This window comes from Astatotilapia calliptera, chromosome 18 (assembly GCF_900246225.1).
Source record: "Astatotilapia calliptera chromosome 18, fAstCal1.2, whole genome shotgun sequence".
Lineage (NCBI taxonomy): Eukaryota > Metazoa > Chordata > Actinopteri > Cichliformes > Cichlidae > Astatotilapia > Astatotilapia calliptera.
In genome coordinates, this window is record NC_039319.1 from 1,008,752 (window position 1) to 1,152,930 (window position 144,179).

Here is a 144,179-nt window from a genome sequence, read left to right on the forward strand (position 1 = left end):
AAACTCAGCTGCCTGTTTTATTACCAGAAGCCCTCCTACAGCACATCACCCCTGTCCTTCAGGAACCTCACTGGCTCCCTGTGAAACTCTGAACAGTGTTCATACTTCTTCTCAAGACCCTTCATAGCCTCGCTCCTCCTCACCTTTCTCACCTGTTAAGCCCTACCTCTTCTGCCCGCTCACTTCAATCTTCTTCTTCTGTCCAGCTTGCTGTGCCTTCTTTCAGCACCATGGGAAGCAGAGCTTTCAGCTGCTCTGCCTCCAGGCTGTGGAAGTCTCTGCCCCAGTTTAATCTGTTCAAGTCTGCATATTCACTGTGAACTTAATGTTTGTCTGTTTTATGCTTTTCATTGTTCTTTGTGTTGTCATTGTTCTATTATGTGATTCACTCTATTGTTAAATGTCCTTGGGTGTCTGTGGGTGCTTTGAAACAGGATGTACACTCAACAAAAATATAAACGCAACACTTTTGTTTTTGCTCCCATTCCCCATGGGATGGACGTAGAGACCTAAAATTCATTCCAGATACACAATATAACCATCCCTCCCAAACAGTGGTCACAAATCAGTCCAAATGTGTGGTAGTGGGCACATCTGCTATATTGAGATAATCCATCCCACCTCACAGGTGTGCCACATCAGGATGCTGATCTGACATCATGAGTAGTGCACAGGTGTACCTCAGACTGCCCACAACAAAAGGCCACCCTGGAATGTGCAGTTTTTTGCGCTATTGGGGGTCTGGGGACCCAGAACCGGTCAGTATCTGGTGTGACCACCATTTGCCTCATGCAGTGCAACACATCGTCGCATGGAGTCTATCAGATTGTCAATTGTGGCCTGTGGAATGTTGGTCCACTCCACTTCAATGGCTGTGTGAGGTTGTTGGATATTCGTGGGAACTGGTACACGCTGTCGTATACGCCGGTCAAGCACATCCCGAACATGCTCAATGGGTGACATGTCCGGTGAGTATGCTGGCCATGCAAGAACTGGGACATTCTCAGCTGCCATCTGCCCTGAACAATGTGAACCATGATTCATCCGTGAACCGCACACCTCTCCAACGTGCCAGACGCCATCGAATGTGAGCATTTGCCCACACAAGTCTGTTACGGCGACGAGCTGGAGTCAGGTCAAGACCCCGATGAGGACGACGGGCATGCAGTTGAGCGTCCCTGAGACGGTTTCTGACAGTTTGTGCAGAAATTGTTTGGTTGTGCAAACCAATTGTTCCAGCAGCTGTCTGGGTGGCTGGTCTCAGACGATCTTGGAGGTGAACCTGCTGGATGTGGAGGTCCTGGGCTGGTGTGGTTACACGAGGTCTGCGGTTGTGAGGCCGGTTGGATGTGCTGCCATATTCTCTGAAACGCCTGTGGAGACGGCTTATGGTTGAGAAATGAACATTCAATGCACGGGCGACAGATCTGGTTGACATTCCTGCTGTCAGCATGCCAATTGCATGCTCCCTCATTGCTTGTGGCATCTGTGGCATTTTGCTGTGAGACAAAACTGCACATTCCAGGGTGGCCTTTTGTTGTGGGCAGTCTGAGGTACACCTGTGCACTACTCATGATGTCAGATCAGCATCCTGATGTGGCACACCTGTGAGGTGGGATGGATTATCTCAATATAGCAGATGTGCCCACTACCACACATTTGGACTGATTTGTGACCACTGTTTGGGAGGGATGGTTATATTGTGTATCTGGAATGAATTTTAGGTCTCTACGTCCATCCCATGGGGAATGGGAGCAGTAACAAAGGTGTTGCGTTTATATTTTTGTTCAGTGTATTATTATTATTATTATTATTATTATTATTATTATTATTATTATTGTTGTTGTTATTATTATTTTTATTATCATTATTATTATTATTATTATTATTATTATTATTATTATTATTATTATTATTATTATTATTATTATTATCCCCTTTTATACTGTTTATACCAGCTTCTTAAAGCACGAGTCCAATATGTCACAAAGTAAAAACATCATCTGAGATGTTTCTTGAATTCAGGACTTCTTACACATTTTTCTCCAAATGTCTCAAGTTTCAGACTTTTTAACTGTGTGAGTATCAGCGACTCTCTGACTCTGTCTACATGGTTAATGTGACTTCTGCTTGTGTGACGTGTCACACGGCTCCCTTAAATCATTTTGGTTATAAAGTGTGTGAAGCACAGGAGGAGGAGTGACTGAGAGCAGAGAGGAGGAGCAGAGATTCAGGGAGGAGCTGAGCTGTTACTGAACTATAGAAGAGAGAAAAACCTCCACATTCAACAGAGTTCAACACAAAACAAACTTTATGTTCCTCAACATGCTGTCATTACATCACTGTGTGTTTCCTTACTGGCTTCTCTTCCTGCTAACAGGTGAGTTCATATTTAATAACTCTCTCTGTTGTGTGTGAGACAGTAAGACTTTTCCATGTTCTGACTGAGTTTTTTCTGTCTGCAGGTGTGATCTGTGAGGAGCTCACAGCAATCGACACTCAGAAATCCAGTTTAGAAGGAAGCACTGTGACTCTGTCCTATAAATACTCCAGACAAGCAGCTCCTGGTGATTATTTCTTCTGGTATCGACAATATCCTGGAAAAACTCCAGAGTTCCTGATCTCTCACTCAGATAAAGGACAGCTGACATCAGATCCAGTCATTAGACTGTCTGTGAACGTGAACAATGATCAAACACTGATGACTCTTCAGATCTCCTCTGCTGCAGTGACAGACTCTGCTGTGTACTACTGTGCTGTGAGGCCCACAGTGACAGGAAACAGCAAAACTCTGTACAAAAACCTTTGGAGCAAAGACAACAGAATACTCCACAACATCCACTAGAGGGAGCCACACACTGTTAAACCTCTGATTCTTGTGTCATTGGACTGATGACAAAGACAACAGAGAAATGAAGCAGTAAAGATCAGAGACAGAGACAGAGCTGCTGTGGAAGCACAAAACTGTTTGATTGGCTGAGCTATTAAACTGGCCCCACCCACTGAAGTTGAGCTCATCCAATGACAAATTTCCCACGTGTGGGACTAATAAAGGTTATCTTATCTTATCTTATCTTATCTTATCTTATCTTATTTGTTGGTCATTGTGCTGCAGTGGAAGAACATTGTTCATGTGCTGTCTGTCTGGCTTTAATAACTCCAAAGACATGTTGCTGCACCTCTTTTTGCTTCTATCTCACATTATAGGTGAGTTTAAGAACAGGGATTAAAGTTTAGTTGAAGCTGCTGCATTAAGCAGATATACAGACTGCATTTCACTACTTTTCTTCTTTCTTTTTCCAGGACTAACAGCTGGAGACTCAATCACTCCTCAACAACCTGAAGTCACTGAAACAGAAGGAAAATCTGTCAAACTCACATGTAGCTATGAGACAACATCAGAGCATGTGCGCCTTCACTGGTACAGACATCATTCTGACCTTCAGGCTCCTCAGTTTATACTCTGGAAAGGAGCAAAGGACAGCAGTGGTGATTAATATATTCTTATTAAACGTTATGACTCAGAAACATCACCTACATCAACTAATCTGACCATAGCAGCCCTAACCCTGGCAGACACAGCTCTCTACTACTGTGCTCTAGAAACACAGTGATACAAAGTGTAGAAGAGGCTGTACAAAAACCTGAACACAGATATCTGACTACTCTTCAAAGAGGAGGGAAGTGGTATTCAAAGCACAGCTTCATATCAGATGGATTCTGCTAATTCCTGTTTTATCAGAGTCACTGTGGTTACAGCTGCTAATGAAACACTGTGGGAGGATTCACATGAGCAGCAAATCCACATCAACCACAAACCAAACATAAAAGCACATAAAAACACACTAACAAACATTAGCATTTATACAACACATGACTCTGAATCAAACTTCTCACTCTGGTCTTTATTAGTCTGAAGCTGCTTTTAGACTGAAACATGTTTCCAGGCAGTTCTTGAATCTGTATTTTGTCTGAAACGTTTCCCTCGTGTTACAGGACGACACAGCGTCTCACCTGTGTGGATTCCTCCGTGGTGATGGTATTCTGAGACGATGATGAGCTTGCTGCATGTGTGGATCCTGACACAGAGTCTGTGGGAGCCTTTAAAGGTGAAGGACGGACCGTGAGCAGCTAAAGGTCAAAGGGCACTGCTGCAGCCTGGGCAGTAAAACGTGTGTGTGCAGTTTATTTGTTCATTTCATCTTGGTGAGAGCTGCCATGGCAACCCAGTACAGAAGCCCAGGTTGGCCGTCACATTATACTGGTGTAACTACACACAACGGTACAAGAGTCACCACCAGCACCCCCTACAGGCCGAGCCCCAAATACACCACTGTGGCTGACAGCAGCTCTGATCTCACTGGCACACAGCTTTGGTCCTGCACAGGTTTCAGGCTGTGTCAACTTTTACTGCCAAGTCAATGTTCATGTGTGTTCAGAGAAAACTGCTTAGAAGCTTCCAATAAGGAGCTGACACAGATCTGCATTTGTCCATGACTGAGGACGAGCTACTGGCAGTTTAAAGAAGTCAAACAGAGGACGGTTTTACAGATTAAATACTTTATTTGATGCATGCATGAGATAAACAACAGTCAATAAAATCAATGACTGTATTCAACAGCTATAAATGCAGTAAGTCACAGTCACTGCTTTCATCCACACCTGTGAGCTTGTGAATTAAAGCTGGAGGAAAGATGAACCAAACTCTGCTTTCCTCGGCTCTGACAGGTTCCCACGGAGCAGGCTGGGCCTCGCGTGGGCCCCTCAGAGAGGCCTCCAGCCACCCCTGCAAACACCACCAGCCAGGTCCCGCTGTGGGAGGAGCCGGGTCCCGCCGCGGGAGCCGGGTCCTGGCTGGGAGTCTGAAGCACACAGTCACCACCTCCAGACTTTACACTTTATTACTGTCACAATGATCATGAGTTGTTTTAATATGAATGTTTTGCCTTCAGCTTTTGCCACCACCTCTAACACTGCTTCTTCTGTTGTTGGGTGGATTCTGAAAATCTAACAATAAACTTGTGTAAACGAACAAAAATGAGCTCAAAGAGATTAAATATCCGTCCCTCTAACAATCAAACAGCCCAAACAAACATATATTTAAAACTTTTTCTATCTATTAAAAAACAAAAAGCTCCTACAGTTTGTTTCTCCACATATTCAGCTGTACTGAGGAAAATCAGGTTATAATTCATTTACACTTAAAATCACACCAAACCGCCCCTGAAGGCTTCGATGCCTGATCATGTGACCTCTCACTGTGGGAAACATTGTGTGAGCTGAGCTCTGTGGTTTAGAACAAAGGTTTGTTCTGGCTACATAAATGTTATCTTTTATATTTAATCTGACGACTTTGTTACTTATTGAGACATTGATGATGCGTTTTTGCTGCTCCCCATCCTGGAGAGCTTTCTGTGGGTTGGAAACTGCCTGGGATTAATCTCAAAAACCCAGCAGGGACGTGGATGTCCCCACAGTAACTCGTGAAAAGCGCCTGATGATTTCATTCAGTTTTATTTATACAACACCAAATCACAACAGTCGCCTCAGAGCGCTTTATACTGTAGAGCCTACAATAACACACACAGAGAAAAACCCAACAATCATATGACCCCCTGTGAGCAGCACTTTGGCGACAGTGGGAAGGAAAAACTCCCTTTTAACAGGAAGAAACCTCCAGCAGAACCAGGCTCAGGGAGGGGCGGGGCCATCTGCTGTGATTGGTTAAGTCACTGGGACTCGAGCGGACCCTGACGGACTCGCAGACTTGGGAAGTGTTATTCCTGTTTCACACATACAAACACAGACTTTGGTCTTTGTGAGGATGTCGTAGAGAATAATATGAGAGCAGCCTGCAGCACACACAATGATCCAAATGATGGATATCCCATAAAAAACTATTGACTAGTTGGGTTTGTGCATCCCGAATTCCCACTTTCAGGTTCCCACCTGTCACTCGGAGGCTGCAGTCACTCCTGAATATGTTCGAACTGGACGTTTTCATTCTTACACACTGTAGGAATAATACTTGGAGCATCCTGGTGTGACAGGATTACATTTGTCTCTTTCCTTTTTGTGTATAAGGACAGCTTTAAAGTACCTGTGACCAGCACCACTAACAGTCCCACTACTGGGACTCCTCCCCCGTGTGAATTTTCATGTGGCGCAACAAATGATTACTGCGTGTGAACATTTTCCCGCACGTTTGACAAGAATAAGGCCTCTCGTCTGTGTGAGTTCTCATGTGGCGCAGCAGATTGCTGCCTCGGTTAAAAGCCTTTCCACACGTTTCGCAGGAATACGGCGTCTCTCCCGTGTGGACGGTCGTGTGTCTTTTGTATGTCGACAAGTCTGAAAACCTGTCCCCGCAGGTATTACACAGGTAAGGCATCTCACCTGTGTGCGTTCTCATGTGGACCATCAGATTACTCCTCACCGTGCAACCTTTCCCACATATTTTGCAGGAATACGGCTTCTCGCCTGTGTGAGTCCTCATGTGGACGGTCAGCGTTCCCCTCTGAGTGAAACTCCTCCCACACGTTTCACAAGAATACGGCTTCTCACCCGTGTGGACTCTGTGGTGATCAATCATCTTGTACTTGTTCTTGAAGGCTTTCCCACAAAAGCCGCACGTTAAAGACTTTTCCCCTGCGGTGGCGTTACACGGACTCTCTGACACCGGAGAGTCTCCTGCGTTGCTGCTGTGACTTCTAGACGCTCCTGGATCTGCGCTGCGGACTCCTTCCTGGTCTCGGATCTCAGTTCTCTCGGCAGAGCTGTGAGAGAGGAGCTGATCGCTGTCCGGCTCTGAGTCGCTGTGCTCGCTTTCCTCATAAGTTTCAGTCACCATAAAAGTATCGATCTCCTCCTTCAGCACCAGCGGCTCTCCCTCCTGACTGCTGCACAGTTCCTCGGGTTCCTCTTTAATCTGCGGAGGTTCTGGTTCCTCCTGGTCCAGACTGGAGCTCCTCTCCTGCTGCTCAGGGAGAACCTCCTCCTCCTCCTTACAGACAGGCTGCTGTGGGACGTCTGGAGGGACAGAAAGAGACAAGAAATCTGAGAATTCCACAAAAACAGTTCAGAGCAAATATATTGTTTTTACCACTAATGAGGCTCCACAGAGTGAACATGTTGCCCTCCCACTCTGTGGAGTATTTTAGTGCATCTTCAGGATGAGTCTGAACATGCAAAGGGTCAAAGGTCACGCCTCACATCTGTGCTGAAAACACAGACAGCTGACGAGCTGCGTGAGAATCATGTTGAACTCTTGCAGTCCCTTCAGCACCACCGGGCTGGCTTTACTGGGTGGTGAGCTGACAGCGGTGCGGGTGGATGCCTCGCCGCTCACATGAACAGTTGGCCATCTGTGTGACAGCGTGTGGCCTGCAGTTCAGTGCTCAGGTGAGTGTGTGGTGGTCAGTGCAGCACACACCAACAGACTCAGCACACCGATCTGCGAGGCTGGTGTGGGTGTGGAGCCCGGCTGTCTGCACCTCCTCTCCACGACGTGCTGCACAGCAGGAGCCTCATTCCACAGGAAATACCTGAGTGGGCTTCACGCCTGCTCGCTGTGACACCTTTTCACTTCTAATATCTCGTTTTTATCGTAAACAGTGTTGTTTAACATTTCATATGCTGCACCTTGAACAGAGGACCTCATTTCAGTGTTTACATCATAGCTGAGCATCTATAAGAAATCAGGCTGGGTTAATAAAGTGTTCTGGCTCTGATTCATTGATTGGCTCAGGTGGGAACAAAAGCTCCTCCCCTGCGTCAGGCTGAGGCTCACCTGTCTTGTGCAGCTGTGTTTCGGGTTTCCAGGTGATGCTCAGCAGCCTCTGCTGCCGGTCGATCACTTCCTCGTACTGGACGATGGTTTTTTCAAACTCCAGGAAGATTTCCTCGGCGGCAGCAGTTAGTCGCTCGTTGATAAACTCTCTCAGGTACCGAACTGACGACATCGCGGCTCCGACAGCTCACAGATCCGGCGGAGAGACCACCACAGCTCCGACTTCCTGCTGAAGCTCCCGGAGGAAAGCGAACAATACTGGCAGCGTTTCCTCTTCACTTCCGCCTCGTGTCACAGGGAAGCTGTCCCGGTGGCTGGAAAACATGGAAATGGTGCATTAGCGCCATCTGCTGGCGTGGAGTGTGGACCGGCGTCACTGAGAAAAAGAAGCTGTTTCCTCACAGCTGTCACAGTTTCCTGCTGTTTAAACCAGAGCGTCCAAAGTGCTGATGACTCATCTCTCCTGCTTTCCTCTGTCCTGTAACACCGTCATCCTTCCTTTTCCTCCACCCACTGCTTTTGCATCGTTTCTGCTTCATCATCCTTTGTGTTTCTGTGTGTCTGAAGCTGATTAGAGGGGCAGCTTTGTGGAGCTTGCTTTGCAGGCTGATCTACTGCTTCATTCCTTATTTACAGAATGATTGTTGTGTTTGTTGGCTCTCTGTCAGGACGTCTGCTGACTTGTATCTGCAGTATATTGAACAGGTAACAGTCTTGTGAGTTTCTCTGGTGTATAATGATCATCCACCCTTGATCCTTCCCTGTATGTTAACATGAACCTCAGGAACAATGAACACAACCCCAGTTTGACTGATCTGCATGCCTTTATGTACAGTTTAAAGTAAAAGCTCTCCTTCTTTTCCAACACTGTGGCATCAGGACGTATTCCTGGTAAAGCTGCTGTTCACTGATGTTTAACCCTTGTGTGGTGTTCATATTTTTGTTACTCAGCCAGTGTTCATGGGTCTGGTGGACCCGCTAGAGTTTTGGCTTTCCAAATTAACACTATCAAACAATTTTATGTTAAATTACTCAACAGATGTTTACTTCATCCCAATTACAAGACATATGAACAGCAAACATGGTTAATTTTTTCCCTTTACCTTTGTTAGATCACATTTATGAATTAATGTGCTTCTCGGGTTTTTTTTTGTTTTGGTTTTTTTTAAATAAAATGTTATAAAAAAATAAATCAGTTATAATCAAGTGGAGTGAGCGGAAAGACACAACACATTTACACGTGAAGCAATATGTTTCACAACTAAATGGGATCAGCTGCTCATCAATGGTGACATTAGGCCCAGGGTAAAAAACAGGGGGAGGTGGTGCACACACTTATCCCACACTGTCCTGATGGCAGCTAGCTTGTCTCTCTGCCGTCGAGCTGGTCTGTCGTCTCTGTTATCAAAACGGATAATCCTGGAAATTTTGTGGAAGTTTTCCAGAGACACTGATGCACGGAAAGGTTCTTGCCAGTTTCTGCATCCCACAGGATTCTGTGGATTCCCCTTTGGACCTGAAAACTCCTGCAAGGATAAGAACCCCAAAGTAGGCCTTTGGGGTTCTTAGATGAATTTGGTCCATCTCCTTCCACCTCTCTCCAAAAACACACCTTCCTTCTAGATTACTGCAATCCAGAATAATTTTCTGGATGGAATCTGGGATGAAAAGCTCAAATGAAGACTTGATGTCCTGCACATGAGTAACTGTCAGCCGTGTTGGCCCTGGCTTATCACAGTAACAGCTCTGCAGGGTGGCTCATTTCTTGGGCAAGAAGACCATTCAATGTCACCAGTTATTGACATCCATATTTCTTCACTTGCTGTCTGGTGGGCTTGTTCTGGTCCTGGAGCTGGCAGCAGATGGGGTACTCGTCTTCATTTTGTTACTAAATGATGCTCAACCTCCTCTTCTTCAAAGTCACTGTCAGACTCTGAATTTTCAGAAATGTGAAATATTCTGAAACCTCTTTGTCAACATCATCATCCGAAGCCCCTCTCTCTTCCAAAATCAATCAGATGGCCCTCGCAGCAGATAATCTTTTGCCATCTTGATCAGTTGTGATTAAGAACCACACTGGCAAAGTCTTATTTATAGTATTATGCCCCTAATTTGCAGGAGGGACAGGGTATGAGAAAATAAAATTTGGATCCCTCAAGAAAGAGGGTAAAATGTGCGGGAATGTCAGAGCAGACGGTGTTGATAGTTGAATTTTCAACAATGTTGCAACTTTGTGCGGAGCAGGAGGGGAAGAAAACACTATCAGCAGCACCAGAAAGGAGGAGGACAGAGTGTGGGAACACAGGACCTACACTTTCAACACTTTTATTAGACCTGGGTCCAGTGGACCCGAACACCTTGTATGTAATGTAAATGCGTGGGGGGAGGTACAGTATGAGGTCATTGAAAATTAGTTTGGATTTATGTTCTTCACAGAAAATAAGCCAAAGCCAATGAATTTCAGGTTGAAAAAACAATTAATTCTTTAATTTTTCTTTTGAAAAAAACTGAAAACGGGTCTCACAGACCCGAACACCATACAAGGGTTAAGCTGCTCTGACACCGTCTGAGTCACAGTCCACACAAAGCTTTATATCCATCCTGTTTCCCCAGAGTGGTTCAAAGTGTCCATGACCCTGGAGACCACCTGCTCTCCTCTGATCTGTGGAGGCATTCCTGCACGTTCGTTCAGTGACGTTTGCTTCCACATCTTTTAAATGTCTCCAGATATTACAAAACAATTTCCAGTAGGAAGGAATATTTATTCTACACATCAAACACTAACTTGACCATCATGAATTCATTTTCAACCTAAACTTCAGAATACTCTTTAAGTTTGAGCTCACATGAAAGATCAACTACTTTGAATCTGTTGTGATGTTTTTGGTGCTCCTGGTCTTAAAAATGATATTTCTCAATGTTTATGTTGCTTTGAATTCGTGCTGTAAAAACGTGCAAAACTACATTTTCTTTGCTTTGACAAAAACAACTGTAAAACATGACAAGTCACATGTTCTGGAGCCTTCTGAGGATGTCACGCTTAAACCTCAAATGATCTAAAAAAAATATCTGACCCTGAGTCTCACTTTAAGCATGAGAAGCATCAGTGATGGAGAACATTTGTGCTTTCACGTTGTGTTTGCACACAGTGCAAAGTGCTCCATCCTCCCTCCTCACAGTGATTCAAATGCTGCTAACAGTCTGTGAACCAGGAGGAAGAGGAAGTGAGAGAAGTGAGACTCAAAGAGGAGACAGAGGGCGACATCATCCAGTAGGCGGGGCTCTCCTTCTGCACTGTGTTCAACCATTGTGTCAATAATAAGTGCTGCTGTGAAGAGAACAATTCTCAGACTGAATGTTGAACATCAGCTAGTTTCTCCTGTTGATTTAAACCTTGTTGTACAGATGGAACATTGGCTGTGGATTATTCTTGCTGCTCTTTTCTTTGGTGAGATACAAACATCAACATGTTTCCTCTGTTTAAATAAATGTGTGAGTCTGATTAATGGTGAGTTTTTAATCATGTTTATTGATCCATCTCTTCCTCTGCATGTTCTGTTCTTCCTCAGAGTGTAAAGGAGAAGACAAAGTGATCCAGGAACAAGGAGATGTCATTGCTGCTGAAGGAGACACAGTTACACTTGGATGTAGATATGAAACATCTGATCCATATCCGTATTTGTTCTGGTACAAACAAGAAATAAACAACTTTCCAAAGTATGTTTTACTGCGTGGCACTTCAGGAACAGAAGATAATGATCAGGAGTTTCCAAAAGACAGATTTGATGCTGAGGCCAAGAAAACAGAAAAGTCAGCTCCTCTGAAGATCCAGAAGCTTCAGCTGACTGACTCTGCTGTGTACTACTGTGCTCTGCAGCCCACAGTGACAGGAAACAGCAAAACTCTGTACAAAAACCTTTGGAGCAAAGACAACAGAATACTCCACAACATCCACTAGAGGGAGCCACACACTGTTAAACCTCTCTGGTCTGTCAGGTAGAGTCTAGTTTCTCTTCACTCGTCTGGCACAGCTGTGACGAGTCCACCCGAGACAGCAGCAGCCAGAAGAGCAGAGCTGCTTCAAATCATCGCACAAAAACATTTTTCATGCCTGTACTTTGAGTTTACCTCTGAGGATGCAGATCACAAGTCTACAAACATTTAATGCAGCAGGACAAAGCCTGCGAAGCCTATAGGAGCCTTAACAGGCAGCACACAAACCTGCTGCACTGTGAGGTCTGTTGTGTCTTCAGCTCCACATCCTGATGGTTACTCGAGTTATCAACACTTTAGGCCAAAACAATGTTTATTTCTGAAGAGCTTTTTACAACAGCGTGTTGAACACGGTCTTCATCTCGTTAGTGTCACCTCTGAAGATGTAGTGTGAACACAAGACGTCCTTCAAACAGAAGCCAGGGAGCTCGAGAGGGCTCCTCAGCTTTGGCGCTCAATCCACAAATAACCGAGACAATAACACAGACTTCAGTCAAACATGAGAACGTGACACGGACTGATGGAAGACCTCACGTCTGTGTGCCTGCGGTCAGCAAGGAAACCAGCTGACGCGCTGCTTCTCCACCTGTCCGGTTTTTAGATTTGCACGATTAGACATTAATGTAGCAGTGAGGACACCACAGAAACACACAAGCAGGAAACACTTACAGCTTTATCGTACGGATATTATATAAATTACATCTGTGCAGAAAGCAGGCAGGGTCAGGGACAGCCTTTATAGCAAACTAATGAATAAATACAGTCGTGTCCACTGACGCACAGCGACTCACAACAAACGCAAACATGAAGAGTGTAGCACACGTGTGTGAGACACAGCTACTGCTGAGCAGACAAAACGAAACGTGGAGACTTCGTCTGTGGTTTGAAATATTTACAGTACGTAGTGTCTGTGCAGGCGCGCTGACAGCACCGCGGCTGTTTCTCTAATAAATACAATCTGAACTATCAGTATATGAAACAAGTGATGCTAACAGTCATGTTACATTTGGCTGGGGTCTGCTGTAATCTGTGATCTAACCCATGCAGCGTGCTTGTTTCAGAGAGAGCAGCTGGGCAATAACGAGCCCTTCGTGGCTGCGCAGGCAGCACGACTTGCCCCGAAATGTAAAGTATCAAAAACAGATCTTCAGCTGTGAGTCTGGGTTTTGTAGATTAAAGTGGGGAACACACGCCAACTTCAATCTTACGCTGTCCTGACATCATTCACCTGCTGTTACTCCATTTAACCATGTGCAAAAACAAGATGGCACAGCCTGCATCATAGTTAGGGCTGTGCAATATGACGAAATATATCGGACGTTGAAATGTTATTTTATACGCTATCGTTTGTTTGTATATTCATAATACTGCAGTAAAATCCACTGTTTATGGTGATACGTTTTCATGGTTTGGCCACCACGTGGATGCACAGGGAATCCCAGCATGACCAGAGAAGACGAGGCAGAACCAGGTAGCTCAAACTGACGGACCAGTCCAATCAAATCCAGGACCTTAGTCCTAAACCTTGGGCCGCCTCTGTAACACGGACATGGTTTGGTTATGAAACAACTGACTACGCAAATTATGGTGCAGAGCTCAGACTCAAACACAGCAAACCTCTTCAACCAGCCACACAAGAATCAGGTGACAGAGTGTGGACAGAGTTTACGGACGAGAAGCAAAAACGAGCCGTCGGGTGTTCACAATGAACCTTAGGCTACGTCCACACGTACACGGGTATTTTTGAAAACGGAGAGTTTCCGTTTTCATCCATCCATCCATTCGCTTCCGCTTATCCTTTTTCAGGGTCGCGGGGGGCGCTGGAGCCTATCCCAGCTGTCATAGGGCGAGAGGCGGGGTACACCCTGGACAGGTCGCCAGTCTGTCGCAGGGCAAACACACAGGGACAGACAAGCATTCACACTCACATTCATTCCCACATTCACACCTAGTGACAATTTGGATTATCCAATTAACCTATCCCCACAAGCTGCATGTCTTTGGACGGTGGGAGGAAGCCGGAGTACCCGGAGGGAACCCACGCAAACACGGGGAGAACATGCAAACTCCACACAGAAAGATCCTGGCCTGATGGTGGAATTGAACTCAGGACCTTCTTGCTGTGCGGCAACAGTGCTAACCACCGTGCCACCGTGCTGCCTTAAAAAATAATCCCGTCCACACGTAAAGGCAGAAATGAAGGAAAACGCTGCTATGAACATGCCAAAGCAGCAGGTGGCGCTAGATTCCTAACCGTGTAGAAATGTTGGCCAATCAGAAGTCTAGAAGCCTCGGTGGGAAAAAGTAAACAAAGATGGGGCATAGAAGCAGAACCGAGTCGTATGTGTGGAGGGACAGTAACTGTGTATATGTGAGCATTTAAACACTGCAGAGAGCAGAATTAACAGTAACAGTGTTGTTGAAATTCATTCCACCGAAACAATAACGTGGCGCACAGTGTGACGTCAAAAAAGACGCACACCTTTGACGCTGCGTTTTCTCCGTTTTTCTCGTCCACACGTAAATGCAACAACTGAGTTTTAGAAAATATCCACCCTGGCCGGAGTTTTTAAAAATCTCCGTTTTCAGTGACCAAAAACGCCGTTTACGTGTGGACGAAAGGTGCAAACGCATAGAAAAATCTGCGTTTTCAAAAATACCCGGGTACGTGTGGACGTAGCCTTAGACTCAGAGATCAGAACAGGCTCCTCCCCGCAGCACGCCGTCTAATAAATACGCAAAGAAACAACTTCTATCTAACACGGTTAAAACACTCGACGTCCAGCTGGAAACGCTTCCCACAGGTCGAGTTGCCCGAGATTCACAGAGTTTACAGAAAAAGCTCTATTTTGTGATATTTATGGTTATCAGGATGAGAAATGTCTTCTATCAGGAGATTCTGGTCATACCGCACAGCCCTCATCACAGCTACATCTGATTCAGTGCTGGTAACGAGTACACATCTTTCTCTTCATGCTGACAAAAAGAAACAAACTCCTGCTGCCTCTCTCGATTTCATATCTTCTCATTTCTGAAACAAACACAGGTCAGCGTCTAGAGTCTGTGTTAAAGCTGGAAAGTGCGCCTCCTAGCTGGTTGCCCACGTATCTTTAAATAGATACATTAGCGTGGTCACCGGTACGAACAGAGAAAACAACGGCGAGAAGGTGACAGGAAGCCGACCTCACAGAGAGTCTTTGCCCACAGAAATGTCCGACTTCAGCGTCTCAGCTGTGTGAGTTTTCATGTGCACCAACAAACCACCATTTTTACTGAAACTCATCCCGCAGATTTTACACGAGTACGGCTTCTCGCCGGTGTGAATTCTCATGTGCACCAACAGAGTACATTTTTTAGTGAAACTTTTCCCGCAGGTTTTACAAGTATACGGTCTCTCGCCCGAGTGGATTCTCATGTGGACCAACAAACTGCCGCGCTCCGTAAAACCTTTCCCACACGTTTCGCAGGAATACGGCTTCTCGCCCGTGTGCACCGCCTTGTGCTTTTTAAGCGCCGACAAGTAACAAAAGCGTTCGCCGCAGGCGTTACAAACGTACGGCTTCTCGCCCGAGTGGATTCTCATGTGCACCAGCAGACTACCTTTTCGAGTAAAACTGTTCCCACACGTTTCACAAGAATACAGCTTCTCCCCTGTGTGAACTCTCATGTGGCCCAGTAAAGTACTATTTTTAGTGAAACTTCTCCCACACGTTTTGCAGGAGTACGGCTTTTCGCCCGAGTGGACTGCCATGTGTCTCTTAAATGCTAACGGGTCACTAAAAGGCTTAAAGACCTTTCCACAAACATTGCATTTTAGAGATTTGGGGACTATGTCGGTGTTACACTGACTCTCTGATGTGGGAAAGATTTCTGCGTTGCTACTCTGACTTATGTTTCTAGTGGCAGTTGAAGTAGAATCGAAACTCTCGCTTCCTTCCTGATCTCGGCTTTCATATAGAAGAGAGCTGCGAGAGCCGAGCTGGTCGCTGTCCAGGTCAGGTTCACTGAGATCGCTGTCGTCATAGGTTACAGTCACCATAAAGGTATCAGTCTCCTCCTTCAGTGCACGCTGCTCCCCGTCCTGACTGATGCACAGCTCCTCCTGTTCCTCTTTAATCTGTAGAGACTGTGTTCGGCTCCTCTGCTGAACCTCCTCCTCCTCACAGACATGTTGCTGTTGGAGGTCTGAAGGCACAAATGGAGACACACAAACAAAAAGTTGTCAGAGAAATTCAGCTGAGCCAGCAGTGTGAACATGACAGACGCCTCAGGCGGCACCGATTACCACTGCAGAAGCACCGACTGCATTCTACTTTGATGAGTTCATATACAAACAAAACTTTTCAAGGCAAACAAATATTTATTCAACAATTTCCCCCAAACTGCACTAAGTTAGAGGATCTGACGGAGGCGCAAAAATCTAGCTGAAAATGAGCTGCTGACATATTTTCCTTCAACAAACAAAAGCATCTTGAACAACACAAATGTCGCGTGTTTCCATCATGTTGCTGCATGTTTGCAACACCAGACAACAGGAAATCGACTCTGAGCCACTTTGGCTTCCTTAGCGTCTGTAAAATGTTCAGCCGGGTCGGACGATTTGGTGTCCGATTACGTTTGTTGTTAAGAATGCTTTCTTGGTGCTCCCCGTCCCCCCGAGGTTCCCTTTAGAATGAGGTGCTTCCGTGCAAACAACGTGCTTGTGTGTGACTGTTTGACCTGCCACCGGGCGGACCAGCTCGTTATCAGACACAGGAGCGACTGACCGGCTGTTCTTTGCTGTTCTGCTTTCACACTCAGCACCACAGGCAGACAGTACAACATCTGCATCGCTGCAGATCTGTCACTCTCCTGCTCCGTTCCCTAACTCGTGCACAAGGCGTTAAGATAAACACTGACAGACCTCAGCTTGGCAGGAACTTGAACTCCCTGACCTGGAGGGGTCGCTCCTCCCCTTGTTGACTGAGCTCAGATCTTTTTCCTGCTGCTTCCCACTCAGCTGTGAACAACCCCAGCGCAAGCTAAAAGTCACCGTCTAATGCAGCCTTCTGGCTGCAGCTGAAGTTGTGTCCATAAAAGTTCTGAGCAGAGTCAGCGGGTCTGCTTTCTGACTACAGTGTGAACCAAGCTCTACCTGCATTCACACAAGGACCAAACTGTCCATCCCAGACTCCCAAAACACTCCCCACAGGACACCCGAGGGCTTGCTGCCTTCTCCCAGTCCAAAACAAAGAACTGAGACGTGTAATCCCCCTGAGGGGCGACTCTCATCCATCCTACCCGGCCGTGTATTCAGGTTCGGGGATATGTGAAAATATTTCCAGGACAGTTGTCAGTCCAATGACCAATCATAGGTGATATACTCGCACAGGTGACTTTTTGATGGGCGGAGCGATCATGAACAGACTGATTCACCCATTTAGAATTTATACATTTTGTTTGGAGGTTATATTTGACCGTCTGTTGTTTCAGTTTTAATACAGATGCTCTTTCAATTATTCAATCATTTAGTTATTTATTTGAAATGCGCCAAATCACACAAAAGACTTTACATCAGAGATTTTTTAATGTTCGCTGGAAGAGACGTTTTAATTTTTAACTTACTTTTTGTTTAATTTTGCACTTGTTGTTTGGTTGAGTGTGTGAGACAGATAAACACGGTTAGAGGCAGCTTCTTTCTGCTACCTGGGCTCATCAGCTACGATCTTCTGTTTTTTCATACTTTTTCCATCTCTGTTTCAGCCAGCTTGTCAACCAATCAGGATTCAGCGTGACCACAGTCAGGCATTAACTGTTGGGTTTTAAAGGGTACAGTAAAGGACTGAAACATGCTGGGTGCTCTGTATGCAGTGCACAAATCCAAGCAACAGTCGGGACCTGTTCCCCGACCCAGAGGCACAGGAAAGTAGTCCTGTGTGGAAACACCCACAGAGGGGATACGAGTGCCACAGAAGGCAAATCCAGGCCAGAGTGCAGCCGTCTCCAGCAGCTTCGTTTTATAACACGAGCTGTGCGTTTTGGCAAGCCCGACTACATCCTGCTGGTATCGCTCGTCCACCAGAGAAGTGGCTTTCCTCACCTCTGTGGCCAGACTGGTCAGAGAGGAAACTGCTCGAGGCACAAAGAACTGAACCCCTAAAGCCCCTCGCGCAGCTTTTTATGGGCTGTGGCCCCCAGACACTCACTCCAGGCCCGGCTCCAGGATAGGGCCTGGTACAGCTACACAAACCCCTCCAGCACCACAAACAGCTGCTGATTCACACACAGACAGAACAGGTGTGTTTAGATGAAGATAAAGTGGAACTGGTTTCAAACAGTCCTCAGCACAGCAGCAGATCACAGCGCTGAGGACGAGCAACAGCCTGCAGATCAGTCACATTAGATATTTTATTATTGCACAGCGACTTCATGTTTCCAACATTTGTTTGCAACTTTCACAAGTGCAACAGGAAACATACATTTATATAAACGTTATATTTATATGTATAAACTCCATCTGGAATAAATAATGTGCTCTGAAGCTCGACTTTTGATGTTTTCCAACTTTGACAGCAAACATAAAGGAACTGATTGAGTGATCCAGGTCAGAGAAAAGCTCAAATCCACCAGCTGCTGTTTGCATGGAGCGCAGCGCAGTCCTGTCCTCTGTTTGCTCTTTGTTAGCTCACATCTCCAAAAAGTCCTCACAATCAGAAACGTCCCGCAGAGCTGTGATCAGGATCCTCCCTCAGAGGGACACTCACCTGTCCTGTGCAGCTTGATTTGGGGTTTCCAGGTGATATCCAGCAGTCTGCGCTGACGGTCGATCTCTTCCTCGTACTGGACGATCGTTTTTTCAAACTCCAAGAATATTTGTTCAGCAGCAGCAGTTAGTCGCTCGTTGATGAACTCTCTCAGATACTGAACTGAAGGCATCGTTGCTGCCGCAGCTCACACACTCAGCTCACACAACAACACACTTCCTGCTCAGTCAATAAAGCTAACGGCACTTCCGCTTTTCCTGGTTTACTTCCGCCTGGTGCCGCACGGTGCCGCTCCGCCAGAGGAGCACAGTTACTTTTCTTTCCTCCTTCTACGTCTCCGTCTGAAAAACAAGTTATTTCGATCACGTCATGTTCTGAATATCACTCACATTAAAAACAAGAGTCCCACCAATTATACATTTTAAACGTTATTTCTCAGGTTCAAACTTTTAGCTCCCAATCACAATGTCACGAATGCGAAACGCTGTTTGTCATCAGCTCTTTTCATATTTACAACCTGAAGTCAGCCGGATAAACATCACGGCTCAGGCTCAGGCACTAAAGTGACACAGCAGATAAGATGAGAAGCATCATTCCACCAAATCACCAGGACTTAAAGTATGGACCCTGCAAAGTCCCGCTGCACTCCGTCCCCCGTCATTATGCAGATTCAGCGCAGAGCATGTGCACCCCAGAATGAGCGCTGTGGCCATGTTGACAGGAAATCCTGCAAAGTGATATCATTCATATCAATTTGCTCTGTTTATTATGTCCTCTGACATGTTTTAAGTGTGCTACTGGAAATACATGAAAAATCACTTTGTGAAAAATCACTGTTGAGTTTCCTTTTTATTCAGAAAAATAAGTTTTTGCATTCAGTCTATTGTGTTTTTTTTTTACACCGTTTCCCCAGCTTTGGAAAACACGCTCACAGGCACAGATGAAGCTGCAGGTACACAAACTGTAAAGCCAGGTGGGAAAGCTTCTGATAAGATGTTCTTCTGTTCCCCAGTACGTTAAAGGATCCTCTGATCGTGGAGTGTTTCTCTCCTCCGAGTAGCGCTGGACCTCAGTGATGGAGTCCGCTGTTGTTTGTCTGCCAACTTCTTCATCGAGCCGCTGCCACAGGTTTTCTGAAATAATAAAAAAAATGCATTATTAGTACACATTGGCATCAAAATAATACTGAACTTGCCTGGAACAGGTGACTGCTCTGATGATGGTCCAGGCTGTGGCTCAGATGTTGTGCAGGCAATTCCTGCAGCACACTCCACTTTCAGGCGATTGACTGTCTCACTACACTTGGAGGAACTACGAAATCCAAGTGTTATAAATCTGGGGTCTGAAAGGTCAACACACTGAAGGACTCCAGATTAGAAGCGGTGTCTGTGACACAACGCCTCAGTTGGTCATGGAGATGGGTGGCTGCTTGTGTGTAGATGTAAAGAGTTCAGCTCAAGTGCCAAATATAGCATTCTCATCATCATCACCTTTGATCCTGAACCTCTCCTCAGACAACTCCACTGTGGCCTGATGGAAAGGGACCAACACAAGAAGTGCTTCTGTTACGATGTCACACTCATCAGCCGTAAGTGGAGTTAAATCTGCTGGAAGAGAAGCAACAGATACCCAGCCTGCTTCTTTCTCATCATGTAGCCGTGACAGCATCTGATATGTGCTGTTCCAATGTGTTGGTACGTCGTTGATAAGTTTCAAGACGGGCTGTCCCACCTGCTGCTGCACTTGAGCAAGCTTTCCTTTGGCTGCAGTGCTGGATCTGAAGAATGATACGATTTGTCTAGATTAGTCTCTTATGGATGAAAGTTCAGGGATTTGATCACATGATTTCTTGACTAATACATTGAGTTTGTGTGCAAAGCAAACTGAATGTTGAATTTGGAGAGTTCTTGTTGTTGCATCGGTCACGAGACACCTTATTTGTGATGGCCCAGTCATCCATCATGTCCTTTTTGAATTGGGCCAAACTGTCTGCAGTGTCATGGTCCTGGGCCATGTGGTCCCAGTATTCTTAGTTTCCTGTATTTTTGTATTTCGTTCCTTATTTAGGCCATGTTTCCTGAGTTGCCCTGTTGTGTTGTTCCCAAGTGTTTTCCCTTCGTGACTCTTACCCCCTGTGTGCCCCTCTGTGTATTCATGAGCCCTCGTCCCTCTTTGTGTTTATTCCCTGTTTCCCCTGCCCGTTATGTCCATGTTCTCCCTGTGCTCTCTCTCCTCCGGTCTGAACCCCCGTGCACTTCCTGTGTTACTTTGTGCCTCTCGCGCCTGTATACGTCATGTTCACCCCGCCCTGTCTCGTTATGATTATCAGTGTCACCTGTGTTCCCCGTGTGCTCCCACTTCCCTCGTTAACCCTCTGTGTATTTATGTCTGCGTCTCCCTCAGTGCTGTGTTGCGTTCTCCCTCATGCTGCGTGGATTTCCCTGTGTCTCTCTGCGAGTGTTAGTTTATGGTTCCCAGTTTAAGTTTTGTATTTCCTGTGATCTGCCTTCCAGCATTAAAGCTGTGATTTTGAGTTTATCCCCTGAGTCCGTGAGTTTGCATTTTGGGTCCTCATCCTGCCTGCCACACAGCGAGCCATGACATGCAGTGTGACTTTGTGGAAAGTGTTTCACACCCAACACAGATGTGCACAACTGCCACAATACTAGGGGTCGGCAGTCCTTGATAATAAAATTCAGGACTGCCGGGTCCAGAACAGTCTTCCTAGATGATTGATTTCAAAATAATAAAACACATATTAATTCAAAAAATGATAAAGCTGCTCAATGTAGGCCGACCTGTGTTCATTCTCGGTGTGTTTGTCTCATTTTCACGTTTGGCTCTGTAATGCCTAAACAGTGAGAGGTGCTTTTGTTTGTGAAAGAAAGCTGCGACATTTAGCCTGCATAAAATGAAATGAATAATTCCCACTGCAGGTCACATTGCTGTTTTTCCTGTCCTGATAGATTACACTGAAACAAAGACACACAGTTACCATATTTGCAGTTAAAAGATCAAAATGATCCCACACTGCAGAAACAGAAATTTCGTGCTCCATTTCGTTATGGAGAGATGTGCATTTTTATTTTTTGTAGAGAGATGTTTTTTTTTCTTTGCGAGAGTAATTTTGTTTTTTTGGGATGCGGTACCTCTTAAACACCGTTTGGCGCGTTGGCAGTGCGCTGTATTGATCACGTGACTTTTTATTAAAGCGACGCACGCACCAATACAGGCTTCGCTCTGTGAGCTGGATACTAGTGATGTGCGATACCAATGATTTCCTTTACGATCCGATACCAAGTAAAATTCAGGATGGTATCAACGATACTGATCCGATACCGATACTTTGTACAACAACTTATTTTATTTATTGTATCTCAAATTACAGCTTCATAATGATTAAAAGGCATCAGATTACTTGTTCTTATTGCTTAATAATGCACAATTATCACACAGAAATAAAAAACTGAAGTTGTGCTATTTGAACACCTTGCCTGCCTGCAGCACTAAAGGACTCCCTGTGAGACGTCTGTCTCGCCCCAGCAGCACCTGTCCCTCTCCTCCTCTTCAGTTCGCCTCAACATACGCGTCTCATATTCTGTGATATGATTTACTCTGAGGTGTTTGATGATGTTAGTGGTGTTGCCACAACACCTCACTGTCTTGCCACATGTATTGCAAACCATGTCTCAGCCGTTTGTGGAAGTAAAATACGTCCACACATGACTCCAACTACGCTCAGCCATTGTTGTGAGCGCGCACGCCACAGGCTGCCACACATTTATTCAGCCATATTTCGCACATGACTATGACAGGCAGAAGAGGAAGTAGTTCCTTCCAATGCAGACAATCCGAATGTTATAGTTTCGTTCCACTGTGTTCCTGTTAATGATAAACTACAAATATACCATAAATTACTAAAATATCGATATTTTAATGTGAGAATCTAGAACATGAATGGCTGGTATCGGAGGAATCGATATTTCAGGATCGAGCCGCACATCACTACTGATACATGCGCCGGTGCGTCAGTGTTGCTGGACCCGTCGCTGCCTTTCAGAGACAGCAGTCCATGTGTGTCTTTCCTTTGTTCATTATTCAATGATTGCTGACTGTTCATTCTCATCCTGACCGCAATGAGCCATGATGGTAATAATCCCCAACCTCCTCTGAACCTTCCTCCAAACCCCGTGGACATCATGTTTCCTCCTTAACATCATCTGCAGCCCTTTGTTGCAGCTGCTGCGGGTCTCTTTCTCAGTTTTCTATTAATGAGTGAAAAGCAGTTCTGCTGGTTTGAGATCAGCTGACTGACTTTGGTCACTGAAGAATTTTTCTTACCAAAACCACTTTATGCACTTTACTTGTCTTTTTAGTCTTACGGGCCTTTTTATTGTTGCTGAGCTGATCAGTGCATTCCTTCTTTTTAAGGACGGACAGATTGTTGATCTTCTAAAGTTAGTGCTCCGTCCCTGATAAGCTTATTTGGCTGCAACTCATCAGCACAACAATGGAAAACTGAGTCTTAGATTTATGATCCAACATGGCACAAATGAGCAGAGAAAATGTCAAAAATATCAAAACAAATTAAAAGTCCACCGTTGAGCAGTGGCTGAGTTCTCTGGTCTCTCTGAAATTTGAACTTCTTACAGCCAATCGTCTGACTTCAGCCCCACCTTTAAAAGTCCAAAAGTGCACTGAGAGCAAAACAAAGGTTAAAACCACTGGAGGTTTCTGAGTTTGTGCTGAAAGCTGTAACATGTGTTGAGGTTTGGTTTTGGTGTTTGTAACATGCAGAGTTATGAGAGGAGGAAGAGGCTGAAGGAGGAGCAACACTGTCACAGAGCAGAAAAGGACTCCCACTGTCAGATACATTCAATATGTGAAGCATACAGAACAGATAGTGTGTGGAAGATGCTGTCACTGCATTACTGGCTCATGTTTCCTTTGTTTGTGATCACACTAACAGGTCGGTTAAAGCAGGAAGAAGAAATGTCTTTAAAGGATCTGTTTGCTAGAAATCACTGGAACAGGCGCTCACAGTTTAACATCGTCTTTAACAACATTTATCTCTTCCTTTAGGTGTCAGCTGTGATCAACTCACTGCAGTCAAGGATGAAGAGTCCACTGTAGAAGGAAACACTCTCACTCTGTCCTGCACCTATCCCCAAATTTCTCCTGGTAATGACTTTTTTTGGTATCAGCAATATGCAAGAAAACCACCAGAGTTCCTCTTCTACATATCAGGGATGAATATTTCAAGAAAGTCAGAGTTTCTGAAATCAGCTGCAAGATTCTCCACAAAACTGTCTGGAAAAAAGCGTCTGGACCTTCAGATCTCCTCTGCTGCAGTGACTGACTCTGCTGTGTACTACTGTGCTGTGAGGCCCACAGTGACAGGAAACAGCAAAACTCTGTACAAAAACCTTTGGAGCAAAGACAACAGAATACTCCACAACATCCACTAGAGGGAGCCACACACTGTTAAACCTCTTTTTACTTTTTCAGTTCTGTATATTTTTCTCTTCCACTGACTTCTCTATTTTGTGGGCCCTGCCCACAAAAGTCAAGTTCAACCAATGAGATGATTTCTGTCTGCAGAGCAAAAAGTTTCAAGATATAAAAGCACAACCTGGTGAATCTGCTGCAGTGGAAGAACGTTGTTCATGTGCTGTCTGTCTTCAGCAGCTCCAAAGACATGTTGCTGCACCTCTTTTTGTTTTCATCTCACTTCATAGGTGAACTTTTGTCTCTTTCTCAGAACGCAACATTTCTTTCTCTGCTCTGAACTCTGTGCTAGAAATGAATCATTGGTCTGGAGGATTTTAGATTTTTACTTCTGTCCTACTTTTCCTCATTTCCACTGTCTTCTCCTCTCAGCCTCATGGACAATGTTAGTCTGATGTCTTAATTTCTTCTACTTTTTCCAGGACTAACAGCTGGAGACTCAATCACTCCTCAACGAGATAAAGTCACTACAACAGAAGGAAAATCTGTCAAACTCACATGTAAATATCAGACAGGTTATAGTAATGCTTGGCTTCACTGGTACAAACATGATTCTGACCTTCAGGCTCCTCAGTTTATACTCCTGAAACAAGGAAAAGGAGGCAGTGGTCAATATATTCCTGATAAACGATATGGATCAGTAGCATCACCAACATCAACTACTCTGATCATAGCAGCCCTAACCCTGGCAGACACAGCTCTCTACTACTGTGCTCTACAAACACAGTGATACAAAGTGTAGAAGAGGCTGTACAAAAACCTGAACACAGATATCTGACTACTCTTCAAAGAGGAGGGAAGTGGTATTCAAAGCACAGCTTCATATCAGATGGATTCTGCTAATTCCTGTTTTATCAGAGTCACTGTGGTTACAGCTGCTAATGAAACACTGTGGGAGGATTCACATGAGCAGCAAATCCACATCAACCACAAACCACCTGCAGGAACGTTCAGACAGGAAACACGAAAGCAAATCAAAACAGTGAAACGTGGTCGACGGCTAAGTAATCTGAGAGTCTGTAACCTGGAAATGATCCAAGTATGTAGGTAAGGTTTTGGATGATTTCATAATAGACAAAGTTTTTCCAAAAAAAAAAAAAAATCCATAAATCTGCTGTGTCTGAGAATGTGTGGTGGATGTTTAATGGACTGATTTCCATATAACACAAAGCAGCAGTGTTTTCATCTCCAAACCTTCAGCATGTCTGCTTTTGAAAAATATGAAAAAGATAAGATAAGATAAGATAACTCTTTATTGTCATTGCACAGTCATACATAGTACAGTAGTACAATGAAATTGGAAAACTGTCCTACGTCGGCACTACATATAACACAACACGACACGATACGACACATCACAACGCCACACAAACAACACAACACACTATAATAACTTAGTATAAAAAAGAAGAAGAAGTGTATTTGTATTGCACACTGTTATTATTGCACATTAATTATTATTGCACCGTGTTATAAATATAAATATTATTATTATTACTGTTTTGTTAACCCCCCCAAAAAAAGTCCAGGGAGGTAGCCAGTCAGGTCAGCTGTTAGCATTGATCAGGGCTATTGTCCAGCTGTAAAAGCTGTCCTTGAGTCTGTTTGTTCGGGACCTCAGCAGCCTGAACCTCCTGCCAGACGGCAGCAGCTTAAACACCCGGTGTCCTGGGTGTGTGTCGTCCCGTAGGATGCGGCGTGCCCTCTTGAGACAGCGAGTGCTGTACAGGTCCTTCAGGGAGGGAAGAGGATGTCCAATGATTTTTTGGGCCATATTGATGACCCTCTGGAGTGCCTTTCTGTGTGCTGTGGTGCAGCTGGAGAACCACACACCGATGCAATATGTCAGCACACTTTCAATGGAGCAGCGGTAGAAGACGGTCAGCAGCTCCTTCTTCAGGTTATATTACCAACGCTTGGTGCATGAACTCCACTACTACTGAGAGTCACTGCTCACCTAATGCAGAGTTTTTAATGGTCAAATGCAGACCTTATTATCTCCCCAGAGAACTCACTTCAATCATACTCACTGCCGTGTATATCCCCCCCCCCCCCCCCCCCCCGACGCTAATGCTAGGTTGGCCATGAAAGAACTTTCTGCAGCCATTAACAAACACCAGAATAAACACCCCGAGGCTGCTTTTATTGTTGCTGGCGACTTCAACCACACCAACTTAAAGACGGTCCTCCCCAGATTCCACCAACATGTCTCTGAGGACAAATAAAGTGTGGCCAGAGGGGACAGACGCAGTGCTCCAGGACAGATTTAAAAACACAGACTGGAATATGTTCACCCACACAGACCTGGACCAGTACGCCTCATCTGTACTGGATTACATCTCCAAAACCACAGACAGTCTCACCACCCAGAAACGGATCACCATGTACCCCAACCAGAAGCCTTGGATGAACCGGGATGTTTGTCTCCTCCTGAAGGCCCGCAACACCGCCTTCAGGTCAGGAGATGCACACGCCTACAGCACAGCCAGGGCTAATCTAAAGAAGGGCATCAAAAAAGCCAAACACCATTACAAAAAGAAGGTAGAAGAACACTTCTCCAACTCCAACCCCCGACGCATGTGGCAAGGACTCCAGACCATTACAGACTACAGGACCACCAAACCCTCCCCCACATCCTCTGATGTCTCCTTCCTCAACGAGCTCAACAACTTTTATGCTCGTTTTGAGCGAGGGAACCCCACAACCACAACCAACATGACGCCAGACCACCAACCTCTGACTCTCTCCCCCACCGATGTAGGAGCGGTGCTGAGCAGGATCAATGTCCACAAGGCTGCAGGCCCTGATGGCATCCCCGGGCGTGTTCTCAGAGCGTGTTCTGGGGAGCTTGCAGGAGTGCTCACAGACATATTCAACCTGTCCTTGGCCCACGCTGTGGTACCGGCCTGCTTCAAATCCACCTCCATCGTCCCGATACCCAAAAACTCCAACCCATCTTGCCTCAATGATTACCGCCCAGTAGCACTCACCCCCATCATCACTAAGTGCTTAGAGCAGCTGGTCCTAGCACACTTCAAATCCTGTCTCCCCCCCACCCTGGACCCCCACCAATTCACATATTGCCAGAACAGGAGCACAGAGGATGCAGTCTCCATCGCACTGCACTCTGTCCTCTCACACCTGGACAACAACAACACCTACGCCAGAATGCTGTTTATAGACTTCAGTTCAGCATTCAATACAATCCACCCCTCACAACTCATCAGGAAACTGACAGACCTGGGTATCAGTTCCCTCATCTGCAAATGGTTACTGGACTTCCTGACCAACCGCCCCCAACATGTCCGGCTGGATAACCGCTGCTCATCTACAATCACAATAATAATAATAATAATGATACATTTTATTTAAAAATAGCGCCTTTCAAAGCACCCAAGGACACTGTACAACAGATAAAAACACAAAAACTGGAAATATACACAATAATAAGAATAACAGATAAAAGTTAAGAGCATACAGAGGTTTAAACATAAGCAATTTTAAACAGACGAGTTTTGAGGGTGGACTTAAAAAGAGGGAATGAACTAATATTTCTGAGGTCAGGGGGTAAGGAATTCCAAAGTCGAGGGGCAGAGCAACTAAAAGCCCCGCCCCCATTGTAATCAGACGAGCGGAAGGAACAGAGAGAGAAAGAGAAGATGAAGATCTGAGGCACCGGGATGGGAAGTTCATCTGTACTAAATCGGAGAGGTATGGTGGAGTGAGAGAATGAATAGCCTTAAATGTATAGAGGATTATTTTAAAATGGATGTGAAATTTAACCGGGAGCCAGTGAAGCTGCTTCAGGATTGGGGAGATGTGGTGGGTAGAGGAAGTCCTAGTAATAATACGGGCAGCAGAGTTCTGGACACGTTGCAGCTTGTTAATGGATTTTTGTGTGAGGCCAAATAATAGTGAGTTACAGTAATCAATTCGAGAGATAACAAGATTATGGACGAGAATGGCAGTGGCATGAGGAGTGAGGAAAGGGCGGAGGCGATTGATGTTATGGAGTTGAAAATATGCTGCACGTGTGACATTGATATGTGAATTAAAGGATAATGTGTTATCGAGAATGACACACAAGCTTTTCACAGAGGGAGAGATAGGGACCAACGAATTATTTGATAGTGAGAGAAAAATCATTAATTCTGGATAGCAATCGTTTAGTGCCGACCAGGAGAAGTTCTGATTTATTGCTGTTGAGTTTAAGGAAGTTGGAGGAGAACCAGGAATTGAGTTCAGCTAAGCAGAGGGTGAGGGAGGGTGGAGGAAGAGTAGAATCGGGTTCGGTAGAGAGGTGAAGCTGGGTGTCATCGGCATAGCAGTGGAACTGAATGTTATATTTACGAAAAATATGTCCGAGTGGAAGAAGGTAAAGGATGAAAAGATGGGGCCCGAGGACAGATCCCTGGGGCACCCCAGTAGATAGAAGAGAAGGCTGAGAAGTGAAGGATTTTAATTGAATGAACTGAGTGCGGTCAGACAGGTATGATTTAAACCAGGCTAATGGAGTATGTGAGAGACAAATAGAAGCTAATCTGCTAAGAAGAATGGGATGAAAGATGGTGTCAAAGGCTGCACTCAGATCAAGAAGGATAAGGATGGAGAGGAGACCAGAATCAGCTGCCATAAGAAGGTCGTCAATGAACACCGGTGTACCACAAGGCTGTGTGATGAGCCCTTTCCTCTACTCCCTCTTCACCCACGACTGCAGACCTGCTGATGGTTCCAACACCATCATTAAGTTTGCAGATGACACCACGGTGATTGGCCTCATCAGTGACAACGATGAGGCCGCCTACAGGGAGGAGGTGGATCGTCTGGCTGAGTGGTGCGACACAAACAACCTGCTGCTTAACACCGAGAAGACCAAGGAGCTCATCGTGGACTACAGGAGGAATGCTGACCCACATCCACCCATCCACATTAAGGGGACGGCTGTGGAGCGTGTGAGCAGCTTCAAGTTCCTGGGAGTCCACATCTCCGAGGATCTCACCTGGACGACCAACTGCTCCAAGCTGGTCAAGAAGGCTCACCAGCGCCTCTTCTTCTTGAGGACTCTTTCTAATGTTTATGTGTACAGTGTGCATGTGTGTGTGTGTATACAGTAAAGTAAAAACAGATTTCACAAGACTGTATTCTTGTAAAACAGCGAACTGGTCACGGTCGGACGGTCTTCCCCGGGCGATCTGGAATTTTGTGTGTAGCTTCTCCCGGTTTCTCCTCTCTCCCAGCTTCGGGTTTGTTTATGGAAGTTCACGGTTCCGGGTAGGGCGTGGCTCGGACAGCCTTCCACCCGGAAGCTCCTCCGCACGGCTATAGCCTCACCTCCACTTGATCGCTCTGCCAGCTGCTTCTAATCAGCCTCCATCTTAGAGCTGTGGTATATAAGGAAGATGGGTGGCAACAGTCGATGTTGGATTATTATTCCAAGCCGGTAGCATTCGTTACTTAAGGGAAGTTGATAGTCGGTTTAAGAGCTCTGCTAACTCAGTGTTTGCTTTCTCCTCACCTAGGAGTTTGGCTCGGCGAGGAGGATCAGGAAGCACTACGCACACACGGGATTGCACAGACGAAGGAGCACTTGGGGATTTAACTGGAACACCTTTTAGCACCTTTAACTGTTTGTGACACCTTTTTTGGACACTGTAAATAAACGCAATCTTCTCCCTGCTAACCTGAGCTCCACATTTTCGGTCCTCTTTCGCCTGCGACCTTGACAGAACTCCGTCCCATTGATTTGTCTTTATGTCATTTCATATGTAAAATTCAAGCTAAAACAGTCTAAGTAGCTGTATCCATGGTTGCAATCTCCTTCCTAACCCACACAACACATGAACACAACTTCTTGCCTGTGTGACTCCATATGCGACCTTTCAAATGTGAGGGGTAAATAAATCTTTTCCACAGGTGGTACAGTGGTAAGGATTCTTTGAGTGCCCTCTTGTGGTTTGTGCTTTGTTGCCTTCACAGTGGACATTTATGTTCAGGAGTTTCTCAAAGACTCCCTCCACCACCGGACACACCAGCGGGTCTTTCGATTGCTCCCATGACAGGCACCAATACCCTTGTGAACACTGGCCTTAGATTCTCTACTACCAAGTACACTTATGATCCACTTTGAGGTATCTGTTATAGCCAACACATGCCTAATTTAGCAGTGCTTCCCATCAGTGACGTGATGCTGCACATCCTAGAAACCAGTCTGCAGTGCTGAGGATCCACACACTTGAACACGCCTCATGAAGGCTACTTTCCAGACCATACAGCTCCCAGGATCACAGTGATGCATGAGCCTCTCCAGCTAGATATGTAGTGATTCATCGGGGGCAGAATCAATAGCCAACATAATTATGGTTTCGGACAGGATGAAATCATGATCTAAGTGAAGTTGAAATGACCTGTTACAACATGTTAGCAAAGTAAAAAGAAAGTAAAACGCTGTCAGAAAAATAAATACTTGAGTAAAATACAGATTTCTACAGTAACAAAGTATTTGTACTTCATTACTTCTCACCTCTGCAAATAGATCACACGGACAGCGTGAACACACTCTTTAAGTTTTAGTTTGTCATCTTCCTCTCGCAGTGATGACTACAGTCTCTTCAACTAACACTGGTCTCAGATCAGTACTCGACATATTTACGATGGAGTACCAGGACCACATTAAGGAAAATATATATTACTGATCATTTTGAGAAAAAGCTGAGATGTGGAGATTGCAGTTGTTGTTTGAAGGCGAACTTCCTGTTTCCTCTGAGTCAGAGAGCTCGTACTTCAGAATCAGCTTTAGTTAAAGGAAGGAAATGATTTGTCTTCAGCTCATAAACACAGAGAGGCGATCAGCACGAGGATGCTGAAGAGATGCTGCAGAAGCTGCGTCTGCTCAACAGGAAGAGTAGGCCCGATTTGTCGAAAATGAAACAGCTGGTCGTGGACAGATGTGTCGTTGTCATGGTTACAGCCTTGTACAGTAAAGAGGATGGATGTTGTATCACAGGACAGCTGATGTGTTTGTTTCACTGACTCGTCGACCGGGCGGGTGGCGGGAGCCCGGAGGGCGGGCACCATGGGGACATGAAAGACATTATGTACCTTCATGCTGCCAGGAAGGGCCAGCTGGACCGTTACAGGATTCAGGATGTCTTGAATGGAAAAGGGTCCCAGGAACCAGGGGGCCAGTTTCTTAGGCATTTTATAGAGAGAACCGCAGCAGGAGCAACAACTGAAACCGGCACATTTAGACTTCATCCTCTAAATGATCAATAATATTTTTCTTAATGTGGTCCTGACACTTCGTCATATTTCGTTCGGTCTCTGCTAACAGGTTATTAATATTTCAGTGAATATTCTCTGTGTCTAAAATATTCTCTAGTTTTACATGAGCCCCATCCCCCCCTCAGAGGGACACTCACCTGTCCTGTGCAGCTTGATTTGGGGTTTCCAGGTGATATCCAGCAGTCTGCGCTGACGGTCGATCTCTTCCTCGTACTGGACGATCGTTTTTTCAAACTCCAAGAATATTTGTTCAGCAGCAGCAGTTAGTCGCTCGTTGATGAACTCTCTCAGATACTGAACTGAAGGCATCGTTGCTGCCACAGCTTACACACCACAACACACTCTGCTCTGTCGTCTGGTGTAACACGGTGAAGTTCCAGCAGAGGAAGCACAATTTTGTTTGTGTAAATACAAGATTATCATAAATATCATGAATGAAAAGGTTTGATTTCAGCAGATCTGGGGGACGTAAACTGGATGGCATGACAGACTTCCACCAAGACACTCATTTTTGGATTTAAATGTTATATTTCTTTTCGTAAGGAAGTAAATTTTCTGTTTTGATCCCATAAAGCATGTAGCTAATGTGTGTGTGTGTTGCTTTATTTCATGGCTGCGTGCCTCCCCTGAGTGAAAACTCCTGCTTAAATATAGTTCCTCAGTTTGTTATACTGAAACACATGAGTCATGAGTAATCGTGTCTTATTAAACCTCCTGTTATTGTTAAGACTCAAACCACAAATAATCTGCAGAAATATCTGACCCTGAATCTCACTTTAAGCATGAGAAGCATTAAGGAGCTCAGTGATGGAGAACATTTGGCTCGTTGTCCTTGCACACAGTGCAAAGTGCTCCATCCTCCCTCCTCACAGTGATTCAAATGCTGCTAACAGTCTGTGAACCAGGAGGAAGAGGAAGTGAGAGAAGTGAGACTCAAAGAGGAGACAGAGGGCGACATCATCCAGTAGGCGGGGCTCTCCTTCTGCACTGTGTTCAACCATTGTGTCAATAATAAGTGCTGCTGTGAAGAGAACAATTCTCAGACTGAATGTTGAACATCAGCTAGTTTCTCCTGTTGATTTAAACCTTGTTGTACAGATGGAACATTGGCTGTGGATTATTCTTGCTGCTCTTTTCTTTGGTGAGATACAAACATCAACATGTTTCCTCTGCTTAAATAAATGTGTGAGTCTGATTAATGGTGAGTTTTTAATCATGTTTATTGATCCATCTCTTCCTCTGCATGTTCTGTTCTTCCTCAGAGTGTAAAGGAGAAGACAAAGTGATCCAGGAACAAGGAGATGTCATTGCTGCTGAAGGAGACACAGTTACACTTGGATGTAGATATGAAACATCTGATCCATATCCGTATTTGTTCTGGTACAAACAAGAAATAAACAACTTTCCAAAGTATGTTTTACTGCGTGGCACTTCAGGAACAGAAGATAATGATCAGGAGTTTCCAAAAGACAGATTTGATGCTGAGGCCAAGAAAACAGAAAAGTCAGCTCCTCTGAAGATCCAGAAGCTTCAGCTGTCTGACTCTGCTGTGTACTACTGTGCTGTGAGGCCCACAGTGACAGGAAACAGCAAAACTCTGTACAAAAACCTTTGGAGCAAAGACAACAGAATACTCCACAACATCCACTAGAGGGAGCCACACACTGTTAAACCTCTCTGGTCTGTCAGGTAGAGTCTAGTTTCTCTTCACTCGTCTGGCACAGCTGTGACGAGTCCACCTGAGACAGCAGCAGCCAGAAGAGCAGAGCTGCTTCAAATCATCGCACAAAAACATTTTTCATGCCTGTACTTTGAGTTTACCTCTGAGGATGCAGATCACAAGTCTACAAACATTTAATGCAGCAGGACAAAGCCTGCGAAGCCTATAGGAGCCTTAACAGGCAGCACACAAACCTGCTGCACTGTGAGGTCTGTTGTGTCTTCAGCTCCACATCCTGATGGTTACTCGAGTTATCAACACTTTAGGCCAAAACAATGTTTATTTCTGAAGAGCTTTTTACAACAGCGTGTTGAACACGGTCTTCATCTCGTTAGTGTCACCTCTGAAGATGTAGTGTGAACACAAGACGTCCTTCAAACAGAAGCCAGGGAGCTCGAGAGGGCTCCTCAGCTTTGGCGCTCAATCCACAAATAACCGAGACAATAACACAGACTTCAGTCAAACATGAGAACGTGACACGGACTGATGGAAGACCTCACGTCTGTGTGCCTGCGGTCAGCAAGGAAACCAGCTGACGCGCTGCTTCTCCACCTGTCCGGTTTTTAGATTTGCACGATTAGACATTAATGTAGCAGTGAGGACACCACAGAAACACACAAGCAGGAAACACTTACAGCTTTATCGTACGGATATTATATAAATTACATCTGTGCAGAAAGCAGGCAGGGTCAGGGACAGCCTTTATAGCAAACTAATGAATAAATACAGTCGTGTCCACTGACGCACAGCGACTCACAACAAACGCAAACATGAAGAGTGTAGCACACGTGTGTGAGACACAGCTACTGCTGAGCAGACAAAACGAAACGTGGAGACTTCGTCTGTGGTTTGAAATATTTACAGTACGTAGTGTCTGTGCAGGCGCGCTGACAGCACCGCGGCTGTTTCTCTAATAAATACAATCTGAACTATCAGTATATGAAACAAGTGATGCTAACAGTCATGTTACATTTGGCTGGGGTCTGCTGTAATCTGTGATCTAACCCATGCAGCGTGCTTGTTTCAGAGAGAGCAGCTGGGCAATAACGAGCCCTTCGTGGCTGCGCAGGCAGCACGACTTGCCCCGAAATGTAAAGTATCAAAAACAGATCTTCAGCTGTGAGTCTGGGTTTTGTAGATTAAAGTGGGGAACACACGCCAACTTCAATCTTACGCTGTCCTGACATCATTCACCTGCTGTTACTCCATTTAACCATGTGCAAAAACAAGATGGCACAGCCTGCATCATAGTTAGGGCTGTGCAATATGACGAAATATATCGGACGTTGAAATGTTATTTTATACGCTATCGTTTGTTTGTATATTCATAATACTGCAGTAAAATCCACTGTTTATGGTGATACGTTTTCATGGTTTGGCCACCACGTGGATGCACAGAGAATCCCAGCATGACCAGAGAAGACGAGGCAGAACCAGGTAGCTCAAACTGACGGACCAGTCCAATCTTTTTTTTTTTTTTGGTGCTGCATGGATTCATCCATATTCAACATCCTGGATGTTTCCCACAGATATAATAAGAAGGAATATGCACGTCTGCATTCAGCAATATTTTTTTACCATATTTGTATATTGTGTGAAAGATAATAGATGACAGGCTCACGAGAGAGACCGAGTTCATACTTCGAGTTACAGCGCTCCCGTTTTACACTTGTGAGTGTTTAACTGTACGCTTGGAGCCCTGGAACACATTAACACAGTCGAGTCATCCTCTCTGTGTTTTCTGCCAGCAAACCTGCAGTAAACAAGGGATTACTTCCTCTTTCGAGTGTAATGTGAGAATGCAGAAGCGGTTTCTTCCCATCCACTTTATTTACCGTCACACAAACAGCTAGAATTGACATCCTTTGGTTTTTCTTGCCAACTAGTCAAACTGCAGTTTGCATCAGTGACATAAATAAGACATTTTTGAGAAGTTTGGAATTCTTCAGTTATATTCACAAAGATGTTTTCAGTTGAGTTGAATCAGTTCATCTTAACAGTTGATGCCAAATTTGAAGAAACGATATCGGCTTCTTTAGAATGAAGAGGACCATTAAACAAGTTGAAAAACAAAAAGTAGCTCCAGCCATCACTTTGAGCATAAAAACAAATGTATACTGTAGAGAACTTGTGTCAGACTTCATATAAACATATAATCAGTATTTGAGACTTTGCAAAACCAGCAAAGTCTCCATTAAGACAGTCCAAGTGTAGAAGGAGAGGGTATAGTGCTGCTAGAAAGTGGGAGTTATTTGTGAATTAGTTAACCCATAATGTTGTTTGGTTCATTCAGAATAATTTATTTCTCAAAATTACAGGAATTAAATGAAGTTCTGTGCCTGATAACTTAAAGAGAACTTTCCAAGAGGTTCCCAGACTGTGATACAAATAATAAATGAGTCAGTACGGAAGCACCAGTTGAGTTTGACCCAGCATGTTTTGTATAGGACTGTGTGTGTGTGTGTGTGTGACAGAAGGGGGTTTGCCTGTTGCTTACTCTTCATCTTACTCTTCTTAAATTCCCAGCTGTTTTCCAGGTAATGTTCTCACGCTTCTTTTGCATCTACTGTTTCTCACACTGGCTGCTTTGACTATAATCCCTTCCTACAAGCACACATGCATGCATGCACACACACATGGCCCTGCCTTTTTAACTGGCCACCAGGTGAACAACAACAACAACCTCACAGAGAGTCTTTGCCCACAGAAATGTCCGACTTCAGCGTCTCAGCTGTGTGAGTTTTCATGTGCACCAACAAACCACCATTTTTACTGAAACTCATCCCGCAGATTTTACACGAGTACGGCTTCTCGCCGGTGTGAATTCTCATGTGCACCAACAGAGTACATTTTGTAGTGAAACTTTTCCCGCAGGTTTTACAAGTATACGGTCTCTTGCCCGAGTGGATTCTCATGTGGACCAACAAACTGCCGCGCTCCGTAAAACCTTTCCCACACGTTTTGCAGGAATACGGCTTCTCGTCCGTGTGCACCGCCTTGTGCTTTTTAAGTGCCGACAAGTAACAAAAGCGTTCGCCGCAGGCGTTACAAACGTACGGCTTCTCGCCCGAGTGGATTCTCATGTGCACCAGCAGATTACCTTTTCGAGTAAAACTGTTCCCACACGTTTCACAAGAATACAGGTTCCCCCCTGTGTGAACTCTCATGTGGCCCAGTAAAGTACTATTTGTAGTGAAACTTTTCCCGCAGGTTTTACAAGTATACGGTCTCTCGCCCGAGTGGATTTTCATGTGGACCAACAAATTGCCGCGCTCCGTAAAACCTTTCCCACACGTTTTGCAGGAATACGGCTTCTCGTCCGTGCGCACCGCCTTGTGCTTTTTAAGCGCCGACAAGTAACAAAAGCGCTCGCCGCAGGCGTTACAAACGTACGGCTTCTCGCCCGAGTGGATTCTCATGTGCACCAGCAGATTACCTTTTCGAGTAAAACTGTTCCCACACGTTTCACAAGAATACAGCTTCTCCCCTGTGTGAACTCTCATGTGGCCCAGTAAAGTACTATTTTTAGTGAAACTTCTCCCACACGTTTTGCAGGAGTACGGCTTTTCGCCCGAGTGGACTGCCATGTGTCTCTTAAATGCTAACGGGTCACTAAAAGGCTTAAAGACCTTTCCACAAACATTGCATTTTAGAGATTTGGGGACTATGTCGGTGTTACACTGACTCTCTGATGTGGGAAAGATTTCTGCGTTGCTACTCTGACTTATGTTTCTAGTGGCAGTTGAAGTAGAATCGAAACTCTCGCTTCCTTCCTGATCTCGGCTTTCATATAGAAGAGAGCTGCGAGAGCCGAGCTGGTCGCTGTCCAGGTCAGGTTCACTGAGATCGTCATAAGTTACAGTCACCATAAAGGTATCAGTCTCCTCCTTCAGTGCACGCTGCTCCCCGTCCTGACTGATGCACAGCTCCTCCTGTTCCTCTTTAATCTGTAGAGACTGTGTTCGGCTCCTCTGCTGAACCTCCTCCTCCTCACAGACATGTTGCTGTTGGAGGTCTGAAGGCACAAATGGAGACACACAAACAAAAAGTTGTCAGAGAAATTCAGCTGAGCCAGCAGTGTGAACATGACAGACGCCTCAGGCGGCACCGATTACCACTGCAGAAGCACCGACTGCATTCTACTTTGATGAGTTCATATACAAACAAAACTTTTCAAGGCAAACAAATATTTATTCAACAATTTCCCCCAAACTGCACTAAGTTAGAGGATCTGACGGAGGCGCAAAAATCTAGCTGAAAATGAGCTGCTGACATATTTTCCTTCAACAAACAAAAGCATCTTGAACAACACAAATGTCGCGTGTTTCCATCATGTTGCTGCATGTTTGCAACACCAGACAACAGGAAATCGACTCTGAGCCACTTTGGCTTCCTTAGCGTCTGTAAAATGTTCAGCCGGGTCGGACGATTTGGTGTCCGATTACGTTTGTTGTTAAGAATGCTTTCTTGGTGCTCCCCGTCCCCCCGAGGTTCCCTTTAGAATGAGGTGCTTCCGTGCAAACAACGTGCTTGTGTGTGACTGTTTGACCTGCCACCGGGCGGACCAGCTCGTTATCAGACACAGGAGCGACTGACCGGCTGTTCTTTGCTGTTCTGCTTTCACACTCAGCACCACAGGCAGACAGTACAACATCTGCATCGCTGCAGATCTGTCACTCTCCTGCTCCGTTCCCTAACTCGTGCACAAGGCGTTAAGATAAACACTGACAGACCTCAGCTTGGCAGGAACTTGAACTCCCTGACCTGGAGGGGTCGCTCCTCCCCTTGTCGACTGAGCTCAGATCTTTTTCCTGCTGCTTCCCACTCAGCTGTGAACAACCCCACTGCAAGCTAAAAGTCACCGTCTAATGCAGTGTTTCCCATCCACTGTGCCGCGGCACAAAGGTGTGCTGTGAGCAATTATTTAAAAAACATTTAATAATTACTGGAAATAATAAAATCATTTCTGGGCATCTGTGCTTTCAATGAGGTGACTGGTAGAGCAGTTACTCTTTCACGTCAGTGGGTAGCGCAATATGACCTTGTTGAGTTAAGCCAATAGGATTACTGATGCGCACGCTACGTGGCAGCTGCAAGACGTACAACAAAGATGGATAAATATTTGAAAAGAAGAACTGCAGGCTCCGAACTGGACCCTGGATAAAATTCTAATCAGAAGACGAGCGGTGGTCGAAAGAAAGCAAAAACGGTGAGTTTGAGGCAATACAGCGAAAGTTATCCTTCCTTTGAATTTAGCTTCAGTGGAGATCCGACTGCACCGACTCTGGTGTGTTTGGGGAGAAGCTCTCAAACAGTGCCGCGGTCCCAAGCAGGCTTTGACGTCATCTCCGTACAAAACATCCCTCAAACAAGAACACAGACTATTTTGTTTGTGAACTCGCTGATAAACGGGTAACTTTAATGAGAAAAAACACGAAGGTGAAGATGCAGAGACGTTACTACTACCTGGCTGCAATGCCATTGTGAATGAGATGCTCGCCCTGACGCGGTTAAAGAAAGTCCCGCCCTCAGACGTATCGACGACACGTCCGCAGACATTGAAAGTGTGGTTTGGGAGAAGATGCGCATCAGTGGGAAGTTTGCAGCGCAGCTTGATGAGTCTACGGACATTAGTGGACATTCCCAACTCTTGGCCAATGTGTGTTTTGTGGATGGAGACTCCATCAGGGAAAACAACAGGAGAGGAAATTTTTCAGGTTACATCCGAATATTTGAACAAAGAGGACTGAAGTGGGAAAACTGCACGAGTGGCTGCTCTGACGGAGCAGCAAACACCCAGATGTTACTGTTACGCACTGTTTTCTGCACCGTGAGGCTGCCAAGACTTTACCAGCAGACCTGGCTCCTGTGCTGGATGACGTTGTGCACATCTAAACTTCATCAAAACTTTGTTAAATTTGGGTCTTCAATTCCTGCCAGAACATCATCTTTGTGTTCATCTAGTCAGGACCAGGTTTAACACTGAGGACTAACTTGCCATTATATGTACTGCATTAGGCTACAGTGTGTCATTTTGGAACAAGCCTGGTTGGTGGTGTGCCATGGGATATTTTTAATCTAGAAAATGTGCCACGACTCAAAAAAGGTTGAAAAACACTGGTCTAATGAGCCCAAGTCCACAGAAACAGAAACGCTCTGCCTTCTGGCTGCAGCTGAAATTGTGTCCATAAAAGTTCTGAGCAGAGTCAGCGGGTCTGCTTTCTGACTACAGTGTGAACCAAGCTCTACCTGCATTCACACAAGGACCAAACTGTCCATCCCAGACTCCCAAAACACTCCCCACAGGACACCCGAGGGCTTGCTGCCTTCTCCCAGTCCAAAACAAAGAACTGAGACGTGTAATCCCCCTGAGGGGCGACTCTCATCCATCCTACCCGGCCGTGTATTCAGGTTCGGGGATATGTGAAAATATTTCCAGGACAGTTGTCAGTCCAATGACCAATCATAGGTGATATACTCGCACAGGTGACTTTTTGATGGGCGGAGCGATCATGAACAGACTGATTCACCCATTTAGAATTTATACATTTTGTTTGGAGGTTATATTTGACCGTCTGTTGTTTCAGTTTTAATACAGATGCTCTTTCAATTATTCAATCATTTAGTTATTTATTTGAAATGCGCCAAATCACACAAAAGACTTTACATCAGAGATTTTTTAATGTTCGCTGGAAGAGACGTTTTAATTTTTAACTTACTTTTTGTTTAATTTTGCACTTGTTGTTTGGTTGAGTGTGTGAGACAGATAAACACGGTTAGAGGCAGCTTCTTTCTGGGCTCATCAGCTACGATGTCCGAACACGAACAGATGCAGTCTGGTTAAAATGGTCACTGGTGTCCTTTGTGACAGAAGAATGCCAGACCGACTCAAGGGAAGTCTACACACAGTGGTCCGCCCAGTAGCCCTGTATGGCTCCGTATGTTGGCCCGCGAAAGGCTCAGCCGATCGTTGATGGTCGATATGTTCGTTCAAACCTTACCGTGTGTCTGCTTTAGTGACCTCGGCCACAGTGATGGTCCCACAGTTGTGTTCTGGGCTCGCTGTGATTCTCCGTTGGCAGCCTGGTGGCAGACCGTAGGAGCTACAGACTACCTGCACAGATCATCGAGGCAGCGTCCAAAGTGCACCCAGCCTGTGGCTCCTGTGCTTCTGTTGTTTTCATCAGCCAGGCGCAGAGAAGAGAGGTTCTAACATACAACGAGCTGAAGTCAAACCGAGTGTCCAAAGCAGTGAACAATGTCCACTGCAGACACAGCTCGTCCTTTTGTTGATCTTCTGTTTTTTCATACTTTTTCCATCTCTGTTTCAGCCAGCTTGTCAACCAATCAGGACCACAGTCAGGCATTAACTGTTGGGTTTTAAAGGGTACAGTAAAGGACTGAAACATGCTGGGTGCTCTGTATGCAGTGCACAAATCCAAGCAACAGTCGGGACCTGTTCCCCGACCCAGAGGCACAGGAAAGTAGTCCTGTGTGGAAACACCCACAGAGGGGATACGAGGGCCACAGAAGGCAAATCCAGGCCAGAGTGCAGCCGTCTCCAACAGCTTCATTTTATAACACGAGCTGTGCGTTTTGGCAAGCCCGACTACATCCTGCTGGTATCGCTCATCCACCAGAGAAGTGGCTTTCCTCACCTCTGTGGCCAGACTGGTCAGAGATGAAACTGCTCGAGGCACAAAGAACTGAACCCCTAAAGCCCCTCGTGCAGCTTTTTATGGGCTGTGGCCCCCAGACACTCACTCCAGGCCCGGCTCCAGGATAGGGCCTGGTACAGCTACACAAACCCCTCCAGCACCACAAACAGCTGCTGATTCACACACAGACAGAACAGGTGTGTTTAGATGAAGATAAAGTGGAACTGGTTTCAAACAGTCCTCAGCACAGCAGCAGATCACAGCGCTGAGGACGAGCAACAGCCTGCAGATCAGTCACATTAGATATTTTATTATTGCACAGCGACTTCATGTTTCCAACATTTGTTTGCAACTTTCACAAGTGCAACAGGAAACATACATTTATATAAACGTTATATTTATATGTATAAACTCCATCTGGAATAAATAATGTGCTCTGAAGCTCGACTTTTGATGTTTTCCAACTTTGACAGCAAACATAAAGGAACTGATTGAGTGATCCAGGTCAGAGAAAAGCTCAAATCCACCAGCTGCTGTTTGCATGGAGCGCAGCGCAGTCCTGTCCTCTGTTTGCTCTTTGTTAGCTCACATCTCCAAAAAGTCCTCACAATCAGAAACGTCCCGCAGAGCTGTGATCAGGATCCTCCCTCAGAGGGACACTCACCTGTCCTGTGCAGCTTGATTTGGGGTTTCCAGGTGATATCCAGCAGTCTGCGCTGACGGTCGATCTCTTCCTCGTACTGGACGATCGTTTTTTCAAACTCCAAGAATATTTGTTCAGCAGCAGCAGTTAGTCGCTCGTTGATGAACTCTCTCAGATACTGAACTGAAGGCATCGTTGCTGTTGCAGCTCACACACAACAACACTCGGCTCGGTCACATAGGAACAAAGCTAATGCTACTTCCGCATTTGTGCAGTTCACTTCCGTCTACTGTTGCACAAGGGAAGTTCCGCCAAAACAGGACATTTTACTCGTTGTTCCGCCTTTAAAAAAGTTCTTATCGTTGAGGTTTTAGTTGGGATATTTTTTCTGGATTTCTTAATAACAAAAATACATCCGAACAGATTCTAAACATGAAACAGTGACGAAAAAGATCGTTCATAAATAAAACACTGTGAATTTCATCTTGCAAACTGTCTCATGATATTCAACTCATGTCACATCTAATCGTGGATGGAAATCAGTTTTTGTGTTAGTGTCGGCGTACACGAGCAGCGTAAAATAGAAAAAGGGTTTATTCATGTATTTGCTAACAGAAAGAGTGATCAATCCTACTGAATCCAGCCTGTCAGTAATGTTTAATACTTAACATCACTGTATATTTTACTGTTTCACTCACTTCGATGTTGGAGGTTCAAAATCATCCACAGGCCCCGCCCACATACGTCCAGCTCAACCAATGAGATGATTTCTGTCTGGAGAGCAAAAAGTTTGAGGAAATAAAAGCACAACCTGGTGAATCTTCTGCAGTGGAAGAACGTTGTTCATGTGCTGTCTGTCTGTCTTCCGCAGCTCCAAAGACATGTTGCTGCACCTCTTTTTGTTTTCATCTCACTTCATAGGTGAACTTTTGTCTCTTTCTCAGAACGCAACATTTCTTTCTCTGCTCTGAACTCTGCTAGAAATGAATCATTGGTCTGGAGGATTGTAGATTTTTACTTCTGTCCTACTTTTCCTCATTTCCACTGTCTTCTCCTCTCAGCCTCATGGACAATGTTAGTCTGATGGCTTCATTTTCTCTACTTTTTCCAGGACTAACAGCTGGAGACTCAATCACTCCTCAACGAGATAAAGTCACTGCAACAGAAGGAGAATCTGTCAAACTCACATGAGACAACTTCAAGTTATCCTCTACTTCACTGGTACAAACATCATTCTGACCTTCAGGCTCCTCAGTTTATACTCTGGAAAGGAGGGAGACAGCAGACAGGTGAATATATTCCTGATAAACGATATAAATCAAAAACATCACGTACAACAACTACTCTGACCATAGCAGCCCTAACCCTGGCAGACACAGCTCTCTACTACTGTGCTCTAGAAACACAGTGATACAAAGTGTAGAAGAGGCTGTACAAAAACCTGAACACAGATATCTGACTACTCTTCAAAGAGGAGGGAAGTGGTATTCAAAGCACAGCTTCATATCAGATGGATTCTGCTAATTCCTGTTTTATCAGAGTCACTGTGGTTACAGTTTGACAATTAGTCAGTGATTCAGCAGCCTGATGGATAGAAACTCTTTTTGAGATTGTTCTTCCTTGCTTTCACACTCCTGTAGCGACTGCCAGATAGCAGGAGTGTGAACAGTGTGTGCTGTGGGTGGGGCCTTTCCTTGATGATGTTGTGAGTCCTTTGCCGGACCCGAGTGTTGTAAATGTCCTGTAGTGGTGGGAGGGGTACTCCATAGACGAGTCGATTACACGCTGGAGAGCCTTCCTGTCCTGAGTGGTGCTGTTCCCGTACCACACTGTGATGGAGTTTGTCAGGATACTCTCCACTGTGCATTTGTGAAAGTTGCTGAGCAGTTTAGAGGTTAATCCAGATTTTCTCAGCTTCCTTAGGAAGAAGAGTTGTTGTTGAGCCTTGTTGATGATCTACTGTGTGTCATGGGTCCAGGTGAGATCCTCACTGATGTGAGTGCTGAGGAATTTGAAGATCTTCACCCTCTCCACCCGAGTCCTGTTGATGTATAGTGGGGCGTGCTGCTTTCTCCTGATTCTTGGGTCAATAATCATCTCCTTAGTCTTAGCATTTAAGGAGAGATAATTTTCCAGGCACCATGACAGCAGCTGAGCCACCTCTTCCCTGTAAGCAGCCTCCTTTTTACTAGTGATCAGCCCCATGATGGCTGTGTCGCCAATGAACTTAATGATGGATGTGTTGCTCTGGAAGGGGACACAGTCGTAGCTGAAGAGGACGTACAGGAGTGGACTGAGCACTGGTTCCAAGTGTCTGTCTCCTGTTTCATAATCAGGAGACAGACACTATCTCTACTTTCAAGATTAGGCTTCAAACTTTCCATTTTGCTAAAGCATATAGTTAGGGCTGGACCAGGTGACCCTGAATCCAGGTTTCTCTCTGGCTCCACCCACTGATGCTGAACTCAGCCAATGAGATGGTTTCAGCCAGCCTGATGTTGAGGAGAAGGCTGTGCAGCAGAGAGGCTGCTTAGTCTTTTCATTCTGCTGAACTTTGTTCATCTGCTGTGTGACTTCAGCACCTGAAACATGTTCCTTTACCTGTTTGTACTTTTCTCTCACTGCATAGGTGAGTGTTAGAACACAGGAAAGTCTCATTGTGACAAGATTTGATCAGAGTTATTATTAGCAGATTTCTTCATCTCATTATGCTCACAAAGGAAGAAAAAGACTGACTGACATGAATCATTCATTTGCAGCTTTGGGCTCCATGAACAGCATAAAGCAGGAACGTGCTGAAGAAGCTGTTGCAGAGCGAGGAAACATCAACCTGACCTGTACATATGATGGTTCTATCTACAATATCCAGTGGTACCGACAATACCAGAGATCCAGACCAGAGTTCCTGCTCTACATCACAGAGGGAGGATCAGTTCATCGAGCTGTGTCGGGATTCAAATTCAAATTCAAATTTTATTTGTCACGTACACAGTCATACATAGTACGATATGCAGTGAAATGCTTAGACAACTGCTCGTGACCTAAAGAAAAAAAAAGGAAAAGGCTATGAATAAGATAGGAAATAAATATGAAAAATTAAAGTGTAAATTTAACTAGGAAGGAATAAAATATAAAAAATTAAGGTTAAAAATGAAATAACTGTACAACACAAATTAGAATGAAGGGTAAATTTAACTGGGAAAGAATAAGATAAAATATATAAATTAAAGTTGAAAATAAAATAACTGTACAACAAAATACACAATACACAATATAGAACTATATAAGAATGTATGAAGAAATATAAATAAATAAATATATATATACACACACACAATAACAGCACCTGTACAAGTATTAACTGGAAATGAAGAATATAGTGACCAGTGTTGTGCAATCCACATTATGTCTTGTGCAGTGCAAATATGCTTAAAGTGATTTAAGTGATGACAATGTCCAGAAAGTCCAGTGTGTGTGTAAGAACTATATGTGTGGGTCAGTACTGTGTGGTGGTGTGATTGAGAGACCGTATCGGCTGCGGGAAGAAGCTCCTCCTCAGTCTCTTTCACCTGCGACCTTGACAGAACTCCGTCCCATTGATTTGTCTTTATGTCATTTCATATGTAAAATTCAAGCTAAAACAGTCTAAGTAGCTGTATCCATGGTTGCAATCTCCTTCCTAACCCACACAACACATGAACACAACTTCTTGCCTGTGTGACTCCATATGCGACCTTTCAAATGTGAGGATTCTTTGAGTGCCCTCTTATGGTGAGTCAAATGACAGCTTTGAACCTGTTCCCACATGTTTTACATGGATAAGGCTTCTCACCCACGTGGACTCTGTGATGTTTCTTCATTCTAGACTTTTTCTTACAGGCTTTTCCAAAAATATCAATTTTTAGAGACGTTTTAGTAATATGATGATTGGGACACACATCTGGACATCTATATTCCCACCTTGATAATTCATAATTTCCAGGACTCTTTTGTGCTTTGTTACCTTCACAGTGGACATTTATGTTCAGGAGTTTCTCAAAGACTCCCTCCACCACCGGACACACCCCAGTCTACATCAACTTCCTGGCTGAATGCAGACAGCTCTCCTGAACTGCTTTAAAGAGACCAAAAGGTCTCTCCAAACTATTCTCACACCTCAGCTTTCAAGCCACAGCCCTTCAGTTCCCACCTGCTACCTCAGGAGATCCCTAAGAAAACCCCCCTTCAGTCCTTACCATGACCACCAGCGGGTCTTTCGATTGCTCCCATGACAGGCACCAATACCCTTGTGAACACTGGCCTTAGATTCTCTACTACCAAGTACACTTATGATCCACTTTGAGGTATCTGTTATAGCCAACACATGCCTAATTTAGCAGTGCTTCCCATCAGTGACGTGATGCTGCACATCCTAGAAACCAGTCTGCAGTGCTGAGGATCCACACACTTGAACACGCCTCATGAAGGCTACTTTCCAGACCATACAGCTCCCAGGATCACAGTGATGCATGAGCCTCTCCAGCTAGATATGTAGTGATTCATCGGGGGCAGAATCAATAGCCAACATAATTATGGTTTCGGACAGGAGGAAATCATGATCTAAGTGAAGTTGAAATGACCTGTTACAACATGTTAGCGAAGTAAAAAGAAAGTAAAACGCTGTCAGAAAAATAAATACTTGAGTAAAATACAGATTTCTATAGTAACAAAGTATTTGTACTTCATTACTTCTCACCTCTGCAAATAGATCACACGGACAGCGTGAACACACTCTTTAAGTTTTAGTTTGTCATCTTCCTCTCGCAGTGATGACTACAGTCTCTTCAACTAACACTGGTCTCAGATCAGTACTCGACATATTTACGATGGAGTACCAGGGCCACATTAAGGAAAATATATATTACTGATCATTTTGAGAAAAAGCTGAGATGTGGAGATTGCAGTTGTTGTTTGAAGGCGAACTTCCTGTTTCCTCTGAGTCAGAGAGCTCGTACTTCAGAATCAGCTTTAGTTAAAGGAAGGAAATGATTTGTCTTCAGCTCATAAACACAGAGAGGCGATCAGCACGAGGATGCTGAAGAGATGCTGCAGAAGCTGCGTCTGCTCAACAGGAAGAGTAGGCCCGATTTGTCGAAAATGAAACAGCTGGTCATGGACAGATGTGTCGTCGTCATGGTTACAGCCAGTAAAAAGGATGGATGTTATGTCACAGGACAGCTGATCAGTTTGTTTCACTGACTCGTCGACCGGGCGGGTGGCGGGAGCCCGGAGGGCGGGCACCATGGGGACATGAAAGACATTATGTACCTTCATGCTGCGAGGAAGGGCCAGCTGGACCGTTACAGGATTCAGGATGTCTTGAATGGAAAAGGGTCCCAGGAACCAGGGGGCCAGTTTCTTAGGCATTTTATAGAGAGAACCGCAGCAGGAGCAACAACTGAAACCGGCACATTTAGACTTCATCCTCTAAATGATCAATAATATTTTTCTTAATGTGGTCCTGACACTTCGTCATATTTCGTTCGGTCTCTGCTAACAGGTTATTAATATTTCAGTGAATATTCTCTGTGTCTAAAATATTCTCTAGTTTCACATGAGCCCCATCCCCCCCTCAGAGGGACACTTGTCACACAGTGGAAATTTGTGTTTTTATGTTTTATCGATCTGTGTATTGGTACATAGTGTTGATTATATTTGCATGATTTTATTGTGATATTTATATTGCATGTTTGTTTATTGATATTTATACTGCATGGTTTTATCCTCATATTTATATTATGTGTGTTAATGTTGTACCATGTTCCTTTAATCAACTGTGGACTAAACAGACAATTGTAGGCACCTGTGAGGTGGGGGCGTTCCCCAAGGTGGCCTATCAGCCGCCAGGTTGACCTGTTAAAGGGGATAGTGAGCGCAGAGACAAGAAGAAGGAGCGACGCACGAAGGGTGAGCAGGAGAAAAAGGAACGCGTGCAAGCCCGCACGTGTGTGTGGAAGGAACTGCTGCCTGACTGTGGGGTGCCGCGAGTCGTTCGGCGATCCAGTCCCAATGGCGGGAACGGCAACAGTGGGTGGCGATGGCCGCAATTCACAACAGGGCAGGGATGCCCATCTGCCTGCATCTGACGGTGAGACAAGGGAGGCCGTGTTCAGGTGTGGAGTGGGGCGGGACTGTGCGGTGACACGCTGTCAGGAGGAGACAGGTCTACGATAGGAGCCTCCTCCCTGGTCTGCTGCTGGCGAGTTTTACCATACCGGAAGAGAAGTTCCTCTCCTGTCTCTTTCAGATAAGGACCATTCGCCCATGTGTGGCTGGACTGTGGGATTATGGAACTGTGGGAAGGTAATTTTAGCATGTGGAAAATATTTTTTAAGCCTTGTTTTAATAGTGTATAGTTATTTCTGCCGGCAGGGTTTTTAGCGGGTTGCAACACTATTTTTATTGTATACGGGGAATTTTATCTTGTATTTGTGACTCTGGCAGTGTTGTGTTTTGTTTTTTTTTTTTTGTTTTTTTGTTTTTTTTTATCCTGGAAATAAATGGTGTTTGAAATCAGCTAAGTTTCTGTGCCCTGAGCGCTGACCCGCTCACTCCCCTTCCTCTTGTATGTGAACAGACGTGGTGGTGAAGATTTAGGTCCACCAGTCTTACGGCTACACACTCACCTGTCCTGTGCAGCTTGATTTGGGGTTTCCAGGTGATATCCAGCAGTCTGCGCTGACGGTCGATCTCTTCCTCGTACTGGACGATCGTTTTTTCAAACTCCAAGAATATTTGTTCAGCAGCAGCAGTTAGTCGCTCGTTGATGAACTCTCTCAGATACTGAACTGAAGGCATCGTTGCTGCCACAGCTCACACACAATAACACTCTCTGCTCTGTCGTCTGGTGTAACATGGTGAAGTTCCAGCACAATTTTGTTTGTGTAAATACGAGATTATCATGAATGAAAAGGTTTGATTTCAGCAGATCTGGGGGACGTAAACTGGATGGCATGACAGACTTCCTCCAAGACACTCATTTTTGGATTTAAATGTTATATTTCTTTTCGTAAGGAAGTAAATTTTCTGTTTTGATCCCATAAAGCATGTAGCGTGTGTGTGTGTGTGTGTGTGTGTGTGTGTGTGTGTGTGTTGCTTTATTTCATGGCTGCGTGCCTCCCCTGAGTGAAAACTCTTGCTAAAATATAGTTCCTCAGTTTGTTATACTGAAACACATGAGTGATGAGTAATCGTGTCTTATTAAACCTCCTGTTATTGTTATCGTTAGACACAAACCACAAATAATCTGCAGAAATATCTGACCCTGAATCTCACTTTAAGCATGAGAAGCATTAAGCAGCTCAGTAGGGATGGGTATTGATAAGATTTTCATGATTCCGATTCCATTTTCGATTCTGTTTAACGATTCGATTCTTTATCGATTCTTTTTAAAAAGGAGAACACTAAGGTCGAATAGCTCAGAACTGTGTTTTATATCTTCTCTTTGAACAAGATAGAAATTTAGGAGTAACATGGCCTTACAAACCCAACAGTGAGATCTTAAGAGATCCACAGCCTACGGCTCTTCAATGGGGTGTCACAGGGTCCCAGGAAAAACATTGTAAATGTAAAATAATAAAATAAATATTCTTCTGTAGCAATAACAAAGTATAACATAAATTATTCTGTAGCAATTACACAAGAATATCCAGTAATGTCCCTGCCTACAATTAAACACATTCACTTACTGAAAATCATCTGCTGTGGCAAACGGGTGCAAACCTTTGACCACACACTGAGTCACTGCTCGTTGACATTAGTCTATCCTGGCCTGAAAGGAGACGCTACCGGCAGACTGCAGCGAGAGCTGCCAGCATCTGAGCCAGACTCTGTCTGTCATCATGGTCACCTAAACGCACAGTAATGGCAGGTTTGTAATAAGGCAGATCGCGCTAACATAATATGCACTGTTAGTTGATTATTTACCTGCCGCATTAACGGGAGAGGACGTGCAAACGTTACCGCTGCTGCTGGGTTGAGATTCACGAGTCCGGAGTGAATTAAAAACACGACATTCATTTGAGGTCATCGTGTGTTTTGTGAGCAAATGCTTTTGCATATTTGTAGTGTTTCCTCCCTTAAATGAAATCTCTACTTTGCAAGTATTGCAAGTTGCCCTGTTGTCATCCGTTCTCGTAAAGTATAACCAAACTTTTGAGCGTTTGAGCCACTTAGGTGCCGTGTTTCCTGCCAGGTAAATGACGCTCCACAACGTGGTGACGTCATTCGGGGCGACTGGAATCGATAAGGGAATCGTTTGCAAAAATGGCAAACAACTCCAAGGACTTGAAACAGTGGGAACCGGTTCTCAGCAAGAACCGGGTTTCGATACCCATCCCTACAGCTCAGTGATGGAGAACATTTGGCTCGTTGTGCACACAGTGCAAAGTGCTCCATCCTCCCTCCTCACAGTGATTCAAATGCTGCTCACAGTCTGTGAACCAGGAGGAAGAGGAAGTGAGAGAAGTGAGACTCAAAGAGGAGACAGAGGGCGACATCATCCAGTAGGCGGGGCTCTCCTTCTGCACTGTGTTCAACCATTGTGTCAATAATAAGTGCTGCTGTGAAGAGAACAATTCTCAGACTGAATGTTGAACATCAGCTAGTTTCTCCTGTTGATTTAAACCTTGTTGTACAGATGGAACATTGGCTGTGGATTATTCTTGCTGCTCTTTTCTTTGGTGAGATACAAACATCAACATGTTTCCTCTGCTTAAATAAATGTGTGAGTCTGATTAATGGTGACTTTTTGAGGGCGATCGTGGTTCAAGAGTTGGGAGTTTGCCTTGTAATCGGAAGGTTGCCGGTTCGAGCCCCGGCTTGGACAGTCTCGGTCGATGTGTCCTTGGGCAAGACACTTCACCCGTTGCCTACTGGTGGTGGTCAGAGGGCCCGGTGGCACCAGTGTCCGGCAGACTCGCCTCTGTCAGTGCGCCCCAGGGTGGCTGTGGCTACAATGTAGCTGCCATCACCAGTGGAATGGGTGGATATGTAAAGGCCTTTGGGGTCCTTAGGGACTAGTAAAGTGCTATACAAATACAGGCCATTTACCATTTTAATCATGTTTATTGATCCATCTCTGCATGTTCTGTTCTTCCTCAGAGTGTAAAGGAGAAGACAAAGTAATCCAGGAACAAGGAGATGTCATTGCTGCTGAAGGAGACACAGTTACACTTTACTGCAAATATGAAACAACTTCTACATACGCATATTTGTTCTGGTACAAACAGGACGTGAACGACTATCTGAAATATGTTTTACGGCGAGATGCTTCTGGAACTGAAAACGCTCAAGAGTTCCCAAAACACAGATTTGATGCTGAACTCAACAAGACATCAGTTCCTCTGAAGATCCAGAAGCTTCAGCTGTCTGACTCTGCTGTGTACTACTGTGCTCTGCAGCCCACAGTGACAGGAAACAGCAAAACTCTGTACAAAAACCTTTGGAGCAAAGACAACAGAATACTCCACAACATCCACTAGAGGGAGCCACACACTGTTAAACCTCTGATTCTTGTGTCATTGGACTGATGACAAAGACAACAGAGAAATGAAGCAGTAAAGATCAGAGACAGAGACAGAGCTGCTGTGGAAGGAAACTTTATTTATAAAGATCCTTTCACATCGACACGTCAAACAGCTCGTACAGTTTGTTAGTGTCAGCTCTAAAGACGGAAACGTTTAAAAAGATGTGAACTGAAAACAAAGCATGCTTGAAACACAAAGTTCAACATCTGACTTCAATCCAAAAATCACTGAGGACACAAACCAAACATCTTCCACTAAACGTTCAGGTGCAAACAGAGTGATGGAGGTAAAGAAGAAAACCTCGATGCAGGCGGAAGATCAGAGCTGCATCTTTGTCATATTTACACTGTTGCCTCTGATTCTACTGAAGCAGAGACGTCATCGAACATGTTTTCTTCCAGAGTCTCAAAGAAATCCTACAAAACAGCTTTTATAGAAAACAGAACCCAGGAACTGATTTCCACTGATCAGACTTTTTATATCACTGCCAGATTGATACCCAGTAAAACACGTGATCTATGGCTGCAGTCCTGTTTAGCTCTGGTGCTTCTGCCAGTGATCCGTCTAGTTGCTGGTACACAGAGAACCAGACCCAGTTGACTATAGTACTTATGAGCAAAGCAGCGGTTCAGCCTGCAGTTCAGAAACTGCCTTTTTAGACACAAATTGTTGACCGGTGAAATAAGAGGATTCATAGTGTGATGAGTAACAGAGCTGCTAGCCAAGTGAGAGGTTGCTGTTTCAGTTCAGCTGGAGACACAAACCCAGGAAGTGCAAACATGAGCAGCAGCTGGAAGCAGCCATCTCATCCTGTGAAGTTACGCTACAAAGACGCAGACTTTCCAATGGACACTGGAAACATCACGTGTTACAAGGGTAAGGCTTACTATCAGAGTGGTTTCTCATGTGTACAGTCAAATGATACTGAGAGCGAAAATCTTTCCCACACATTTTGCAGGGATACGGCTTCTCACCAGTGTGGATCCTGGTGTGGGAGGACAGCCTGCTGCTCTGACTGAAACTCTTCCCACACGTTTTACAGAAATATGGTTTCTCCCCTGTGTGACTTCTCATGTGGGCCCACAAACTGCTATTCTGACTGAAACGTTTCCCACACGTGTTACACAGATACGGCTTCTCCCCTGTGTGGACCACCTTATGCTGCTTAACCGACGACGGGTCACTAAATCCCTTCCCACAGGTTTTACAAAGGTACGGCTTCTCACCAGTGTGGATCCTGGTGTGGATGGACAACCTGCTGCTCTGACTGAAACGTTTCCCACACGTGTTACACAGATACGGCTTCTCCCCCGTGTGGGTTCTCATGTGGCTCAACAAACTACCACTTTGAGTAAAACCTTTCCCACACGTGGTGCAAGAATACGGCTTCTCCCCTGTGTGGATTCTCTGATGGATCCTCATTTGGTACCCTTTCTTAAAGGCTTTTCCACAAACATCACATGATACATACTTGTTACCTGTGCCAGTGTTACACTGACTCATTGGCAGTGTAGGGTTCTCTGCATTTTCACTGTGATTTCTCTTCTTTGGCTTCACCTCTGCATTCTCAGTTACTCCTAAATCTCTATATTTACTTCCTTCATGATCCTCTGACTCAGCCACAGGAAAGCTGGGAGAGAGGAGCTGCTGCCCGAGGAGTTCTGATTCACTGTCGTCACTTTCCTCATACATACAAGGCACCGTAAAGCTATGAATCTCCTCCTTCAGTCCCAGCTGCTCTCCCTCCTGACTGCTGCACAGTTCCTCCTCTTCCTCTTTAATCTGTGGAGGTTCTGGTTCCTCCTGGTCCACACTGGAGCTCCTCTCCTGGTTCCAGAGCTGCTGCTCAGGGAGAACCTCCTCCTCCTCCTTACAGACAGGCTGCTGTGGGACGTCTGGAGAGACAGAAAATTAAAATTGATGTGATGAAAAAGAGAAAACTGAGTAAATATTCACTGCAGCCATAAGTATGTATAAGAGCAAAAACTAGAATAAAATGAAGCACTTTTCTGTTAAAGAGTGTAATGGGAAAATTCTAGTTTTCACATTTCCACATTTAGATTAGATGAACTGTATGTATGTGTCAGTGTGACCTGGTGAAAACTGTTTAGCTTTGCTTAACGATGTTTCACTAAGTTATCTGCTAACTGTTCGAGTGTACAAGGACAAACCCCCCAAGAAGACCAGTGCCAGGAGCTTCCTGGGAAAAGATAGTGGGAGTTGCTCTCTGCCCAGCAACAGGCTGTGTGACAAAAACCTGTTGTAACTGAAAGATACTGAGAGTTGTGTGTGAGGGTATAAAAGGATAAGAGCTCCCATGACTGTGAACTTTGATATTTGATGTGTGTTGGCTCTCCTGCATGCAGTAAGTAAAATAGCTTGACCACAGCTGACGGTGTTGCAGATTTCATTAACAGAAAATTCCACGACAGATAACCTGCATCACTTGTGCAAGCTCCCACACCCTCCATGCATCACACACAGGTCACTGCTGTATGAGAAGACGATGCTACACTACATGCAACTGTCATACTCCAAACCTTTAATCACGGAGCCTGAATGATTCTGGGTTCAATATGGAAACAAAGGTCAGTGATCTGTGCAGAAATGATGAATCGATGTTTTACTCCGAGTGTCTGACGCCCTGCAGAAAATGATGAATTCACAAAAAGTAAATATGAGTGAAAATTCATCTGAAGCCGTGGAAGCTGAACGAGATGTCAAACCGTTCCCCAGCATGAAACGTTACAGCAGTACGAGGCCTGGATTCACTTTACAGATTAGGGCAGCAGAGCAGACAGGAAAAGGGGGAGGGAGCGGGAGCACCCCAGACAGCAAACGGCCCAGGGTGGAGTCCAACCCGTCCTCCTGCAGGAGCACCTCTGAATCCTCACTTTGTCCTGTGGAAACACCCACAGAGGGGATACGAGGGCCACAGAAGGCAAATCCAGGCCAGAGTGCAGCCGTCTCCAGCAGCTTCGTTTTAGAGAGCTGTGCGTTTTGGCAAGCCCGACTACATCCTGCTGGTATCGCTCGTCCACCAGAGAAGTGGCTTTCCTCACCTCTGTGGCCAGACTGGTCAGAGAGGAAACTGCTCGAGGCACAAAGAACTGAACCCCTAAAGCCCCTCGTGCAGCTTTTTATGGGCTGTGGCCCCCAGACACTCACTCCAGGCCCGGCTCCAGGATAGGGCCTGGTACAGCTACACAAACCCCTCCAGCACCACAAACAGCTGCTGATTCACACACAGACAGAACAGGTGTGTTTAGATGAAGATAAAGTGGAACTGGTTTCAAACAGTCCTCAGCACAGCAGCAGATCACAGCGCTGAGGACGAGCAACAGCCTGCAGATCAGTCACATTAGATATTTTATTATTGCACAGCGACTTCATGTTTCCAACATTTGTTTGCAACTTTCACAAGTGCAACAGGAAACATACATTTATATAAACGTTATATTTATATGTATAAACTCCATCTGGAATAAATAATGTGCTCTGAAGCTCGACTTTTGATGTTTTCCAACTTTGACAGCAAACATAAAGGAACTGATTGAGTGATCCAGGTCAGAGAAAAGCTCAAATCCACCAGCTGCTGTTTGCATGGAGCGCAGCGCAGTCCTGTCCTCTGTTTGCTCTTTGTTAGCTCACATCTCCAAAAAGTCCTCACAATCAGAAACGTCCCGCAGAGCTGTGATCAGGATCCTCCCTCAGAGGGACACTCACCTGTCCTGTGCAGCTTGATTTGGGGTTTCCAGGTGATATCCAGCAGTCTGCGCTGACGGTCGATCTCTTCCTCGTACTGGACGATCGTTTTTTCAAACTCCAAGAATATTTGTTCAGCAGCAGCAGTTAGTCGCTCGTTGATGAACTCTCTCAGATACTGAACTGAAGGCATCGTTGCTGCCGCAGCTCACACACTCAGCTCACACACTCAGCTCACACAACAACACAAAGCCTCCAAAAGTTCACGCTGGAACAACCATACTGCCGCCTTTTCATTGTTTACTTCCACCGGATGTCCCGCTCTGAAGTTCCGGCAGGAGGAGGATGTTCAAATACTTTGTTCCGCTTGGAATAAACGTCCTTCTTTCTTCCTAAAAACCTATTTAAATGTACCAAACTGAGCCATAAATACATAAACAGCGTGTTACTGCCACAGCTCACACACTCGGCTCACACACAGCACAACACACTTCTGGTTCAGTCCAAGTATTTCGCCGGTGCTTCCACCGGATATGACGCGGCGCTGCCCTCCGGAGACCGTTAACTGCGTCGACCTCTGAGCAGAAAATGAAAGATGAGATAAAAACAAAGAACAGACCAGTAAGAAACAATGATGACTGCTAAAAACAAGCGCGTCCATGCTCACAGGTGTACACACGGGTGATCACACCCACAAACTACACCCTTTTTGGCTCCTACCTCAAAGCACACTGTGTTCTGTTGATCTTATGTGCTGCACAATGATGTTTAATATTTAGTATTTACTGTCATATTCCCATATATCATTGTGATGTTGTTTATTCTATTACTCTTGTTCTCTTCTGCTTGCTTTCTTTTTTCTTTCTCAGCAGGTGACCCAGGTGATTGATATATGCATTTTTTTTCTCTGCCCGTTCTGTTGGTTTTTGTCTTTTGCCCTTCTCCCCCGTCCCTCTTCTCAGCTGTTTCTCTTTCCCTCTTTCTTTCTCCCCTTCTTTCCTCCAGTCAAGTCTGTCCCGTATTCAGTAAGTGAAAATAAAATAAACAATAAAAGGTGAATCAAATGGACCATTATGGCAAGGCTGGGATGGTCAGTTTGGTAAAGTAAATCCGTTGGGCATCTTTCTTTGCCTTTAGACAACAATTCTGATGCAAAAGAGCCAAACGGGACAGGCAAAAAAAAAGAAAAAAAAGAAACAATGATGACGTCAGAGGGCGAGACAGCTGGAGAGGTTTTTTTTTAACTTATTTTCAAAATAAAGGTTTAAATATTCAAGACCTTAGTGAAGCTGTAAAGAGAATATAAATCCACGTTCATGTTCACTGTAAGAGAGGCCATTATGAACAAAGCAGTGACACCAGACCCACGCAGGAAACAGTTTAATATACACATACACTACAAACATCTGGGCTGCATCACTGGAGACAGCTGCTGAACTGGTTTCTTTCAGTCTGGGAGGAAAACAGCTGGAGGTGAGAGAGGGAGGGTGACCTACTTCCCCTCTGCTGCACCAGCACTCAGGCAGGAGGGATCTACTCTTTGAGAGTGCTACGAGCTGGCTGTTCCAATATCAGAATGCTTTTTGTTTATTTATACCGGTGCTTTACACAGTTTCATTTACATGATGATTTCTCTAATGGTCAGAACAATTACCACCACTGTGTAGATAAGGACCTCTCCCCCACCTTCCATCCACCAAATTACAAGTTTTTGTGAAATAATTTGTGCAAAGTAAAGCAAGCATCCAAAATAAAACCAGGACGTTAAAACTCTTAACAGCACCTGGGACGTCCTGAAACAGCTCAGTTAGAAGGCAGCTGTAGGTTTAGGTTTAGTCACATTAAAAGACAAATATCATCTGATTTGGTTTATTACACAATTTGAAGCATAAAAGAAATAAAAAGGATGCAAAGACAGATAAAATCAGACTGTAGTCGTGTGACTGCTGAACACGCAGCTTTTCCTGTTTCACTGCTTTAAATGAAGCCTTTACTCCGTTTCACAGAATAGCGCTCCCATCACTTAACTGTTCTTGAGTTTGAGAGTTTCTGCTGTACGAGCATCTTGTGCTAGGACAGACAGAAAGTTGCCATGGAAACAGTCCACCTTTCACATGGATTTCTCCTTTTTCCGTGTTTCACATGAATCCGGCTTCTCGCCTGTGTGGGCTCTCACGTGGACGCTCAGGTGAGAGCGAGACAAAATTCACCTGTGTGGATTCTGTCCTTCCCACAACCATCACAGTTTACAGGCTTTTCACCCGTGTCAGAGTTACACCGACTCTCTGATGGGGGGGGAACCTCCTGCTGTCACTTCTGTTTCTAATTTTCCCGAGTCTGCACTCCTGCCTCCTTCCAGATCCTGGCTCTCAGCTCCAGCAGAGCTGTGACAGAGGAGCTGCTCCTCGTCTCCTCCTGGTTCACTGTGCTCTCCTTCCTCAGCAGCAGTCACCATGAAGGTATCCGTCTCCTCCTTCAGTCCCAGCTGCTCTCCCTGCTGACTGCTGCACAGTTCCTCCTCTTCCTCTTTAATCTGTGGAGCTTCTGATTCCTCCTGGTCCACACTGGAGCTCCTCTCCTGGTTAGTGAGGGCACACGCTGCTGTGGGACGTCTGGAGGAACAAAGAGAGAGGAGACAAAGGTTACTTATGTAAGCAAAAAATAGATCCAAAAACTCAGAGCAGAGTCCAGTTCTGACACTCAGCCAGTGTGTGTGATTCAGCAGGCTCTCGGTGTTGGGTTAAAGGGTCACTCTTATATATTTACAGTTAAAACCATTATCAGCATTATGAGTTTATAAGCACATTTAAAAACAACACAGGTTGAACAAAGTGCTGCACAAACTAAAGCGAACACACACAAAGAGAACAAAACAGAGTCCCAGTTAGAAGCTGCTGAGTAAAGATGTGTTTCAGACAGAGTTTAAAAATGTGGAGTGTTGGAGAGACGCTAACTGAAGAGGCAGACTGTTCCAAAGTTTAGGCACAGCAATCGTAAAGTCTCGTCTCCTCTGAGGTTCAGGCTGCTGCTAGGAACAATCAGAAGCAACTTATCAGCGGACCTGAGAGTTCTGTTTGGAGTATTTTCAGTTAGAAGATCAGAGAGGGACAAGGAGGCCAATCCATTTAAAAACAAGCAATAAAATCTTAAAATCAATTCTACAACTACAGGAAGCCAGTGTAAACGAGCCAAGACTGGGAAATATGGTCGTTGTTGAGTCTGTGTTTCCACAGGCCCCGCTAGTTTAGAGACTTATTCCTCATGAAGAACAAATCAAAACAGAACATCTTCAACTGCTCTTTAACTCGCTAACGAGGGAAGCCTTGGTCAGAACCAGGCGGTGGAGCATAATGCTCATCACCTGTCTCTAGCCCAAATCCTTCAAAGAGCAGCTCTCCTCGCAGCTATTTATTGACATGACAGTTACAATACACAATAGTTTACACAAGATCCTCTGTTATGGATTCAAATATTGGGGATGGAGACAGGAGGAAAAACCACAATAACAACACTGGTCCGGTCGGGTTCAGTCAAACAATGATTTTAATGATCACACGCGTGGGAGATGGACACTGATGCAGACAGCCTCAGATCTCAAAATGGTGGAGCATTGCTCAAACTCTTATAGTCTCTAGTAGCCCCCACCTAATCATAAAAGCCTAAACATTCACATTCCTTCTCTCACGGCGCCTAAGCTACGACCTTGGCTCCCTCTTTATCTGCTCCTGCTGAGATGGAGCAGGAAGCTCCAGCATGTTCTGTTCTCTGCTAATCAGACAAATAAGGCGATGACTTTCTGCGAACAGTATTTCTTATAACTCAGCAGTATAATGCATCATAAAACAACATCATTCATTCACAATAAATCAGCAGTCTAATGTAATGTAAATCAGTCTAACAAATGCAATAGTTATCAGCTTCTTCTAATTCAGGAGAATAATGCAAACTAAAACTACATAATAATTCACAATCTTTAATTAGGGGTCTAACATGGCATAAAATACTATTATAATCCCACACCTCCCACCCTAAAACCCCCAAATGGATCTAGGACAAGGCACTATGTGTGTGTCCTTCTGATCACCAAAAGGATCATAAAAGCAGGACGCTTACAACACAAGAAAAAGATCTTTCAGATAGAATGTATCTGCAATAAAACCTCCCCCAGCACCGAGTGGCTGGAGAGGTGGTCAGAGACAAAGGAATGTCTTTGATCTTATAGTTTGAACTTAGACAAATTTAAGAAACACAATGACAACATTCAACAATTTGACGTAACAGTCGTGTTTACGAGTGCCTGTGAGGAGTCGAGCTGCAGCATCCTGAACTAGCTGCAGATGAGACAGCAGAGCTGATACCAGAATAAAGACTGTTGCAGCCGTCAAGCCTGGATGAAATGCATGCGTGGATCACTTTCTCAAAGTCAGCTGATGACATGATGTTCATAATTTTTCCAAAGGCCCTGAGCTGGAAGGAGCTGGCTCTTACAACAGAATTTATTTGTTTGTCAAATGAAAAACTGCCATCAAAGAGAGTTCTGGACTTTTCCAGAGCGCCAAGGTCAACCTTAAGAGAAGAACGAGGGTCAGAAGGTCTAAATAGTACGATCTCAGTATTTTGACCGTTTACATTCAAAATATGTAATGCCAACTATGATTTCATGTCATCAAGGCAGTCCAGCAATTTTTAAAGAGTCTGTAGATTTTTTTTAAAAAGGAAAGTAGATTTGAGATTCATCGGCGTAACAGTGAAACGACAGTCAGTCAGTCGGTGCTCTGTCTGTGTGTCGTCACAGTTCACGGTGCTAATGTGGGCTACACGTCTGTGCTTCATGCCTCAGATGGAACTATCACAGTGTAAGAGAGAGATTCTCCGTGCAGTAAATGTAACACATGACTGGGTCCATGACACAACTGTGTTACAGAAGTCGAATGTTAACTTTAACTGGAAACCAGCCTGGAGACCTGAGACCTGCTGTCAGTCTGCTACAAACAGAGTGAACTGAAGACGCTGAGTCACATCAAACATCAGAACGAAGTCAGAGAAACCACATCACTGACTCGTGTGTACAACTCACACTGACACACACTTCAATGCTACAAACACTTTAGAATCAAAGAAATCACATGAAAGTCATCGATGTTGGTGGCAACATGACGGCTGTGTGGTCTGGACTGAGCTCGATAAAAGAAAACTATGAGTATGTAAAACATTTATATTCTACACTAGGGCTGGGCCATATTATACCGTTCACGGTAATACCGGTATAATGTTAGGCAACGATAGGAAAATGAAATATTGCGATAGAATATGAGTAAAACGCGCATGCGCAGTGCCTTTGTTTTCATACGCACATGGCCGATTGTTGAGTGAAACAGATGAACCAGAATTGGTTTGTAAAAATGGTGCAACTTCCGTGATGTGGAACTGGTTTGGTGTTTGTCCGTCAGATACACGACAAAGCACATTTTTTTGCAGAACATGCAAGCGGCCGTCGTTATTGTCGGACTAAGATGCTCTTAAATCTGGGAGTAATCTGGGTCCTAAGCTCCGTATACTTCAGGTCAAACGAACACTGCAGCATCACTGAGAGTTTAAAATTGTCTAAATTCTTTCATCTTTAATAAAACGATCAGCATTGCTGCTTTACCAGGTGTAACTATGAAGTTTAACTTCCAGGCATCCATGAAAACAAAATTTATTACATTTAACGGAGTTAGAAGTTAGCAGGAAGCTAGCGGAAGTTAGCTCGCTAGTTTCGCTAGTTACCTAAGCATGATATAGCATGTTCTGACTGAGAGATTTCTGAAAAAAATCAAACGTACAGCTCTGCTATCACTTCCAACATAAATGAAGACAGGAAACTAAACAGCAGTGACGTTTGTAGGGTTACTGAAGTTGGGCTAGCTGGTATATAATGATGTGCTACGTGATCGCTAGCGACACAGCTATGTTAGCATAACATAAACAGTGAAGCTGGAGGACGAACACTAACACTTTTCCACTTATAAAAGTTAACGTTAAGGTTCTTCATGGTTAGAGACAAATGCAATCGCATGGCAGGATGCTGTAAACGGACCAAACTTCAGTCAGGAGAACAACTGAGATAATCCATCCACAATACGAGGTTAGTCATTAATATACTGCAACAACATGGGAATAGAGCAGCTGCCAGAGAATTCAACATTAATGAATCAATGGTACAGAAGTGGAGGAAGCAAGAAGAATGAGTTTAATAAAGTTTGATTTATCTGACTGCTTTGTTTCGCTTAATGTGCCTTATAATCCCGTGCACCTTATGGTCCGAAAAATGTGTACTGCACACTGCAGGTTAATGTTGCAAAGCAGCTCTTTTTAACTTCAGTGGATATTATACATGGTTATGCTCAGGATATGTCAGCCCATTTCTACTGGAAATGCCTTTTGGTTTAACTTTCAGCAAGGAATTTGCATTTGCACTGTTACATTTTTATAAAGCTTTAATGTACATAAAAACCAGCTTCTTGTTTAAGTGAAAATAAATGGAAGGTTGTCTTTTTGTGCTAGTAATGTTGTGGAGTTGTATTTTGTCTCGCATCAATTATATCGTCGGTTATATCGTTATCGCAAATTTTCAAATATATATCGTGATAAATATTTTTGGCCATATCGCCCTGCTCTAGTCTACACTTTAATAAATAATATATATGTATTTATAGTTACAAAGTGAGCTTTGTTTTAATGACACTGGCAAAAGCGCTCGTCCAGGATTCTGAATGTTTCACAGTGAGCGAGGAGGCCGTCACACTGGACCTGCTGCAGCCCCTCAGCTCATCCTGAAACATGATGTTTTAGCTCCTTTATCCTTTAATCCAACTTCACTGTGATTGGCCACCTTTTGAAAACAGCAGGTCTGAAGCGCAGGTGGGGCTGCTGTGCACTTTAGACGACCCTATCAGGGCTATCTGCTCGCTCTGATCATGCTGTTCTGATCTGTTCATGCGGAGTTCATTCAAACCAGCAGAGAATCACACACTGCTGCTGCATGCTGGGCGATACCTGTGTGTTCATCGTTGGTGCTGCACTCAAACTCCATGAAGGTATCCGTCTCCTCCTTCAGTCCCAGCTGCTCTCCCTCCTGACTGCTGCACAGTTCCTCCTGTTCCTCTTTAATCTGTGGAGCTTCTGGTTCCTCCTGCTCCACACTGGAGCTCCTCTCCTGGTTCCAGAGCTGCTGTTCAGGGAGAACCTCCTCCTCCTCCGCACAGACACGCTGCTGACAGAAGTACTTATTTTTATTCGAAATAAGTACCACGTGGAACCTTCAGAGGCTCACACACCCTCCGTGCCTTTAAATAAATGTGTGTGTTGAGCAGCTGCTCAGTCTGATTGTAGAGCAGCGTCCACAGAAATGTGCGCTGTTAGCTTACCGATGAACTGTGCGATCACTGCGGAACGTTTCTGTTATTATAGACATTTATGTGAATTTACCTTCAGCTGTGCTGTAAGCTCAGACCTGCTCTGTGAGGCTCCTCATCACCAGAGTCTTCCTCAGACTCCATCATCTCCTCCTCTTCCTCGCTGATAAACTCTCTGAGACGCTGAACAGCAGACATGTTACTCCAACAGCTAGCTGCTAGCAGGAGGAAAGCTAACGGTACTTCTGCTTTTTCTTTGTTTACTTCCGCCCGGTGTCACAGTGAAGTTCCGGCGAAGTAGAACCGTTAACATGAAGTTCCGCTGGAAACATTTCCAGGTCGGACTGAATATTTACTCCTGAATCATAAACATGATCATCAATCATCAATGTTCACTTCAGTGAGTAAGACACACATTCACACAGTATTTTAAAGTGAAAACAAATTGCAACGATTTAATCTTAATAACTACAGAACACAGAAAACACTCAATGCTTGACAATAGCCCAACGCCCAGTGGCAGGTTCATGCCACAGCAGCCAGAAAGCATGAATCCAGCTGTGCCAGTCAGTCTTTATTTACTAAGTACAAGACGAAATCCAAAAGTATGAATCACAAAGGAAAAAAAACACTGGAGGTTTCTGAGTTTGTGCTGAAAGCTGTAACATGTATTGTGGTTTGGTTTTGGTGTTTGTAACATGCAGAGATATGAGAGGAGGAAGAGGCTGAAGGAGGAGCAACACTGTCACAGAGCAGAAAAGGACTCCCACTGTCAGATACATTCAATATGTGAAGCATACAGAACAGAGTGTGTGGAAGATGCTGTCACTGCATTACTGGCTCATGTTTCCTTTGTTTGTGATCACACTAACAGGTCGGTTAAAGCAGGAAGAAGAAATGTCTTTAAAGGATCTGTTTGCTAGAAATCACTGGAACAGGCGCTCACAGTTTAACATCGTCTTTAACAACATTTATCTCTTCCTTTAGGTGTCAGCTGTGATCAACTCACTGCAGTCAAGGATGAAGAGTCCACTGTAGAAGGAAACACTCTCACTCTGTCCTACACTTATTCCCAAGATGCAGATCTCAATGATAATTTCTTCTGGTATCGACAATATCCAGGGAAACCGCCAGAGTTCCTGATCCACATATCAGGGATGAATATTTCAAGAAAGTCAGAGTTTCTAAAATCAGCTGCAAGATTCTCCACAAAACTGTCTGGAAAAAACCGTCTGAACCTTCAGATCTCCTCTGCTGCAGTGTCTGACTCTGCTGTGTACTACTGTGCTGTGAGGCCCACAGTGACAGGAAACAGCAAAACTCTGTACAAAAACCTTTGGAGCAAAGACAACAGAATACTCCACAACATCCACTAGAGGGAGCCACACACTGTTAAACTGCTCTGGATTGTGAGGAAACATAAGAGTCTTTGTAGTTTGAATGAAATTGAAAAATGTTTGAAGGATAAAACAACAGTAAGTCTTTAACATAATCAGTTCTTGTGGCCTCAGCAACAATGTTCTCACCTCGTCCTCTGGTATAATGCATGAACATCAGCCTCTGGTTTAATGTCAGGAGCAGCAGCACCGACACTGCAAAGCAGAGCCCTGAAGGAGCGAAGCAGCAGAGTCCTTACAAACCCACAGTAACACCCACACACACAGACAGCGACTCAGTTTGCACCTCATTTCTGTCACACTGAAGCCCTGCAGACACCTGAAGGCAGCAGGACACATGTTGATGAATGTGTGGACAGAGCGCTCTGACATGACGCATGAACCCCTCTGTGGTTCGCCTCATTAAACCCCTGCAGATGACGCCAGGCTGCTTCAAAGCCCGTCTGCACAAAGAGCAGCAGCTCATCTGTACATAAAGCAAACACACCTGCTGAAGCTCACAGTCTCAGTTATTCTATTTATTTTAATATTTTCTTTAGTCCGTGCTGCACTGCTACACCTGATGTGGGTTCCCCACCTGTAGAGCTGCCAACTGTCCCGTTTAGTGACCTGCAACGTCACATACAGTGCATATTTACACTGTGGTCCTGGGTTGCTGTCTCAGTGTTTTGAGTTTATTGTTATTATTTTCTAGTTTCTTCTGTTTCGAATTAGTTCTTAGGGTTTGAGTCTTTAGTGTTTCTGTCGTCCCTACCTGTGTCCTCTCCGGTGTCCTGTTCGTGTCTCTGAGATTATGTTTGTAAAACAGTCTGTGCATTTCCTGTTTTGCTTTGTTCAGCTGTGCTCCCCTCCTGTGTGTCACTCCCTCATTGCCTTGTGTGTATTTATAGTGTGTCTGCCTCTGTTTGTCGTCGCTCCGTCTGTGTGTTTGGTCCTCGCATCTCTCTGCTCTCCTTTCCCTGCATGGCTTCATGTTTTCAGCTTTGTTTATTAGTGTTCCCAGTTTAGGCTTTAGTTGCTCCCTGCTCCTTATTTCCTGTTTTTGTACTTTACTTTCATTACAAATAAACACTCACTCGCACCCCAGCCAGTGCCTGCATTGTGGATCCTTTTCTCATTACACCACACGACTGCAGCCCCAGCTGTGACAAACACTAAGCTCAGCTGGTTGCGTGTTGTGCGTCTGTCCCTTATTTATAAGGGGAGGTTGTGGCTCACGTGGTAGAGCAGATCAGCTACTAGTTCGATATCCTTGGGCAAGATACTAACCCCAAATTGCCCTCCCATGCATCCATTGGAGTGTCAGTGTTTATTAGTTTGCACTTGAGTTTAGAAGTGCTTGTATGAGTGGGTGTGAATGAGGCGTGTTGTTTGAGAAAAGCGCTGTATAAGAATCAGTCCATATTTGATGGTTAACCCACCTGCCAAATCTCACTTTATCCCCAGGATAGAATCAGCCACATGTGGCAGCTGGTTTAGTAACTCTGAGTCCTGGTGCTGCTACAGTCGACTGCTTTAACTTTTATGGTTTACTTTTGTTCTTTTCACTTATTGTTTCACTGCAGCTCCTCTGTTCTTTCTTTGCTCTGTGTTAAAGAAAAATACAGCTTCATAAATCCAAATCATTTAAACCGTGATCAAAGCTTTTCAAGTCTCACTTTAAGCATGAGAAGCATTAAGTAGCTCAGTGATGGAGAACATTTGGCTCGTTGTCCTTGCACACAGTGCAAAGTGCTCCGTCCTCCCTCCTCACAGTGATTCAAATGCTGCTAACAGTCTGTGAACCAGGAGGAAGAGGAAGTGAGAGAAGTGAGACTCAAAGAGGAGACAGAGGGCGACATCATCCAGTAGGCGGGGCTCTCCTTCTGCACTGTGTTCAACCATTGTGTCAATAATAAGTGCTGCTGTGAAGAGAACAATTCTCAGACTGAATGTTGAACATCAGCTAGTTTCTCCTGTTGATTTAAACCTTGTTGTACAGATGGAACATTGGCTGTGGATTATTCTTGCTGCTCTTTTCTTTGGTGAGATACAAACATCAACATGTTTCCTCTGCTTAAATAAATGTGTGAGTCTGATTAATGGTGACTTTTTAATCATGTTTATTGATCCATCTCTTCCTCTGCATGTTCTGTTCTTCCTCAGAGTGTAAAGGAGAAGACAAAGTGATCCAGGAACAAGGAGATGTCATTGCTGCTGAAGGAGACACAGTTACACTTGGATGTAGATATGAAACATCTGATCCATTTCCATATTTGTTCTGGTACAAACAAGAAATAAACAACTTTCCAAAGTATGTTTTAAGACGTGACACTACAGGAACAGAAGATAATGATCAGGAGTTTCCAAAAGACAGATTTGATGCTAAAATCAACAAAGCAGAAAAGTCAGCTCCTCTGAAGATCCAGAAGCTGCAGTGTCTGACTCTGCTGTGTACTACTGTGCTGTGAGGCCCACAGTGACAGGAAACAGCAAAACTCTGTACAAAAACCTTTGGAGCAAAGACAACAGAATACTCCACAACATCCACTAGAGGGAGCCACACACTGCAGTTTGTTAGGAGACAGTGTAGATTTTTCATCACGAGATACGGCTGTGTTAAATAACACAAGGTTTACACCTGCCCACTGGTAATTTGTAGCCCGTGTGTGGAACATCCACCTCAGTGGGCTCAAAATTAAAACAGTTTTATCTCGGAAACAAATGTTCAGCTGCTCCCATCACAAACCATCAGTTTAATGTGTTGCTGCTTGATCTGTGTTTCAGCAGAGGAGGAAAGAGCCTCAGATAAAATACAATTCTTCTCCTAAATGCAACTTTACATTCCAGCTGTAAATGATGGATGACTTTAAAGATCATTTTCAGTAATAATCATTCATTGTGCCAGCTCACATTGTGGTACTTTATGGTGGGTTTTATGAGTTGGTGTGGAGAAGCTGCTCTCACCTGCTCCCTGATTGAGAAGTGATCCCACAGTCGTTCCACGTGTCTGAGGTTTCATGCCTTTCCTCAGACTGTGGACCTTTTGCTTGTTAGCTAATGTGTAATACATGAAAGTTCACTTTCATCTCCGGCACCTGACATCCAGAGACCTACCAAAAGTTTGATCTTTGCTATGACAGTGGAAGTTATTGTTCTAAAAACCGTTGCAGAGACGTTGGAGAAAAGCTTTCCTGCACGTCTGTACTGTTTCGTTCATTTAAAGTGAGTCCAAACCTGTTAAACCTGCTTTCAGAAACCGCAGCTGCTGTGTCGTCACTCAACTGCCACTAGAGGTCACTGTGTATCTGAAGTTTGACTAACTTGCTCCCGGAGGCTTAACTGAGGTCAGAGGTCACATTTTCATCCATCTTTGTTCAAGAGGAGTGAGGAGCTTCCAGAGGGAGGAGATCCAGCAGGGACAGTTTGGTGCAGAAGTCCAGGAGAAACAATCTGACATGATGCATGTTTGCATTTGAAAGCAGACGTCTCTGCTTGTTCCTAATGTTTGAACACTTTCAGCCATTTTGGGTTTTTTGTGTGAGATCACAGGTTTAGTGTGGAGAGTGATTTCCAACCAAGTGTTTTAACCTAATGTTAGATTGTCATTGATTATTATAGATCTAATTATTAAGTACACAAGTATGTTTTATTCACAATATAGCAGTGAGGACAGTACAAGGTACACTTCTATACATGAACATATAGTTTCACTTTCAGTAAACTATATTCAAATCATTATGGCTGTAATGTTTTCATGTTTCAGGTAAAACAGGACATAATATTTTGTCAAAGTAGATGTTTTTCTCCAAAACACAGTTTTTAAAAATTCTAATAAAAAATCTCCCTGCTCTCTGAAAGATGAATTAAGGATTAATCATCTATTTATAAGGAGATCTGCAGTTTATGATTCAGTGTCAACACTTTCTGTGAGGGAAGTTAAAATATGACTGACTATGACTGTTTTAGGACCAGATATTCATGTGTGATATTAGATATTCACTGAGGTTCAGCAAAATCACCAGAATAAGGAGCCGTGTGATGCACTTATTTAAACTCTTCACAAAAACTCATCTTCACAATTAAAGAATGTAGGTAATAGAAACAATGAGAAATAAAAACTACAATCGTCACAGTTTTCATACTCATCTTTTTTCAGAGTCACTGTGGGGCCTCACTCGTGCATAAATGATGAACATTATTCGAGTCGGACCATATTTAGGGTAAAGAAACAATAACGAGCAACTAACACGTTTCCTTGTGTTTTTGTTCTGGTTGATTTTAGACTCAAGATGCAAAGATTATGTAATGATTTTTGGTCTTATTTGGAGAATTCTTATAAGTAGTAAGAGACTCATCGGCGATTAGTTGTCATATCCAGTTAATCCCACCAGGTGTCACCATACTAATAGTTATTAGTGAGAGGTTTGAACTAATAAGCAGAACAATACATTTCTATGTAAGTGTATATCCATTACATTTTCTTTGATCTATAAAACACACAACACTCACACACACACGTCAGTCTATTCACACCTACAGGCCAGTGGACACTCTTTCAATGATGAGGATGTAACATCCTGGACAGGGAGGAACGTCTGTTATGTGTAAACACAAATCTTGAGTTCATCCCTTGAATTAAGAACCTTTCTAGTGTTTCACTGAGTCGTGTGGCATCTTTAAGAGGTCTAACAAACAAAGAGCAATTCTCTGAAAATGGTCAGGCCCGAGGACGAGACTGAAAACAAGTGAAAAAGCTGCCGATGTCCAGGGGAAAACTTGAAATTACAACTTTCAGCTCCACTGTTCAGAGCTGTGGAAAAAAAGACTAAAACTGAAGACTAACAGTTTACTTTCACACAAAGTCTGTTGTTAAAATAAATTCAAAAGAAATTTGTGGGACATAAAACATAACATAAATTAATCACAGGAGGTCACTCACCTGATGTCCAAGTTAAGTAAGCTCATTTCTGCCACTCAGGAGCAAGACCTGGGGATACTTAAACGTCTGCACTCTTGGCAGCAACTCTTCGCTGACCTAGAGTGGGCACCCCATCCATTTCCACCTGAGAACCATTGCCCTTCAGACGTCCTCCTTGTTTTGCTTTTTTGTCATGGGACATAAGGGTTGATTAGAAGCCTTTGTTCACTGCTTTGGGCACTGCTTAGCTCTAAGGAAAATAAAATATTCACTCAGTCGATGACTTTAATTTTTCTTAACTAAGTCACTAACATCAAGGATACCTATTAAACGTATCTGTGACTTTGATGAAGTTGAAGGTTGTATAAACATATAAGAAATAAATAATTACTATTTATTGCTTATATGTTTACTTCTGAAATAATTTCCACCGCAGCACGATGGCACGGTGGTTAGCACTGTTGCCGCACAGAAGGTCATGAGTTCAATTCCACCATCAGGCCAGGGTCTTTCTGTGTGGAGTTTGCGTGTTCTCCCCGTGTTTGCGTGGGTTCCCTCCGGGTACTCCGGCTTCCTCCCACCATCCAAAGACATGCAGTTTGTGGGGATAGGTTAATTGATTAATCCAAATTACCTAACTGTGTGTTAGCCCTGTGACAGACTGGCGACCTGTCCAGGGTGTAACCCGCCTCTCTAGGGTTTCTCTCCCCTGTGTGTCATGTAGGTGTTTAGCTCATTGCTTTGGCAATAATGTGTCTTTGATATCTTATGTGAATGCTTCACTGTTTTTATGCATTTAAACCTTTTTTCACAGGTGTTCCCAGAGTAAAGTTTCACACATGTGAGTGTTAAAATGAATAATCAAATCATCAATCAATGAAACTTTTCCAATTTTTTGCAAGAATGCTGCTTCACACTAATCTTAAATCGTTGAGATCTGATGTTTTGATGCTTTGATACATGTATATTTCTTGTCACTGGTGTGGTATGGAGTTTGCTTTTACAGATTTTCTCTGAGATCTTTCCAGGGGTATGGTTTCTTAGTTGTTCATCCATATGATAAAATCACCAGTTTTCACACATTTTTGGGCTTCGAAGAATCTTTGATGTGTGTCATTTGATGTGCATTTTTTTTTTTTTTTACAGATTTTACAGATTTTATATTAGTGGAGGTTATTGTAGCTGGCCCTGAAATTCTTGGAAAGATGTTGTCTAGCCAGATTATTACTCTGGAATGAATTACCCTGGCCTCCAGTAACACTGTGAGCAATCTTGGAGTTGTTCTTGAGTAGGATATGTCCATCAATGTGCATATTAAACAAATGTGTAAGACTGCTTTCTCCGTTTGTGCAACATCTCCAAAATTAGAAATATCCTGTCCCAGAGTGACGCTGAAAAACTAGTTCATGTGTTGTGCCCTAAAACCAGGGAATTAGTGAAGGGAGATGAATGAAGACACTGACACGTAGGTCTTGTTTTCAGTCATCTGCATAAAGTATCAGTTTCAAAAGTTTGTTTGTTTGTTTGTTAATTTATTTTGATTATGTAAAAATATACAAAGTTCATTTAATTCAATTCAATTCAATTCAATTCAATTCAATTCAATTCAATTCAATTCAATAAAACTTTATTGATCCTGAAGGCTTTAGCAAAGAAAATAAGAGAAAAAAATGGTATACAAACCCCCCCAATACATTTCAACATTGCTTCACTTGTTCTGATTCAGTTACATATCGAAAAAGAGTTTGAAGGACACGCATATTTAATCCCACCCCTTCACCATAAGTTATCAGTTAGTATTTCATCAGCTTCCTTACTGATATAATCTGCAGTAATATTAACAAACATATTTCTGATATAATATATACAGCACACCATAAAACTTCCTAAACAGAAATATTCGCTGAATTTCATCAATTTCCTTTCATTATAACTCATGAACATCACATCTGTTTAACTCTTTGAGCTGCTTTATGTTTTATACGTTGCTTCGGCTCCAAACTCAAACTGTTCCACAGCTTCGCTCCACTCACAGAAATAAAAAGGCTTTTTCAAAATCCCTTAAATTATAACTTCCTTGTATGCCGACACGTTTTTAGACAGTTTAATAGGATTGTGTGGTCAACACTACCAAATGCTGCACTCAGGTCTAGAAGAATTAAAACGGTACTTTTTCCAGAGTCAGCGGCTAAAAGCACATCATTGAACACCTTCAGTAGAGACTCTGCTGTGGAAGGCTCTGAAACCAGACTGATATTTATCCAGAATATTACGTGTGTCCAAGAATGAGGATAATTGGTGGAGGACAACTTTCTCGAGAACCTTAGACAAAAATGGTAGCTTAGAGATTGGTCTAAAATTGCCAAGAACTGACGGGTCCAAACCAGGTTTTTTTTTTTAGAAGCAGCTGGACAACAGCTTGTTTAAACGAATAAAGAACAGCTCCATTTGAGATGCTTTACAATAGCGCATCTCTGAGAAATGGTGTAGGTAACACATCCAAGGGGCAAGAAGTTGGTTTCATGTGCATTATTATATCAGTAAGATGGGATAATGAGACTGGTTTAAATTCGGAGAAAAAGAAAGAACATGTAGGTGTTTTCGAAGGGTCTTGGGATGGGAGTGGGATATGTGCTCTGATATTATCAATTTTTTCAGTAAAAAACTTTTGAAAATCCTCAGAAGTGTGTGAGGCAGTCTCAGATGGCTGAAGTGGTGGGATGCAGGACAGAGTTGATTGTGTTGAATAGAACTTTAGGATTACCAGAATTCTTAGTAATAACCTTGGAGAAATAAGTTGCTCTTTCTACCTTGATGGCGCGCTGATAGTTAATAAAACAATCTCTAAACACTTGGTAAGAGATGTGGAGCTTGTCTTTCTTCCATTTTCGTTCTGCTTTCCTGCATTCCTTCCTGACGGCACGAGTTGCAAATCTGTACAGCCAGTGATTACATTTTTACTTTTTTCTTGATAGATTTCATAAATAGATAATGTACAGGGATGTTATACATTCCTGTACATTATCAATCACTGTTGTCATCTTATCCACCACATTAAATCTCAATGATTTGTCCACATACACGGCCATTCCTCCTCCACCTTTGTTTTGCAGAGTTATAAATGTGAATTCATAACCCTCCAGTTCAAAGTCTGTTCCTTTTTCCACATTAATCCAAGTTTCAGATAAGTCATTGACACTGAATGGATGTGAAAACTGGTTAAAACATTCTTTGATATGATTAAATATAGCCTATAGGCTTCTACATTTAAAGTGGATAATTACTAATCTCAGTTTTATTCCTCTGATTGTACTCTTCATTTGTAGCAGCAGTCGTCTTTGATACTTTAATTGTTGTCTGAAACTGTTTCATATTCCAAGTCCTGTGTATTGTGATTCACGTGGGCAAATATTTTCTGTTCCATTTGATCCTATTCTGCAGCTGTCTGACTGATGTAGTTGTTTCTTCCAGATATAGCTGAGTTCTTCCTTTCATTGTGTGTCAGAAGTGAGAGTGTGGCTGTTTGTTAACTTGTTTGTAGTCCAGATCATGTTGCTCACTGATATTTTTTGAGATCCGCCATGTTTTTAATGGTCAAACATGCATCCCATGTTTTCTCTGCCTGGATAGAATCAATTTGAAGACCACAGTTACCTTTCTTTTCCGTTTTAACTGATAAGACTACTTTGGACAGTGCATTACATGAACTGTAACCTAAAATAACTACATCTCCTTAACTCACGTGCCTCCCCTCTTCTGTGGAACCAGCTTCCAGATTGGATTCAGGAGACAGACACTATCTCTACTTTTAAGATTAGGCTTCAAACTTTCCTTTTTGCTAAAGCATATAGTTAGGGCTGGACCAGGTGACCCTGAATCCTCCCTTAGTTATACTGCAATAGATGTAGGCTGCCGGGGATTCCCATGATGCACTGAGTGTTTCTTCTTCACTCACTATGTTTTTGTACACCTGTATATGTGCACATGCCTTTAAATATTTTCTCACCGGTGTTGCAGGGGTAAAGTCTCTCCGTGTGAGTCCTCATATGAAGTGTAAAATCACCACTTTGAAAAATGTTCTCCACTTTTTTGGCATGGATATTGCTTTGAATCTGTGAGTCATTTGATTGGACATTGTGTTGTTTGTATACATTTTAACTTTATTCATGTTGTTGCACAGCCAAGCCTTCCTACCTGTGATTTCCTAATATTGACAATGAACTGATTCTTTTCCCAAAAGTCTAGCAAGAATGCATCTTCTAGGCTCTTACAGCCTTCCTCAAAGGTTCAGAGGTATGGTTTCAGGGTTCAGGGATAATTCATATACTGTTTATAAATATTACAAATATATTGTTGAAAAAATAATGAAACAACAGGAAAAATAAATCAGCTCAGAAAACAAAAAGAAAAAATTAAACACAGAGCATAACTAAAAGCAAAATTTGTCATGAAACGCAGAAGGAAGAGAACCGAAACACATGAAACAGGTAAGTGCAAAAACTTTTATTTCAGCAAAGTCTAAGAAAACAATCCAAAGACAACTACATTGAGATTCTTCAAATGAAGCCAACAAAACACACACACAGGATCAAATATGAGAAAGTCACATAGAAGGGAGACAAACAGCCACTCTGACAAGGAACAATTGGAAACTAAGACTATAAATAATACCTAATTCTGCTAGAACAGGATCTTGGATCTCCCAGATTTGGAGCAGAGCCTATGTTATGAAATCTGGCAGCTCGTGTCAGTAAAGTTAGCATCCACACTGGCTCAAATGTCTGTGTACATTTTATACAGATACACGAAACAACAACAAAAACAAAGGCGTTCACAGAGATGCATGTAGGCTTTCAGAACCATGGACAGAGCTCTTTGTGTGGCAGTGCTATTACTTGATTGTGAAATGAAATGAGAGAGCAAGAAACATATCCACACAACATTAATTCAGTTCAGTTAAATTTTATTTATATAGCACCAAATCACATTAAAACACAATAATACAGAGAAACTCAACAATTGAGCAAACACTTTGGCAACAGTGGGAAGGAAAAAGTCCCTTTAACATTAGGAGGATTTTGAGCATCACACAATGAATTAGCTGCATTTTGATGATAAAGTTATATGCATTAATTTCTACACTTTTTAGCATTTTATGGAAATATTTCTATTTTTATAAAAGAAAACATGACAGTTTAACACAATGAAAATAGTCAAAAAGCTACAAAAAGAAAACATTTGTGTTAATCTGAGTGCAAACATGTCAAATGTTTGAATTCACTTTAAAATAACTTTTTTTGACTGATGTTCAGTTGCATCAGATAAAAATCCTCCTTTCTTCAAACAAGCCACACAGGCTGATAAGAAGAAACCTCAACCCACGTTCAGCTGCTTGTGCGACTCTCCCATAGAGAAACAGTTCAACAGTTTTTGTACGAGTGTTTTTCACCGTGTGGACGTACCACAGTGACTGAAGTCAGTGTGACACCTTTACAAAAACTCCCAACAAGCTTTTCTTTATATCTGAGCACTGTTCCTGAGATCACATGAGTTATGTGTGAAGTTTCTAACCTCAGCTTTTATGTTGTAGATATCTCCTGATGCTAAACGAGACTTTCCCTCGTTTGAGTCGTGACTTGCTGGCTGCTAATGAAACCTGCTGCTTAACTGCAAAACACTGGTGTGGTCACTCCAGTAAAAGATAAAAAACAGAGATAGTAAATGTAACTCTATGCAAAAAGGAAGAACAATATTAAAAATAAGGCCCTTATTGTGCAATATTCTACATTAAATCTTACAGATCAAATAATATTGTGCACAGTATAAACAGATTTATCGGTCTCCTGAGGTGAAACTGAGATTTAGCATAAAAAAAGAATTCAGAAGATGACAGCGATGTGATCCTGTGGATAGCAGCTGGTACTTCAGTGAAGAAGGTCAGGAGGCTCTTTGTTATTCCTATGATGCTCAGCCTGTTCAGAACACACCACTTAAATATAATTACAATAGTAATTTTGCTCAGCATGGCAGTAAAACCTCTGAAGCCCCTTTTTTAGACTGATGCTCAGCTCCATCAGATAAGAGCATCTGCTGTCTTCAAACAAGCCACAGAGAAGAAACCTCAAGCCGTGTTCAGCTGCTTCTGCACGTCTGCCATAGAGAAACAGTTCAACAGTTTTTGTACGAGTGTTTTTCACCGTGTATACGGGGCACAGTGACTGAAGTCAGCCTGACACCCTTACAAAAACCCATCCACAGCTTTTCCAGGTCTGAACGCTGCTCATGCAGAGCAGAAGAATAAAGTCCACAGGAAGGCCTCTGTTCAGTCAGCAGGTTCATACATATTTTGTTTGTTTTTAGGTTCTTTAGAGACTTTTTTAACCATCAAAATAAAAACTTTATTAAAAAAGACTTTAAAAGAAGCTCATGGAACAGCAAGTTTCATCCTTCAAACAAACCTTACATGTTTTTTCATGTTTAAGTCTTTGCTAATATGTTTGTTGTTAGATTGTTCAGACCAGTTTCTTACTTCCACTTTTTGTTTTTAATTGTAAATGATGTCAAACAGCTTGAATCTACTGGATTGATTTTTAAACGTTTGCATTGTCTGATTTGTGGTTTGATGTATAAACTTTACCTCGAGAGGAACTTAGCACTAAGATTGACTAAATAGAGATGAAGTTCAGAAACGTCAATTTTTACTCCAAACAAAAAATGTGGAGGTGAATCCAGGGAGGTAGGGGGGGGGGGGGGGGGGGGGGGGTTCTTGCAGGTCTGAGGGAAAGAAATCCACTAGAGACTGGAGACCAGTGTTAAATCCAAAGTGCTGTAATGGTGAGTGAGAACAGAAGGTGTGTAGGGATTTACTTTGAAAGGAACAGGATGCTGGTTGAAATCCAGGTAAGTTTTAGCATTGCAGGTTTGACATGGCAGGTGGAGAAGTTGAGGGAGGTGACTGAGGTTGGTTTGATGTGTCACCCAAAGTATACCAGCAAAATGCACAAACGACCAAACAATAATACAGGACAATAACATCAGTTTGTATTAAATGCAGTTAAAGCTTAGTTTTGATGTATTACTATATCATGACCCCAGGGACTGGTGTCCACATTTACTTTATGTCTGTTATATTGATTGGCCTTATCAGTTCACATTTCCTTGTATTTATTTTGTGTATATTATTTATATAATGTACTAATTTTGCTCTACTTGTACAATGACAGTAAAGATATTCCCGTCTTGTATGTGTGGGTCTTAAACAGCACAGTGAGGTCCGTGTATATTTGGACACAAGATCTGTTTATTTGCATGTTCACTGAAACATATTGTAGTTATAATTACATATTGGACATGGACTTAATGTAAGTAAGTCCACTTCTCTAACTACTCCTTGACGGTCACCTCAGCAGCTCACCTTCCTGCTCCAACCGCTCCTTCCTTTGTGGTAACACAGATCAGTGGACCTCCCTGACTTCCTCTCCAGCTTTTCCTCTGAAAGGCAGAAAGTAAGCACCGTGGCTCAAGCCTTTTATTATTTCTCTGTGCAATCTTCTGGAAAAGATTATTCCTAACTGGTCTCTGCCCTCTACCCTGCACCTCCTCTGTGCGGCTCCCAGTCAGTCCTGCCAATGCAACATACAAACTTCTATTAACTTTGTTAATAAAAGACTTTTAAGCACAACCATTCCCCGTCTCCCTGTTTGGGTTTTGCTCTTGACTTGGTTTTACCACCAGTTAATGACAGCTAAGTCTCTTTTCTGCTGCTGGAACTGCAGCTGCAAGAACACAACAAGAAATCCTGTTCAGTCGATCCATTTCACTTTGATCTCCAAACAAACTGAAGTGATTCCCGCATCTCCTCTAAGGCTGTGGGACAGTAAGCTTGAATATTGAAGGTCAGACGTGCAGGCATCGCATTAGAAACAGCAGCACTGAGAGCACACGCTCCCTCAGTTACAAAAGAATTAACTAGAATTAAAAAGCTTATTTTACCGCTATGTGCACTAAATGACCAGAATGCAGATTCTCTGCAGCAGATTGTCTTATTTGCAACAGTGTTACATTTTATTATATTTTTAAATGTTCTTTACAGATTTCAACTTTTATTTATATTCTATCATCATCATCATCATCTGTATTTCATTTTATTAGGCAGCACTCATAGGGATAATTTTAGGAGTCAAATGAACTACAACATGATCTTGCACATTGACAGCTGATGACCTCTGTTGTGATATCTGTTATGTCTGAGTGTAGTTTTAGTTTTGTGGAGCCAATGAATCCAAAGAAAACCTGTGTTGAACTTCATTTAACTGTCGATCGAAGACGCTGAAGATATCTACCTATTTGGAACCATGGTAACAGGGTTCTTGCTGATCGGAGCTGGCTTGGCCCTGACTTATCGAAGAATTAAGAAAGTGGAACCGGCTGTTCAAACCCCCACAAGGCTGCCCGCTGGGATTGAAACGATGGGACGAGGCGTGAGCTCTCAAAATGGGCTCATTGAGTGTTATTCTGAGTGTTCACGGCAGCTCAAAGCTGAGATTTCTAATAACACTCAGAATAACACTCAGAATAACACTCAGAATAACACTCAGAATAACACTCAGAATAACACCTCTGAGCGAAAGTTGGATCACATCTTGGAGAAGCTCTCGGCGGTCGTGAGTTCTCAGAATCAGCTCTTTGAGCACAAGAATGACAACATCACAGAGCATAAGTTTGATAACATCATGGAGAAGCTCGCTGCTCTCCAACGGGAGATTGAGAGAACTTTGAAATTCTCATGAGTTGTTCGCACTAAAGAAAAAACCACCATCATAATGCGGCTATCCCTTCGGCGCCAGCTGTGGTCTCAAGGCTGGAGCTGAACAAAACACCCTGATAACAACTGTGTGATGACTGTTCTTCCCATTCCATGCAAGGCCACCTGGGTTGGCTGGAAGACTGTTTACTTAGCCTGGCAGGGCGAAGGACACTGTCTCAGCTGAACTCTGGACACACACACACATTTCACTGCAGGGCAACCTGCACGTGGCGAATAAAGCCCTGATTGATTGATTGATTGATTGATTGATTGATTGATTGATTGATTTGTAGTGTAGCTCTCTGTGCTAATTTGTAGATCTCTAATTTAGTAAGCCATTGTCGCAGCTTCGAGGTTTCCTATCATGATGCAAAATAACTGATAGATAAGAGATTTTCACCTCACTGACTGCAGGGAGCTTTGGCTGGTTTAACATCTGAGGTTTGCACTAAAAAACAAGTTCAGTATCCTTCAAACATCAGAACACAAAGGAAACTGTAACTGATAAAACAGAAAAATCTAAGCCCACTGAGGTGATTCAGCTGTCTGACTAGATGCTTCCTCAGTGCTCAGTGAGTGTTCACTGCTCCAGCCTGGTCCTGCAGTGTCCGCCCACTGTGGCTGGAGCCCGGAGTCCACACCTGCCTGGTCCACCTGTTCTTCATTGCTGGCAATCAGTAGGAGGAGCATTTAAGATCAGCATCTCCACCAACTCTCCTCCAGTCCATTAACTACCTTATGGTTTTTGTTGTGTTCAAATTTTTCAGACCGAACTTCAGGAGAAAGTTCTGTCTTTGAAAAAGATTTAATTTGCTTTGGCAGTTGAAATGAGAAGTTTACAGAGAGCCGTGGACCTCTGTGTGAACCAGCAGCCTGCTTTATAAGAAGGATAACCCTCAACGGGTTGTACAACTTTGTAGTGAGACAAAAACAAAGATTACTAGGCTATCTTGCTCCCACACGGAAGAGGCAGCCTTGCTGTCTTCCTGCAGGTCCTCCCCGTCCATGTCTGACCTCGTCTGGTATTCATTTCAATTCAGTTCAATTCAATTTTATTTATACAGCGCCAAATCACAACAGCAGTCGCCTCAAGGCGCTTTCTATTGTACAGTAGATACAGAGAAAAACCCAACAATCATATGACCCCCTATGAGCAGCACTTTGGCGACAGTGGGAAGGAAAAACTCCCTTTTAACAGGAAGAAACCTCCAGCAGAACCAGGCTCAGGGAGGGGCGGGGCCATCTGCTGCAATTGGTTGGGGTGAGAGAAGGAAGACAGGATAAAGACATGCTGTGGAAGAGAGACAGAGATTAATAACAGATATGATTCAATGCAGAGAGGTCTGTTAACACATAGTGAGTGAGAAAGGTGACTGGAAAGGAAAAACCCAATGCATCATGGGAATCCCCCGGCAGCCTACGTCTATTGCAGCATAACTAAGGGAGGATTCAGGGTCACCTGGTCCAGCCCTAACTATATGCTTTAGCAAAAAAGGAAAGTTTGAAGCCTAATCTTAAAAGTAGAGATAGTGTCTGTCTCCTGAATCCAAACTGGAAGCTGGTTCCACAGAAGAGGGGCCTGAAAACTGAAGGCTCTGCCTCCCATTCTACTTTTAAATACTCTAGGAACAACAAGTAGGCCTGCAGAGCGAGAGCGAAGTGCTCTAATAGGGTGATATGGTACTACAAGGTCATTGAGATAAGATGGGGCCTGATTATTTAAGACCTTGTATGTGAGCAGCAGGATTTTGAATTCAATTCTGGACTTAACAGGAAGCCAAAACAGGAGAAATCTGCTCTCTCTTTCTAGTCCCTGTCAGGACTCTTGCTGCAGCATTTTGGATCAGCTGAAGGCTTTTCAGTGAGTTTTTTGGACATCCTGATAATAATGAATTACAGTCGTCCAGCCTGGAAGTAATAAATGCATGAACTAGTTTTTCAGCGTCACTCTGAGACAGGATATTTCTAATTTTAGAGATGTTGCACAAATGGAAGAAAGCAGTCTTACATATTTGTTTAATATGTGCGTTGAAGGACATGTCCTGGTCAAAAATGACTCCAAGGTTCCTCACAGTGTTACTGGAGGCCAAGGTAATGCCATCCAGAGTAAGAATCTGCTTAGATACCATATTTCTAAGCTTTTCAGGGCCGAGTACAATAACCTCAGTTTGATCTGAATTAAGAAGCAGAAAGTTAGCGGCCATCCAGGTCTTTATGTCTTTAAGACATTCCTGCAGTTTAACTAATTGGTGTGTGTTATCTGGCTTCATGGACAGATAGAGCTGGGTGTCATCAGCATAGCAGTGTAAATGTATGCTATGTCTTCTAATGATGCTGCCTAAGGGAAGTATAATGTCTGGTATCTCCTCCTCCTCTGTCACAGAAAAGCACAATGTTATTATCCATTGTTCTACTGATTCTAAGTTCTGGTTCAGGACATCTTGTACGGACGCTCTAACCCAGAGACTTATTCTAACCATCTTCTGTGTGTGTGTGTTACGAACAACCCTCTGCAATACAGTTCCTACAATATCAGTTCGGACAGTCACGCCGAACGACGCTTTCGACCTTCAAAAGACGGATCGCCAACTCATTGAGCACATTTGCAGTGTGTATATAAACATAAATAAAACAGTTTTATTTATACTAACAAAACAAAGGTTTTCAATCCTAACATCATCACCAGGCCAAGAAGAAATTCTCTGCATGTTTTTGATTGAAACTAACTTGTATCTCTTCTCATGCTGAGTTACTCGCCTCCTTGGCTGCTGGAATACTGGAAACAGCTTGGAAGTTGCTTTCTCCTGATTCCCTCCCCTCACGTCTACTCACCTGCAGATTCAAGTTAGCCCCTCACCTCACCTGTGTTACTGAGATTTCTGATTTTCTCCCCTCCGACCATCAACTCTTCTCTCCTCTGTTGCAGTGTCTTTTCCTCGGAGACTCGTTGTCCCTTGTGCAGCAGAAACAGAGATCCTTCACACTACATCACATCACCATAACTTGTAAATGCATAATAAACTAGTGAAAACCAAACTTGCCTCTGCACTGTCTTTGGGTCCACGCTCTCTCTCCACCTGGCTTTAGCACTATGTTGCACAAAGATGATCCTTGAATTGATCAACTGGATTTTTCACAAGAACTGGTCTGCTATTGGTCAAAAAGAATGAATGGGTGCAATGACAAACTCTAACTTAAACTAAAGGTAACTACAAGAAAATCAAACTGAAGCAAAGGAAAACCAAGATGGCCACCTTCTATAAACTCCAAAGCAGGTGATACAATTTGTTTTAATAGTTGAGGAAGTCGGCGAGCAACGGCAGGTCCAACAAACAGCATCTCGACAAATATCATAAACTGTTTGTGTGCATGTCTGCTAGCTAAAGAGAGAACTGCGGTTTTTCTTAGCAAAGATAAATATAACCTAGTGTTTGCCGAATTCATTCTCAGGGATTTCAAACAAAATAAGAGGAAACTGCAAGAAGATGATGGACGGTTCAGCAGCCTTGTGCCACACACACACTGTGTTGTTGCCCTTCCAGTATTTCCCATCCATCCATACCTGTGCTCATCTATCAGCCTGCACAGGATAGACCTGCCTCGCACTCCTTGTACTACAAATAATCAATTTTTAGCACATTTACCAGCGTTTTTGTTTCTCCTGGTGTTTAATCTTTAATTTTGTTCATCTTTTTCCGTGTTCTGTATTTTCCTGCTCTTTCTGATTTCCTTGATGACTTTTCTGTGTATCACCTGTACCTGGACGGCCTCTCATGTCCTTCATTTAGCTCCTCTTCCTCAGTGTGCTTCAAGTTTCCTTAAAATCCCTCCTCTCCCTACGCAGCACTTTGCAAGTGAAGATATTTGTTAAATCAAATACAGTGAAGTGCAATAAGGTCGTGAAAGGTATTTGAAACTTTGATTTATGTGTTTGCAGCATTTATTTCCTAACATGCAGAAATGAAGTAAAGCCGTCAGTAAAAGACAGAGTGACAGAGAAACAGTCACAGTGAGTTTTTGTTCATGTGGCAGCGACTCCCATCTGCTTCCTCCTGCTGCTGTGACAGGTTTTTGTACGAGGGTTTTTCACTGTGTTGGGGTGGTCCACAGTGATTGAACATCCACACAGAGCTGAACAAAAACCCTGCAGCTTCATCTGAACCGTCTTTAAAACATGGAATCGGCCAAAGTTCAGAAAAACATCAAGAAACAAAACATTTGCTTCAGGTGAGTCTTCGGCAGCTCGAATTCTACATGGAAATGAATATTTCTTCACTTTTCTGACCCTCACGCCTCTGCTCTATGTGCAGGTAGACGGTTTTATATTTGTACTTTAACCTGATGAAAACTTACAAATGACTTTCTGATTGTTCCTCTGGTGTAACAGCTCAGTGTCTGTCCTGTGGAAGTGGATTTTTGAACGTGTTTGAGCTGCTCTGAGGACTTCTGACAGCCGAGAGGTTTTTGTACGGGGCTGTAACACTGTGATGCACTAACATTTGGAAATCCGATCCGTCTCACCGTCACCCCTAAAGGTAAGAAAAATCCCTTTTTCTTGGCTGATACAGTGAGAAATAATTTCCTTTCAAAGGTCTGTTTAGTCCAAAACAGAGTTTTTATGTTTTAAAGCTTGAACTTGATGGATCAGTAGTGGAGCGATGTGACGACGAGCTGCTGTGAGACAGAGCTGCTCTGCCTGACACAGGATGTCCTGAAAATGCCTTAAACCCTGTTTTCTGTTCATTCAAAGTGTGAAAGTGTCCAAAATAGAGTCAAGTCAGCTGCAACATGTAGCTGGTGTGTTGTAACTCTGCAAATAATGACAGAGCAAAGCCAAAAGTAAAACAAAGGAGAATAATCAGCAGTAAAAAAGAAAAAAAAGCTGAACATTAGCTACAGAAACATGTCAACGAACCAACAAACTGTCAGATTTAAAAATCTGAAATTCTGTTTTTAAAATCGAGTTTTGAAAATATAAAATCAAACAAAGTCGGCCTGAATTCTCTGAAACGTCTTTGTTTTGATGAGTCTGCTGAAAATATTATTGAGTACAAATAGTAAAGATATATTTAATGTCTGTTCAAACAAACAACAAAACAAAATGTAACAGAAAGCTGCTGATAAGGACTGTAAAGCACAAAAAAGGCAGAAGAGTTATAAATGTGTACAGTTTTAGTGACGTAAATAAAAGAAAATGCATCATGTTCATGAAGCTGCTTTTGCAAATTGGCACAGAAAATAGAAAATCCTGGATAAATAAATAAATACTACACAGGACAGAAGTTCAGGTTTTGGCAGTTGAACACTTGACTCTTCAACATGAGCTCACAGTGACTTTCTGATTGTTACTGTCTGAACTGAAAATTAAGGTAAAAGCTGTGAGAAAAGTTCAGTTGTCGTCAAAAACATCAAATTAAAGCACTGAAGGTTCGGCACAGATAATACCTGTTTTTATATCCAAGCTTTCAAGGAAACACTCACATGTGATTATGTCATAAATTATGTGTAAAGCATAAAAAAGCAGAACTGAACAGTTTGGCCGAACGTACGTCGGCAAGTGATGATATATACTGTGGACGCTGCATTAAACAAAGATAAGTGCATCTGAAAATAAAGTTTATACAACAGAAATAAAGAAGTTTAATATTTACTCAAACATTCAACCTCTGATTTTCATTTATTGGCTGTTTGGACCAAAATCATTTTATTTTATTTTTGTCGGACTGAAATTTGACTCTCAGGTCAAAGAACTCATCGTTAGTTATGTGAAATACAAACGAACATGATGGCTGGGTGTTATTGGCTCAATGTCACGGTGTTTGTGTCAAACTCTTAAATCCTAAAATAAAATGATTAAAGTGTTCGGAGCGGAGCGAGCAGCGTCTCAGTTCACTGTCGGCTTCCTCTCAGTTTGACTGTTAGTTTGTGTCCACAGGAGCTTCGTGTCAAACAGTCGGCTCATAAAAAACACACAAACTTAATAACTAATGTCAGAGCAGGCGACTAAACTGCTGATCTGCAGCCTGCTGTACGTACAAAGAACAACTAAAACTATTTTGTTATCCTTGAAGTTTAATGTACAAATTTTATACAACATGAATTTGGGGAAAGACTTTTGTGTGTCTTCTCCATCGCACAGTCTTTACTAACATTTAGACACCCTGGACACGAGCGCACTGTTCTTAGCTGCAAACTGCAACACAAACCCACAACAATCAATAAAGTAACAGAACTGAAATATCGATCACAGCACTTCTAAATGTAGAATCAAGGATTCAGGGTCACCTGAGTCATCATGTTTGGAGTTATAGTGTTTCATAAGATTTCATTTAGAAATGTCAGATAAATGAACCTGTTTTAAAGCTGAAACATTAACGTTTGTTTTGTGGACACTGAAACTTGGTTATTTTCTACTTTATAACTTTGTCTGTGTGGTTTTGGTTTGTCCTGCTTTGCTGTGTAGATCGACCTAAAACGACGCCGTCCCTTCACGTTCTGAGCCCTCTGGCACCTTCTGCTTATCCACCGCTGCCCGCTGATGCTCTGGGCCCAGAGGTCTGTCTGGCCACTGATTTTTATCCAAAGGAAGGAGAAATGATTATGAATGTCAGGGGGGGCCCAGTCAGCGTGAACATCAGCAACGCCGTTCTGTCCACAAAGACTAAAAGCTACTACTTTGTTGGATTCAGCAACGAGACCATCCACTCCTGCGAGCTGTTAGGAGTCTCCACCAATAACGAAGCTGGTATGAAAACAAACTCACTGAAACAATAAGTAACGTCAGTGTGAGACTCATAAACTTTAAACTTCAGCTGTGTTTGTTTCAGACACTTTTAATCTTTTATTTTTAACACAAACATGTAAATATGGTCATTAATAAAAAAAAGATCAATAAAATGATTTCATGTCATAGACGGTTGAGACTTTGTTTGACATTTGAAATTTAAACGCTTCTTATATTATTTCGGGTAACAGTTCATCGAGCGTGTTTGTGATTAATGCACTTCATATTTCCACACAGATGACGCCTGCAGCAGCGTCTACCCAGGTGAGCGTGCAAACACACCTGCACACGTTCAGCTTCTCCACAGTCACATGAAGGAGATCGTCATCACTAACAGCATCACTGCTGTCGGGAAGATTTAGAATTCATTCACACAATGAAAGATTATTGTGTAACCTCAAATATTATATATAATATATAATGTCAGTCACACAAACACAAAACATGCAGTTCATATCAGAGAGCAGCAGAAAAACATCTGTTTGCTTTTTACTCAAAGTTTCATTTCCAAAAAAACAAACAACAACAAAAAAACAAAAGAAAAGAGAATAAAAGTAAAAAAGAACTAAAGTGTAAATATGATAAAACATCAGTTCAGCCTCGGTCTCATGTGTGAGTGCTGATGCATCCGTGCAGAGAACAACACACTGATGTGTTCACGTTAACAAACAACATGCAGGAACATAAATATAAAGAGTTGTGTTTATTAATTAAACTGCAGTCGTGAAAATGAATTTCTTCTGTGTCCTTTGTCTCTGTGTCGATCTGTGGTGACGATCGACACAGGAAACCTTTTTCATCTCTTTTACCTTCCTGCTGAAGTCGTGTTGGTGTCAAAGATTCAGTCCGAGCTAACGCGTCTGTCTCTCTTCTGTGCAGAAAAAGCAAAGCTCAACTTCTACCTGCTGGTGATGAACGGAGTCAGAGTGCTGTTCACCAAGACTTTGGCCTTCAACACCATCCTGACCATCAGAGGTCTGCTGGTCTGAGTCCATCAGCAGGTCGGCGACATCGGATCAGAGCTTCAGCTTCAGTTTCTTTCTCCTGTTTTTGATAAAAGCACAAACGTTCAGGAAGTCTCCTGTAAATTCACACTTATAGCACAAACATTTTTGGGTCTGATTTTAGGATCGTTTGCCTTCATATAAGAGCAACGTTTCAAATTCCAACAAAATCTAAAAGTAAACACAGAAATTTGAACCCAAAAGGAAAAACATGGAAACTCCTGAAACATTTTTATCATTTTGTTGTAAATACATGCAAAAAACATTAAACCAGAAACATAAAATCTGTTAAATGTTTCAAATTATTTATACAAAATACAGCAAAGACTTGACGTCAGTGTGCAGCGTGGCTGTGCTGAGCTCGCTGACGACGCCATCTGGAGCTAAACTTTCATTTAAACATTAGTTTGAAAGAACAAAGACTAATTAATGAATCCAGTGAACTGATTCAACATGAAAGGCCCTGATGGTCTCAACAAGAAGAACCATGTCGTGTGTTAAATCTGCTGATGTGTGAAAGTGTGAGGCGAGCTGTGCTGACAGCTTCGTCTTCACTCTGCTTCGTCCTGCTGTAAATACAACCTGTCAGCTGTTTGTACAAACATTACGTTTAGTTTTACTTCCTGTCGTTTATAACAACATCGTTTGTATCTGACTTTTGTCTGTACGTTTTACTCTCCGCTCTCACTGAAACGTCGTTTGCTTCTAATACAAAATAAACTTGCTTGTGTTTGAATCGTCTCTTCCATTTCTGATACTGATTGAAACTTGGGCAGCATCATCAGTCACTGCAGGTCTTTGGTGGCTGCACCCTCACAGAGCATGTGAGCTGCCACAGGGTTAAATAAAGGATTGCTCTTTGATTAAAAGCTTCCCTCCAATCGGATCATTTACAGTTTAAGTTTGCTCACAGGTGAAGTCTCCGTCTTGTTGGACCTGTGACGTCGTCATCAGTTGACCCCGTTTGCCTCATCGTGCTTCACTGAGTCTTCCTGCTTTCAGTTGAAACCACAGTTCAACTGAAAGCTGAACAGTCAGACGTGAAGCTGCAGATAAAATCAGACAGAAACCAACAAGAAGCTCAGTTTCACATCGACAGGAAGCTGTGAGCAGCTCGTTTCCTCGCACGCTTTGTGCAACACTTTCACAGCGAGTTACGCGTTACAGCATCACACTGATCATTAAAGGGAAAACATGCAATTCTCTTGTTTTATTGTTAATTAACTTTGACTTTTAGCACACACTAAAATCAGATACAACAAACAGAAAAACATGTTTAAAACACTTTCGTGAGACAAATGTCCTGTTTTGATGGTTGTAAGAATTTCAGCGCTCGGCTCTGTAAAAGCTGCCGGAGGTTTCTCCTCTTCAAGCTCACAGATGCATAAATGATAAACTGTTCGATGCAGGAATCTTTGATTTCCATGTAAATCTTAAACCTCGTTATCGTGCTGCTTTATGGACATTTGGTATTGATCTGTGTACATGCTCCCACAAATAAAACATCAACCAAACACTGGAGCAGCTTCACCCTGAAAACTCAAACCTGTCAGAGTTGTTTCTAAAAACAGAAGTGACAGCAGCACAAACGCGGCTGCCACAGAGAGACTCTGCCCCCCAGAGGACGGGACAGGGAGAGCATCAGGTATGCTGGGCCCTGCACACCTGCCCACGTTTACAGCATTGTGGCCTGATGATGTTGGCTGAGTCTGACTGCCACAGGCCCGCCTAATGTGAGTCAGATGAATTAGGTTAGCAGTGCTGTGACTGAACTGTACTTAGCAAACATGGAAACTTGGATTAAGCTCAAATTATTCTGCAAACTGGGTCAAAGCCCAAAATACTCACTAACAGCTGGATCTTTTATTCACACTGTTTTTAGGCCACAGGTGAAGTTTGTCTGAGAAACAGGTCACATCAGCTCTGCTTCCTGCGTCTCACACAAACTATAAATGTAGTCCTGGATGAGTCTGTGTGTGAGAGAAGGAAGCAGAGGAGGCGTTCGTCCAGAGATCCAAGAGACAGTCAGGCTTCCTGCAAACACACTGTGAGTTTATGTGTAACACACACACACACACACACACACACACACACACACACACACACACACACACGCACACACTTCAAACTGTTTGTCAGTCATCTTGTTTTAAACTTTCAGCTCATTTTTCTTTTACTTTTACACTAATGACTCATTTTTGACTGAATCATTTCCATCACATTAGCCTCCATCACTCTCTGCCGTGCATCCGTCTGACTGTGGGCACCTCCTCCTGTTATCCAGACAAACTCTCAACAGGAAGTGACATCATAGTTTACCTGCTGGGCAGCCTGTTATCAGGTTACCATGACTACAGAGTGGATTATCACCAAATATTAATCAGGTGATAGCTAAAAGCTAACGCAGATACTAGTTTGTACAACATCTAAATAAAAGCTCTGTTAGTGCCAGTAGCCGCTCAGCGAGCTGTATTATTGGTCGCTGGTTATTATTGGTCATTAAAAAGGCTCCAACAGCACAAACAGGGTCCAGAGGTCCAGTTCAGGGACTCTAATTAACTGAGGTGAAGCCGAGCAGACCACCTGTGTCACCATCCACCTGTCAGTCAAAGAGGCCACGCCCCCAATAATGCAAACATTAAGCTTAAAATCAGCTGTTATGAAGATCGAGGCTGTAAACATGTTTACGTCTGATGTGATGTGAACACTTAAGTGTTGCAGGACTGACTCACTTTTAGAGGAAGTTTGAGGAAGTTTGATGTTTGACAACAACTCCAACGATCAGCTGAACTGAACTTCAGTTCTAGTCTTAAACTGTAACACAGCTAAACTTCACTGATGGCCACAGGAGCTGGAGATCGTTTATACAGAATAATCCTTTCATGCAACGCTGATTATTTCTGCACCGCACTGTGACCTGTGTGAGCTCTTAAAAGCTTTAAAAAACAAGTAAATTTGAACTTTTGTAATCTGGGTTTTAGGCCACACCCCTCTGACAGAGGTGGCACTCGTGGGAATAACTGGATCAGGGGACACAGGTGAGCTGTGCAAACACAGATGCTTCATCCAGAGGAACACAGACAGCGTGTTCGGTTAGACTCAGTCTGAAGGATTAAGGTGGATATCTGAAAACGAGCACAGTGACTCTTCCACATCGTCTCGGGTAAGTTTCAGTTTACATGATTTTAATTTGAACAAACAGTGTTAAAAAATTTTTTATTTCTACGTAAAAACAAACAAACAAAACAGGATAAAAAAAGTATCGTACAAACAAAATGGAGCAACACAGAAAAAAGTGAAAGACACAATCTTTATGGAGGAAAGATCCGTTTTACTCTTTGATAGCAAAGCTTCTTTTGATGAATGTGTAATTATCTAAATGTTTCACACTGTCATCAGAGAAACGACCAGTTCATGCAAGAAAAGAAAACAAATGCAAACTGTGAAGGTGACAGGAGGAACAAAAACACTGATCACGGACAGAAAATCTGAATATTTGACATCCACACGAGTCCGTGAGTATTCGTCACAGTGTGAGTCACAGTGTGACGAATCAGAGGACAGACAAACTTTATTTTGGCAACGGAACCAAACTCACTGTAGAGACAGGTAAGAGTTTTCTTTGCTTAAATGATTTTAGACTTTAAAAATAACTTTCATTTGTATTTTTTTTAATTTATTACTTTTTGTAGATTCTAACTAGTGCAAACTGAGATGGTTTCATGCAGTCTCAGTGAGAAACATCAGCTCACAGTGTGAAGCTTCAGCTCAGCACAAAATGTGAAACATTCAGAGAAGAAGAAACAAACACTGAATGAAAACAGCGCAGAAAGCGTCAATACAGAACCTGCAGTCAGGAGTTTTATTCGCTTTCAATTTTGTCTGATTCGTTCGGATTGAGTGAAAAAAACATCAAAAACAGTAAAAACTGCGACACAAGTTTGAATATCTGAGACAAATAATTAAAATGACACATAAACAGATGTCCTAAAGATTAACGAAGAGACACAACAACAGCAGGAACAGAGCGCAGCAGTATTTGTCACAGTGTGTGTTACTGTGTGACTGGAGGGAACGACAAAATCTATTTTGGCAAAGGAACCAAACTGACTGTAGAAACAGGTAGGAGGACGTTTGCTTTCTTTAGTGTTTCGTTTTTGTGCGTCTATAGAGAGTTTATGTGTGTGTTGCATTTGTGTATTTATAGAACTGGACAGATTTTGATTGATAGAAATAATCAGGCTGTGAGCAACACAGACAAACACATGCAAATAAAATAAGAGTTTAAAATAAATTCAGATTTGTTGATTAAACGATTAAATGTTCAACAGCGTGAATAAAAATATGACTCATGCTACTGTAAAACAATGAGATCAGTTAATAAATGAACCCAACAGAAGCACAAACAGATGCAAATTTGTCCATAAACACCATAAAAATATGAAATAAGTTAAATTTCCAGTGAAAACATCAAATGTAAGCTGTGAAAGACAAAAGTGGTATTTGTCACAGTGTGTGTTAGAGTGTGAATCAGGGAGGAAACAGCAGACTTTATTTTGGCAAAGGAATTAAAGTGACAGTAGAGGCTGGTAAGATGATTATGTTTCTTCATTTTTATGACTAACACTGTGAAACGAGCGACTCGGTTAAATGTTTTAATATTTTACTGAAACCATCCAGACTCTGCAGACAGTAACCATGGATACACGAGCACCGTGTGTTAGACAGACTAATGAAAGAAATAAGCACGACATGAAAGTGAGTGAAAATCTAAAGCTGACCTGAAACATGGTGCAGCAGTTTTTGTCACAGCGTTTGCTGCAGTGTGACGAGAGGAAACGACAAGCTTGTCTTTGGCAGCGGCGCCAAACTGAGCGTAGAGACGGGTAAGATTTAACGTGGAGTCGGGTTTACGATTTTATGATCAGCTCAGAGTCTGCAATCACTGTTTGCATTTATTGAATATTACATATTTGAAAGGTTTTCGCTCAGTTTGATGGGCTAACACTGCAGGCTGACGACTGTCTGGGAAAATAACGCAGTTAAAAACACGATTGGTGATCCTGAGTTTAAATGTTGGGATGAAACGACTAAACTGGTTTAAACAGATGAAAACAACACAGAATGAGACTGAGTGCAACATTATAAATGACACAGAATAAATAAACAGAAACATCTGGAGAATAACGGGAGCAGCAGTATTTGTCACAGTGTGTGTTAGTGTGTGACTCAGGGGGGAAACTACAGGCTTTATTTTGGTAAAGGAACCAAACTGATCGTACAAACTGGTAAGAAGAAGATTTCTTTATTATTTCATGATTTACATTTTTGTCTCATTGAAGTTGAATTTAGGCTGCAGATCGTGAAGTAAAACATATGAACACATTTATAAAATGATTTCCAAACAGAAACAACCAAGTAAACCAAAAGATAAAAATCATCAAAAAGATGTCAGCATGAAATCTGGAAACAAATACAGATTCATGCAAAAACAACAAGATGAATAAAAACCAAAAGGTTTCAGTGAAAATCAAATAGAAGCTTAGTCCTCATACAAACAAGGTATTTGTCACAGTGTGTGTTACTGTGTGAATAACCAGGGAGGCAAAATGACTTTTGGGAGAGGAACCAAACTGACCGTACAAACTGGTGAGATTAAAAAAAATACTTTTATTGGTCTTAGTGTTGATGGTTTTATTGGTGCAAACTGGCTGCAAATGGAAATAAATAACATTTGTATATTTTATGTGACTTTTAATGTAAAAAACAAACCAAACACTGAGACTCTACAAAGACCTGATGTGAAACGTGATTAATAACTAACAGATACATAAAGTAGGACAGATGGGAGATAAAAACTGTGCAGCAGTATTTGTCTCAGTGTTTGTTACTGTGTGACTCAGGGATCAACCGGCAGACTTTATTTTGGCAAAGGGACCAAACTGACTGTAGAAGCTGGTGAGACTCAGATTTCTTTTAATGATTTCACACTTTGCAGATGCAAACAGCTGCAGACAGTAATCCTGTCAGAAAGGAGAGAACAGTTTATTCTGTGGCATTAAAATGAACAAATATCAGCTCTGCTTTTTCCAGTTTATTAAACAAACTGATGAGAAATTCAAAAGATGAAAACAAAGAAAGTCAAAATGAGTTTAAGCGGAACTTAAAAAAGAGACATTTGCAGTGAAATCCATCAACAAATAAATGAACCGTGTCAAAAACTGCAGCCGAGGACAGAAAATGATGACAAACTGGTTCAGAAACGTTTTCAGATTCACAGAAATATCATCAATTACTGCTGAAATTAGCTCAGAATGAAGAACCATGGAGTAAACATAGATACGGATAAAAAGACATAGATATGCTGGCACACAGCAGTTTTTGCCGGTGTGTGTGTTACTGTGTGAATCAAGCAGGAACCAAAATGATTTTTGGGAGAGGAACCAAACTGACCGTACAAACTGGTAAGATTAAAAAAATGCTTTTGTTAGTCTTAGCGTTGATGGTTTTATTGGTGCAAACTGGCTGCAAATGGAAATAAATAACATTTGTTCATTTTATGTGACTTTTAACGTAAAAACAAACCAAACACTGAGACTCTACAAAGACCTGATGTGAAACGTGATTAAACTGTGCAGCAGTATTTGTCTCAGTGTTTGTTACTGTGTGAATAATCAGGGAGCGAACAGAGTTTTCTTTGGCAGTGGAGCCAAACTGATGGTAGAAAGCGGTAAGACTTTTTTATTTTCATGATTTTACACATGTTTCATTAAAGAACCTTCAGTTTCAGTTGATGCAGACTGTATGTGCAAGCAAAGTTAAGTAAAATGAGTTTTAGGAGGTGAGCAAATCCAGGATGGAGTAAAAAGAAAAAAGTAGGGAAAGAAAATAATTTAAATTAAATAAATTAGAAAAATGACAATAAATAAAAAGGAAAACATTCTGAAAAGAAATGCTGAATAAAAAGTCTTAACGTTATAAAAACTGATAAACTGAGACTCCTGTTGGTGAAAGTGAGGTTTGTGAGTTTTACAGTTTTTTACATTTGTAGGGCTAAGGAGGAAAAATGAGAGGTGACGAGCAGACATTAAAGTTTTGTATTATTCTGACTCAGATGGGAGAAAACTGAGCAGTTAAACTGGTCCCAGTGCAGGCAGCTGTTTTTGCTGAGCGCTGTATCTTAGTGTGACTGGTCAGGGAGGCTACAGGACCGTGTTTGGACCAGGAGTAAAACTCAGTGTAGAGTCCAGTAAGTCACTTTAAACGATGTAAAACATGAACTGAAGCTGCAGATCACAGAACATGTTAAATACTGTGATCATCCAGGATTATGTGTTTGATGCACACGAATCTCAATGAAAGCCTGATTTTTACAGATCTGTCAGTAACACATGAACTTAAACAACATTTAACCCAAGTTATTTAAAGTTTCTGCAAAACACTGAATATTTTCACTTATTTAAGTAGCAGAAGCTGAAAACTAAGTCAAACAGAAAACTGTTAAATAATGATTCTGCTGAAAGTCGAATGTTTGTTTGAACTTTAAAATGAGGACAAACGTGTGTGATAGCTGTTTATCAGTGATTATAATGCAGCTGTAATTAGACCTGATTACATGTTGGACGGTTCAACATTAACTTTGTCTTTCTGTCCACACGGCTGCCTCCAGCTGTTCACTGCCATAATATTAAACACATGTTTCTGTCATTTGAAACCAGTCAGTGGATTAAAAACGAATCATCAGGAACCTTTCACTAAAAGATGAATGTGAGGTTTTTATCACACTGTTTGTCAGTGTGTGAGAGGAACTACAGACAAACTGATCTTTGGCCGAGGAACTCGACTGAGTGTTGAATCAGGTAAGATTTTATAGATTTTATAGACTTAAAACATAAAATCAGAGGAGACAATACTTTAATCCAACACAGAGTTCAGTTTTTAATGATTTATATTTAGTCATTAAGGTTTCTTTAAAAAGGTAAATCCCTGTTTTAGTGCAATGAAAATATTTCAATCATCAAAACCTGAAACGATTCAAAGTTAAGACTGAAACATGAGTTTGAACTTTGGGAGGTTTTTATTCAGCGATCAGTCACAGTGTGAAAGGAAATGCACAGAAAATGATTTTTGGCCGAGGAACTCGACTGACTGTCAACTCCGGTGAGCTTAAATATATATTTAACAAATATGTAGGACATTATGTGCAGAACAACATGATTTTATTTTTAGAGCTCAAAGTCCAGTTTAACATGTGTGAAGGTTTCGCCATCAGAACGAGTCAAAGTGAAACTGTTGTAATGCAGAAACGATGTTTAGGTCCTGAACCTGTCACAGATTCTTTTCTATGAGAGACGTAAAGTTTTCATTCAGAAAAAAAGTTCATTTCAGTGTAAAAAGTAAAATATTCTCCTGAACGAGGACTGGAAATAAAAACTCTAATCAAAGAAGATCTGTAACTACAATCTCCCGTCATGTTATCTGTCAGTGCGGTTCAGTCATGCTGCACCGCTGTCAAGTTCACAGCCTGTTAACCAGTTTAATTTTGACAGGACTTCATGGTAGAAGCAGCCAAAATGTTTTATACTGAGTCTCCACGTCAGACATTTTACTCCTCGTCTGCTCGGTGAGATGAAGGTGGTTCTTCAAAAACAAACAATCTCAGCATTGCTGCCATTTCTGTCTATAATAATGTCTCAGTGAATATTTCTTAATGATTGTGTTTACACCAAAACAAAAGTAGAAAGACTGTGTGAGGATTTGAGTCAGCTGTCAGTCACTGTGTGAGAGGAAGTGCAGAGAAACTCATCTTTGGTGGAGGAACTCGGCTGATGGTCGAATCAGGTCAGTTTAGACTGAAAGTTTCATTAATCTGCTGATAAAAGAAAATATGAAATCATCTAATGACTTAAACATTTATTCTAAAGAGAGAGAAATGTAACTGTAACTTGTTTCAACAGTAAAAGTTACATTTGTTTCATGAAGAGAATATTATGAAAACAAAACAAACATAACAGCAAAAGTTATTTCTTAATCTGGAACAAACGTTTTCATGTACTGGCAGCACAGAAGTAAAGAAAGAAGAAATCTTTGAAACACTTGGATTCAGTTTAGTAACAAACAGACAACTAAAGGCTTAAAACTGTGTCATGGTTTAGTCGACGGTGTGGATACTGGAAGCACAGCACTGGTGTTTGGATCAGCGCAGACTAAATGTCCACGTCTGTGAGTTTAACACTAGAATCAGTCACAAGACTGAATTTCTATTTCTCATATTCTAATAGTGGAAGCACGGCGTCAACGCAGATTCTTTACAGTCAGTGTGAAAATCACCTTCAGCTCAGGAACGTTTCTGCCAGCAAAGAATTTAATAGAACAGAAGGAACGACACAGAAGCAGAACCAGGTTTTTGTTTCGTCGTGTGTCATGGTGTGAATACTGGGGGCGGTTATGGCAAACTGGTGTTTGGATCAGGCACCAGACTGAACGTCCAGAGCCGTAAGTTTCAATTCAATTATTAAAGCTGCTGGAATGTAGTTTTCTTCTTCTACTAAACGTATTCAGCAGAATCATAATACTCGTTTAATCAGCCTTTCCCTCGATTTGTGATGATGTAACAGTCACACCTGACATAGAGAATGAGCTTATGTGTTCAGTTAAACTTGTTGGAAATGAACTAAACTGATGGCAGCGTCCATTAATCCAAACAAACAGATACAGATAAACATAAAAAATATTTAGTATTTAATAATCTTTTCTTTCTTTTTGGCAGAGTGAAAATAATATCAGAACCATAAGAAATCATGATAACTGTCCACAATCTAACAACTGCATTAAACTTAAAAAGCTTTAAGAAAATAAACATCATGAACATATTATTCTGGAGCTCAGCAGCTGCTGCAGGCTGCTGGTTTTTGCTGAGCTCGTTTGTGCTGTGTGAAGACTGGAGCAGCACAGAAGATGATGTTTGGTAAAGGAACTCTGCTGACTGTGGAAGCAAGTAAGACGTTTCTAACTAACAGACAATAATAATAAACTATAAATATTTTGTCAGCTTGAATTAGTGACTCAAGCTCTTTGTCTAATGTTTAATGTTCAGTGAGTCATTAAATAAAAGTCCAAATAAATAGTCTGCAGTTGTTAGAAAGGTGAGTTTGCCACATTCAGCTTGGTGATGTTTCAGTAACAGCTGTGAGTTTGTGTGAAACAGATGAAATCGAGCTGAAGTCTGAGCAGTTTCAAGCGTCTCGTTGATGTTTCAGCTTGTTGTGTTCTGGTCTGAATACTCAGTGATTTTCTCAGCGATGTTGTTAAATCCTGAGAATATCAGAGAAGAACGAGTGTGTTGGTGTAGTTGTGCTTTTTGTCAGGCAGTGTGTTGCTGTGTGAAGAGCTCTGGTCTCGATAAAATCGTGTTTGGAACAGGAACTAAAGTGATTGTTGAAACCTGTAAGTCTGCTCATCTTTATCTCTTTATTCTCATTGAACCTGCAGGCTGCTGTTGGTGCACATTTAATTTTCTGCATCAGTCTCTGACTGTGATCATAAATAAACACTTAAAAACTAAAGTTCATCAGAGACGTTCAGCTGTGTGGTGACAGGACTGCTGTGCATTCAAAATTCATTTCTTATCTTCAGTTCAAAGACCAAACTCAGAAAACATGACAGTATATTAAGATTATTATATCAGTCTCACACAGACTGAAGTGATGTGTTGCAGTTTTTGCACCGACATCTGCTGCTGTGTGAAAACTGGAAGCTACCAGAAACTGGTCTTTGGTTCTGGGATCAGAGTGACGGTCGAGTCCAGTAAGTTTTATCTCCTGTATGTTTTGCTTGGACACAGTCAGGTATTTGTAAAGTATTTAAAGCTAAGCCTTCCCTCTACATACAGTGAAACAGAGAATATATAGGTTTGTGTAAAAGACGATAAAATGTTCATTTGAGCCTTTTCGAGCTGAGTGATGTGGAGCTGATCTGCACTCACATTAAGTGTGTGATCAGTAACACTGTGTGAGTACGTCTTCCACCGGAGGATGGAAAACTGTGTTTGGGGAAGGAACCACACTGATCATCAGCAGCAGTGAGTGTGTGAAGGTCAGTAGAAACTGACAAAACATTTTAAGTAAAGAAATTTAAAAAAATTACATGTATTTTTAAATTTGCATAAAATCACACAATCTGTGATTTCTTGTAAAATGTGCAGTTACAAAAATACAGTAATTACTTCAACTAACAAAGGATTACTCACGGACACCAATACTATATGCAGTACAGTTACTGTAAATATAAATATTTCTACGACAGTTCTGATTAATAATTATAAAATAACATAGTTAAAAGTTAAAAGTAGTTAAAAAAGTCAGAAATCACGTCTAAGATGAGCTTCTGTTCAGTTGCTAAGTTTGTGCTATGAGGCTTCATGTTGTGTGAATACTGGGTATAAGATGTTTTTTGGAAGTGGAACCAGGTTAATCATTCAAACCAGTAAGTGCTGAAAATGTTTATTGTTTATTCCTTTTTTTAATGGCAAACAAGAAAAATCAGGTTCGATTTGTGAAAATCACATTTAAATGAGGACCAGTGTTTACAGCTGAGGGACATTAAATCAACATGTTTTGACCCCTTAAAGGTCAGAAGATCAGCGAGAAATGTGAAATTATCTCTAAATTACAAATATCTCTGTGACATTTATACAGATAAATAAACACAGATAAAGAATAAAAGGAGAAAATACATCACCTGAACAAACTTGTGATAAAACACTTTGTTCTTCACTGTAGTGAAAATAGCTGAGCTTATGTTTATCATGTATGTTAAACTTCTGTGTTTTTAAATGTAAAGATCAAACACAGAGTTTGGTTCGGCTGATCCTGTCCTGACTTTGTGTTATTGGGCTTCATGTTGTGTGAATGTTGGCTCAGAAAGAATTAACTTTGGACGAGGAATCAGATTAACCGTTGAGCCGAGTAAGTACTGATACACTTCCATATATAAGTGGCAGCAACAGTCATGGTTTTAAGTTGACTGCAGTAATGCAAACAGAGGTGAAACAGCTGCAGTGTGTTAAATATAAATGGATTTGAATTTGGGCCACAAAGCAACACCAAATGTTTAAACGCTGGAATATGAAGCAAACTGAGCATTAAAATAAAACGCTGCTTTTACAGGTACAATTAGAATAACAATGAAGAGTAAAAACATTCATCAAACATACAGGACTCGTCAAACATATCCACTCTGGATCACTTTCAACGATTTCCATGATCTACAGGAAAATGTCAGAATTTACATTTTGTTTTATTCAGAAAACCATCAGAGCAAATAGAAAGAGGTCAGAAAACTCCAGTTAGATTATTTACTGTTGGCCCAGAAAGTGACTGCAGAGCCGTGAAATGTTCATATGTGAAGTAAAGTCTGTTTGCTCTGAAGCCAGCGATCCATCTGTTTAATACTTCAGATAAACCACGATCACAACAAAAACATTAACTCGTAATAAACACAACTGACCAACGTGATCGACTTTAGAAGTTTGTTCATGTTCATTCATAAAAAAGTCAAAGACGCTGATGAAGGTACGCTGTGCTGAGTTTGTGTTATGGAGCTTCATGTTGTGTGAATGTTGGGCAAAAGATCATCTTTGGAGCAGGAAGCAGGTTAATCATTGAAGCCAGTAAGTGCTGTCACGTCTTTATTTCACTTCTGTTATGGATTCAATCAAAACTTCAAAACAAAGATCAGAATAAATATAATGAAGAGATCAAAGGATCAAAAACTGATCACTTAAAATAATTTTTTCTGTAAATAAATGAGGAAAAACAAAAATTTACATCAATTGTGCATCATATTGATAATGTCCGAGGTTCACAAGTTTGATTTAGTGGAGTTAAACATTTGCTGAGCCCTTTATTAAATTAAAATGGGATGAGTCTATGTGAAGGCTGTGCTGCTGAGCTCCTGGTTCACATCGCGGTGTGAAGACCCGCTCTCACGGGCGACTGCTGTTTGGATCAGCAGTAAGTTCAACACCAACAACAGTCACGAGATTTCAGATGTTTGTTTTCAGATCCTAACTGTGAGGACAGATTCTGACCCACAACATACTGCAGCATGTTTCTAGTCCAGGACAGTTTATTAAAGCGAGACACAGAAGCAGCCAGGAAGCCGTTTTTGTCACGCTGCCTCTCATGGTGTGAATACTGATTATAACAAGCTGCTGTTTGGATCGGGCACCAGACTGAACGTCCACAGCAGTAAGTTTAATTTTTAAGTTAAAGCTACAGGTAACGAACATTAAACACGTTTTCATGAGGACGTTCGGACTGAAGGTGAAAAGCTACAGTTTAACTGCGTCTTTGAGTTTTGAGCTGTTTTTAGTGAGTGTGAACAGTAAAGGCGAAACGCTGCTGTTTGGTTATTGGTGCTGAACACTGAGGTAGAAACATGTTATCTGCAAACAGCGAGAAACACAGCAGCTGGTGTCATTTAAAAAATCAGATTACGTGTTAGTCCTAACATCAGGACATCAAACTGTTCCTGACAAATAGTTGTAAGAAAATAAACATCATGAACATATTATGCTGGAGCTCAGCAGCTGCTGCAGGCTGCTGGTTTTTGCTGAGCTCGTTTGTGCTGTGTGAAGACTGGAGGAGGACAGAAGATGATGTTTGGTAAAGGAACTCTGCTGACTGTGGAAGCAAGTAAGACGTTTCTAACTAACAGACAATAATCAGTCTTATTAATAACTGTTTTCACTTTGACAGGTTAGACTGAATTAGTGACTCAAGCTCTTTGTCTAATGTTTAATGTTCAGTGAGTCATTAAATAAAAGTCCAAATAAATAGTCTGTAGTTGTTAGAAAGGTGAGTTTGCCACATTCAGCTTGGTGATGTTTCAGTAACAGCTGTGAGTTTGTGTGAAACAGATGAAATCGAGCTGAAGTCTGAGCAGTTTCAAGCGTCTCGTTGATGTTTCAGCTTGTTGTGTTCTGGTCTGAATACTCAGTGATTTTCTCAGCGATGCTGTTAAATCCTGAGAACATCAGAGAAGAACGAGTGTGTTGGTGTAGTTGTGCTTTTTGTCAGGCAGTGTGTTGCTGTGTGAAGAGCTCTGGTGTCGGTAAAATCGTGTTTGGAACAGGAACTAAAGTGATTGTTGAAACCTGTAAGTCTGCTCATCTTTATCTCTTTATTCTCATTGAAGCTCATTTACTTACAGTAAACCTGCAGGCTGCTGTTGCTGCACATTTAATTTTCTGCATCAGTCTCTGACTGTGATCATATAACCGCACATTCTGTTGCAAGCTGTGACAAAGACTACTAAACCCCCCAAAGTTTCCTAAATCAGTGGAAATGTTTATATGTTTGTATAAAAGATAAAAAAATGTTAATTTGAGGCTCTTAGAGCTGAACGCTGTGGAGGTGATGTGGCTCAGATTAAGTGTTAGGTCATAAATACTGTGTGACTACATCCTCTGGTGGAGGATGGAAGATTGTGTTTGGGGAAGGAACCACACTGATAGTCAACAGCAGTGAGTGTCTGTTAAGAGTTTCTGACATTCATTCACATTCATTCCACAAAGTGGATCTAAGATTGTTTATGGAAGTGGAGCCAGGTTAGTGACTGATGCCCGAGGGACAGAAGTGTGTTTCTGGAATTACAACATGTGATCTTACAGTGTTTCACAGCCGAGTCACTAACAGGCAGAAGAGAGACAAAAGCCAGATGCTGTTCATGTGCTGTTTCTGAATGATAACAGTAAAATCACAGAACTGAACACATTTATAACCCAAGTAAAAATAGAGCTTACATTTATCATACATGTAAAACATCTGTTTTTAATGAAAACAAGCTCATTAACCGAGAGCTGAATATTCATGTGTCCAGATGGTGTTTGGTTCAAAACGACACTCAAAGATAAAATAATTTCTGACAAATGATAATTATAATAATTATGACACTTCAACTTACAACAACTGTCAGCTTTAAACATCAATAAATATTTTTCAATGATGATTTTACCTAAAGATATGAACAGATTTGAATCCAGTGGATCAGGTTGAGTTTATGTTCAGGAGCTTCGTGTTGTGTGAATACGCAAAAGATCATCTTTGGTAGAGGAAGCAGGCTGATCATTGAACCCAGTGAGTGTTGACAGAGATCAGTTATTTATTTATTTACTTGTGTTCTGCATCTATAAACAATTTAAAAGAAAAATGTGTCTGAAAAATTGTGATTGTAACAAAACTGATTAGCACCAAAATAATTTGGCTTTTTTGAAACAAATGAGAAAAACAAACAAACACAATTACATTCAATGTTTGACAAATCACAACCTTAAACAATCATGTGTAAGGTTGTCAGTTTGATCCAGTCAACCACCTGCTCAGTTTGTGTGCTGGAGCTTCATGCTGTGTGAACGCTGCAGGTGGAACTAAGATCATATTTGGAAAAGGAACCAAATTAATCATTCAACCCAGTAAGTGCTTGTTATACAACATGAATATTAATTTTTAGACAACAATAATGAAGCTAAAGGAAAAACAGGTGAAACTGTCAAACCGACATGTGTGTGTTGCACTTTTACTGTACGTTAAACTGTAGATTCAGAATAATCCAAAATAAAATTTACACACTACATAAACATATCAGAAAGTCATAAAAACCTTATAAATCAAGACCATAATGAACACAGATGAAAATGTCCATCTCTAAAATATTTCTTTACAATTTACATTTGATCTATAAACTGTCATCATGTAACTATCAGCTGATTTTCAGTTATAAAAACAACTGTAGTTGTAAACACGATTGTCTTTAGAAGCTGGCCAATCACTGACTGCAGTGTAGATGTGATTTTGTAATATTATTATATGTTTTTAACAAAGGAAAACAAAAGCACAGAGACTGTAAAGAAGCATGTTAAAAACAAACCAAACTGCTACAGTTTAAATTACAGCGTTAGCTGGTTGTGCGTGACAACATGGGTTTGTGTGCTGGAGCTTCATGCTGTGTGAATTCTGGAGGTTTCAATAAGATCATCTTTGGCAGAGGAACCAGATTACTCATTGAAGCCAGTAAGTGCTGATACTGAACACAAATATGACTGAAAATCAGAAAAATGTAACTACGTGTAAACTGTCAGGTAAACTGGTCACTGAAGGGAAGTTAGTTCAGGTTTCAAACAATATTTACAGCCATTTATGAAATTTATAACTAAAAAAAGTCTTATCTAATAATAACAACAATAAAAAGGAACATATAAAAACTGAGCTTATACCATACTCAATAACATTGTGATAAACAGCTGTTGAAACATATTTTCAGTGTTTAAATATAAAAATAAACCTGATAAGTTCTGACACATATTCAAATATTATTTATATTGAAGCTTTTGTAACTTGTAATAAAACTTGTAATAAAATTGTAGGTGAAATATTTAGAAAATGACACATATTGGTTTTTCAGTATGATTTTAGTGATTAGACAGAAGACTTTCAAACATTTTAAGATGCTGTTCCTTTCAATGTATTTGAACAAAATCATAGTGCAAATCTTAGAGTTAGATCTCCAAACTTTGCATTATTTTTGGAGTTATGATGCACGTCTGAATACGTCTATATAGCTGTTGATTTTTGCACTGAGGCTGGACACTGTGTGACATCTGGATATGGTGCTAACAAGATCGTCTTTGGCAGCGGCACTAAGCTTTTCATTAATGACAGTAAGTTCAGTTATTTCGTTTTAGTCGTGAATAATTCAGTAAATGGAACAAAATACTTTAATTATTCATTAAAAATCCTACAAAGTGCAAACACAAGTTAACATCAGCATCTTAAATGCAGCATTTTCATGTAAAGTATCAAATGTAAAAACATGGTTGTGTGAATGGAGCCTGGTTCAGTTTGTCACTGGTTTTGGTCCCACTGCTTCATGCTGTGTGAACACTGGTACAAATAAGATCACCTTTGGAAGTGGCACCAGCCTGATGATTGAACCCAGTAAGTGCATGAAAGGATCACCCAGAAACATTGTTATTACTGCTAATCTTTGGACTTTAAGGCATTGTTATTGAAAGATACACATTTATAACGTCACTGTAATGTAAACAGCAGCACTGCCCTCCAGAAGTTTGTTCATTTGGAAATCTTTGAGAGCAAAGTAGAGACAGATTTTATCTTTATTGATTAACTGAAATGTTTTTGTTAAAACAAAAGATTTAGCGCTTAAAAGGTCACAATGACACTTTCAGTTTGCTGCAGTCAGTCCGGTTTGTGTGCTGCAGCTTTAGACTGTGTGACTTACAACACAGATAAGCTCATCTTTGGACGCGGCACCAAACTGTATGTCAGTGACAGTAAGTAAAATCCTGACCTCATAAAAAAAGATTTAAAATTCAATAAATAAAACTCAATACAAACAAATCAAAGTAGTTATTAAAAGTATAAAGTTGTAATGTATAAACAGCAGCCTTTTGGTTTTCCAGTGTCATGTCAGATGAATAATGTGTTTTCTTTTGTTTGTCTGACAAAAGAAGTTTATAAAACAAAGTAAATATTGTTTTATCTTCAGATATAAAAATAAGATGCAGATCTGAAAACATGGCAGTCATATACTGGGAGGTAACTGGTTATTCTGGAGTTAATTTTTACCACATAGCTGATTGAATAGAACCATCTGAACTTTAAAGTGGACGGTCTCAGTTGTTAAAATGATGTTTTCTTAAATGGCTGGGTTCAGACGGGCACTGCTGAGTTTTTGTTGTGTAGCATCACATTGTGTGTCTACTGGAAACCAGCGTAAGCTCATTTTTGGAAGTGGAACCAGATTACTGATTGAACCCAGTAAGTGCAGCCGCCAATTTAAACATAAATAAGTAAATTAGTTTTTGAGTACATTTTACCATACAAAGTAACAATAATGAAACAATAAAAATGAAATATTGTTTTTCAGGATTTGTCACTATAAAACATTTATAGCAGTCGTTAATGTTAAATGTTTATTAATAATATGATTAATATTAATCTTATTTGACCGTAATGTTCTGCAACAGTCTCCAATGTAAACACACAAGCGTGGTCCAGTTGCTGTCTCTGAGTTTGTGTTATGGAGTTTCATGTTGTGTGTATTCTGGGCAAAAGCTGTTGTTTGCAGCAGGAACCAGATTAACCGTTGAACCTGGTAAGTTCTGATACAACTTAAAATATTATTTATATGCAAGGTTTTTAAAGGAACTTGTAACAAAACAAATGTAATGTTTTCAACACAGTGATTTTTCAGTATGACGTTTATTACTAAAGACAGATCGGATTAAACTGTTGTTGCTGTTCCTTTCAGTGCATTTAGGCAAAGATTTTACTGCAAACCTTTTTGTGATATAAAAGTACAATAAAGTACTTTTACAAAGTAGTTAATAATTGCAGAGAATGGCTTATCTCCAAAATTATTATTGTTATTTGGAGTTAAGGTGCAGGTTTGAATACGTCTATAGTTCTATATTTTTGCACTGAGGCTGGACACTGTGTGACATCTGGCTCTGCTGTTAACAAGATCATCTTTGGCAGCGGCACTAAATTATTCATTAATGACAGTAAGTTTAATTCTGTTCTTTCAGTGGTGAAAAACTGAGTACATGGAACAAAATACTTTAATTAATTATTCAGAGCATTAAAAATCCTACAAAGTGCAAAAATATTTTAACATCAGCATCTTAAATGCAGCATTTTCATGTAAAGTATCAAATGTAAAAACACAGCTGTGTGAATGGAGCCTGGTTTAGTTTGTCACTGGTTTTGGTCTCAGTGCTTTATGCTGTGTGAATTCTGGAGGTGTAGCTAAGATCATCTTTGGCAGAGGAACCAGTTTACTCATTGAACCCAGTAAGTGAAAAATGTAGTTACATGTATTATTGTAAACGGTCAGCTAAACTGGTCTTCCACCAGACCACTTTAAGTGAAGTTAGTTCCAGTTAAAAAAAAAAAAAATTATATTTACAGCCATTTGTGAAGCTTATGAATGAAAAAAAAAAACATCTAATCTTCTTCTAATAATAATAGCAATAAAAAGGAAAACATAAAAAATAAGAATGAGTTTATACAATAGATTAAAGATTCAAAGTGTTTATTGTCATGTGCACAGAGGAAATAGTATTTCTCTGTGCAATGAAATTCTTCCTTTGCTGTCCAAACACAAATGCCAAGTTAGGTTGAAGGAACGAGATAAATAAGGATAAAAATAATTAAAGATAAATAAATGAGTGCAAAAATAAGTAAGTGAAGACAAGCAAGGTATGCAGATGTGGATGTAGATGGATGTACAAATGAACTTAATGTGCAACAACATACTCAATAAAGTGGAAAATAACAGACTTATCTCCAAAATAATATTATTTCTGGAGTTATGGTGCAGGTTTGAATACGTCTATAGTTCTAGATTTTTGCAGTGAGGGTTGACACTGTGTGACATCTGGCACTAATTTTAACAAGATCATCTTTGGCAGCGGCACTAAATTATTCATTAACGACAGTAAGTTTAATTCTGTTCTTTCAGTGGTGAAAAACTCAGTACATGAAAAAACAACAACTTTGTTTATTCATTCAGAGTATTACGAATTCTACAAAATGCAAAACACCAAAGAAATATTATGATTACTGCTAATATTTAAATGTAACTTTAATGCTTTGTATTAAAATATACAAACGTTCAACTTCACTGTAATTTAAAAAGCAGCACTGCCCAGAAGGATTGTAGATAATAACAGATGAGAATGGCTCATCTCCCAAATTATTATTATTATTGTTGTTATTGGATTACAGTGCAGGTTTGAGTCGGTCTGTGTAGTTGTAGATTTTTGCACTGAGGCTTGACACTGTGTGACATCTGGTTTAACCAAGCTCATCTTTGGACGTGGCACTAAGCTTTTCATTAACGACAGTAAGTTCAGTTCAGAAACGAGTTTTCTTACTTACTTACAAGCAGACATGATGTTTGGGTTGTCTTGTATATTTGATGTGCACGCACAGCTGCTCCTTGATTTATATCCAGACTTATTATCTCAGTGAAGAATACAAACAAAAAGAATGTAAATCACCTCAGTGATGCAGAACCAAAGTAACAGAGTAATATAGTAACTATTAGAGTAACATTGTAGTCACATTATATTCGGACTCTTTGTATCCATTTGAATGGGATTAACGGTATTTTAGGCTGTATTTGTAAGTAAGTCAGGTTAATGTGCTGAGGCTGCAGACTGTGGGACATACGGCTCTGGTGTTAACAAGATCATCTTTGGCAGTGGCACTCAATTATTCATTAATGACAGTAAGTTCAATTCTTTGGTTTTAGTGGTGAAAAACATGGCTGTGTGAATGGAGCCTGGTTTAGTTTGTCACTGGTTTTGGTCCCAGTGCTTCATGCTGTGTGAATACTGGAGGTGCAGCTAAGATCATCTTTGGCAGAGGAACCAGTTTACTCATTGAACCCAGTAAGTGAAAAATGTAATTACATGTATTATTGTAAACGGTCAGGTAAACTGGTCATTTGAAGTGAAGTTAGTTCAGGTTAAAAACAACATTTACAGCCATTTATGGAGTTTATAAATGAAAACAAAAAACAAAACATCTAATCTTCCAATAATACAAACACCAGCAATAAAAAAAGGAAAACACAAAAGGAGCTTATGCCATACTCAATAACATTAAAATAAACAGCTGTTGAAACATATTTGCAGTGTTTTAATGTTAAATATATTTATACATACATCTATATATTTCCTAAATGCTTGGCTCAGTTGATGCTGGGTTTGTGTTATGGAGTTTCATGATGTGTGAATTCTGGGCAAAAGCTGTTGTTTGCAGCAGGAACCAGGTTAACCGTTGAACCTGGTAAGTTCTGATACAACTTACAATATTATTTATATGGAAGTTTTTTTTAAAGGAACTTGTAACAAAACAACAGTAGGTGAAATATTTAGAAAATGACACACAGCAGTTTTTCAGTATGATTTTAGTGATTAGACAGAGGACCTTCAAACATTTTTAAGATGCTGTTCCTTTCACTGCATTTAAACAAAATCTTAGTGCATACTTTGGCTTTTTATGAGATAACTCAATAAAGTAGATAATAATAGACTTATCTCGAAACTTTTATTATTTTTTTAAGTTACGGTGCAGGTTTGAGTAGGTTTGTGTAGTTGTAGACTTTTGCACTGAGGCTTGACACTGTGTGACATCTGGTTTAACCAAGCTCATCTTTGGACGTGGCACTAAGCTTTTCATTAACGACAGTAAGTTCAGTTCAGAAACGAGTTTTCTTACTTACACATGTACAAGCAGACATGATGTTTGGGTTATCTTGTATATTTGATGTGCACGCACAGCTGCTCCTTGTTTTATATCCAGACTTATTATCTCAGTGAGGAATACAAACAACATCACGGTGAATGTAAATCACCTCTGTGATGCAGAACCAAAGTAACAGAGTAATATAGTAACTATTAGGGTAACATTGTAGTCACATTATATTCAGACTCTTTGTAGCCATTTGAATGGGATTAACGGTATTTTAGGCTGTATTTGTAAGTAAGTCAGGTTAATGTGCTGAGGCTGGACACTGTGGGACATACGGCAGTGGGAACTACAAGGTGATCTTTGGCAGTGGCACTCAATTATTCATTAATGACAGTAAGTTCAATTCTTTTGGTTTAGTGGTGAAACACTGAGTGTGTGAAAAAACAACTTTAATTATTCATTAAAAATCCTACAAAGTGCAAACACAAGTTAACATCAGCATCTTAAATGCAGCATTTTCATGTAAAGTATCAAATGTAAAAACACAGTTGTGTGAATGGAGCCTGGTTCAGTTTGTCACTGGTTTTGGTCCCAGTGCTTCATGCTGTGTGAACACTGGTACATATAAGATCACCTTTGGAAGCGGCACCAGCCTGATGATTGAACCCAGTAAGTGCATGAAAGGATCACCCAGAAACATTGTTATTACTGCTAATCTTTGGACTTTAATGCATTGTTATTGAAAGATACACATTTATAACGTCACTGTAATGTAAACAGCAGCACTGCCCTCCAGAAGTTTGTTCATTTGGAAATCTTTGAGAGCAAAGTAGAGACAGATTTTATCTTTATTGATTAACTGAAAGTGAAATTTGTTAAAATGTAGCTTTAAAAAGGTCATGATGACATTGATGTTTCCACTTAAACTTTGAAGTTGATGTTTTTGGTTATTTTGGAAACACTGAGTACGTCAGGTTTATGCGCTGCAGCTTCATACTGTGTGACATACAGCAGTGGTAGCAACAAGATTATCTTTGGACGTGGGACTAAACTCTACGTTACTGACAGTAAGTTCAGTTCAGTTCTTTTAGTGATGGAAACCCAAGTACATAAAGTATGAAGTGATATACATCATCAATGCACCTTAACTGACGATTACTCACATGTGGATCATAAAACAAATGTTCAAAAGTTTTTAAAATCAATATTTTAATGGTGTATAATAACTAAACAGCAGGTCAAAGGTCACATCATGCAGTTTGTTAACTCGAGTTTGGATGAGTTCATCACTGTGTTTTGGCTCTGCTGCTTCATGCTGTGTGAATACTGGAAGCAGGTTCATCTTTGCAAAGGGAACCAGATTAAATGTTGAGCCCAGTAAGTAAATCTAACATTCATCATTTAATATATCAATACTTGCATACATACATATGTCTGTGCAAACTCACTTTAAATGTAGTGAAACTTTTAAAGACATCCAGTAAACCAAATGAGAAACTAGTTTATTTGAAAACATTAAAATAAGCTGAATCTGTGCATGTTGAATGTGCATTAAACAAAGACACATCAGTGCAGTACAAACACGTCCAACTTACATCTACTGCATATTTCAGCAAAGAATGTGTTTATTAGTTTCATTAAATGTAATTATTTAGACAAAAGGATTCAATATAAAACTAAAACCGTATTAATGAATAAACACTGTCAGTGTGCTGCAGTCAGTCAGGTTAATGTGCTGAGGCTGCAGACTGTGGGACAAACACTGGTGGGAACTACAGGGTGATCTTTGGCAGTGGCACTCAATTATTCATTAATGACAGTAAGTTCAACTCTTTGGTTTTAGTGGTGAAACACTGAGTGCATGAAAAGAAAAAAGACAAATTTTATTATCCAATCAAAGTATAAAAAATCATTCAAAGTGCAAAAAAAAAAAAGTCAAATCAACATCTTAAATGAAATTTAAAGTTACAATTTACAGACAGGATTTTCCTGTAAAGTATCAAATGTAAAAACATGCTTGTGTGAATGGTTTAGTTTTGGTCTCAGTGCTTCATGCTGTGTGAATACTGGTACATATAAGATCACCTTTGGAAGCGGCACCAGCCTGATGATTGAACCCAGTAAGTGTATGAAAGGATTACTAAAAATTATTTTCATTACTGCAAACACTTTGATTAACGTTAATGCTTTTTATTGATAGATAATATAAACAGCAGCACTGCCCTCCAGAAGTTTGTTATTTTGGAAATCTTTGAGAGCAAAGAAGAGACACATTTTATCTCCTTAACATAAACTTACCCTGACTCGATCTTGTTGAAGATTTAGCTTTAAAAAGGTGATGATGACACTGATGTTTCCACTTTGTTTGGGAAACTTTAAAGTTGATGTTTTTGGTTATTTTGAAACCCTCTATATTTCACCAAGAATTTGCTTGTTAGTATAAATAAATGTAATTATTTAAACAAAAAGATTTAATATAAAATGAAACAGTATTAATGCTTTTCATAAACACTGTCAGTTTGCTGCAGTCAGTCAGGTTAATGTGCTGAGGCTGCAGACTGTGGGACATACAGCGGGAGTGCAAACAAGCTTATCTTTGGACGCGGCACCGAACTATATGTTAATGACAGTAAGTCAGTTTGTGTTTCTGCATAATAAATATGTTCAAAGTGTTAAAACTCAATGCAAATACATCTTGTAAGTAATGTAAAGTTTATATTTATAATATACAAGCAATAGTAGGAAGAACTCACTGCAGGTTTTTCTATGGACACATAACAGAAGATTACTTTGATTGAAACTTAAATCCAGTTCCCTTCAGTAGAACATCAGACAGCAGAATAATATTTTACCTTTTGTTTGTGTGTTAAAGAAGTTTATGAAACCAAAGTTGTTTTCCTTCATATTGTAAATAAGATGCAGATCTTGAACAATGACAATTACACAATGAGAGCTAACTGTTGTGTTACAAAGTTGTTCTGAGTAGTAAAGGGCCACTGCTGGGTTTTTGTTGTGTAGCATCACATTGTGTGTCTACTGGGAATCAGTTTAAACTCCTTTTTGGAACTGGAACCAGATTACTGATTGAACCCAGTAAGTACTGCTATTGATAAATAACAATAAGCAAATACAGTTTGTTAAGGAAAGGTTGCTATAAAAATACAAACAAATAAAACCTTATTTCAAACTTATATTAGCTGAATATTCTTCACCAGTCTCACATGTGAACGGCTTTGAGTTTGTGCAACAGAGTTTCACTGTGTGTGACTCAAAATACAAACAAGCTCATCTTTGGACGTGGAACCAGATTAACCATCCAAACCTGTAAGTTTATTGTTCATGTATATGAGTGCAAGTAAACCAATAATAATCTAATAAGCAACAAAAGGATAGCTGCAAACTCTCTGACCTCCAATTGTTTTGTAGAAACTGAAAAGTGATTAAAATGTAAAACTAATGTTTAAGTTTAAGTTTGCACTAAATGGAAAAATTATACACCAATTTGACAGAAAAACCAAACACTCGTACAAAAAGCTCATCAGAGTCGAATTTATTCTCTGAACGGAGTTTGATTCAGTTTGTGTGAGGGAGCGTCATGCTGTGTGAATGCTGGCTTACAGAAACTTACCTTTGGAAGAGGAACCAGACTAAATATTGAACAAAGTAAGTAAAAAGTAAACATTTAGAATCATATTTTTAATACAAAAGCAGGTTACGCAGGAAATTCCCTAAAGATGAAGCAGATATGTCAGTGTCAGTGGCTGACATGCTGAAATTTGAACATTTGTCAATTTAAAAAGAAATCTTACCCAAAGCACATTTACTTTGAAATACAAAAATAAGACACAAAGATACAAAATAAAAGTGGATGTTATGACTTTACACAGTATTTCTACTAAATATAGATGCATAATATATAATATAATATAATATAAATACAGTTTTGACATATCCTCACTCTGAGAGGAGAAAAAGCATTTCTAAAGGCGTCTGATGTTACAGCACAGTTTATGTGCTGGAGCGTCATGTTGTGTGAAAACTGGAGGTGGTTATAAGATCATTTTTGGAAGTGGAACCAGATTAACCACTGAACCCAGTAAGTGCTGATATATGTTTTAATGGTTTAGCATGGAATGTGCTTAGAAATTGTTTTTACCTTTAAACAAACAACAAACAAACAAACAAACAAACAAAAAACAGTAGCCCAGTTTGTGTGTAGTTGCGGTATTATAATAATCATTTTTAAAAGTTACAATTTGAAGTAACTTGAGTGGAATTGATTTAAAAAAATATAATGTTTGAAAATAATTTTAGAAATAACTGAGTAAACAAGTCAGCCGTGTGTTTAAAGAAGGATGAGTTAGAAGACAAACAAGTAAAGTTAGTTGAGTCTTTTCATTCAAATTGTTTTAACTGTTGTTGGCTCCTGTCAGTTACTGGTTTGTGTGCTGGTGTGTCATGTTGTGTGACTAATTCAAACCAGAATAAGCTGATCTTTGGAAGAGGGATCAGATTAACAGCTGAGCCCAGTAAGTGCTTTGACATCGATTATAATTATTATTTATATTATCATAGAGATGCCTCTGACAGCAGCACTGAGTGAAGTTTATCTGTAATAAATTCAAACCACTGTTAACATCAGTTAAGTACATTTACCTTTACTGTAGAAACACTTTAGTACAATTGCTTTTCATGAAACTGTAAAATGTTACTGGTTTCTATGTGTTTGGTTCAGTTCCTTACTGGGACTTTGTGTAATGGGGGTTCATGCTGTGTGACAACTGGTGCAAATCAGTATAAGATATTCTTTGGCAGTGGAACCCGGCTAAACACTGAAGCCAGTAAGTTTTCATATTAATAATAATAATAGTAAAACCATATAACCAGTAACATAACACTGTTGTGGAAAACACAATGTCATCGTATTTGCAGGATAAAGTATAGTCACTCATATATATATTATAAAGGTTTTACTCAATGGATTTGCATTAATCTTTGGATTAAAAAACTAAATGAATATATGAAATTATTATTTTCTAAATAACACTAAAATAGATCCACAGCTAATTTATTTGATGGAGTTCATGTTGGGTTACTACTATAAATACAATTATTTTTTGTGTGAATCACACACTTCATGATACAAAATCTAAAAAAGCTCACATCTTAATATGAAAAATTAAATTTTCTATATTCTGCAAATACGGATCACAGAGTTTATGTTCTGAAGCTTCATGCTGTGTGAATACTGGCAATGCTTATAGGATCTTGTTTGGGAGTGGGACCAGATTAATCATTGAAACCAGTAAGTAATTATATGCAGTGGAACATGATTTTATTTATGTATTTATATTTAAACACAGTGCTTGCTGATGGACTGATTGATTAAAACCTAATTATACGTGAATCATGACCAGCATCACCAGTGCAACCATGTGAGGTCAAAGAACAGAGCAAAATGCAAAAACATGTGAGAGGATCTCGATGATTTAATCGCGTCTGAATATGAATGTTTAGAGTTCACGTCTCAGTTCTGATCTTTAGCTCTGCTGAGTTTGTGTTATGGAGCTTCTTGTTGTGTGACTGGTGCAAGTCAGAATAAGATCTTCTTTGGGAGAGGAATCACACTGACTGTTGAATCCAGTGAGTAAAAGAAACATTTCACATAAATCATAAACTATATCACACCTTATTCTGACTGAACATAGTGTTCATGTTAAAGTTTTAAAGTCTCATCTGAGTTTCATCAAAAGTACAATAAATACAGTTTGTTTGACTCTTATCTTTGACCTGAATAAAGAATTTAGTGATATAAAAATAACTAATTTTAGTATCAGCTGTACATCATAAATCTAAGCTTGCAGATTTTTACTGCAGTTATTTTAATGAAAACATCAACGTGTTTGCGAAACATGAAAATCCTGTTTTAGCTGTTTGTGTTACTGAGCTTCATGCTGTGTGAGTGTTGGTGGAACTAAGATGACATTTGGACGAGGAAGCAGATTATTGATTGAACCCAGTGAGTACTGTTATTGATTATAATCAGTGTTAAAATGACAACTGTAAATATAAAATAAATAAAATAACAACGTAATCACTGGAACACAAACAAAAGCTCAGTTCACTTTAAAATTCTATATACATGTGATATATTTGATGGAGAGATTTTATAATAACAAATCTGCAAATGCATTTGAATATTGAATAATCTGACACAGTTCATGTGACAAAAATGCAAATCACATCTTTCCTTTTATGGACTCACGTCAGCAAGTCAAACGTATAAGATATAATGAGCTCTTTGAAAAAACAAAACATTTCCAGTTATTTGGTGTCAGTGTTAGAAATGGACTCTTAAGCTAACGACTGCTCTGTTACACACAATGCTTGTAACATGAAAACAACAACAACAATTGTAGATAAAAATAAAGATAAAAGATAAAAAATAAAAATCAGCAGCACCCAGCTAAAATATTTATGTAAGCTCGTATGACAATAAATTCAGTAAGAGATATTTTTGAGTTGAGTCAAAGTCAGTGGTGAGTTTGTGTTGTGGGTCGTTATGTTGTGTGACATCTAGCAGTGGATACAAGCTTATCTTTGGAAGTGGAACCAGATTAACTGTTGAACCAAGTAAGTAACTTGACTCAGGTCCATGAAGGAAAATCAGGAAATATCAAGCTGAGAAACTGAAAATGTCAGTAAAGTAGAATATATGGTTTTGTGTTTGCTAAAAGTCAGGATAAGATCTTATTTGGAAGCGGAACTAAAACTATCATTGAAACCATTTCAATTCTGATATTTATGAAAATCAGGGTTAATATATCTCTCACCAAACCAGAAATATATAACACTGTTGTCAAGCGGAAAACTTCAAAACATCAAATTTTCACAAATTAAGAGTTTTTGTTTGCTGTACATGATGCTGTGGTGTAATAACAGCTCACAGAGCTAATAAAGGTTTAAGTTGATTAAGAAGTAGTAATCTATTAATAACAGGGGGAAACTCAAATGAGCGTTCTTTAGAAATAATCTGAAATACAAAAGTGAATAAAGCTCAAATCTTAATATTAGAAATTTGATTTCCTTTATTTTACAAAGATATAAGTGGATCACAGTTGGTCACATGTAGAGTTTGTGTTATGGAGCTTCATGCTGTGTGAATACTGGCAGTGTTAATAAGGTCTTCTTTGGGAGTGGGACCAGATTAACCATTGAAACCAGTAAGTAATTATATGCAGTGGAACATGATTTTATTTATATTTATATTTAAACACAGTGCATGCTGATGAACTGATTCATTAAAACCTAATATATGTGAATCATGACCAGCATCACCAGTATAATCCTTTTACTTTAATGCACATTATCATGTGAGGTCAAAGAACAGAGCAAAATGTAAAAACATGTGAGGTGATGATTAAATCAAATCTGAATATGAATGTTTATAATTAAGATCTCAGCAGCTCAGTTCATCCCTTTGCTCAGTTTGTGTTATGAAGCTTCTTGTTGTGTGACTGGTACAAGTCAGTACAAGATCATCTTTGGGAGAGGAATCACACTGACTGTTGAATCCCGTGAGTACAAAAGTGTTTAATATAAATCATAAATCATACCTTACTTTTTTAGAGTTACATACTAAATCAGAAACACTAAAAATAGACTTTTAATGCTTCAGTAAATGTGAATAACATATTTAACACTGACTGAACATAAAAATCATCAGTATACCAGTAATACCAGTTACGTAAATATATATGCAATAATGATGGCAGTATTTTTAATAAACAAATGTCTTAAACGAGACAAAATCGCTGTTGATAAATGAAGTTCACCAGTGCTCAGTTTGTGTTGCGGAGCTTCGTGCTGTGTGAATGCTGGAGCTGGAAATAAGATGATATTTGGGAGGGGGACCAGATTAATTGTTGAACCCAGTAAGTACACACCAAAATATTCTAAGTAATTAAATTTGTGATTTTATATGCACAAAACATCATGTTGTATAATAAAAGACCAAAATCTGTAGACAGTGAAATTAAGTAATTAAGTAATTATATGCAGTGGAACATATTGTTTGTATTTATATTTGAATCGAATCATCTTTAAACACAGTGCATGCTGATGGACTGATTGATTAAAACCTAATTATACGTGAATCATGACCAGCATCACCAGTGCAACCATGTGAGGTCAAAGAACAGAGCAACATGTAAAAACATGTGAGAGGATCTCGATGATTTAATCGCGTCTGAATATGAATGTTTAGAGTTCACGTCTCAGTTCTGATCTTTAGCTCTGCTGAGTTTGTGTTATGGAGCTTCTTGTTGTGTGACTGCTACAAATCAGAATAAGATCTTCTTTGGGAGAGGAATCACACTGACTGTTGAATCCAGTGAGTAAAAGAAACATTTCACATAAATCATAAACTATATCACACCTTATTCTGACTGAACATAGTGTTCATGTTAAAGCTTTAAAGTCTCATCTGAGTTTCATCAAAAGTACAATAAAAACAATCGTTTGTTATCTTTATCACATTATCAACAAAGAATTCACTGATATGGAAATAAATGTTCTTCATGTCAGCTGTACACCAACAATCCAAATTTGCAGATTATTAATGTTTCTCACACGGTCGTTCTTTGCTTGTTTTGTTAAAGTAAACTATGCAGCTAATGAAACATGAGCATCATGATCCATTAGCTGTTTGTGTTATGGAGCTTCATGCTGTGTGAAAACTGGTGCAACTAAGATGATATTTGGACGAGGAAGCAGATTATTGGTTGAACCCAGTGAGTACTGTTATTGATTATAAATACAAAATACTTTTAAAGCACAACTTAACTATATTTAACAAATCAACATGATTAATTTGGTAAATGCTGAGAAATAATTCGTAACATTTATATCAACATGCAAGAGCATAAATTCTGTAAGAGATATTTTTTATGATCTTCCTGAGCTGAGTCAAAGTCAGTGGTGAGTTTGTGTTGTGGGTCTTTATGTTGTGTGACGAGTGGCAGTGGATACAAGCTTATCTTTGGAAGTGGAACCAGATTAACTGTTGAACCAAGTAAGTAACTTGACTCAGGTCCATGAAGGAAAATCAGGAAATATTAAGCTGAGAGACTAAATTTGTTTTGGAAATGGGAGCAAATTAGAACGCAGGCTTCCTGATTTTGTGTTTGTCTTCATGTTGTGTGACTATTTGTGGTCCTGTAACGACACACTGTTTGGACAGAGGTCCAGGTGTAACAGTTTAAATCACATCACATGTATATTAACAGAAGGCTGCTGAGTTTGTGTTGAAGGCCTTCGTGCTGTGTGAATGATGGCAGTCGAACAAAGCTAATGTTTGGAAGTGGAACCAGTTTAACCATTGAACCCAGTGAGTATTATGATGATGTGTTTTACTTAAAAACAAAAACCCAAGAACAGTAAGAATAAAATGAACAAATCTAGAAAAATCACGTCAGAAACATTTAAAAAGACCAAATTTAAGAATTAAAATATATTTGTTGCTTAAAAAACAAGATGAATAATAATTATCAGCTGTAAAAAATGTGCTTTTAAAGTGCAGTTTAGCTCCGTTATTCAATGCTGAGTTTGTGTACTGGGGCTTCTCATTGTGTGAATGCTGCTAATAAGATCATCTTTGGACGCGGAACCAGATTAACTATTAATCCAAGTAAGTCTTCGTATTTTATGTTATGCTAGATGTTGATGAGAAAAGGTTTACATTAACTTCAGAAACACACTAATTGAAAATCTGTGATTATGAATATTAGAGGATTCGGTCTCAACATGTTTGTCAAATCAACAGCAAATGAACAAAAACGAAAAAGAAAACATGAAACAGTTCAGTGCAGCGCTGACAGAATAGTCATAGAATAGTCTTTATGGTTACTGAAAGACTTTTTACTTTTAAAAACAACCCTAAAATCACACATCTGCATAATGTGTGTGTTTGAACAACCACAGCAGAAGAACTGACTGTTATAAAATAAAATAAAATTAAGATTAAGTGGAGATAAATTATGCTGGGACGTTAGAAACCTGCATCTCTAAAATAGAAGCAGAAACCTTTTAAAAGATAGACACTAATTAAGAATGAATGTATATCTGTTTCTTAGAAAAGAGCATCGAACAGTGTGATTATTAATTAAAAAGTTCTTTATCAAAATTCAGTTACCCAGTGTTTGTGTTAGTTTGTGTTAGTTTGTGTTAGTTTGTGTTAGTTTGTGTTATGGGGCTTCATGCTGTGTGAATGTTGCTAATAAGATCATCTTTGGACGGGGAACCAGATTAACCGTTAATCCAAGTAAGTGTTTAAATAAAGGTCATATAAGGCAACAGTAGCAGCAAATATTGTTGTTCACATTAATTTAATTAATGTGTGATGAACAGTGATGAAAATGAGGAACAGGATTATAAAACTGACAAATAAAAGAAACACAAACAGACAGAATAGACTGAATATGTCAATACTGATAAAATATGGCTGTTTGACAGAAATCAGGGGAAAACGATGTAACTACTGCTATGTTGTCTTTGTCATTCAAAGACATTAACTAAGAATTCCTGTATTCAGTATGGAAAACAGCACAGTACTGCATATCAGATTTACACTAAACATCAGAATTTCTATGTTAATATCAGATTCTGGTTAGTTTGGCGACGCTGGCTTGTGTCTTCGTGTTTTCCTGATAGTTTGTTTGAGATGATCACAGCTGAGGTTTGTGGCATGGAGCTGTGTGCTGTGTGACTGTTAGTGGTGGGAATAAGATCACCTTTGGAAGTGGAACCAGATTAATTGTTGAATCCTGTAAGTATTAAAAGCAATATAAGACATTAAATGTGTGAATTTAAATGGACAATGGCAGTGATGCTCTATTGCCTCATCTGAGTCTCATTAAACCATCATAGAGTGAAGAAATATTCAGTAATACTTTTAATTTCATCACATAAATACCTGTACGAAGGATGAATCAATGCCATGTTAATACTATGAAAATAACATAGCAGATCATTTTTCTCATGAAATAGTTATTTAAAGAGAAAATTGTCAAATACGAAATTCATGTTTTCCAAAGTTCAGCACGACTCAGTGTCAGGTTGGTGTTATGGAGTTTCATGCTGTGTGACTTTTGCTGCAGCTAAGGTGACATTTGGAAGTGGAAGCAGATTAACCATTGAACCCAGTGAGTAATGATATTAATTATGATCAGTGTTGAAATGAGAACGAAATATTTTTAAACAGCTGGAAACCAAAGAAAAACACAGCTCAGAGTAAAACTTGCATATAAACAGCATATATAGTATTTAATGGGTCATTTTCTTAAGAAATTAATCATTTTAATAATTTTAATTTTAACTATTAATTAATATTTAATAATTAAACAAACATATGTTGCCAATGTTATCAATTTATTCTGAATGAAAACAAATCACTCAGTCAAAAAGGAAATAATACAAAACATGTTGATTAACCATTGAACCCAGTCGGTGCTGAGTTTGTGTTGTGGGTCTTCCTGTTGTGTGAAGGATGGTGCTGGGTTTAAGCTTATATTTGGAACTGGAACCAAACTAACTGTGGAACCCAGTAAGTACAGAGCACACGGTTGTTTTCATATGAAAAACGTGCGTATGTGGAACTGATGCAGATCATTTATCATTTGAAAGCCAATGATATGCAGACAGTAGATCAAAGTGGCATAAAATAAGAATAAGTTAAGAAGAATGGTGTGTAGCCAGAAACCTGCAATCCTGCCAAACAGTGATTTAATCTTTCAACATGAATCATTGGAGACGTTTGTGTTATGAAGTTCTTCATTGTGTGACTGGAGGAGGTGGATATAAGCTAATGTTTGGAAAAGGAACCAGATTAACCATTGAAACCAGTAAGTAATATAAGTAAAGTTGTTTTTTAACAAATCATCACTATGTTAGGATACAAACGAACAATGAAATAATAAAACAGACTCTGAGAAACGTCAGGCTGAAGTTCGACCTTTGCTGTTTCACACAAAACAACCAGAAAAAGTCAAATGTGATTTAGTCTGAACTCCAGGTTCAGCTTTTGGCTCCTGGCTCTGGTTCACTGCTCACAGTACGAACTGTGTGTGAAACCATGGTTGCTGTGGAGCTTCAGTCTGTTTGGTTCTCACTGATTCTCTAAATTTTGGAGCGTAAAAGTTTAAAAAGACTTTTTTACAGTTCAGTTTTTCTGAAAATGCTTCCATAATAATTACACACAGGAACTTCATAATGAACTTTCTGCCTTAAATTACATTATTTTACAATATCAACAACTGTGTTATTTATTCAGATGAGTCAGATGAATTAATAATATGAGCGGCAGCACTGTTAGTTGTGTAGAGTTTGTGTAGAGGTGTTTCCTGTTGTGTGTATACTGGAAACAAGCTCATCTTTGGGTCGGGAACTAGGCTGAACGTTGAAGCCAGTAAGTCCAGTTTGAATTCAAAATGAACTAAAACGAAATATTCAAACATGTGATTATTCACGCAGCAGCTTCCTGTTTTCTAATAATAAGTCCGGAGGACGACACCAAATAGGAGCCATGTTTCTATCGCCCTGTTCTCTCATTTATTACTGCTTGTTTCACCTCTCATTGGATATTTCTAATTCAGACTTAAATATCTACTAACACAAATGCAAATTGAAATCCTGAAATGAAACCGTGTCAGAGTTATTGTTGAGGGGAGCTGCACTGTGTGACTGGAAACCAAAGAATACTTTTTGCTGAGGGAACTCGGCTTTCTGTTGATTTGTGTGAGTATGATTCACTGTAATCCTCTAGTTTCATTATCCAGGACCCGTCTGACTGTACGTCACACATTTATAACTGATTAATAATACATTTTAATTCAATATATATGTATATTTCTTCTAGATTTATACAAGCATGCTTTTATAGCTCCAGTTATTGTTGAGATGATTTGAACTGTGTGACTACTTCCTCAAACTGGAAAATCATGTTTGGAAAGGGAGTCGAGCTGACTGTGGAGAGCAGTGAGTATCAAACAAAGATCGACTCGTGTCAGCAAGTCACAAATGCAAGACGTAAAGAGCTCTTAGAAAAAAACCAAAACATTTCCAGTTATTTGGTCTCAATATTAAATATCAATTAAGGCTCAATAATCAATTGTTAACATAAAAAACACAACCAGCTTGTAATCACATCAATTATATGAGTTTTTATCTTTCTGAGAGGACTCAGAGTCGGTGCTGAGTTTGTGTTGTGGGTCTTCCTGTTGTGTGAAGGACGGTGGTGGAGTTAAGTTTATATTTGGAACTGGAACCAAACTAACTGTGGAACCCAGTAAGTACAGAGCACACTGTTGTTTTCATATGAAAGACGTGCGTATGTGGAACTGATTCAGTAAATGTCAGGCTTATGTACTACTTTTATTTTGAAAATCGTCAGTCTTTAGATACGTGTGGAAACAAAAGATCCTAAAAAAGAGAATTTTAACTCTTTTAGTTCTACAGAAATAAACAGATTAAACATTGACATCAGTAAATACGAGCACAGCACGTTAATATTAGACCAGCCTGACAGAAACACTGAAGAAGTAAAACCATAACTAATAAACAGCAGTGCTGAGTTTGTGTTGAGGGTCGACATGTTGTGTGAAGGATGGTGGATTTAAGATAATGTTTGGAAAGGGAACCAGATTAACCATTGAAACCAGTAAGTTCTCTGATCCAGGTTTGTGCTGTGAAGCTTCATGTTGTGTGAATGCTGGATATAAGATGTTGTTTGGAGGAGGAACCAGATTAGTCGTTGAAACCTGTAAGTAATGATATGAATTCAAATCAATATTCAGGGGCTCAAAAATGGTACAAAGAAAGTCAGACCGCAATTCAGCTTTTCTGTGGAACCAAAGTAAAAGTCCAGTTCATTTATCAGTAACATCGTTACCATGGGGATTCTTTTAAAGAAGCACAGATAATGATTAACATGATGATTTAATGAGAGTTGATTTAAATATTTGAAAAATATATTTGTGCTTCCGGAGTCCATCTCAGCAGCGTTTCTGCACTGATGGTGTTTTAGCACTGGCGCTTTGAACTGTGTGAATGTTAATAGGATGATTTTTGGAGGAGGCACAAAGCTACATGTTGCTGCCAGTAAGTTGAATTCATTTTAATCTTAAGGTTACTTGGTATCATTAGTGTCCATATGATTAAATATATCACATATATAAATGTTTAAAGTAGGAGGAAAGTCAGCTTTTGTGAAACTCCGTCACTGAAAAAGAAATCCTGAGGATTCAGACAAACAGAAACTTAATACAAACGATGTTTAAATGGTTTGAGCTCCAAACATGTTCGCTGCATGTGAATGAGAACAATGATGGATGTCTTTGTTCTGTGGGTCAAACACGTGAGTCTGACCGGCCAAACTCCATCAGCCACACATAATATACACGTTATTCAACAAATATCACTTTAATATTTCAGTAGTTCATTTATTATTAAGTGAAATGAAATCTTCAGAGTTCTGATCTTTTTTAACAGTTAAGTCTTTTATTAGAAATGCAAAACCTTCAACTGCAGATTTGCAAAGATATAAAAAGATCCATCGTGAAATTCAAAGGTTTAACGTATATTTTCTATTTATTTATTATGTTATCTGGTGTGCTGGATGACAGCAGCTCTGTCACTGTGAGTTTGTGTTTCTTATTGTGTGGAAAACAGAAACAACAAGCTCGTCTTTGGAGCAGGGATCAGACTGAACACTGAAACCAGTAAGACCAGTACAATAAACCACGATCAGAATAAACTGAATATAATGACGATGCGCTTTATGCTGATAAAAATCAAATAATGAAACAACAATTTTTATAAATGTTAATCGCAGTGACTTTAACGTCCAATCCTAATGATTTAAACTTCTATAACAAAATCAACGTTCTGTGAAGGACACAATGAAAAGTTTTATATTTTATTTTTTATCATTTTTATTAACTGAATTTTCACTGGTAAATTTTAACAAGTAAAATTGTTCAGTCTGTCAGTAAAGTTTTAAAGTCTATATGTCGATATATGTTACACAGACAACTGTGGCTCTGTTTGAGCCGTCTCTGCGTGGAGTTGTGCTGATATCTTTCACTGTGCGTCTCTGACTGGAAGCTACAAACTGGTCTTTGGCACAGGAACCAAACTAATGGTAGAAACTAGTGAGTATCTCTGTGCGCTAAACAGCTGCTGTGTCAAACATTTAGAATTAACGTGACAATCAGCTGCTGCAGTGTTTCATGTTAACAAACTGTTTGATCATTCAGTGAATAATTATTTGTGAGAGTCCAAATATCAACTAAATGTATCAGACATCAGGGGAAACACACACACGTGTCCTGACACATGAAACTGTGAGCTCGTAGTTGTTGTTGAGCGTCGGCGCACTGTGTGACTGGAACTGGAAACAGAAAAATAGTTTTTGGCGAGGGAACTCGGCTGACTGTTGAAATGTGTGAGTATCATTTCTGTTATACATCAAGTGCATAAAATCAAATAATAAACCCTCCAACAGTGTTGCTCAGTCTGACTGTAAAGCAGTCACAGTCACTCTGAAAAGACGATCAGGTGGAAAAATCTCATCGTTCCTTCTTTGTACAGACAAACTTCATCATGTTCAACTGTTTTTATTTTGCATCTTTAGATTTAAAATAATTAAAGCTCCTATAAAACCAACATTTTCCTTTATTGAAAGAACAGTTCAAGTAAAAACTCAAATTTATAGTTGAGTAAATTCATTTTGCATTCCAGCAGATAATCAGCAGCATGTCCTGTATAAGTGGACATCACAAGTCTTTGTTCACATTTACTTTTAGAAAAACCACGTATAGATTAGCTGTTGTTGTGTTGTCACACACATGTGAGCAGTGGCAGCCAGTTTGTGTTGAGCTCAGATCCACTGTGTGACTTCTGGATCAGGAAACTTCAAACTGATCTTTGGAGAAGGAACCAAAGTTTCTCTACAAAGCAGTGAGTGTCAGTTTGTACTTTGACACTGTGTGAAATATGAGATAATAACATGCTAAACGAGCTCCCTGTGAGTCAGCCCTTTGATACATTCAGCTGCTTTTAACCGTTGCGTCCACACAAAGATGTCCTTTCTGTTTGGGCTTTTCAGCAGAGCTCAAAGTGCTTTTATAGTAAATGACAGATTATAAAAGTGTAAGTTTGGATTAGAGCAGTGGTGCACGTACAGCCTGGAACACATCCTCTCTGACTGCTGCTCACAAACCTAAAAACTGACATTTGGAAAAAACACATTTATTATCTGAGCATTGGATACGTGATACTGGTGCACTTACACTGGTATCTCTTGTACTGGTGATGTTGTGCGTCCATGTTGAGCTTTTCCATATATGCAGCTCACAGATCACGACTTCAGTGTTCATCACTGTCGATCACTTATTTGTGTGAGAGGAGCGACTGTGTGACTGCGACTGGAGCAAGCTGGAGGTTATTCTTTGGGGCTGGTGTTAAATTAATCACTGAAGCCAGTGAGTATCCAAATAATTCAAATAATATATAAACAATATAGTTACTGTTTCCTGTAACATACGTACTGTACATTTGTTAAAGTGATGAAACTGTGAAATCCTGAGAAGGAGAGCTCAGTGCAGGACTGAAACACTGCCCACAGCAGTTACAGCTACTTGTTGATATGTGAATAAAAACAGCTTTTTGATTTAATACCAATACTTAACATGAAGTCCTTAATCAGAGCACTAATGACCATTACATCACCTTCAGCTATGACACCACAGTTAGAAAAGCAGAGCAGTTTAGATGATTCAATCATTATCTGGAAGAACTGCAGCCAAACTCAAAACGGACGCGTGTTAAAGTTTTAATCATTTTCAAATACTGGAAATATTTTCAGATTCAGAAACATGCTGCACGTGTTCACTACCTGTTGCTCTTCCATGTGTCAGCTATGAGTTTATGTGGTAGCATTTCTCCAAGTGTGACTGGAGGCGTCAGACTCCTGTTTGGTTCTGGCATTAAACTGTCCGTCAGTTCCAGTAAGTGCAGTTTAAATTTTTGCTGTTCTGTTAGTTTGATTAAACAAATTTGCTAAATAGTTGTTTGAGAAGCAGCAATAAAACAACAATATATAAAATACACACATGACATCCAGACAAAGTTTTCACTTGTCTGCCCATCGTTGCTGTGGGTAAACGTTCATGTTGCCTCCACTGTGTGAGCTGGAGGGGCGACCAAAGTAACCATAGTAACCAGTGAGTAACTTTAGTAAATATTAAGTATAGGACTTAAAAATAATTTTCATGTACTTTAGTTACCTAAGTAGTTACACGTGTTGCAACAACTAAACACCAAGTGAGTCCTTTATGTGGCGTTTTCGACAATGACTTTAAATCAACTGATTTTACTCATTTTGCAGTTCGATTAATCAAGACGTTCATGATTTATTTAAACACCTTTAAAGGTGAAGACGTTCACTCACGCTCACCTGCAGCTCTGGGTTTAAGTGCTGACAGCGGTCACAGTGTGACGTTCTCTGGATCATCCAAACTCAGCTTTGGTTCTGGCATTACACTGACAGTTAGCTCCAGTAAGTCCTTTTTCACATCTCAAACAATGTTACACTATTATTATTATTATTAGACACAAACACAGTTCTTGTAATGATTCAATTTTCAATTCAGTTTTATTTATACAGCATCAAATCACAACTACAGTCACCTCAGGGTGCTTCATACTGTAAGGCAGACCCTACAATCACACACAGAGAGAAACCCAGCAGGCGCATGGCTGTAATACTGTAACTGTTCACATCTGTACAAACACAGTTCAGCCTCTGTATGTGTTTGCAGTTTAATGATATTCTTCATGTTATAATTAGTTATGTTGAGGTTTTTAACTATAAAGATAAAAAACATAACACATAAATTACCACAAACCAATAATCTAGTAATCTAGCAGTTCTTTACTGATTAGCGCACAGCTTCTTACAGACGACGACCTTCTCAGGTCGTTTTTGCTGAGCGCACACACACTGTGTGACTGGGACGGGGAGCTGGAAAATAGTTTTCGGGAACGGCATAAAAATGACGGTGATGGACAGTAAGTGGAATTATTACCAGCAGTTCGTTAAATCAAACCACAGTTAGTAATAAAAACCAGGTTAGTCCAAACATGGAAAATTATTGCTGCATTTTGGATTATTCCACATTTCATCAGCACTAATTTTAGTTTCTGTGTCAGAGCTTATCGCTTAGGTTTATGTCACTGTTAGTGTTACTGTGTGAATAACTATGGAAACAAGCTGGTCTTTGGTTCTGGTAGTAAACTCATAGTTCAGTCAGGTGAGTGTTTGTAAACATCTGAGTTTGTCTTTTACTTATTTGGACAGAAACTTTAAACTTTCAGTTCTGTAATTATCACTTATGTTATTCATCTTTACCTGACATACACGTCATCACACTCTGACCTGCATATAACTGTCACGTGTAGATTTTGGCTACTCTTACATTTTTATATATATTAATATTTCGTTTTAAGCCAAATTTGGTAAAAAAATAAAATAAAAAGTAAAATATTATTAGCCAAAGATGTTTTATGAATAAGTTAATATGTTGTTTGTGGGCATGTGCACTCAGGAAATGCATTTAACTGAAGTCAGTTTGTGTGATTGTGTTTTTTGTTGTGTGACTGGCTACGGAAACTCCAGAGTCGTCTTTGGTTTGGGCACAAAAGTTAGAACTGAATCAAGTAAGTCGTTTTTATTTAGGGAACAGAAATGATACAGCGGACGTTTCTCAGCTAACTATCCCCATTTATACCAGCAGTCCACAGATATCTGTGAAGTAAAAGTAGACACAAAGTCTGTTTCTAGAACATCTGCATGTTGTTACTCTTCCCTGTCTCACAGATAAAAAACGTACTAAAAGTAACAAAGTGTTCAAAACGCCAAAGTTGTCCCATCATCAGTGATTTGATTCTGACTCCAGTTAATGCTGAGATCAGCTCTACAGTGCGACTGCCTCAGGAGCAAACTGGAAACTTCTCTTTGGAAAAGGAACTAAGCTGACTGTAAACAGCAGTGAGTCGGATTCGAATATTCCAGATATATAATACAGTTTATTGATGACAGTGTTGGAGTTTGATTCAGTTGGAAAAGAATGATTTATAAAAGTCACATGTAGATTTAACGTGCCACACGTCAGAACATTTAAACAGCTGTTAACAGAATCAGTTTAACTCTGAGATTTAAAAACAAAAACATTTTAATAAAAAACAGTTTTTTTATTAATTGACTCCAAAACACATTGAGTCAAGTGTGTAAGATGAACCAGTCTGTTTGTTTGGAGAAAGAAGACTTAAAATAAATCCTAATTTCTTTCGCTGTTCTCCTGCTGAGCCATCAAAACAACTAAAATGAAATCATGTAAAAATAAAAGGAATAACTTTACGTTTTTTTATGAAGTCTGACCTCATCATGGTCAGATGGTGTTCTCACAGGAGAATAAATATCACATAATATAATTCAAAAACATGATGAACTAAATCACTATGACTGACATCAGAAACATGTCTCTGTGGTTATTCTTCACCGGGCCCCTACATGTATCACACTTCATGGTGCTGTTTCAGTCTCTGAGTGTGTGACTGACTCTGGGCTTTAGAAACTCACCTGTGGTGAAGGCTTCAGTAAGTCCATCTGTTTAACCAAAGGAGTAGTTCAGTACGTGGAGGTTTGGTAACCTTGGTAATTACAGTTACATTGTGTCTGCCACGTCTACCTTATGGTAACAATATGTGTTTTTTATTTCCAGTCGCTTTAAATCCTTTATAAACACAGGAACAAAAGTCCAGCCTTAAACTGGTTTCATGTATTTCGCCCCTCGCTGAGTCCTCACTGGTTTTTGCTGAGTCTGTTCTCAGTGTGTGAATGACGGCGTTAAGCTTCTGTTCAGCACTGGAACAACTCTGCATGTAGAAACCAGTAAGTCTGAACTGTAGATGGGACTGAAGGTAGTTTTACTACATTAATATTCAGTCTTAAGTAAAAGTGAGGTCAGCTGTTATTGTAACATCAGCTGGTGAATTATTGTCATCAGATGCAGATGTGATTTACTTTGTTGGGGTTTTGTTCTCTTAAACCAAACTCACAGTTGATGCCTGTAAGCTCGTTTAATTCATAATCCAAAGATGGTGTATAGAAGTTATCAGTCACAACATTACAGCGGAACAATCATTCAGATTAACTCTACAACATTACACACAAAAACATGCTTTAAACTCCAACCATTGAAAAAAGTCATAATTCAGCAGTAAATGTAAAGTGCCTGCAGTTACTTAAAAGAAACATTACAATAGTTTCATGTATTCAAGAAAGTTGTTGGACAAAATTTCATAATTTCATGACTGAATGCATGAAACTTGAGTTTATATGTAAGAAACACTTCACTGAGTTATCAGCAGTTATTGTCACAAACAAACCGTTTACACTAAATGCAGTTTTGTAGTTCAGGTTTTTGGTTTGTAGCAGCGTGCAGTGTGACTGACTCTGGAGGCAGAAAACTCCGCTTTGGAGGTGGAACCAGGCTGATTATTCAAACTCGTGAGCCATTTATCATTTATTAATCATGACTCAGAACTAAATGGGTCCTTTCTGTCTTTGAAACCGTTTTTCTTTTGTCCTGACGTCTTCTTGAACATCATTATACTTTAATACGTCTGTTACAGAGCCACAGTTTGTCAGCACAACACGGAGTAATTGTATTTATTGTATTCTTAAGAGATTTTACAAGTTAATATTTCAACAACCCAAAATAATCTTGAAACGATCAGCTTCATCTGCAAACCAAAGTTGATGAATAAGATTATCACCACTGAGTTTCAGTCTTTTAGGTTAAATTTGAGGTAAATACACAACTGATCCAACGTGCTTAGCTGTTAATATCATTACTCTTATAATTATATATGTTATTAGTTACTGTGAAGATGTCAGCTGATTACTGAGTTTAAGTTAAGAAGTGTTTCACTGTGTGAACGATGGGACGGGAAAACTCGTGTTTGGAGACGGAACCGAGCTGAAAATAGAGAAAAGTAGGTTTATGAAACAAACAAACATCACTGAACACTTCTCATTTTACATTTGGAATATGATTTTTTTTTTTCTAAAGTCACAGAAAATACTGATCTATATTTTTTCTCAAAAAAGATTTTTAGTAAATAATAATTTTTAAATAAGATCATTTATCTAAAAACATGCAGAGAGAAAAATGACATTGAACACAAACGTCCTGTAAGGTGTAGATAAGTTATTGATCAGTCTTCTCATCAGCTGATGAAAAACTACAGTTTGGATCTGGAATGAAACTCATCCTCTCTGACAGTGAGTGAGTCGTGTTTACTGCAAGAGAAGAAGGAAAACGAGGCGTTATTAGAAGTTATTAGTTATTAATTTGATTTTAATTTGATAGTTATTGTTCATTCTAAGAGTCCAAACACTGTATATTTATATAACCATTTAAGTTACAAAGTGCAGCTTTAAGGGTGCGAGGTACGAGTGAGTGAACTAATGTCCTTAAATAATGCTTTTCATTCACATGACAGCTTAATGTTTGGTTTTAAGGTTTAAGCAGGCCAGAGACACTGGTTCTGACTACGTCTGCACTTAAATGTCCTCGATCCATAAACAGCAGGTGACACTTTGACCTGTTCAGTTTCTGTGATGAAGTAAGTCAGTGTGTGAATGATGGGACACGAAAGCTGATCTTTGGACGAGGAACTGAGCTGAAAATACATCAGAGTAAGAGTTTCCCTTCATTAAAACTGCACATCAACGTTCGATGTTTAGTAAATCTCACACTGTTAGAATTCTAAATAATCACGACTTCACCAATCTCACATGTTTGACAGAAGATAAGTTATCAGCATCTGCAACTTTAAAAATGTAAATATTATTATTCTGTCTGGCTTTTAATGTTAGATTTAAATGACATGAGCAAAAACATCCTATAATTTCCTAAAGATAATTCTGTTATCACATTTAGTGACACACACACACACACACACACACACACACACACACACACACACACACACACACACACACACACACACACACACACACACAAATCTGTGAATGTAATGAAAAATAAGTCTTTGAAAACAAATATAACTCAGATGAACAGAGTCACCCTGCTGGGATTTTCTTACATGGTCGAGACTTTTAATGTTATTTATTATTTCATGTTTTTTATTACACAAATACATTTAACCTCAGTTAAGCTTCGTTCAGCTTCACCTTACTCACAGTTTCATTTGGCTGATTTTTCCTTCTTTCTTTTAAACACTGGATACTTTTCCTGAAACCTCAAAGGATCTTTTACCCAATTAGATTAATTAAATATATAATTAACAAAAGCAAATTGTAGAGATTATGGGGAAAAGGGAAAAAGTAAACACATGATCAGTGACTCAGTTAATATCAGTTTGTTGTCTGTTGGGCTCCACTGCTGCTGCTGCGTGTGAATCGCAGGTTTTTGTTGCTGGATCGTTCATAGTGTGAAGAGTAATAATTGGAAACTGATTTTTGGTTCAGGAAGTCGTCTGAGAGTTCAAACAAGTGAGTGAAAAAGTGTTATTGAGAAAAAAGCTTCTACAGCAACAAAATAAAGTAGTGATGTGGAGAAAAAGAGGAAACTTCAGCTCTGACTCCCAAACAGTCCAGACTGAGTCTTTTTAACTTGAATGAATTTGATGGGACCTGAGTGATTTTAGTGAGCGATGATGGAACCACAGGAGCAGCAGTCTTTGTTTGGACAGATGATGTTACTTAAATCAAACAAACTCTTCCAGGTCAGCAAAACACAAACTGTAAACCAAACTATTGTTTCTGAATTTCTGATTTAGGTTGTAATGATGGAAAACATTTTATATAACACAGAAAAATGTGTTTATTTATTTAGCAAAAGAAGCAGAAGCTGAGTGAAACACAGAGTGTTTGAGTTTTTGAATGCCACTGATTCACTGTGTGAACAGTAATAACAACAAGCTGGTTTTTGCTTCTGGGGTCAGAGTTACTGTACAGTCACGTAAGTGCGTTTACGTATAATCTGTCTGCAGTGTTTAGGGTGGGCGTATCAGTGCGGTCGTTAAATGTAAATTAGTTTCCATCAGTAAATTATTTTTCTGTTCACACATGTTCAGCATTTTTGAACATCCTAAAATATTAGAACTCAGTAAACAAACGTAAATCCTGATTCATCACGAAAGAGTAAGTTTCAAACATGAACATTTGTTATCGTTGCATGTCCCAAACATGCTCTGTTGGTGACGTCTTGTTTAGAGGAAGCAAGTAAAATATCCAGATCGAGCTCCATGTAGGATCTGAAATTAAACGTACTATTATTATACTTGGTGAGACGTTTAAGCGCACGTTAGTTTATACTTTAACTTAATGATGTGACTCTGATGGTTACAGAAGCAACATACTAGATCCAAACACTCTTTAAATCAAATGTTTTCACACCCATCAAATGACAGTGTTGATGTTGAACTTATTTCTTTTATATTTTTGGTGAAATGATAACAAGTACCTTTTTCCTCTGTCACATTTCAAAAGTCTTACACTAAATTAAACACAGTGATCTTATAATCATGATTCATATTTAAAGAATAAATAAACTGTATGTGGTGAAGAGCAGTAATTGTCCAACACCACAACAATGTGTGAAGCGATCTGAAGCCTCTAAACTCATATTTGGTGATGGAACCAAATTTTTGGTCAAACAAAGTGAGTCAGCGAGATGATTTTAAACATTGTCTCAGTTGTTTTTCCTGACGTGCACCTCAGAGGCAAACACAATCTCTGAATCATTAACTTTATGTTAGGTTGCTTTTTATTACCAGAATTGTATCCTGTTAGCAATTAACAAAAACTCAAACATGCTTGTAATGTTACTGATATATTACAGTAAAGTAAAACAATATGACAGACATTTACTAAACTAGTATTATTTACATATACATGGTTAAGAGCTGCACTGGTTTTTGTAACTGGTTTAGCTGCAGTGTGAATAACAATAATTACAAAGTCATATTTGGATCAGGAATCACACTAATTTCATCCTCAAGTAAGTGGATCGTCTGCACAACCTGAAAAATTAATGAAATTATTAAATGTTTTCCATTTTCCTGAATTCAGAACTGAGTTAAATATATGATCTCAATAGGAAATACTTTGCACTTAATGTAATATAAAGTAATATCTGACCATTATTTCACCTCACGGTATGAAATATTTTTGAAACTAAATAAACTTTTGTATAAATACATAGCAAGCAGGCGCTCATAACTAAAAAGCTCCAATTTAATAATTTAATTGAGTACAGTATTTGAGAACAGATTTATATTTATTTAATACTAAATACTACAACACAGACAAATAACTTGTTTTTATGAAACTACTGCACCAAACACCATGAATGTACTTTAAACAAGTTACTTTAAAACGAAAGACTGATTCACGTAGCATGTTTTATAACGCTGGTAAAAAATATATATTTAACTTAAAATATTAGATAAATAATTTCAACATATATATGTCCACTCGTGTGAGTCACAACAGCTGCTTCCTGAAGTTGTAATTGTGTTGTGATGAAGTAGTAAATTCCTGCTGTGGACCAAATGAAGACAAATCCACATGAGAAACTTCCTGTGGAAAGGCCATTAAGTGAAAGTGTTCTCGTGTTAATAACATGGAAAACTGTACAAACACCATCAGCAGAGTTTTACTAAGTTTCGAAACCGTGTTTTACAGAGTGCAGCATCATTCTGATTATCCTTTTGATGAGTTTGATCTTGGCAGCTCAGATGTTTTTGACCATGTCTGAATCACAGTGTGTCTGTGAGTGAACTCGTCTCTTTGGATTAAACCTCGTTTCTTTGGTCAACAAGTGATCAGAGGTTTTGAGACAAATGCAGATAATTCCACGTTATTCCAGTTTGTTCATGAGTTGTTCGTTTGTGTTTTTCAGGGACAGAGTACGAGCCATCCTATTTCAAACTGGGAGAAGGCAACAATACGGCGTGCCTGGCAACTGGGTTCAGCAGACACAATGCAACATCATATCATTGGAATTATAGCTCGGAATTCAGTGAGACAAAAGCTGTGGCAATATCACCAAACTTGGATCTGTACAACCAGGTGATTTTTCCAGGCGGAAGGATCCAGGGATTTGTGAATGTAAGTATCAAGAAATTCATACGAATTATTTTCATCATATAATTAATGACATAATTGGGAAAAAAACCCAAAACATTGATACTTCAGAAAAGTGTCATCAATCAAAAGCTTGATATTCACATTTGGATTTAAGTAGCAGATTGTTTTGATATGTAATTCCCCAATCCACTGAATCTACTTTTGCATAAGAACATCGTGTGTACATAACACTTTAATCTTAACAGAAACCTACATATATGTATTTTACTGTCAGACTACATTTTGTTGTTTCTGCTATAAGTGTGAAATTTGAAATTCCTGCTCAAAAGGCAGATTTACTTTGAAATGAAGCTAATTACCACTTTTATCTGTTTGATTTTTTTCAGCTTCAGGCAGTGGTGACAACAAATGTGTTGATGTTTTGGAGCCAGGTATGTATTAGATCTGATTAAACAGGTGGATTGAAAGAAGCTGTTTGTGTTTGTTGGCTGACATTTTTCTGATTATGCTGTTTGCAGATCCAAAGGTGAACCTCATGTCTCTGACCATCCTGGCTCTCAGAGTGATCTTCATCAAGACCATCATCTTTAACATCATAATGACTCTGCGGCTGTGGATTAGTCAGTGTGAGTACAAAACAAATGTAACGTGTTTGTATTTGTGGCCTGGTGACTGGGGAGATGTTTGACTGTTATCTCCATCACACACAGAGAGACAAACATGTTTTCTGAGCTTTATTGAACCTTTTTCTTCATTTTCCAATGAGAAGAAAACGTTTTAGTACACAGACCACTGACAGTTAATATGCAGCCTGCATTTGGGAAACTTTTACCTGCATTTGCCAATTTTCCACATTTGAGGACTGCAGAATAACCCAGGATCAGTCAAGCTGTGATATAAACTTAGAGCATGTTAGAAATGGAAATCTGCTTTACGTCCATTGGGAGTTGGAATATCAAAGCTCTGGATCAGAGTTCATAGTCCACATCCTGTCACATTGAGGCAATAAAATCATTTTGGTAACGGTTTGGACTTCTTAAACAAAAAAAAAGAATTTCCAATATTTAAACATGAAAATTTGATTAAATATTTTTAACTGACCAAAAAAAAATCCTAAAAAATGATAAATACGGTCCATGGAGCTGTGTTGCCTCAGTGGAAATGATACAAGACGACACACGAAGATCCAGTTTATACATCGACCTCGAGATAGAAAACAAGTTGTTTTTTCCCTGATCATCTAATCCAGGGATGTGGATAAAACCAAGGTGAATGTCAAACTTCCTAAACTCTGTCTCATGAACGTTGGGTGATCTTATAAAATCTTTTGTTTTGCCTTTGAGATTATCAGAGTTTAAAATTCCCTGTGGGAAGCAGCAGAGGATATTACAGAGTCCTCACCTGTGACTCGCGTGGTTCAGTAACAGTGTATGGGTTTCTCTTTGATACTCTTTAAAGCTCTGTCTGTATGAAAAGCTGTTCTTTTATTTCTTCTACATACAAAACAGAAACTGTTACATTTGAAAATGATTCTGTTGGTGTTGGTTTGGTCAACAAAGTCCTGAAAACTCTCTCACAGGACCAGGTTAAAGAAAGGAGAGCTACCTGACGTCTTAATCAACAGTTACATTTTATTTTAAAACAGCAGGAATATTTTTGGTCAGTTTTCATATTTAGATAATATTTAAATGTGTCATTTTTCTTGTATCTACTTTGTCTCCTGGATAGAAAAGAAACTGTGACAATAACAAACGTCAGGTTTCAAACCAGCAGCATGTGAAGTTTGTTTTTACTGTTTGTATTAAAGCAGCTTCAGTTCACATGAATCAAATTTCTTTTTTATGTTTTGTCTTTCAGAAACTTCACAGAAACCCCAAGAGGACAACTTTCTGTGTGACTGGATGAAACTTGAAGTTCACTGAGCTTCAGCGTGTATATCATGTATAAATATCATATTACCTGTTTATCATACCATCTGTTAATAACTCTCTATAGAAGTTATCCTTTAATACATTGTTGATTGATCCAAAAAGTTTGATTTTATGTTATCTTTACATATTATCACTGATGTTTTTTATGAATGAATTAAACTCTGTCTCGCTTGATGATGTAAATGTCACAGTTATGTTTAACAGATTGTCCTTTCAATCATTTCTTTGTGTGATGTGGTAATAAAAGCTAAAAAAAAACACAGCGAGATTGTTTTTAATCTGAATTATTTGCATTCATGTAGCATGATTCTATTTTTACTGACCACAGCACGTCAGACTGTAGGTCACATGTTTAACCATAATTTTAGAGAAGACTTTCCAAAGAACCTACCGAACTGAACAAAAGTCTGGAGCTCTCCCTCATTTCCTCATTACTTCTGATTTCTAAAGTGACCCTGAGCAATATTTCTCAGCTCTCTGAAGGTCTTTCAACGTTTTCTTTGGACGTTTGCTGCCTTTTCATTCAGTCAGTCTAGTTCTTGCCCCCGAAAGTTTTAGAGAAATTAGCTTTTTGTTTGGTTGGTTGTTTAGTTGCTTATGTCACTTCACAGTGACCTGTTAAACATTTAGGCAGAAAATAGACGCAGAGCCTGAGAGCTGCATCAGAAGCCTGATCAGATGTAATCTCAGTGGAAGGGTGACTGTCAAAGCCTCTCTTAATGAAGATAAATGGGATATAAAAGGCAGGGATGTGTCAAATTACACAGGAACAGCTCTAAATCAGTGTCAACAGGTCTGATGGAGTGAAAATTTTAAATCTTTATCAATATGTAAGAAGCGCTCTTGAGAGAGGTACAACAGTAACTGTATACAGCTATCTGTCAGGTTTAGGCCGTGTCATGGTGTCGGGCTGTGAGTAGTTTTGAGGACCTTGTCAAACTTGATGAAGTCATGAACAGTACTGTCAGATTTTGATCAAGCAAGTCAATTATTGACAAACTATAAGTGTCCAGCAGAACCAGGAGAGGGAGGAGTGACCATCTGCTGTGGCCGTCTAAGGGTCAGGGGAGGAAGACTGGACAAAGACTCACTATAGAAGAGAGCCAGAGATGAATAATATCATTCAGGGTCACCTGGTCCAGCCCTAACTATATGCTTTAGCAAAAAGGAAAGTTTGAAGCCTAATCTTGAAAGTAGAGATAGTGTCTGTCTCCTGAATCCAAACTGGAAGCTGGTTCCACAGAAGAGCGGCCTGAAAACTGAAGGCTCTGCCTCCCATTCTACTTTTAAATACTCTAGGAACAACAAGTAGGCCTGCAGAGCGAGAGCGAAGTGCTCTAATAGGGTGATATGGTACTACAAGGTCATTGAGATAAGATGGGGCCTGATTATTTAAGAGCTTGTATGTGAGGAGCAGGATTTTGAATTCAATTCTGGATTTAACAGGAAGCCAATGAAGGGAAGCCAAAACAGGAGAAATCTGCTCTCTCTTTCTAGTCCCTGTCAGGACTCTTGCTGCAGCATTTTGGATCAGCTGAAGGCTTTTCAGGGAGTTTTTAGGACTTCCTGATAATAATGAATTACAGTCGTCCAGCCTGGAAGTAATAAATGCATGAACTAGTTTTTCAGCGTCACTCTGAGACAGGATATTTCTAATTTTAGAGATGTTGCATAAATGGAAGAAAGCAGTCTTACATATTTGTTTAATATGTGCATTGAAGGACATGTCCTGGTCAAAAATGACTCCAAGGTTCCTCACAGTGTTACTGGAGGCCAAGGTAATGCCATCCAGAGTAAGAATCTGCTTAGATACCATATTTCTAAGCTTTTCAGGGCCGAGTACAATAACCTCAGTTTGATCTGAATTAAGAAGCAGAAAGTTAGCGGCCATCCAGGTCTTTATGTCTTTAAGACATTCCTGCAGTTTAACTCATTGGTGTGTGTTATCTGGCTTCATGGACAGATAGAGCTGGGTGTCATCAGCATAGCAGTGTAAATGTATGCTATGTCTTCTAATGATGCTGCCTAAGGGAAGCATGTATAATGTAAACAGAATTGGTCCTAGCACTGAACCCTGTGGAACTCCATAATTAACCTCAGTGTGTGAAGAGGACTCTCCATTTACATGCACAAACTGGAGTCTATTAGATAGATATGATACAAACCACTGCAGCGCAGTACCTGTAATACCTACAGCATGTTCTAATCGCTCTAATAGGATATTATGGTCGACAGTATCGAACGCTGCACTGAGGTCTAGCAGGACAAGCACAGAGATGAGTCCACTGTCAGAGGCCATAAGAAGATCATTTGTAACCTTCACTAAAGCTGTTTCTGTGCTGTGATGAGCTCTGAAACCTGACTGAAACTCTTCAAATAAACCTCTGCAGATGATCTGTTAGCTGTTTGACAACTACTCTTTCAAGGATCTTTGATATGAAAGGAAGGTTGGAGATTGGCCTATAATTAGCTAAGACTGCTGGGTCTAGAGATGCTTTTTGAGTAAAGGTTTAACTACAGCCAGCTTGAAGGCCTGTGGTACATAGCTGATTATTAGAGATAGGTTGATCATATTTAACATCGAAGAATTAATTAATGGCAGGACTTCTTTGAGCAGTTTTGTAGGAATGGGGTCTAAAAGACACGTTGATGGTTTGGAGGAAGTAATTATTGAAGTTAACTCAGAAAGATCAATTAGAGAAAAAGAGTCTAACTTAACATCAATGGTACTAAGAGTAGCTGTAGATAATATTACATCTGTGGGATGATTACTGGTAATTTTTTCTCTAATGATAAAAAGTTTATTTGTGAAGAAGTTCATGAAGTCATTACTAGTTAACGTTAAAGGGATGGTTGGCTCAACAGAGCTCTGACTTTTTGTCAGCCTGGCTACAGAGCTGAAGAGAAACCTGGGGTTGTTCTTATTTTCTTCAATCAGTGATGAATAGTAAGATGTTCTGGCTTTGCGGAGGGCTTTCTTATAAAGCAGCAAACTATTTCTCCAGGCTACATGATGATCCTCTAAATTTGTGACACGCCATTTCCTCTCCAGCTTACGAGTCATCTGCTTTAGGCTACGTGTTTGAGAATTATACCACGGAGTCAGGTACTTCTGATTAGAGACCTTAGTTTTCACAGGAGCTACAGTATCCAGAGTCGTACGTAGTGAGGAGGTGAAATTATTAACAAGATAATCGACCTCTGTTAGGGTAGCGTTCAGATAGCTGCTCTGCTCTGTGTTGGTACAGGGCATTGAAGATGATAACAGTGGGTGGATTATATTCTTAAACTTAGTTACAGCGCTTTCAGAAAGACATCTACTTTGATAAAGTCTACTCTCCACTGCTGTGTAATCAATTATTGTAAATGTAAATGTTATCAGGAAATGATCAGACAGCAGAGGGTTTTCAGGAAACACTGTTAAATGTTCAGTTTCTATGCCATATGTTAACACAAGATCTAGAGTGTGATTAAAGTGGTGGGTTCTTTTACATTTTGAGAGAAACCAATTGAGTCTAATAACAGATTAAATGCCATGTTGAGGCTGTCATTTTTAGCATCTACATGGATGTTAAAATCACCCACAATAATTATTTTTTTAACTTTTATTTAACTTTATTTAACCAGGACGATCCCATTGAGATTAAAAATCTCTTTTTCAAGGGAGACCTTGATAGGCTGCTGCCTATCTTGGCCAGGTCTCACAGTTACAGAAATTACTCAATCAAACGCAGGCAGCAACAACACACATGCAACAATAAATGAAGCAATACAAATAAAATAAAATAAAATTCAATAAAGTTCAAATAAAAAAAAAAAGTCAGTTAAAATAACAATCAATCTAATTGAAACAGTTGCATGTTATGGACATAAAGACCTGGATGGCCTCTTCCATTTTGTGCAACATCTCTAAAATTAGAAATATCCTGTCTCAGAGTGACGCTGAAAAACGAGTTCGTGCATTTATTACTTCCAGGCTGGACGACTGTAATTCATTATTATCAGGAAGTCCTAAAACCTCCCTGAAAAGCCTTCAGCTGATCCAAAATGCTGCAGCAAGAGTCCTGACAGGGACTAGAAAGAGAGAGCAGATTTCTCCTGTTTTGGCTTCCTGTTAAATCCAGAATTCAAAATCCTGCTCCTCACATACATCGTCCCTGAGCCTGGTTCTGCTGGAGGTTTCTTTCTGTTAAAAGGGAGCTTTTTTCCCCCACTGTCACCAAAGTGCATGGAGAGTCATCTGATTGTTGGGTTTTTCTCTGTATTAATAGAATCGTTACCTTACAAGTTCAAGTTCAATTCCAAAAAGTTGAATTGATCTGAAGACTTTTTTTTGAAAATGAATCAATAAATTAAAACAATTGAAATGTTGCCCCCAATTCACACTGAACACACTGAAGAAGTATTAATAATATTTCAGTTGTATTATGTATCAGTGTGAAAGGTTTACCCTCTGTACTACACACAGAATGTAAAAAGAGAGAATAATGTTACTTTGCAACCCACAACATTTAGTATTGATTAAACAAATTTGAGTATTTAAACAAATAACAGGACATTATAGGTAATTCAACTGGTTTTGTTTTGTTTTTTGCATTGAAACGTGATGGACTTTGAGAAATTCCAGCTGCCACAGGATTAAAGGCAGCGTGTACCATACACAGCTTACAGGGTAAACACACAGGGACAGTCACTCCAAACATCATCGATTTAAACTCATGACCTTCTTGCTGAGTCAACAGCATTGTTCACTGCACCATTTTTACATTTTAATTAATTTAAATTTTTATTTTCAATCATGACTCCTAAGATGTCTGTAACATGCAGCTGATTCTAAAGATAATTCTTTCATGCAGAAAACAGTAATCAGTGTTTGAGATCAGCAGAGCTGCTTAAACTGGAGCGAGCTGCGATCCTCTCTGTGGTTTGTTGTGTTTCCTGTTTGCGCAAAATACAACAACAATACAAAGATAACTGTGTGTGTGTGTGTGTGTGTGTGTGTGTGTGTGTGTGTGTGTGTGTGCTCTTATCTTCATGTGAGTACATTTTAACATAAACTTAAATAAATAATGTAGAAATAAACTCATTGGTGCAAAGTGGACGTGAGGCTGTGTGTCACCAGCAAACAAAGAAAATATATTTATTTGTTTCAGATTTGTTTCATTTCAAAGAGATATAAATCATGAAAGCAGATAAAGTGTATATTAATTACAGAGTCTCAATTTTCCTTAAAAAATATCTCACTTCCAAAACAAAGTCTTGTCTTCCTGAAGCAGTAAAACAAGTGTTAATTAAAACAAGTGTTAATTAAAACAGCTGATTTAAAGTAAAAAAAAAAAAAGTATGCAAATACTGGAGAATTTAAGGTTTCTTCACTTTATGGAAGGTGTGGAAGCTGGAATGGAAGAAACAGAATCTGGGCCAGATGTGCTTTATAACAGGTAGAGATGAGTATCAGTAACTGACAGATTGACTGTAATCTGTGGGAGTCAGATTTCTGTCAGTGACATAAAGAACATGCAAATTCATGCAAACTTTTATGTAATGTGTTTTTTTCTGGAACTGCTCTGCAGCAGTTTACAGCCGAGTGTGAAGCAGTGCGAATGAGAATCAGCACCTCCAAGTCTGAGGCCAGGGTCCTCAGCCGGAAAAGGGTGGAGTGCCCACTCTGGGTCAGGTTCTTGCCCCAAGCGGAGGAGTTTAAATATCTCACGAGTGTTCACGAGTGACGGGAGAAGGGAGCGGGAGCATCACTGCATCACTGCAGCCGCTGCACCAGTCTGAGAGCTGAGCGTAAAAACTAAGCTTTCGATTTCCCGGTTGATCTACGTCCCCACCCTCCCCCATAGTCACGAGCTGTGGGTAGTGACCAAAAGAACGAGATCGCGAGCACAAGCGGGAGAAATGGGCTTCCTCCGAAGGGTGGCTGGCCTCTCCTGCAGATGAAGATTTTACTTTACCTTTACGAAATGTGATGAAACGATCTAAATGATTTTCAAAACAAATAAAACCCCTAAAAATTAATTAATTATAATAGGATTTATTTTGGCAAATCTAATAAATAATTTGGAAAATAAATGAAAGATTAACAACTTTTTCAAGAAATGACTTGTTCACTGTTTCTGCTGTTGCAGGACGGAGACAAAGATTTTTCCCGTGGGACAGAAAAGTATGAGGACTACCCAGAGTTCTCCTGGGTCCTGGTATAAGATAAGATACCGTTATTAGTCCCACAAGGGGAAATTTCATGTTAAGGCTGCCGTCCTATTGAGCACAATGGCGGCGCCATCTTACCCTCCGACCATACATACATTACACAAAAACATCACATGGGGAAGACAGGTCAGAGAGCTATAACAATGGAAATGCACCACATGAGGAAAGAGAAGGAGAAAAAATAACTCCCCCCAGACTGAGCTCCAACAGGGAGATCAGTTTGAGAACAGAAAAAGTTCGAGTTGTATCAAGTTAAAGTTTAGTATCATGATAACCCTGATTTATAGTTGTCAGTGTCACTAGTTTGATTATTTGTGCTTTGAAGTTTCTAACAGGTTGGATGAACCTTACATGTGCATACACAGCATAACATTTCATAATGATACAGAGGACGTGTTCACCATCACGGTCCAATCACACATTTCTCGTCATTGGGATGTTTTGCTGTGAGATATAAAGTTCATTTGTTTACTGATCTGAGTGCAGATCATCAGATCTGTGAGGATGAATCATGTCAGTCTGACACTTCCAGGTTACACAACCACACTCAGTGGAACACAGACGGATCCTCTCTGCCCGTGGAAAACAGGTGGAGTGGAAGTGGTGTGGATGTCTCTCTCACACACACACACACACACACACACACACACACACACACACACACACTGTTTCCACTGAGTGTGGTTGTGTAACCTGGAAGTGTCAGACTGACATGATTCATCCTCACAGATCTGATGATCTGCACTCAGATCAGTAAACAAATGAATGTTTAACAAACAAATGTGATTGGACCGTGATGGTGAACACAAATAATCAAACTAGTGACACTGACAACTATAAATCAGGGTTATCATGATACTAAACTTTAACTTGATACAACTCGAACTTTTTCTGTTCTCAAACTGATCTCCCTGTTGGAGCTCAGTCTGGGGGGAGTTATTTTTTCTCCTTCTCTTTCCTCATGTGGTGCATTTCCATTGTTATAGCTCTCTGACCTGTCTTCCCCATGTGATGTTTTTGTGTAATGTATGTATGGTCGGAGGGTAAGATGGCGCCGCCATTGTGCTCAATAGGACGGCAGCCTTAACATGAAATTTCCCCTTGTGGGACTAATAACGGTATCTTATCTTATACCAGGACCCAGGAGAACTCTGGGTAGTCCTCATACTTTTCTGTCCCACGGGAAAAATCTTTGTCTCCGTCCTGCAACAGCAGAAACAGTGAACAAGTCATTTCTTGAAAAAGTTGTTAATCTTTCATTTATTTTCCAAATTATTTATTAGATTTGCCAAAATAAATCCTATTATAATTAATTAATTTTTAGGGGTTTTATTTGTTTTGAAAATCATTTAGATCGTTTCATCACATTTCGTAAAGGTAAAGTAAAATCTTAATCTGCAGGAGAGGCCAGCCACCCTTCGGAGGAAGCCCATTTCTGCCGCTTGTATTCGCGATCTCGTTCTTTCGGTCACTACCCACAGCTCGTGACCATGGGGGAGGGTGGGGACGTAGATCAACCGGGAAATCGAGAGCTTAGTTTTTACACTCAGCTCTCAGACTGGTGCAGCGGCTGCAGTGATGCAGTGATGCTCCCGCTCCCTTCTCCCGTCATTCGTGAACACTCGTGAGATATTTAAACTCCTCCACTTGGGGCAAGAACCTGACCCAGAGTGGGCACTCCACCCTTTTCCGGCTGAGGACCCTGGCCTCAGACTTGGAGGTGCTGATTCTCATTCCCACTGCTTCACACTCGGCTGTAAACTGCTGCAGTGCAGTTCCAGAAAAAAACACATTACTTAAAAAGTTTGCATGAATTTGCATGTTCTTTATGTCACTGACAGAAATCTGACTCCCACAGATTACAGTCAATCTGTCAGTTACTGATACTCATCTCTACCTGTTATAAAGCACATCTGGCCCAGATTCTGTTTCTTCCATTCCAGCTTCCACACCTTCCATAAAGTGAAGAAACCTTAAATTCTCCAGTATTTGCATACTTTTTTTTTTTTACTTTAAATCAGCTGTTTTAATTAACACTTGTTTTAATTAACACTTGTTTTACTGCTTCAGGAAGACAAGACTTTGTTTTGGAAGTGAGATATTTTTTAAGGAAAATTGAGGCTGTAATTAATATACACTTTATCAGCTTTCATGATTTATATCTCTTTGAAATGAAACAAATCTGAAAAAAGTTAACATATTTTCTTTGTTTGCTGGTGACACACAGCCTCATGTCCACTTTGCACCAATGAGTGACTTTCTACATTATTTATTTAAGTTTATGTTAAAATGTACTCACATGAAGATAAGAGCACACACACGCACACACACACACACACACACACACACACACACACACACACACACACACACACAGTTATCTTTGTATTGTTGTTGTATTTTGCGCAAACAGGAAACACAACAAACCACAGAGAGGATCGCAGCTCGCTCCAGTTTAAGCAGCTCTGCTGATCTCAAACACTGATTACTGTTTTCTGCATGAAAGAATTATCTTTAGAATCAGCTGCATGTTACAGACATCTTAGGAGTCATGATTGAAAATACAAATTTAAATTAATTAAAATGTAAAAATGGTGCCGTGAACAATGCTGTTGACTCAGCAAGAAGGTCATGAGTTTAAATCGATGATGTTTGGAGTGACTGTCCCTGTGTGTTTACCCTGTAAGCTGTGTATGGTACACGCTGCCTTTAATCCTGTGGCAGCTGGAATTTCTCAAAGTCCATCACGTTTCAATGCAAAAAACAAAACAAAACCAGTTGAATTACCTATAATGTCCTGTTATTTGTTTAAATACTCACATTTGTTTAATCAATACTAAATGCTGTGGGTTGCAAAGCAACATTATTCTCTCTTTTTACATTCTGTGTGTAGTACAGAGGGTAAACCTTTCACACTGATACATAATACAACTGAAATATTATTAATACGTCTTCAGTGTGTTCAGTGTGAATTGGGGGCAAAATTTCAATTGTTTTAATTTATTGATTCATTTTCAAAAAAAAGTCTTCAGATCAATTCAACTTTTTTGAATTGAACTTGATATTGTAAGGTAACGATTCTATTAATACAGAGAAAAACCCAACAATCAGATGACTCTCCATGCACTTTGGTGACAGTGGGGAAAAAAAGCTCCCTTTTAACAGAAAGAAACCTCCAGCAGAACCAGGCTCAGGGACGATGTATGTGAGGAGCAGGATTTTGAATTCTGGATTTAACAGGAACTAAGAATATGTGGACGGGACGAGCAGTCCCGTCCACATATTCTAATGATGCTTAATCTTAATCCTGCCGCACGCAGTGATCCTTAAGAACAGTTTCCACTCAGTCAGTGTTTGTTAGATGATGTTAATTAGCGATTTAAAGACACTGAAGAAGTTGAATTGTGATCAAGGCTTCATGAGGTAACATCAGTTGTCACAGTAACCGGGAGATGAATCCCATAATAAACCATACCACATATCTGGGTAGAACGACCTGCTGTCCAAATACTTTTGGTTATCAAGATTGAAGAATGGAAGCATTTGCTCACAGAACGACTGCACGCGTGTCTCGGTTTTGTTAAACTGCAGCCGTCTGCAGGCTCAAAACTCTCCGTCCATTTTCTTCTGTGCGGGTTTGAGTCGCAGGAGCAGCAGGCGATGCAAAGCTATGCGACTTTTCTCCTTAAAGTCAAATTTGTGTGATTTTGTTTGTGTGACATTTTCATCTAAGATGTGCGTAACAAGCCCGTGCATGTCTGATCAGATGCTGCCCTCAGCTCGGTCGCATTCTTGTCCCAAAGCCAACTTTCTACTTGTGTTTGAGGCTCATTTAAAGGATGATTTACAAAGAAAACTTTTAGAAAATTGGACTGTTTTCTGCAGTTTTTCTTTTTCAGAAATGTTGTGACAGAAGTTTTTCATTTGCAGGCACATTTACATCCAACAACTGAATGCATATGATTATCAAAAGCATCTTATTCTAATCTGCTTTATCTCAGTGTGAAAGTTGACACATTTTCTGTAGTGTGAGAGATTCGCTGTCATTCTGCGGAGGTGTTTGTATCTGCGATCTGATTGGCTGCTGCTGCTGCTGGAAAATCTTCTGCCTCACTGTTTCCACAGGATGTGGTCGCCCGATGTGATCGAGCTGCAGCGTGATGGCTGCGTCACAGACGAAGGCGGCTGCGGTTTCTGCCTCAAAGCCTGCTGGGACAGGAAGCGTGTCAGTGGGGGTGGGCGGGGAAATCGAGGTCAGGCGGTGCTGGAGGTAAGGATGTACGATCAGGTGTGGCCTCACGGTCGGTGTGAGAAAACAGATTAGACGCCTAAATATGAAACGTGTGCAGCCGGTGGCACCGCCGCAGTTTCCACGTCACAGAGATGAGGCCAAAAATCCGACCTCAGGTGCGTCTGCAGGTGGACACGCCAGCAGCTGCACCAGGAGACCCAAAAGCATCTGTGCACGTGTTACAGAAAATATTAACGATCAAACAAACCTGTTTCATATTACACGACTCTGTTTTTCACCAAGCTTTCATCTCTGAGACGTGAACAGAAAGAAGGACTCCGTGATCGTGGGCTGTTCCTGTTAGTGTGCAGCAGCTCAAACTG

The 144,179-nt window shown here is 40.6% G+C and overlaps 1 protein-coding gene, 2 long non-coding RNA genes and 1 pseudogene across 4 annotated transcripts; 1 reads left to right on the top strand and 3 right to left on the bottom strand.

The window, feature by feature from the left end:
- Window positions 1-6,115: 6,115 nt before the first annotated feature.
- LOC113010724 (zinc finger protein 271-like) lies at window positions 6,116-18,949 on the bottom strand (annotated as a pseudogene).
- Window positions 18,950-34,845: 15,896 nt separating this feature from the next.
- LOC113010726 (zinc finger protein 420-like) lies at window positions 34,846-55,093 on the bottom strand. The gene is made up of 6 exons (XM_026149931.1): window positions 54,628-55,093; window positions 51,774-52,796; window positions 48,001-48,162; window positions 43,327-43,656; window positions 41,357-41,533; window positions 34,846-37,049 (listed from the first exon to the last, which is right to left on the bottom strand). Exons 1-6 carry the CDS (start codon window positions 54,797-54,799, stop codon window positions 35,719-35,721), a joined length of 3,195 nt encoding a protein of 1,064 aa, XP_026005716.1. The 5' UTR covers window positions 54,800-55,093; the 3' UTR covers window positions 34,846-35,718.
- Window positions 55,094-55,969: 876 nt separating this feature from the next.
- Window positions 55,970-62,181, bottom strand: LOC113010379 (uncharacterized). 2 transcript variants are annotated; one of them, XR_003270320.1, is made up of 3 exons: window positions 62,077-62,181; window positions 61,645-61,858; window positions 55,970-57,218 (listed from the first exon to the last, which is right to left on the bottom strand). It is a non-coding gene; the product is annotated as an uncharacterized LOC113010379 (long non-coding RNA). The 2 variants fall into 2 exon arrangements; XR_003270319.1 differs by having other exon boundaries at window positions 61,645-61,861.
- Window positions 62,182-86,789: 24,608 nt separating this feature from the next.
- LOC113010397 (uncharacterized) lies at window positions 86,790-88,498 on the top strand. Its single transcript, XR_003270337.1, has 3 exons — window positions 86,790-86,941; window positions 87,876-88,057; window positions 88,294-88,498. It is a non-coding gene; the product is annotated as an uncharacterized LOC113010397 (long non-coding RNA).
- Window positions 88,499-144,179: the final 55,681 nt, after the last annotated feature.

Excerpts from the sequence above, each read along its gene's own strand:
- LOC113010726 (XM_026149931.1), bottom strand. The coding sequence starts at position 54,799 with ATGCCTTCAGTTCAGTATCTGAGAGAGTTCATCAACGAGCGACTAACT. Across the intron at positions 52,797-54,627 it reads AATCAAGCTGCACAGGACAG|ACGTCCCACAGCAGCCTGTC; the intron begins GTGAGTGTCCCT and ends CTGTCTCTCCAG. Across the intron at positions 37,050-41,356 it reads AATCAAGCTGCACAGGACAG|ACCTCCAACAGCAACATGTC; the intron begins GTGAGTGTCCCT and ends TTGTGCCTTCAG.